The sequence below is a fragment of the Polyodon spathula genome, chromosome 1 (assembly GCF_017654505.1).
Source record: "Polyodon spathula isolate WHYD16114869_AA chromosome 1, ASM1765450v1, whole genome shotgun sequence".
In the NCBI taxonomy this organism is placed as follows: domain Eukaryota; kingdom Metazoa; phylum Chordata; class Actinopteri; order Acipenseriformes; family Polyodontidae; genus Polyodon; species Polyodon spathula.
This window is the reverse complement of record NC_054534.1, coordinates 25,348,081-25,478,236: the sequence shown is the minus strand read 5'-3', so window position 1 is coordinate 25,478,236 and position 130,156 is coordinate 25,348,081. Positions and strand designations below refer to the sequence as shown.

The 130,156-nt window shown below is 37.2% G+C and overlaps 3 protein-coding genes across 10 annotated transcripts; 2 read left to right on the top strand and 1 right to left on the bottom strand.

Moving 5' to 3' along the window:
• Nucleotides 1-2,158: 2,158 nt before the first annotated feature.
• Nucleotides 2,159-40,130, top strand: LOC121316022 (tropomyosin alpha-1 chain-like). 8 transcript variants are annotated; one of them, XM_041250735.1, is made up of 9 exons: nucleotides 2,159-2,445; nucleotides 3,316-3,441; nucleotides 23,115-23,248; nucleotides 25,049-25,166; nucleotides 26,244-26,314; nucleotides 27,915-27,990; nucleotides 30,298-30,360; nucleotides 31,099-31,168; nucleotides 39,907-40,130. In XM_041250735.1, the coding sequence occupies exons 1-9, from the start codon at nucleotides 2,332-2,334 to the stop codon at nucleotides 39,987-39,989; spliced, it is 855 nt and encodes a 284-aa protein (XP_041106669.1). In that variant the 5' UTR covers nucleotides 2,159-2,331; the 3' UTR covers nucleotides 39,990-40,130. The 8 variants fall into 8 exon arrangements, with proteins under 8 accessions (XP_041106669.1, XP_041106651.1, XP_041106660.1 ...); XM_041250717.1 differs by lacking the exon at nucleotides 27,915-27,990 and adding an exon at nucleotides 28,866-28,941 and having other exon boundaries at nucleotides 2,161-2,445; XM_041250726.1 differs by lacking the exon at nucleotides 39,907-40,130 and adding an exon at nucleotides 34,008-35,274 and having other exon boundaries at nucleotides 2,162-2,445.
• Nucleotides 40,131-54,269: 14,139 nt separating this feature from the next.
• On the top strand, nucleotides 54,270-73,089 carry LOC121316015 (gamma-secretase subunit APH-1A-like). Its single transcript, XM_041250694.1, has 7 exons — nucleotides 54,270-54,941; nucleotides 58,158-58,328; nucleotides 59,798-59,871; nucleotides 68,005-68,127; nucleotides 69,888-70,015; nucleotides 70,369-70,492; nucleotides 70,965-73,089. Exons 1-7 carry the CDS (start codon nucleotides 54,829-54,831, stop codon nucleotides 71,000-71,002), a joined length of 771 nt encoding a protein of 256 aa, XP_041106628.1. The 5' UTR covers nucleotides 54,270-54,828; the 3' UTR covers nucleotides 71,003-73,089.
• A 7,727-nt stretch (nucleotides 73,090-80,816) lies between these two features.
• Nucleotides 80,817-108,392, bottom strand: LOC121316007 (carbonic anhydrase 14-like). The gene is made up of 14 exons (XM_041250682.1): nucleotides 108,101-108,392; nucleotides 97,902-97,931; nucleotides 97,111-97,281; nucleotides 96,080-96,222; nucleotides 94,735-94,827; nucleotides 93,887-93,953; nucleotides 92,758-92,915; nucleotides 90,590-90,731; nucleotides 84,781-84,819; nucleotides 84,464-84,517; nucleotides 83,415-83,438; nucleotides 82,789-82,882; nucleotides 82,287-82,379; nucleotides 80,817-81,878 (listed from the first exon to the last, which is right to left on the bottom strand). Exons 1-13 carry the CDS (start codon nucleotides 108,219-108,221, stop codon nucleotides 82,319-82,321), a joined length of 1,197 nt encoding a protein of 398 aa, XP_041106616.1. The 5' UTR covers nucleotides 108,222-108,392; the 3' UTR covers nucleotides 80,817-81,878; nucleotides 82,287-82,318.
• Nucleotides 108,393-130,156: the final 21,764 nt, after the last annotated feature.

Genomic DNA, 130,156 nt, shown 5'->3' with positions numbered 1-130,156 from the left:
ATCACATACAGAAAGGTTGTTACCACACACTATCAGATTTAAACGTACTATATTAATACTTTCAGAAAACTAACAGCTGACTCTGTCATGGATATATCATGCTGTGATGTACTGTAATAACACTTCTGACTGCCCTTGCTTCTGGTTTAAAATATAAATGCACTTCAAACACTTTTTTTTTTTTTTTTTAAATAATGAGAATAATACTACGAAATATACAAGGTTAGTATAAGGTGACTTGGTTTGGGCTACAAGCAGACATTATGTCGCTTACCTCTCTACCCATTGCAGAGTGATGAGGTTTGGTAGTGGCACTGATCAAGCCAAGGGGAATACAGTATACAATATAAATTGCTTATAGGGGGTGCTGTTATGCACATCACAATGTGGTTTAACTATGGACCGTTTTAAAGCTGTTTGAAAGTCCAGCTCAAATCATTTTTCATTGTATCACTCGTTGATGATAACATATTTAATTAACAGTAAATATATGCCCTATAGGCATTTCCTCGTTGTGGCTTGCCAGTGCCAAAGTGAATCTCTTCTGTCAGCTAGATCGGCTACACAGCAAGCGTGGATCTACCAGAAGAGACATCATGCCACTTTATATATACCGAGCATCAAAAGAAACTTACAGCAATTATAACACATTTACTTTCAAATAAGGTATATAAATGACGGACATTGGCAAAATGTATTTGGTTTCTTTTTGATCACTTGATCATTCATCCTTGACCGTGACACGCTTGAGTGACTATGACTGAAGCATATGCACTTAATCACCTAATTAGTGAGACAGTTGATTGGACACTGGATATGGAGTGATTTTAGCTGTTAGATTGCTAGCTTGAATAAAAGCAATAAAGAAAATCACCGAAAAAACCCACAAAAACAACAACAATATGCCAAGTCTGTCAAGAGAGCAGCGCCTTCTTGGAATCGACATTTTGGAGGCTGGACTAGGGCAGCGTATTGTGACTCGCCGTCTTGGCTGCTCACAGCCAGCAATTTCAAACCTGGCGAGACGGTATAACCAGACACACACTGCCAATCACAGGCCACGAACTGGGAGACCAAGAGTCACAACACCTACCCAGAATCGACAGGTCATTTTACAGCATCTTCGTGATGTCAATTGTTAATCAGCATAATAAAAAGTCACTGCGCCTGCTCTAAAACAGATTGTCATTTTTCGATTAGTGAATTTTAACCAAATGTAAGTGATAAGTTACTTTTGATGCTTAAATATAAGTGATACATTTCTTTTGATGCTCGGTATATAAACGCTCATTATTGACATAACCTCTAGACGTGGATCTTGTTCAATATAGGCACAGGCAGGTCATAGATCATGAGCAAGGGGCTATCGGAATGCACAGAATGCAGCTGTCAAAGTGAACATGGCAGCAGCTGTTTGTGAGCTGAGGGGACGCAGCAAGCTGCAAGCAAAATGTCAAACTGTCTTCTTTTCTAACTGCTTGTTTCACAAAAAAAAAAAAAAAAAAAAAAAACATTTGAAGAAAGACCAGTGTATTTTGTGTTCTAGAAATCCGATCAGCCTGTCTAAATGATGAAAAAGAAAAAAAGAAAAAAAGTTTCATTTTCTTCTGTGTAAAGATTTGTAAAATTGTCTTGGTGACCAGCAATAGTTGATAATTACAACAGAGATTGGTATTTTCTTACTGAATACCAAGCTGGTAATAAATTCTAGCACAGATTTACAGTAAAGGGTGTAGAAGGGTGTTTTTCCAATATGGAATTGCAGTTTTCTGTTGTTTGCTTTTGTCACTTCTTTGGAAAATTGTGAAACAATCAAGTCTGATAGTTAACAAACCACAAAGAATAACTGAGAAATATTACTATCGTAAATACAAAATGAGTGTGTTGGATTTGAATTACAGAAACATTACAATGGATAACACACCTTTTCTCGTGCCCAGTGTATGGGATGTTTAGACACCCTCCCTGCAGAGATATATTTAGGAGAAAGTTCCATTCCATTGAGAGCAGAACATTAAAAGAAATATGAGCCTCCCAAAGATGGACAAATTCCTCACTGCATCGGGAGAACAAATCACTAGAGGCTAACGTCACTACCACATCGGGGCGACTCAGCAGATCTTTCCAAAAAAAGTCCTGGGTAGCTTTAGAGAGAATTCCAGCCTTCCTTCTTACCAAATCAAGGGGGGCTGTTTTATCTCAACACGCGGTTCAGCCTCGCGTTTCTCATTTCAGTTCGGTCTGCTCTCCCTGAAAGAGTGCGCTCCTGAAAGTCAGTTGCTCCTCCGCCACTTTTCTTGTGTCAAGCAGAGAATCGTAAAATAAGCAGCCATGGATGCCATCAAGAAGAAAATGCAAATGCTGAAACTGGACAAGGAGAATGCTATTGACAGGGCTGAGCAATCCGAGACCGAAAAAAAAGTATCTGAGGACAAGGTCAAACTGGTAAGAAGGAAATACAGCATCTGTCCGACACAAATCATATTGTTAATTGCCTCATCATAGGACATTCATTAAAAAAAAATAATAATTAAAAAAAATAATAAAAAAAATCCACCGCAATATTTGCTTTTCATATTACACATTTAGAAGAAAAAAAAAAAAAACTATTTCAGGTGAAAATGAAAACTGTATTTATACTTGTATTCGAAAAGCATTAGTTTAACGGAGATCATCTTTAAGTGTTTCTTTAAGAAAACATTTACCCACAATCTTAACATCCCCGGAATACTGTGGAGGCGTCCGTTTGAAGCCCACGCTCGCGTGTTTCAAGTTGCATTGTGTTTTAACTTGCATTGGAGTTGGACCATCTTTACCACTAGTTATTGACAGTACTAATAAGGGGCTAATGAAAGAATGTGTCCGTCTGTTCATCCATCTGTTTTATTTATGACACATTTAAATTTTTTTCAGTGGCATTCTGGGGATGTATATGTACATCATGTAGGTCATGGAATTCTCCTAACTCTGATAGTTCTAATTTTGTATTTACAGGTTTGACTAGGGATGTATGTTCAGTATTCAATGTAAAATATTACTAATACATCATAACTATAACTCACTAATTACCCCACCCGAATTTGAGAAAATCGTCTACAAACAGCCTTTTTTTTCTTTTCACATTGCCCCTGAATTGATTTTAGTACAGTAGGACAGCCACCATTGGCACTGGCATGGGGTAGACTATCTAAACGTGGCATGTTCACAAGTTTTCTGCAAACCACAATATGTGGGGAAATGACTCAGGCCTACAACAAGCATCTTTGAAATTAACAGTCAAAACGGCTCTAATATGTTTGTTCGCCATATTGGCAGCTGGAAGAGGAGCTGCAGGGGCTGCAGAAGAAGCTGAAAGGGACTGAAGACGAGTTGGATAAGTACTCCGAATCTCTGAAGGATGCCCAGGAGAAGCTGGAGCAAGCGGAGAAGAAGGCTGCCGATGTGAGTATTGCTGCCATCAAATCATTGCCGTTGCAGTAGGTGGCACTGTCTAACTGAAATCCATACAATATCAATATAAAACTGTTTTAGGTATGTTCAAATGTCATGCTTTATTGATGTAGTGTTGACCGTGCTTCTCTTTACATCTTTCTACTTTCTAGCTAAATTTAACTCACATTATTTAAGCCTTTTGTTTAACTTTTTTTTAACGTTTTGCTGTTAGCTTCAAAGACAGATCATATAGTTTTAAAACACTTACAAACATAATATGCTCTACTGTACACTTAACTTATTAATCCACAGGAGGGTGCAGGAGGAATAGTTAAATCATTCAAAAATTAATAATAAACAAACAAACAAAACAATCTTATATTAAAATCTCGATTTTGATTTTGTGCTGGTAAAAATGAATGTCAAAGTGCAGTGATCAAGTAAGGTATTGTAATGTACTATACATCCACTAGAGGTCATGAGAGACCTGGCAAAAAAAAAAGTCCATATCACTGATGTGGTAAACTTAAGTTCTAATCACCCCTGTAGATCGCCAAAATATATTTCGATTCCAGTATATGTATATGTTATATTGTTAGACACCATATAAAAATGTATGAATTAAATGAAAACTATATTACACTAAATAATAAACCTCATGACATGTACATAATTAAAATTAGATTTTCAATTTATCTTACCTATACAAGTGTTCACACAGACACTGAGTGAGTGGGGCTTTTCTGATTAGGATACAAATGCAATAACAGTAACACTACACGTCAGTATACTTTGAATTACTTCAACTGTAACTGAGAAATATAAATAGATACTATTCATTCACTGATTGAACCTCATGCTGACTCAATTAAATAAGGTGGATGTGTTATTTAAACCTGTGGGCCATGGGTAAAATACCTCACCAATAGAACACCACATAAGCATTTTTCTCAGGAAAAGCTGTGGTTGCCTTTTTTGACACACACCGTAATATGCAACCAGTAACTATAGAATTCTGGTGCCCATTCAAAAGAATATGGTAATAACAACATGCTATGACTTTTAGTTACCAGCGCTGTTCCTAAACAATTCAATGCAACCCCGAGAATCAGGATGCTCACAGCAATAGGGATGATGACGTCCTCAGTTATTTGTTATCTTATGCACACTCTTGTAATCCGCTTCATTGTCCAAACAGATACAGTGTACAGAGAATAAACTGTGTAAGCAAATTGGAGATTAATTGTCAGGAACAGCAGGCAAAACACAGCTCTCAAAACACAGGAGCTGTCGTCCCTGAAATAGAATGTATGATATGATGCAGCCTAAATTAGACCTTCACAAGCGGCTGGCCGGTGTTAACATATAAAGAATGCCGACACATCTTAGAAAGTAAGCGGCTCAGATTGCATTTAGATCATTCTTACTGCCTCTTACCTTGTATGGTATTGACAATCATTCTGAGTGGTTCTTTATTATTACTGTTGTTTTTCTGTTACCTTTTACCTGAGTTCAGAGCTGCTCTTCAATTCGGATTGTCTGCCATATGTAACACAGGATAAATCAGCCAAAGTTTATTATAGTACAAGTAGCCAGCACCACTTTTGCTAACAAATGTCTATGGCAGGCAACTAGTACTGAGGATCAGCTCTAGAACACTGCTAAAATGTCCTTGATAACACAGACTGTATTAAAAAGTGAAAACAAAATCAAACTATATTTGAGCAATTGCAACCACGAAGGGGACAGTTAGAAAAAATGTGAAAATGTGAATTAAAACGTTACACCAAGTCCTGAATCGGCACTTATTTAAACTGGGAATTCTTTTGTCAGTATCATTTGGTAGATGACAGCAGACCAAAAATACAGACAAAAAATATTTCTGGTGTATAAAATGACTCCTACAAAACAGCTAAACTCTTTACTCTGAGGAAGGCCGTAGCTAAAAAGCTTGCCTGCTTGACTTGCATATTGCCTTAACTCAGACTGAACACCGTTCAACACCACAACAATCTCCTTTGATGTCCAACTGAATACTATTTATATTAATGAAACCTTGAGTTATCCAGCAGAGCCTGTTTTTTTTTTTTTTTAAGTATCTCGCTACAGCAGAGCGTGGCTGTCAGTCAGACATCCTGACAACCTCATTAATCTCAGAGAAGACGAGGATAGAAACTGATCTCTCTTCTGACAGCTTGTATGGAGAAAGTAACACCCTGCTGGCATCTGTAAACATAAGATAACTCTTGTCAGCACCTAGAGGGTTGATGTTTTATAACAGACAACTTTTATGATATAACTAGCAGCAGAGCTAATTGTTGCAATGCTCCCTCTTTATTTTACTGGTTGATGAATTGAGACTTTGGTTCATTCACGGCTAAGCCATGTTAACACTAAGTCACTAAAATTCATTATTCGTGAGTTTCTAATATTTGGCAATTTTGTAATGTGACAGATAACGAGTTACTGAGGTACTGTACTGCCAACGTCAAAATGTAAAACCTACTATTTTCTTTCCACAGTTATTTAATTTCCCCAAGTGGTTAGTATCGTAGGGGTCTCCTATTACCAGCTGTCAGAAAGACGGCTGAAGAGGGCGACGTCAGACCAGAAACAGGAACTGACTCAAAACACAGGTTTTGGAATGGTGAAGGTGCTGATGCGCAGTTTAATAATTAAACAGACAGAAAATAAAAGTTTTGTAACAAAAACAGCACACGACACGTGAGGCCAAAATATATAGACAGACCAAACAAATAGACACTGACAAAACAGGGTGGATGAACGCTACACAGAACAAATACAGTGCTGGTGCTTCCAGCACTCGTAGCAATTGATATTTATAATTACGCTTCTCTCTCTCTCCCCTGTTCTCCACTCCCGAACACACAACCCTGAGTGAGTGAAAACGTGCTGCTTTTATGCAGCTGTACCGAGACTTGATTGCTAATCAATCATTCAATTGGAGTCTCGGTACAACTGCACGTGAATTAATAAAAGTGCAATTCCCAGTGCTCACATATTATTTGCACGTGAAGTGCTGTGCAATCCTTGTGCCTAAATACAAATATACATCTTAAACACTCGTGTTACACAGACCTGTTTATGTCCCATGTATCAATGACTATGCACCAACATTAACACACAACATACAACACAAAATACACACAGGGGGGGGCACTTTGCCACACCAGCACAAACACTACTGCTAGTAAGAAACCACAAGACGGCTGCCAGTAGATTAACATCAGGGCTGAAGAAAGAATAAGAAGGAATGGTAAAGCATATTAATAAACATGGCAAACCAGGTTAAACTGCTGGAAATGCATAGCACAGTGTAACCATGCAAAAAACTTTTTTATTAATGATGTAAGACAAATGCAAGCAGGACCACAGGTCTGGAGATATTGAAATATGTTTGTATACCAAAATACTTCCAAAATATCCAGTGGTTTAATATCCAGAACATTATTGCAACCCACTTACTATAGATCAACAGGCGACCTCTGTTTCCCTTGTCAAGTCAATCGCATCTTTTCATGCACCGAACCTACGAATCTAAGAAATTGAATTTACCAAGTTACTGATCCATGAAGGCACCAACCCAGCCTTGACGAGGTGGTTGCTGGAGCATGATTAAGCTAACCAGGCCTGCAGAAGTGCAAAGGTCAATGCAGCTGTCTCTGTGGGTCCCAAGCTCAGATCAGCTTCATGTCAGTGAGTAGGATTTGAACCTTGCTCACATGACTCACCCTGCCCTCCAAAGGCAGTGCTTTTAATAGATGAGGACTATAACGTTTTCAGACTTCACATTCACTTTGACTCACCCTGTCACAACACTATAGGTTAGCTAGAGGGGCTTCCTCTCCCCAGTCACGTCCTGTGTTACACGTAACATGACCCGACCAGGTCAGTGTAAATAAAGTCTGGGAGACAAAAAAGGTCAAAGTCATATAGGCTTGGTGAAAGAATAAAACATGTAAAGCCATAGCAATAGCATTCTAAAGACTAGCGCAAAATAAACATCCGTGTGAAGAGTAAACAACAGCATTGATAACAGTGCTGACATCATTTTGGCAGAGGGCAGCTGTGTGCCTATTTACTGAGTCAAGCTCCAAACATCAGTAACAGCTGCACTGTCCTTTATTTTAGCTGTGCTAGTACCATACAATTGCATGTCACGTATGGGGTGTAATTGAATTCATTTATGATGTTTGTATTATTGAATGTATTCAAAAATGACTGCATTTGTTGTAATGAAAACGCACAAGAAACTATACTGCACCACACTTGTTTTCTACAGTCATTGTTTTTTGTTGTATAAAATTAGGTCATTTTTTTTACTTGGCTTGTACTGTGACCCACAGCGGGATTTTTACTGCTAGTTTCCATGGTAACAGCAAAAACATTTAGAATTTGGGCACTATTAATATAGCACTTATTTGTATTATTTCACACTTGAATGAATCAGCTTAGAGGATTGCTGGTGATTGAGCCAGCTGAAGTGCTGCTAGTTTCTGCATGGTTCATCAGTTACAGATTAAATATTTCCAAGTAGGGAAGAGTTTAATTTAAAGTGGACAAAGCTTGGTTTGTATCTTGGTTGGTTCAAAGTTCAGATGAAAACACACAATAGAAATTTAAAATATAATTAAAGGCTCACTATTGACACTACTACAGGCCAGTTTGGTTACCTAAGGCATACACCTATTTAGTCTAATCTTCTATAAGATTCCTTCCTGTCAATGCACTGATGCACACACACACACACACACACACACACACACACACACACACACAGCGAGAGAGAGAGAGAGAGAGAGAGAGAGAGAGAGAGAGAGAGAGAGAGAGAGAGAGAGAGAGAGAGAGATCTTAACTGCTGTTCAACCATTAGGAACATCAGTACTGAACACCACGAAAACAAAGGTTTCATATGTTATATGACCAGGAATGCAGTTTGGTAGGACGAAGCTAGGCACCAGCCTTCTAATGGTAATATCTTAAATGGTCCCAAATTCCTCCTTGCACTGGGGCCTTCCTCTACTCTCACCACCCTGATCTGTCCTCTGCCTAGCCAAGCTGCTTTCTCCACAGCTAGGATGATGTAAGCATTTTCCTTGCCTTAAATGGTGGCCTGCAAGTCACCCTCCACAGGCAAAAACATTAGACACTCACGATGAGGTGCGCAATCGTGATTATTGAAAGGGCATCCTGTCTAGACTGGCACACATCCTAGGACCTTATTCATAAAACCTGGGTTCTTTCACTAACAGCTGAAGGTGACTGCATGTATTTTAGGAACTCTTCATATTTTAACTTGCTTAGCAAGGTAACAAGCTGCTATAAATGTTAACTGAGGTTCAACTGTGGAGCATTGCTAGGGTTTATAAATAAGTCTGAGGTGCATTTTTTCCTCTTTGTGACAGGTAAGATTTTAAGGGCTGCATCCAACATTTAGGAAACTAAAACCATATTGCCAGAATTTGCGCAAAATTTTCGAATGGCAAGTGATGTGTGGTACAGTAGGGATTAACAATAACATAAAAAACAGGATCAGAGGACAGCATTGGGGGCTCCCAAGTGGTGCATCCAGTAAAGGCACTCCGCGTGGAGTGCAGGATGCACCCTATAGGTCACCAGTTCAAGTCCAGGCTATTCCACACCACCCAGGTTATTCCACACCACCCAGGTGGGGAAGGGTTTATGTCAGCAAGGGTGTCCTTGGCTCACCACACACCAGCAACCCCTGTGGACTGGCCAGGTGTCAGCAGGCCTGCTTGTAAGTTGCCCAGAGCCACATGGTCCTCTGAGGTGGCTGCATGGCATGCCTGCAGAGTGAAAAGAAACAGACAGCTGACAGCATGTGTCCATCTTCATCTCTCCCAAGTCAGCACAGATTGAATTAAAAAATAATTGGGCATTTCAAATGAGGGAAAATCAGAAAAATAATTGCTGATTCCAAATTTATAAAAATAAAAAAAAATTAAAAGTGCAGCATTGGGATACAGAAGGAGGTGTGCATCACACTTTTCAAACACTGGCCCAACTTGCAAAGTGCTTAAAGCATAGTGATCAACATTTTGTTTTGTTGTGAACTGTATTATGAAAATATACTTTTATAGAGTTAAAGACGAAAATACTTTTAGTTTTTTTATTAAAAAAGAGTCTTCTCAGTTTCCACACATAAAGCCCAAACCGTGCTCCTCTATAATGTGTATTCCTGCAGAATTGTTATTAGATATTGTACATTAGTGTTACAAGGGGAGAAGAGAGTTAACGTCTTGGTAGGCTGAAGTTTTGGTAGGTGTTGGGTTTTGTACTGGGAATGGGGCTCTCATTTTATGTAAAATGGCTGACATAATTTTGCTGAAGAAGGTAAAGTATGCCAGGAATGCAACTGTTTACTTGCGCTCTAGGCCCTCACTCATTCCGACAGAATCAGCTTGTGCCCCCTCTAGCAACGCAAGAGACTAAATCCTCCACTGTCTCAGTTTAAAGTTGTGGAATCATTTACTGGGGCAAATGAAAGGCCTTTCAAAGAAATTGATTTGAATATTCTTGATAAGCGAATTTTAATGTTGCAAACAGATACTCTGAGACCAGTTATGGCAGAGGAGACACATTTTTCCAACATAGTCTAATGTGTTTTGATATTGTGTGTGATATATATTATATATATATATATATATATATATATATATATATATATATATATATATATATATATACACACACAGTATATACAGTGTATAACATATAAATATTTACTCTTCTGAGAGCTATCGTTTGTCAGCTAATACTTGCTAACTGGCACACCAACATAAACTAAAGAAATGGACTAGGCGTTAGAGTTGAGATCAACATTCTTTCACTTTCATGTCTTAAAGTTTATTTGTATGTTGGTTAAAATATTTCTTGTGTGAAAAGGATCTGCAACAGACATTTCTGCCAAAAAAGCAACCTTCCTAATGTAACCCCTCTAATCACCACTAGGGGCCCCCTATAGCAGGGATCTTCCATCTGCTACACATTTTCAGTTAAATTACAAGATGGGAAGATTCAGATACCAGCCAAAATAGTTAACACATATTTGTGACCTAAATGGACTTGAATGACATTTTTTGACCAAAATGAACTTGTTTTGACCTAAATGAACTTCAGTGAAATACCCTTTTGAGATATGTTTGCCTTTCCCTGTCAGTACCCCACACACGACTGCACCGTGACGATACAGTAAATATGATAGCTGAGAGTGCATACTGTACTGCATTAGGAATTTTATGACCTACTGTAGTCCTAATAGAAATGTACTTTAATTAAAAATGCAGTAATTGGGTCCTATGTAGAGTATCTACTTGCAGTTTGTTTAAATATTTCATTAACTTTATGCGTAACTTCCTCCAGCATAGACTCAGAGCCATACAGTATATCTATTGGTACAGTATACAGTGCAGTGCTATTAAAGGGGTGTTCTTATAGGTTAAGATGAACAGATACTATCTTACATTGGTTCTGAAGCGTCTCCAGTATTATGAACTCTGAACCAGGTTATATTTCTGTTTTTAAAGCAAGAGATGAACTTGGGGGTGTTTTGGGTCCAACACTGAATTGTTGTTTGACATTAAACAATCTTCCTTGTCTTCAAGTACCTCAGGGTCATCTGGTTGTAAACAGAAACCTGCTTGAAAAGAGTAGTAATGATTATGCCAAGATCTCTCCCAGTATCACTGTACCACAGTGTCTACAGTGTAGAGGAGGTTCTCTGTACCACTATACCACAGTGTCTACAGTGTAGAGGAGGTTCTCTGTACCACTATACCACAGTGTATACAGTGTAGAGGAGGTTCTCACTGTGTACCACTATACCACAGTGTCTACAGTGTAGAGGAGGTTCTCTGTACCACTATACCACAGTGTATACAGTGTAGAGGAGGTTCTCTGTACCACTATACCACAGTGTCTACAGTGTAGAGGAGGTTCTCTATACCACTATACCACAGTGTCTACAGTGTAGAGGAGGTTCTCTGTACCACTATACCACAGTGTCTACAGTGTAGAGGAGGTTCTCACTGTGTACCACTAAACCACAGTGTCTACAGTATAGAGAAGGTTGAAATTCTATTTTGTAGAAATATCTGTAACACCACATAACTGTGTAATTGCCAACCTCCAACTTGTAATGAATTGGCGATTCTCAACCAATTGAATTGCATGTTAAGGCGAGGGCTGGACTGTTTGTCTTTGAATCTGGTTCAAGATTAATGGCTTACCATTCAACTGAAGAGCAAGCTCTATAGTCAAGAAGTAAATACTGGTCTAATGCTGATGTCAGTATTATAAACTCATCAGCCACTAGGAGATTCTTCATAAGCAGCGCCAAATAGTAACATGAACATACCTTTTGGTTTTTAATGACATGGTGGCAAGCAAGTTTCAAGAAAGGATGAAGCCCATGTCTCTTTTGCAGAGGAAAGTTAACACAGTTGCCTGTCAACATACTCAGAAGGCAATGGGAAAATGCAGTTAAAGGACTCCAATATATGGGACACTGCTGTTTTTAAACATCAGCACTAATCAATGAAATAACTAGTATGTTGGTAACATGCATCCACGACTGTACATTCAGAGTATGATGAAACAGGTGATGACCATAACGTATATCACCAGCGTGTACAGAATAAGAACTAGCAATGAAATGCTTCTTTACAATTTGACACGTGATTCTCCAGGTACAAGTAAGTGTGACATACAGACAGATGGATGAACGGAGAGACAATTCCTTATATCCCCAGAATGTGAATAACTAAACAGGTCCAAACAGAAGGACAGTTGATATAGGTCTCAGTGAGTCAGTATGTACTCTAAATCACTTGGTTTAATTCAGCGCCGCCAGTATTTACACAAAGCTAGGTTTTCCAAATGCAGCTACCAAAACAAGACAGTTATGTGGAGTTTGTTTGTTATGCAACCAGGTGTCTGTTATACCCAGTCTGACACAAAAGAACAATACCATAGGACTCTACACAGCGGTCTCAGAATGAATAATTATAGAATATTGTAAATCTGCCAACATTGTGGAGTAGAAATCCAGAAGATTAGCTCAGCTTTTGTGGAATCCAAACAACAAGCCAGAAGGCCAGAGGCCATCAAGCCCACATAAGCCAAATAGTTTTGGACTCTTTCAAACTCAATCTGAGTGTTTTTACATTTAATCTTTAAGAGAGATGGGCTTTTTCTTTTTATTACTGAACATATTTAACCTGATTTAGATTTTAAAAAACATTGAAGTATGAGTTTGTATGTTGCTTAAGAAGCTTGCATTTTTAAGTTAATTTAAAAAGTATTAGTAAATATAACAGAACAGTCGTTTATTGAAGATCATCTCCTGGTACATGGCACAGTATATAAATACAAATATTTATCAAGAACCAGTGAAAATACAAAACATTGCCAAAGGAGTCCTATTTCTTAAGTCTTCAATTCAAACAACAGTGATATGCAGCACACCATTGATTTTCAAACTTCTTTGTATGCGCCTCACCTCAGGGCCAATAGAGCAATTGCAGTGTTTGTTTTCATGCAGTACTAGCCTCCCTCTGACAATAGATCACATGGGTTTTGAACAATGCCTTGAATTCCACTAAGAGCTACACAAACTTGAAGAAATAACACTACCCTTTGCTACTCTTGTAGCGGGAGAGTAAAATAAGAACAGTGCGTTCATTCAGATGTAGACAAGGGATTCATTTTTTTTTTATTAAATTTAATTTAAACACATTCAAGATTTAACAAGATTTAAAAACAGGTCAAAGATACTAAAAGACTACTTTGTGTTGAAAGTCAGATTTACTGAATTACACCTAGTAATTCAGTTGAGTAAAGCCTTTTTTTTTACTGGTTTGTACTGGCTGTCCACAGGGTTAGAAATGCAAAGTAGTACAACACCCAATCCTGTTTAGGTAAATTATTGATATGACCAGGTGCAAAGAATGTAAGCAGTTTAATATGCATATTCTTGAGATATACCAGTATTTAAATGTACAAGCGTGGTACAGTGACACCCCATAACTTGTGCTAAAGAATGTCCTTAGCAAGTTCTATCAGAATTTGACAAGGATTCTCCAGATAAATGTTAAAAAAATAAATAAATAGCCATAGGGTGTAAACTATTTATTTAAATAGGGCCTTAATGCTCAAATCTGATCACTCAAATAATATACTGTTCACACAGTGTTGTCCTGTTCTAAGGCTTGTGCTTGAAGACTGTTAACAGGCTAAACTTTGGTTTAGTCAAAATGGTGTGCTATCAGTGGAGTAAAACTCATGTTTAAAACCCAGTCCAATAACAACAATCTAACAAATACCTGTGCTGTGTTTGATAAGAAAATATTTCCCCATGCATCAGTCATTATTTTACTTTTGGCACTGTTGTCGAAATGTCATATTTTAAATGCATTGTTTTAGTGTTTTTTTGTTTACATCGGTTTAAGATTTATTTTCTTTTCCATTGCAATTTCTGTACAGTGAATTTCTTCAGACAACAAAATGATCACTGTGTTTTTTCAACTAGTCGCTCTGACCATAACGCGACATCAAAGATTTAAGAAAAATAAAGGGTCATAGGTAGTCGTGTATATTCGATATATATTGTACTTTGAAACTCGGACCAAGTACTTGAAGGGAAGCGAAAATGGTCTAGTGATCCAAACCACCAGTTGGAGAAAAAAATGAGAGCGCGCGAGCGAGAGAGCGCTAGAGCGCAGGTCACTTCATGCAAGACGTTTGAATTAGCCGATGGAACAGTCGGTCTGAGTCAGTGGTGCTACAGTGCACAGTGCGAGAGGAGCGGCGTTCAGGGCACTGGGAACAATTGACCCGGACAGTGCTGAAACTTTAATATTTTATAAAAAGTTTTCACTTAGGAAATTGTAGTAACATATATATATATATATATAAAAATGGCTGGGGCTACTTCGATTGAAGCTGTGAAAAGAAAAATCCAGACCCTGCAGCAGCAAGCTGATGATGCAGAGGAACGGGCGGAGAGGCTGCAACGAGAGGTGGATGCAGAGAGTCAGGCCAGAGAAAGAGTATGATTTTTTTTTTTTTTTGTAATACAATACAGTATAGGTATATATTTATAATAATATAAAAAATATGTGTCTTAAAAATGGGTGTATAATCAAATATGCGTTGAATGAAAAAACACAGTGCAGAATGAGGCTTTAGGGTGGGACCAGAGACAGGCAATGGTATTCTGCGCTACACGAGAGTGAATTTCTGTTTATGTGAAAGTAACATGCAGAATATTGTGTTGGGTTACTGTGCATATGTTCGATGTAGACAGAGGGTGCAACAGCAGGTGGCCTCAACCCATTTGCGGTTAGATTTGGGGTTTTATTAATTTGATTAAGAATTGCGTAGATTGCACACATAATTTGGTCGACAGCACCCAGCTGTGCAGCAAGACTTTGTACCGGACTGTAGTAGATTATTAAGCGGCTATTTCTTTCTATGTTTGCTAACTAAATGGTGAAGTGGCAGAAAAAAAAGAAGTAAATAAAACTACGAATTGCATTCACAAATACGTACGTGTGTCAGATGTAATTCACTTTAATTCATAATTAACCGAACGTATAATTACATATATTCTCAAACGTTTAGTAAAGTTAAAATTATACATTGGAAGTATAAATGTTTGATGCAGTCTGTCGGTGCTATTACAATAAACTTAAAGTGAAAAGTTCATGATGTGGGATCTAGTGACACTATTTGTCCTGTTATGCGTTGTTTTCCAACGCTTTCAAATTTTTCATGTGAAAAATAAACGACGACCTGGATCTGGAACAGGATCGATTTCTTCAAAATGGAGGGTGGGTGTTGGCCAGACAATTGAATGAGAAAATATTAAAGTTAGACACGTTCGCATTATGATACTGAACGTGTGCAATAATATTAAGCGATGCTAAATTACCGTGTAATTATAATGAACTGTTAGCAATAAAATAATTATAAAATGTAGATCATGACATTTCAGCAGACAAGCAAAGCATGGAGTTAGAATGGGAAGTTTCTTACAGTAGATATTTTATAAACGTAGCTGCCGACATGAATTAATGCGCAATATATATAAACCATCTCCTGCTGAAATCACCACAGTCTTAGCAATGTTCACATGTATGGCTTATTGAAGACCAATTGTTATATTAATATAATTAAAACAAGGGGCTACTGCCTTGGTGGCTGGTGTAGCTGCTGCCCTTTGATTTGTAACTGTGATCCTTACAGAAATGCGGTGTCTATAGACTGTATATAGACCTGCTATTGTAATCTACATACTCTTAACCCTGGCTCCTGACTACAGTATTAAGAGGGGGGAGGTACACGGTACATGTTTCACTTAGTTATGCATTACTGTATGTTAATGTTTAACATTAGTTTCATACATTAGATGCATGGAACTCTAGTTTACCTTAAAACTATGGCCTTGGGCATAAGGTTCCTGGATTTAGCTTTAAACTTTCAGTTTCTCAGTACTTCTCTGTGGGGTCTGGTAATAATGACCTGCTTCTGTGTCAGTGTCTACTGTTGACCTGTTTTTTTTTTTTTATCTTCAGTAGAATTGTCTGATTAATTAAGACATTTGCATTTTGTGGGGGGTGGGGTGGCTGGCTGAGAAGCACAAAGAGGTACAGGTAGCCAGTCTACACAGAGTCATAGCAACCAGAGTCCTGAAAAAGGGTGGTGACAACTAAAAACTGCAGCTGCATAACAACAACAAAAAAAATAAAAAATAAAAGGAGCGCATTGTTCTGAAAGGGTCTGCTGGAAGTAAAATTCTGTGCTGGAAGTTCAATTTTACGCCAGGAATTACATTTCTATTTCTATTTTTATTTTTTGTGTGGGAGGGGGGAGGGGTTAAAGTAAGTTTCTGGTAAATGTCACCATATTTATCAGAATCTTCAGGGTTACTTTGAAACTTAAGCTATGGACATGTTGTCACAGTCCACTTTTAGCAAAGTAGATTACTGGTAATCCCAGGGTGTTATCAGAGAACATCAGTTACTTGGTATAACTGTTGGACTGTAGACTTGGTGTTGCAGAAATAGAGAAGCAAACCTTTTCTCTGAAATGAGCTGCAGAAATAGAAACTTGTCTTTGGATCGTAGTGTATCCAGATCACACTCCCTCCTGCAACAATGCTGGTTTTCTGTACTGCCAGTACAGCACTCCTTTCAGTGAGAAAACAAGAATTGTTGCTTGGAAGGAGCATGAAATGCATACACTGCTTTGTTCAGAAGAAATATATATTTCTCCATGCAAGTGTTCCTGAGTAAAAGTTGAAAAGTAATTACCTAGTTGATTTTAACTATGCTGTGTGAATAAAAAAAATATTAAAGCAGTCGGGGATCAGTTGAACAAAAACTGCTGCAACACGGGATACAGAAAAGGTAAAGTAATGTGCTTCTTATAAGCATTGTACCTGGTTCTGTTACACTTTAAAGATCAGCATCTTATTCTGTGCTCATTAGGAGCTGTCTGTCTCTGCTGAGGGCTTTATTGCACAGCTAGGATTATCTTCATCACAGGCCTTTATATGGCTTTCAGAACTGTGCTTTTTATTTCCTGAACTCACTCCTGTGCTGTGGTTGGGTATCGTGTGTAATTTTATGAACCATTTTATTAATAGTTTTAAATAGTTTTTTGTTAAATTTAAAAAACAACAAAAAAACGAAACTGTGTTAAACGTTTCTAGAAGTAAATTGTGCTGTGCAACTGAACGTGATGAGCAGATTTTAGGAAGGAAGAGAACACCTGTAAAATAAAATGTATTGATTTAAAAAAAAAACAAAAACAAACAAAAAAAACTAACATTTGCACATGTGAAAGTGTTTTCTTATACCTTTCACCTTTCACAAATTCTGAAATGACTCATTTACAATGTTTGGGTGGTGTACTTAAATGCTCTGTCAAGCCTAATAACATCTGTGCAAAACCATAACCTCAAGTTGTTTGCACTGATTACAGTGCTTGGATTCATAAGGTATTTACAGTGCCTGCCAGTGAGCATCCTTACCTGTTTGATCTGTGAAAGTCTCTTTCATCAGAGACCCCACCCCCCTCCCTTTTGACCCATTTTGTAGTTTTCACTTCTTAAACAACTACATCATATCCTAGCCGTCTGTGACATATAATTTATAATTCTAGAATAAACTCATCACTCTTAAAAGCTCTGCCAAATGTTGTATTGGATAAATATATTTCTGAAAAATTGGAATGAAAGGTTGTTATTCAGGCAGTGGAGAAGCTGTCCCACCTCGCTATCATTTATTTACTTTCCTGGCCTCCAGCCTCAGTACATATCCCTGCTCCCACTCAGCTCCAGCAGTGTTTAACCGGCTCATTGCCCCCTGAGCCTGTGCATTTAGCTTCAGTATTTCCAAACCGCCACTAGAGCTGAGGACAGCCGTGGGAGTTCGGGCTCATGCAGATGTTCTTTTCTAGCAGAGAAGTTGTTTCCTGAAAGCACTATTTCTACAGTGCAAGAGAGCTGTACTACTACTGCAGGTCAGCAGGTCTTATAGGGTTGTGGATATTCCAAGCCATTCATTACATGGGGCGACTTTGTTGTTTTATTAAATATTGCAGTGATGGTACACTGTGTTTCCCTTTCCTTTATGACGGCAGATGTCTGCCATATTGGAGTAAGTGACTTTTTTTTTTTTTTTTTGGTTTCATAACGCTTTGTGTTCTTGCTGTCATAATGCGTACACAGCTTTATTTTGGAGAGCTAGTTTGATCATATGTATAGTACAAAGTTAGTGACTTGAATACACTAGCAGAGCCATGCCCCTTTACTGTTGCCAAAGGTGAAACGTTTTGTAGTTGAGTATTTTGGGGTTGAGTTGAGGATAATGGATTTTGTTGTCTGTTGATGATCATTGTGTATTGTTTTTAATCTGCATGTACTGTAGTAGATAGCTGATAGGCCGATGTTTACTACAATGGAAATTAACAAAAAAACAACCCCCCAAAAAAAACCTCAGAACCTAAACATGCAAGGCTGTTGAAGTTCTGGGCTCAGAGATCATTTACCTGTTGAAACTGTAGAGTTGTGCAGCTCTCAAACGTACGGTGAGACTGCTCGCATACAGCTTGTACACACAGTGCTAAAGAAGTGCTGGATAGTCCCTGGGGAACCGTGAGGTAGGAACACTGCGATACATGAGCAGGGATCCGGAATGTGTTTTTGTGCCAGAATTGGCATTCCATAGTTCCCTAACAAGTCCCAGAGGAATGGGGATGCAGTGATCAAATAGACAGGAAATAAGCAGGCAACTGCTTTACCTCGGCAGTCTAACTGTCAATCAATCATATTTGTCCATCCATTGTACGGTATGGGATCTCGGCATCAGTGTGCTTTTGGATATAAGTACTAATCATTAAATAACCAAAAATTGCTTTATTTGCAATAAATCAGAGTCAAGGGAAATCGGAATGGATATCGAAACTTTGAAGACATTTTCAAAGACTTCATCTATAAAAAATGATTACCAATATGTAAGTAAAATCAAACATTTTATTAAGTTATTGCTGTTTAATGTGTATAATGTGGGTTTTGCTAAATAGCGATTTATCTTGCTGGTTTACTTGTGGAATGTCGTAAATGTAAATCCAATAACACGTTTTAGTATTAAAATAATTTTTTTTTTTTTGCTATACATATTTTATTTATCCAGTTTAAAAAAATAAATGACTAATATCTGCTCTTAAATAATAACCTGTGGTCTATGTTCGTGTTTTAAGCAAAAGGCCGATCATTTCCCAATTCTATTTGCCATCAGCTAAACAGAATATTTATTTATTTATTTAATTGTATACGTTAAAATGTTTTAACAAACTACAGCACCACGTCATTTTGAGCAAATAATAGATCTTAATACTGTTGCAGTATAACATTGAGCGTGTACAAATTTAGTTTTTTTTTTAATTTTTATTATTCTGCTTGTCTTTATAAAAAAGAAACGTACCAAGTTATTTGGCATAGTAGAATTCTAAATGCCAAATGTTTAAATCATTTAATGAAAGGAAGTGTGTTTTGTTGGTTTTATTTTTGTGAATTACAGTAATTTAAGTGATTTACATTAGTCTTTTTTCTTTTGAGCCTTTATTTGATAACTTGCATGATGTACTGTATACCATGATATTAAGGTTACCATGGTATTTAACGGTTATCATACCGTGCAAATTTTATACCGTCCCATCCCTACCATATGTCACTGGTTCTAACACTGGAATGACTTTACAATACTTGCTGTACCACGAAAACAACAAGGTAATATTACTTCGACATTAGCAACGTGATGTGTATACTCCATACTAATTGACTTCAGTAGGATGTTTTGTGTGCAGAGTAGCTTTGCGATGCAGGGATCATCTTCCTTTCTGCACTGGCTGTACAGTACCTATTCACTGGTGTCCAGCTGATAACCCCATTTTGGGCCTCTTTGGCTGCCAGAGCTCAGTATATCAATTAGTTGTAAGAATGATTAGTATAAAATATTTGCACATTAAGAAAGGGGTTGCATAGCCACAGACACTGCAAACACAATGATGGTCTGCATTCTCTGGTCTTGATTATGACAGTTGCGCTGTTGTCTTTTCTTCCAGCACACAAAAATAACAATACTTGTTAGAGGAAGTCTGTTTTGAGTCTATGCCAATGATTTTCAATGTGTAATTGGGTCTGGAGTAAAAGTTTGTGCTGAGGCAGCTTTCTATAGATTGTGTAGGAATTATGGGCAGTGGGAGAGAAAGATAACATATACACTGGTTTTATGTTATGAAAACGAATACCATGAAAATGACAGTTTTAAACTTACTGCAGGAGATTCAATGCCAGTACTGTGATTCATAATTTTTCATTGTTTGCAAAAGCTAATGTGAACAAAAGAATAATGCAATGAAGACAGTTTAATGAATTATGAGTGACGTTATTGTGAATAACAGTACAACTACTAGAAGTTCTGCATATAAGAGACACATACTGCACTGTGACATTTCTGATTGGAGCCATTGCTTTATGCATGATAATAGTGATGTGAAGGGTGATACCAAGGGCCATGACAAAATTGGTCGGGATTTCAAAGATTGTCAGAGGTTAGAAAAGGGAACAATTTAAAGCTGAATCCAGTTTCTGTGCATGTAAAATAACTGGAACTAGCTGTATTGTTGTTGACCTATTTTTCCATGGTTATGAATTTCATTAAGCCATAACTTAATCCCCTCAGCATGACAACTGAAACTTATGTGGACTTTAAGAACACAGAGTACTTCACTTTTGTTAAGTTGCCAGGTTCTGTATAGTGAGATGCAGTTTACTGTAAATGGCTTAAAACCGCAGCAAACAGGATGGTTCTGCCTGTACAGTAGTTGATAGAATGAAGGAATCCTGGGACCCTTAAGAAATGACATTGTAGTCAGGAGGTTAATGTGGAACAGATAGCATGGGTTGGCACTGGCAGTGACCTTTGGCTGATTTTGAAGCCCCATGCATTCACTTCCTTTGCTCCTAACTTTGTTCCAGTTTCCAGCAACATTAGCTCTGGGTTTTGGGTTGTTGTTCTTGTAGCTGATAGTCCTGTTAACATGAAAGTGTGTTTATTTGAACAGGCCTGTTCTAAATTTGGAATGTTTGAGAGCCGAGAAGGAAGCTGACCTTGTATCACATTGTGTTTGAGAGCTCTGGGGTTTTGTAAATTTTAAAAAATCAAAAATAATTCATCATTGCCCTTTTTAAAAATTGAACTTAAGTGACCACAACTATAGTACCTTAACTAACTTAAATAAAAAAATAAATAATAATTGGCAATCTTCAGACTTGAAATGCACACGATGGTAATACATCTTTCACACTGCTTTTCCAGGTGTTATAATTTCCACATAGGTTACAGTAACTGTATTTAATGTACTGCATGAACTCTAAAGCCATTAATCTTCAAAGGGATATAGTTTGCTATGTTTGATAGTTTCCTCTAGTAAGTTGATGTTATTACAGTAGTTTTCGCTTATGTAGTATTCAGTGTGTTATCCTTTTTATGGATGGGATGTATTTTTTGGGTACCAAATATTACTTTTGGCTTCTGGTGATGAAGGGTTATGGTATTGCTTTTTGCAGTTGAGTTTCTGAAGTATCGGATCAATTCAGTCCAGAGACATTACAGAATGTCTGTTGGCCAATGCGATTCCGTACTGTATCTGTCACTTCCCTGTGCCAGGGCACACATACCGAGGTGAAAATGAAAATGGAAAACAGATGCAGTAGAGTACCAGTTTTAAGAGTGTGGCGAATACGGTAAACTGGGATATTTGAAGAAGGCCTCTTTCAGAGCAGCAACCCAGAATATTGCATTCCGTTAGCCTAACAGCATTTCATTACACAAGAGAACAAATTCCTCTTCTTCGCTCCCTCAAAGCCCAGATTGTCTGAGTTTCTCATTACCTACGTTTACTGGGTGGAATAAATGACACTGCACTTTACCAGCTGGGCTGCAGCAACAATTCCTTTACAATGACATGGATTGACAAAACCTCAGAAAATGTCAAATGTTTTATATACTGTAAAGATAACAGCCAGGACATGCAAGTCATTTTTAAACAGAAACCTTTTACCTGTGATAGTTAATCGCATCACTACTGCAGGTGCAATGTATGTGGAGTCGGTCAGAGGTGATTCTTTTTTGTTTGCGTGAGAGTGAAGGTGACTGAGAAAGGGGCCCAAACAAACATACCGATCAGACTAGGATTTAAAAAAAAAAAAAAAAAAAAAAAAAAAAATGCATCAAATGTCAAGCTTAGAGTTATGTTCCCTTATGGAAAATGTTGTGTAAATTCCTTAACCTTGAGTCAAAAATTGAAGTTTAACCAAAGTCAACTAATGGACTAGTGTGTTGTTTATCTGCCCTGGAAAATTAGTCCACTTTCTTTTATCAAGAATGTAGGGGGGAAAAAAAATTTTCTTGCTTTTGTGAGTTTTAGAAAGTATCGTCATTGCAACTTGACGTTAAACTTCAGTTTTTTTTTACTATTTATCTTCAAGTAATTATTGATGGCTCTGTCAATATGACCTACAGGGGACACAGGTCTAATAGACGACATCATTAAATCCTGCATAGGGTTTTTGATAAAACAAAACACTTCATGTTTGTTTTGTGCACTACCATGATGAAAGCACTGGCTGAAACCTAAACCTACTTGACTTCATTTTACTGTCATCTTTTTAGGGTAATACAAATGCCCTTTGCCAGGGAAGTGATATTCCTGGTGAATGTGACAAAATAGCATCAGAATATAAAGCAGCTACAGACTACAGAGAGGGGTTTTAAAGTCCTGTGTAAATCAGCAAAAAACATTAAGTGACAATCCTAGCTGTTAACATGAATTCCATAGAGATGTTCTCGTCACATCATTGCAAAAAATGATCCCAAGTGTTTTAAGGTTTATAGCGTTTCTGGAGATCTCTTAAGAGAACTGCTTTGTTCAACACAAGTAAATCTTGCTTTCCTAATGCCTAACTTTGCTGTAATGTAAACTTGCATTATTCATTGTTAGAAAGTCTTGCCTGCACACACGTGTCCCATGCTCAGTGCTGAGTGCTTGTCTGGCTGTCTGTCTCTCTGCAGGCAGAGTCAGAGGTGGCCTCTCTGAACCGTCGAATCCAGCTGGTGGAGGAGGAGCTGGACCGCGCTCAGGAGCGTCTCGCCACCGCCCTCCTAAAACTCGAGGAGGCTGAGAAGGCAGCAGATGAGAGCGAGAGGTGAGGGATGTGGGAGTCTTGGGTGTATATGGAGATTTATATATATTCTAATTATTAAGGGATTTGACAGTTTGTATTGAGTATATAAATCCTCTGTGATGTTATCCTCTGAAAATAACATTAAATTTACATGCGGTGTCAAATAGTAGGCTGTTAGTTCCCCCTTGATTTCAAGTTTGGGCCTGAGGTTGATGTATATAAGTAAGCTTCCAAACGAGACTATTCAGTTTGTTTAAACAGTAGTGATATTCTCCACTTATGCAACAAAGTAAATTCTAAGATATTACAAAGGCATTCTGTAAAACGACTTCACAATGCATACCACAAGTTGCCACAATAGGATCTCTTTCATAGGTTCCTAGGGGCAAATCAAACTGTACTAGAAGTACCTTAATTCTTCCTAGAACTTCTCAATGCATCACAACTGGGCTCCTCTGAGGAGCAATTTGAAGAACATGGTAGAGCACTAATAACTTGGAAGCCATTTGTGGCTATAATAGCGGTGCAACAAGAACATGCTTGTAGGTGTTTTTGAACAAGCATTTTTTTCTCTAAAACTTCTTATTTTATAGGATTTTAGAACAAAGGAGCTAGAGCAAGTTTCCGATTGGCTAGGTTACATCAACGTTCACACTTCCTTGAAGGTGTTAATGCTTATCATGCTTGTTCTGGTTTCTGAGTGAGTTACTTTGATCTAATTGGATGACTTGGTCTATATGAATTTAAGTCTGGATCGCGATCTGGTTTGCCAAAGGATCTAACTTTTAAAGCAAAGGTGTCGAGGCTTATTGCTTACACCATGTTTAGACATTGATTAATGAACCTTTGTTGGGAAAACTAGCCAGTGTCTCTGAATTTATAGTCTTAAAGATTACTTGTTTGTCTGTATTGGTAAAATAAGGCAATATGACCTACAGAGAACACAGGTCTAATAGATTTTCATCATTAAATCCTTATTATCTCTTGATGGAAGCAGAATACACAAGAACAAGGGAGAACATTTAAACTTTAAATGTAACACTGTGGTGTTTTTCCATTATTTCTGTTTATACTGTATGTATTGTGCACTTAAAAAGTAAAATGTATTCAGTTGTGAAGCAAAATAGGGTAACTGCCCCGATTTCACCAAAAACACCACGTAAAACACATTTTTTTTGAGGATTTTTTTTCAGGATTCTTTTTGACAAGCTCTTCCCCTGAAGATCTGAATGCTTGGTTTTCAAAAAAAGGACAGCTGCATGTTTTAAATACTTTGTGGACGACAAATGCAATGCGTTTTATTTTGAAAGGGATTGCAGTACCTGCTAGGTGTGTGCCGATTCACACGGTGAACCGTGATACGATTATCGATACAGTGACCCCTGTATCGACACACGATACAGTTAAATGACATTACCAATGCTAACTAAGATGTAAAAAAAAAAAATAATTGTATGTACGGTACACTCTGCATGAAGCTGCAATTGTGAAACAATCTCTTAGAGGTCATGTCAGTTTGATCAGACAGATCAATAACTAATTGCCTGTAGCTGTCAGTTTACTTTGTACTGTTTAATTTGAATACACTCACTGCTAAATATTATTTATGCATCTGTCTGTCAGGGCTGTGTGAACCCATTGAGTTTATTTGATGCCAGCCACTCCATGAAATGATACAGTACCTTTTATAAAATATTCCAGACAAACCCATCACTTACTAAATATCATAATAATAATGAGTTTGTATAAAACCCAGTACACAATAACATTTCTGAGTGATTTATTATTATTATTATTATTATTATTATTACTGTTTTTCAGAGGTATGAAGGTTATTGAGAACAGAGCATCTAAGGATGAGGAGAAAATGGAGATGCAGGATTTGCAGCTGAAAGAAGCCAAACACATTGCTGAGGAGGCTGACCGAAAATACGAGGAGGTAAAGGATCTGATTCTTCTTTTACCTGATTAATGACCTCAGTCCTGGGAACACTGCGTTGGGCATAACTGTGTTTCAGACACCAAAGTGCAAAGTAGTTTTTCAATAATACCTGGCATATGGCACTCCAGATAAGGTTTTTGGGTCATTGATTTAATTTTCTCTCCAATTTAAACACTGTGTGTAAACTATATTTAAAATGCAACATTACCTTGAAGTCACGAGTACGTCCAATAAATACAGAACATACTTTAATACTAACTTATGGGGTGTGTGTTGACTACAGTCTTGGGTACAAAAATGTACTGTACAAAAATATGGTCTTATTTTGTCTTGCCTTAATATTAATTTGTTAGTCTGAGGAGTTGCTACCCTCTGTAGTCAGCAACTACGTTCACTGAGTCTCCTCCCATCATAGCTCAGGCAGCTAACATATAAAGGCTGTTTGCCATGCTTGCGTTACTGATCCCTGTGAAATGCTGTGCTCCACAGAGCACGTGCTTCCAGGTAAAATTAGCATTCCAAGTCTGCTAGCAGTTTCTTTACTGTCTGTCCACACTTTTTTTAATATAGCGGGAATAGTAAAATGGTGAAGTCTGAAACCAAGGCTCATGCTGTAGACCCCTAATGGTTACAAAGCAGTGTTTGGTACTTGTGCTGAATCAGGTGTTCACACATGTTGTGTTTTAGCTTAAATCTTGGTCCTTTCAAATAATTCAGCATGTGAAGTCATGAGGTACTAAGAAGGGTTTGCTGCAGCTTCTTATGTGTAGTGATTCTTTTAAGATATCTGCATTTTCCAAAATCTAAAATATAATCCAAAATGTTTTCAACTGACAAAACGGGATATAGCTAATGTTAATGAGAAGGAAAATAGCACCTTGGTTACACGTTTATGTACCCTTTATTAATATTGTGTGTGTGCATATATATATATATATATATATATATATATATATATATATATATATATATATATATATATATATATATATAATTTGAAATGGTTGTTGTACCAGTCATCTGTCCAGAAACAACCTCAGCCACTGCTGGTTTGCATTTTTTTTTTTTTTGTAGGTGGCTCGTAAGCTCGTCATCCTGGAGGGTGAGCTGGAGAGATCTGAAGAGCGTGCAGAAGTTGGGGAAGTGTAAGTTTAAAAAAAAAAAAAAAAAAAACTAGAAGCATGTTAGCATCTCAAAAGAGAATGGTTATTTTAGAGAACCAGTAAGAATATTTTACTTTGTGTGCGTGCATGTGTGTGTTGTGACTTATCAACACACAGATTTATCAACATTATATTTTTATGTAATGGCCCTGTAGCAGCAGAGCAACAATATTTAGATATATTGTTTAGCTGTTTATAAATGTAAACTATGTGTGGCATCTTTCAATGAAGATAGAGCCTCAACATCATAAGCAACATCCATCCTTTTGACAGTAATCAGGGCTGACTCACTAACTGGCCTAATTGAAACCTGATGCTTTTCCACTTTGTGGTCCCAAGTAATGTTTAATTACTGTAATACACACTGCAGACCCTTTATAGATCTCACTGACATTGCTGAGTACCGGTACTTATGATGGGATATATGACGTGCAACTTCCTCTTGCTTGAAAAGCATACATTCTGTATTTCAGTTGTGTGCTGCATGTGATGCAAATATTACTATCCGATTTTGAAATTTTGGATCTACCATAATCCCAACGTAAAACCCAGCTAAGTTACAAAGTGAAAATAGTTTCTATGATTATGTAGTGTACAGTAGTCCATAAGAAATGTTAAAGCGTGGTCCAAACTTCATTTTGGCAGGTCACCGAATACACATTATATATGTCTTTTGCTGGGTTTTTTGTATTATGTGATGGCTGGTGTTGCAGACTTTGGCTGGGTTGTCAAGAGGATTTTCATTGAGTTGAAAAAGCTGACGGCACTCAGCAGTTTGTTTTGCATGCAATTAGAATGGAGATAACTACATTTATAGATGTGATATATTGTATGTTTAGTGCTTAGACTGGAATATTGCCATAATGCACCTGTTTTTATTTAAATATTAACCAGTGGTCAACCCTAAAATGAGTCCAAGGTTCACAATGAGATAAGCAACAGTAGGAAAGTGAATACTCCAGCATGTAACAGGAGCTCTGACTGTGGGACATGCGTGTAAGAGATTCATCTAAGCACCCTTCAGGTTAGGTGCAAGATCTCCTATTTACCCTTTAGTACTATATGCAGTGCTGGATTTCTTTTTTATAACTGGATTAAAAATATGGTATTGCATAAGTTTTATATACAAAGTTAAATAAGTGTTACAGTCATTTATATGTCATTATTCAAGTGTTCTTTAAAGCAAAGACTTGAACTGGTTTGTATAGAAACTAAAAAAAAAAAAAATCTAAAAAAACATGCAGGCCTATTCACAAAGCAGTCTGTAATTTATTTGTGTGTTTATATTTTATGGCATAAAGAAAAACTTCAGACACCTTACGTTAATCAGTTGTCCTGTACTAGTTTATTAAAATGAACAGGTGTTTTTCTCTGGACTGGTCTACTCTTTAATGTAGGGTGCCTGTGGTTGTTCCAGTTCTTGTGTCCCTAAATAAAGCCAACAAGTGAAACAAGAGATGTTGGATACACTAACGGCAGCAGGGCACTTGGTTTTGTTCTCTTCCCTTTGTAATGCATGCCTCAATGCACCCCCTGGGAATTGCGTTTGTTGCTGCCCCCCCTTTGCTGTGGACTAACCCAGTCGACTAAGGCAGCTGGAAGAAGAGCTTAGAATAATGGACCAGAATTTGAAATCCCTGATGTCCACAGAGGAAGAGGTACTGCCCAAATATAAGCAAAACACCTCAACAACCTCTAACGGTTCCTTTCCTCCAGCTAGTTTCCTGCTTCCTCTTCCCTTCATGCCCTTGGTTTCCTGTGTCAGAAACAAACTAATTTCCTCTGGCTCCTGCAGCTCTTCAGTTTTTTCCTGCAACTGCTTGCTTGCTTGCTTGCTGAAGCATTGTTGAGACGTGGGTTCAATGCAATAGAGGCCCATAGCAAATTAATTGAGGGCAAAAGCTGAGGTACCCCTGGTGGAAAAATGTTTTTAAAGCAGTAAACTGTGACATGGTGTAGTGAATTGGATATTCCTAATTCAAATTGAATAATAGGAATTAGGTGAATCTATTAGACCAAACCTTTTATATAGTTTTAAGTTTTTGACAACATCTATTATTAATGTATAACCTAGAACTAAAATAAGTTTCTTTTTAAATGATATTGTTACATAAAACAGTAATCAGTAAATTGTTTTTTAAAGTTGCTTAATTAGGATTTTAGCAAATGGTGCTTTTTAAATTGTACTGGAGTTTATGTTCACTTTACTTTTAGTGCCCATTTTTGAATGAAAATTAAAATTTTCTACCAAGGTTCCTCTGCTTTGTCCAGGCATTAAAAAAAAAAAGAAAAGAAAAAACCTTCAAAGGTTCTTTCAATCATTTGCAAATGTTGAGACCAGGTAAGGTTCCAATTTCAAAAAGGCATGTATAACGACATTCAGGCGGAATGTCGGTTGTTCTTGCTGACCATCTTCACTGGAATTTTCCACTCCAGTGTTGCTATGGGTTTCTTCATGCGTCCTCTGCTGCTTCTCCATCTTCTCAAGTCCTCTCTTCCTTCCCTGTTTTCCACCTCTCTTGCTGTTGTACAGTAAATCTGCTGATCTTGAGGAAGAGTTGAAAAATGTCGCCAACAACTTGAAGTCTCTGGAGGCCCAGTCTGAGAAGGTAGGGAGATGCTGTGTAATGGATATTTAGTGGCTGATTTACTAAGCTTTTGCTCCAGTGTTTTAGACACCCTTTTTTCTGAAAGAAAAAAATAAAACCCAAACACTTGTTTCATTCATAGTTTTGCTTTTAGGAAAAAGAAAATGAATGTAAAATATGCACTGGAACAAAATGTTATTAAATTGGGTCCCTAATATTGCCAGAGGAAAAAAAAAAAAAAAAAAAAAAAAAAACTGTTGCTGTCTGGCTCATATGGATTATGATTTAGCAGTGGCTGACTGACACACCTAGGGTAGTCATGGAAACATTGAAATTGAGACAGTATGAACTGGGCTGTAACAACAAAGACTTAACTAGTAACAACTGACAATAGCACAGTAGTTACATAATGACAGTCGGTCCTCTCCTCAAAAAGAGACAAAAATAATAAACACAGGGTGTAATTGTCCTCTCTTTTCTATTGCCGAGGGTGGCTCTTTTGGACCTGAACTGTCTTCTACAGGCGGTAACTGGATCAGAGTATAGTTACAATGTCAGGGGAAAAAAACATTTTTTTTTTTTTTTTTTTTTTAACTAAGTTTATTAAAAAGTATTATTCATTACACCTATTTAGCTCCAGCATCAAAAAGTCACAGATGACTATAAAAGGCATGTTTTATGAATGAATAACACAAAAATCTAATTGTACTGGAGCCAGTTTTATGGGGGTTGTTTTTCAGTGTAACCAAAAGACACAACCTTTCATTGGTAATCCATTGCACAGCTAGGAAACAGTACCCTGGGATTCCAGGCAGTGGCAGGGAATTAGCAAACTGTTTTATGTTAAGTAATATTAAAATCACAGGGGAATAGCATCCCGCTTTTCTAAGATCTATAAAATGTTGAACTCCCTCCTGTCCTGCTTTTTTTGCTTCAGCAAAATACATGTTTTTATTATGTAAACAAATACAGTGGTGACTGTTGAGTGTGTAGGTAGAATAACGTGAAGATCCCTTTTTCATATAGGTTTGTTTTCAAACATACATTATGTACACATACACACACACACATATATACACACACACACACTTTATTTTTCTAGCCAGTAGCTTTGGGAAACTGACCCTTGTCCTAATAAAGGGGGATCTGATTTAAATGGACTGACGAGAGTAGTCCCAAGGCCGATTAGCTGTATATAAGACCTCCAGCTTAAATGAAGATAATTACACATTCTGGCAGCACACAAAGGCCATGGTTTCCCAGAACAATCCTGACAAAAGTCAAGAGGCAAGAAGGATAAAATTAGGCCTGTTCTTTTTATACATATGTTACAAACTCAGTGTTTTAATATTGTTCCTTGTTTTTTTTTTTTATTAGTATGCACAAAAGGAAGATAAATATGAGGATGAAGTTAGGGTCCTAACGGAAAAACTTAAAGAGGTAGGTGAATGCATGTGTATTTTCATCTTGGGGAAATTTCTTTAAAATTCATAGCAGCAGAAGCCCAACGTGTCATTGGCTTGTGCAGGTGTTACTTGTTTTTGAAGAGTGTGTTGCCTGTTTTGGCTTATTGCTAGTGATACTTTCGGTTGCTGTAGTTCTGCAGGGTTATTTAGGGTCTCTGACAGTAGTACACATTAAAGCATGGCTTTGCTGTTCTGTTTTAAAGCTGGCAAGGCAAGCGAAAGGCACTCATTAGGACAACAGCAACCAAACATGTTTTTTTACAAATCGGGTGGAAATCAGATTAATTTGTTCCATTTCAGAAATGTACCCTAAACAAGTTGTGGGAAAGGACAAAGTTGATAACCATATTAAAAAATGTATGTAGATTGTCCATGTTTTAGTTGATGCTGCCATTGAATTTTGAGTATTAACCTATGTGGTTTTGTACAGTGTGACACAGCACCTGTAATAAATGAGAAGCACCAATTGACTTATTTTTTTTTTGTCTAATGATCTGATTTTATAAATCAGGCAGGGCTAATGCATAGACTTACAGTACATCATGATTTCCCACCTTTCTTGTGTTCCATTTTTACCCTATTCAGTGGGCTAAACATGAGGATTGTTGGATAACTGTGCTCTCTAGACACACATACAAAAACCTGTTTTCTGGATTTCTTTTCCATTTTTTTCGTATGTATCAGTGAACTAACCTTTTTTTCCCCCCCTTAGGCTGAAACCCGTGCTGAGTTTGCTGAAAAATCAGTAGCAAAACTTGAAAAGACAATTGATGACTTGGAAGGTATGTTTATTGTAGCTGTCTTTTTTGTTTTGTATTTGTGTCTGGCGCATACCCATTGCACTCTACACAGCTTGCCTTACATTCCAACCCTGTTTAACAGTGCCCTTCTTTAACCTGCTGGGATATAGCCGTCTTTTTTGAATTGCCTGTGTTTGCTGTACTGACCTGTCGGTTGCCTTGACTTGTGTGCTGTATGTAAATGTGCAGATAGCCTTAACACGTGCAGTGCTCCAAGAATAATGTGTTAAGGACTACTTTTATTTTGTTTCGGTAAGTGACGGTAGTCTGTTTTAGTAATGACATTTTTAGATCATACTACTGCTAGCGTAATGGTGTTGGATTATTCTGTTCTTTTGAGTAAGTGAATATGCACAAGGCTATGCAAATGTAATTTTAATGTAAATTAGCTTATTGAGTTAGTTGTGGTTTGATGTCATGCATACAGAATAAAGCTCGGGTTTCTCATAATCATGTTCAATGTTAACCCCCCCTCCCCAAAACAGCTATGCCTCTGCCTCACTTTGTGAACCAAGTAGCACTGCCTTGTTTTTACTTGTAGAAATGTGAAGTCATAGCAAAAGAAACAAAGATAGTGTTCTACGGGTAACATTGTATACAGATGCTAATTCAATATTTGTATTTTGAGGTAACAAGATTCTGAAAGATGTCAAATCTAAAACTATACAGGGCCCTTTTAATACCAGGGAATGACATCAGTGGACTATCGCCTGCACTGCCGTGGAATTCAAGGAAAGACCCCTGATTTGCGGTCTTTGGTATATTTATATTCTTGTCCTTTCCTCACAATTGCTGTGCAGCTGGAGCAGTGGTCCTCAAAGTCGTGACCATGGGCAAATTTGTGCCTGCGAAGCCAGGCCATCGTGCCCGCGGCAGCTGTTCTTAAATTATGGGTTGTGAACACATTTCTGGCGGGTCGTAGCATGGAAAATAAAGCTTTAAACACGTATTCCAACGAATGCGCCACAGCAGTCTGTTGACAGTACTGCTCGCTTATGCAGTGCTTGTACGTACGTGACTCTCTTTATTTTTCCTGAATGACTTGTGATACGATCAACCAATTAAATACCTGCTTTGAATACCTGAGTCAAATATCTGCCAAGTTTTACGCAGCTGTCCAATCATAAGCAAGCAGTGGCCATTCACGGTATTTGCATGAAAGTTGAAGGCGAGTGAGTAGTCAAATGGAAAGTGAAAAATCTGACAGCTGTCCAATCATTCTTGCGCAGAGTCAGGGTGTTAATATGCCAGGTAAGCACTGAATTTCACCAACTGTTATTGAGAAAAATAATACATTTCAGTACGTAGAATTTAATTTTCTATCTCCTATATTTTTTATTTCACCAGAGAATGGAAACACCGTAGTCGATTTAGTTACGAATCCACTTTCTCTGAATAATTGTACTGGAGATGAGCGATCTTTAAAACAGAGTAGTGTTGACAAATTTGTCAAATTGAAACAAAGCGAGACGCTATCTACGCTTCTATTTTAGTTTGTTCACGGTTATCTGTGCAAACAAGCTATTTAAAATATTTGCATTGTCTATTTTATGTAAATGATTTAAAGAATAAGCGCAGCACGCACAATTACTACCTGAGACTTGGCCTTAATAGTGCCTTCACACACACACATATATATAATATTAAAAATATGAAGGCAGTGTGTAAGATAAGATCCTATGCAATAATCAGCGTGCCCGCAAACAGCCAAGTAAGATCAATGTATGCCCGTGACGAAATTACTTTGAGGACCGCTGAGCTAGAGGGTTCGGAGAACTGGTAATTGCTTTTCTGCAATAGTTTACTGATTTGCAAGGGTCCTGAGTCCTACAATAAATCTGCTTCAGTCTTTTTCATTCCCACAAGAAGATGATAGGTTTAGGGGAGAGGCCAGCTTATATTGTTATGGAGGGGAAACAAAGATCGTTTGAAGCTTGTACAACTCTGCATGCATTGAGGTGTAACTCCACCTAACCCTTTCCAGGGAACATAAGAGAGAGCTGTTGTTTTTAAAACAGTGCCATATGGGCTGTTTTTTGTAGAGCTTTCATTCTAGTCGGTTAAGTGTATGATGTACAGTATTTACTGTGTTTGTGCCACGTGATATGGCTTATAAAGAGAGCATGGTTATATGTCTTATCTAACTTGTATTGCTTGAAATATACTAACGTTCTGCAGAGCGAGTGTGTGGTTTGGTGACACGGCATGTGTTTTTTTATAATCTGATATACTGGGCTCCCTCTTGGTGACACCAGGTAAGCTGTACAATCTCTTTCTTTCTTTGATTATTTAATCTTGGAAAGTCAACGTTGTTGTGTTTGGACCTAGTGCACAAGCTCTTCAGTACATAGTTAGATCATCAAAATAGCTAGATTAATCTAAATTTGACAGCAGCAATGGTTACTGAGCTGTTGTAGTTGTATACAAGAAGATAGCATGCAGTTATTCAGTAGATCACTTTGTTGATTTTTAGCACAAGGACTACAGTATTTGTGGTGTTTGCCACGACATCAGTCTGTGAACCAAGTAAGAATGTTTTAAGTTTAGCAATAGAAAGTTTAGCTCTTGTTTTCTATTAAGCAAATTGGTTAAGACTGCTTATCAGAAATCTCTTTAACAGCTGGAAAAAACAAACATTTGATTTAGTTTTATTTTGTTGTTCAATGTTTTCACCAGTATTTTTTCTTTTTACACATCCCTTTGTTCTACACCCTACCTCTGTCTGTCTTGTCTGTTTTCTTCCACCACTATTTGCTTTATGTGGCATCTCTTCATTCCCACCTCTACCCCCTGTGCTGCCCTTCGCCTTCTGATCCTGCAGACGAAGTGTACGCCCAGAAGCTGAAGGGCAAGGCCATCTGCGAGGAACTGGACCTTGCCTTGACAGACATGACAGCCCTCTAAAACCTGCAACCCTTCACCTTCTCTACAACTTTTCTAGCCTTTCCACGTTTCATATGGCCTTTATATCATCCTGGGGGGGTCTGCAGTTTTATAAACATTTATTTATCAATAACTGGACACATCCAAGCACTATAAAGTAACTTTCTTCACTCATTTTATAAAATATTTTATAGTATTATCTGAATGCACAACTTGGGGATCTCTGGTGAAGGAAAACATTTTTGGATCGGATGTTTAGCCCAGTGATACTTTTTACCCTCACCCCACAGTCATCAGCCACTGCTGCTTGTTTAGTGCCAAGTTGAGGTTTTAAAATGCTTTCTTTTAAATTTCTTTCTTTTGTTTGTATTTTTCTCTCATGCCTCTTATTTCTGATCCTCCGCGGCCTCTCTCCAACCCCTCTGTACAGGTGTACTCTCTGCTCAGAAACTCAAATGCACAGAGATCTCTGATAGTATGGGAGAAGCCCTCGCAGAACTCCCTGCTCTGAACTCCTCTCCCCTAGCAGTGTCTCCTCCCATTCTCCTGTTCTTTCCTTCTGTCACTATACCGAAGTTCTGTTTTGGTTTTAAGGGTTGTCACTTGTTAAATGATGATCCACAGTTTTGTTAGGTGACCTGCCTTGTCTCTCAGCAATAAAGAATAGGCTCCCCTGTGGGTATTTTACACTGCAATAATATCATGTAGTTTGTGGGCTTTAAATGTGTCGCTGAGTCTGGAATCACAGGGAAATGGTTTCCTGTGTTTTCTCACTTACACCAGCATGCTGATCTGAATCGGAGCAAGCTTGTGGAGAGGATCCTGTTTTGTTTTAGGCAGCTTTCTCCCACAGAGACCACAGATTGTGTTTCAGAAAGTCGTCTGTTATACACCAGAATTTAGTCTCTCAGACAAAGAATATTTGCATCTACTTGTTTCTTTTTTTGGGCCTGTGAGTATTATAAAATGTCATTCACCTTTTAATTGCAGACATAAGGGACAGGATAATTAGGATTCTTATTGTGTAATATAAGGCTACTGTGGATTAGACTATAGAATGATGACAACTCTTAAAAAAAATTTTCTCTGTATTTCTTGCATTATTCCTTCATCTCTAGACATTTGTATAATTCTACACTAAAGTTAAATACAATTTAAGTTTTTTTTCCTCCATTTTCCTTCTGTAATAAACATCTGCCACTTGATATATTTTGTCTGTTTTTCTTTACTCTTCTTTTTTATTAGCATCTGTTAACACCATTCACTTTTCTGACTGTTTTCATGAAGCAAAATCATTCAATACTAGATCAGTGTTCCTAGTTGCCAACACATTCTAATACCAGGGTTTTGAATTCCAAAGCTCTCCTGGTAAAGATACCACTATTTCAGAGCAGCACAGGTTTGCATCCTGGCAGGGCCAAGTTCTTGATCTGGGCTGAGCATCTGCCAGGGATCATTGCATTAGTTGTTGAAACCCCTACAGGTTGGAGGTCAGATCCTCAGGGATGTGTTTTATGCACATATCCTCTTTCTGTACTTTTGTTGCGGTTTGATTCCATTTGAAAACAAATGTAGGTCGCATTAGCTTTTCACTTCACTGGCTCAAATTTTTTAGCGCCTTTCATTTTTTACCACCTGACTTGGCTGTGCTGGTCTGTAGTACTATTATTATTAGTAGTTTTCATATGGGCTACATGAATGCATTGTAGTTTGTTTGTTTATATATTATATGTATATATATATATATATATATATATATATAATATATATGTATATATATGTGTGTGTGTGTGTGTGTGTATTTATATGTGTGTGTGTGTGTGTGTGTGTATTTAATTACTGTATTGTCTGCTAGTGATATGGAAATATACCAATACTGCCACACTGCTGTAACATATAATTTATTATTATAAAACTTGTCTGCAAAAAAGAGGGTGTTTCAGCATTGCTGGTAAAGCACAGAAACGTTATTTACTGCTGGAATGGCATGCTCCAGTGCACAGTGAGGTGTGAATTAGAAAAGCAGCACTGTTTTCTGCTATGGCCAGATGTGCAGCCTGCCATTCATTCTTCTATAAGCTGCACACTTTATGCCAGTGATTTGCTAAGGTTAGGTTCTCTATCTACAGGAAGCAGTGGTAAGTCTACCTGCTGTGGAAGATGACACTCTCTTCCCTGATGTGATCCATTTGTTAACCTTTTAACTTTCTTGTCCAATGATGATCATACTGTGCTGTGATGCAGGCTGAACTATACTACTTATTGGTAGTAGATGCCTATCTTGTGGTAATGTCATATAGCAAATGGATAGCAGTTGATCCCAGAATAGGTTTCAGTGTAGTTTGATTAAATCACTATTGCAACGAGTGTATTGAAGTGAAGATAACAAAATGGGTTCATAGTGTATGTAAATACTTTTAATAATAATGAAGGACAGTAATGGGTATTTTGTGTCTTTAAAAAAAAAAAAAAAAAAGAGCAAATCTCTGATCAGCAGCACAGCATAATCCGATTGCCTGTGCTCCATATAACCATTTCTTACTGACATTCATTTTCTTTCTTCCTCCCAATAACCTGGAGAGATGTCTTTGTCAATGTCCTATGATCTCTGTTTGCACTAACCGCACCCTCTCTCTTTCTGTCTCTTCTCATCGGCTGTCACTGATGCTGCTGTCGCTGCAGATCGTTTCTACAAGGAGGTCGAGAAAACCCGCGTTCTCAGTAACGAGCTGCGGGTCGTGCTAAATGACCTTAACAGCTGAGTCTCTGAAGGCCCTACCTGTGTAGCAACATTCACTATCTCATCTCTGAATTACAAAAAAATAAGAATGTACTTGCTACAGGGATGAAGCTTTTGAACCCTTTTTCTTATGTACGTTTGAATGTTGACCGGTTGCGTTTTATTGTGTGTTGTCATGGGGCCTTGAAACTGACAGTTCTGTTTCTGCAGTGATAAGTAATTCAACACCTATGTTTTGCGTAACTTCCTGATGTTTGTACTATGAGAGGGTGCACCTATTTCTCTAGTCCTCTCTTTTTCCTGTGGTGGCTTTTTTTCCACAAGGCCAATACTAATTTAAATGTTTCCTTTCTCAAACAATAAATTCAGTCTAATACTTCTGCTAAGTAACACTCTCACACTAATGTAAGTAACATTTATATGAGATAGTTAACATGGGGAATGCGGTCAATACTTACTATAACATTACTGAGTATAACAATAACAATCTTCTGTTAGGTTGGTGACTTATAGTACAAACCTGTGACAAGCAAAGCTGAAAAAACTTTTTTTTCCCTTCAAACATGGCGTATATGCCGCACCAGAACTGCAAGATTCATGCTGGAATAGAGATCCTGTCATTTACAGCAGAGTGCAACTTAATTAAAAATCCTTCTTTGTGCCCATTTAAAATGGGACAAAGGGTTCAAAACCATTAAGGAATGTGTAACATCTTGTTGCTATGTTCTTTGTATTGCCTTAGAAAGCAGGTAAAGCAAAAACACAGAACAGTGATACAATAAAAAAAAATAAAAATAACAACAACCGACAGGTTTCGCTGATGTTGAATGTTAAATATATTCACTAAACTGTGTTGGAAATGAGTACAGCATACGATTAGAAGCCAAGCAGTTCTGTCCATTTGCATCATATGATATTTACCAAACTCATTTATAGAATTGTCCCTATCCTTTCGCATGTGACCGTGTATATATATATAAAAAAAAAAAGCGTTTTGTTCCTAGTGTGTACAAGCTATATGAGCTATTTTTGAGGTAATTAACCTAGTTTGTCTCACATAAGTTGCATCCTCATGTAATCTCCCCTGAGAAGCATGAACTATTTTACTGCTTAGTTCAAAGCACTGCATGTCAAAATCTCCTTAAAACAGAAAGTGCATGCAAAAGCACCATATCTAACAAAGTATTTAAATTGATGACAAATAACATTAATATCAATACACTGATTGCTCATGCCCTACACATACAGTCATCATTACTGTTGCTATTAAACTACTGATTTAGGTATATGTACTTGTGCATAGGAGGGTAACTTCAAAGCTTACTGTGTTTCCAGGTAGTTATGAGCACTTAAATGCAAACACTGTTAAAAGCAACACGTGTTAAAGCTGTGTCAGTAGTCGCTAGTTTAAATTAAAAAACTGTCAGATGTATGAAATGCTTTTAGTATGGGTCTTTTATTAGGAAAAGGTGTCTCTTGTAAACCATTGTTTAAAATTACTTATTTATTGTGCAGTCAAGCAAACCTCTAAAAAAGCATTCTCAGTGGGGTTCTGAAAAAATATAGCGTGGCACTTCCTTGTGTGTTGCTACAACTGTCTAACATATCTGTAATTTTTCTTTTCATTGTTAATATCCTGACAACTTTGTACAATTATGACTAGTCTGTTTCAAAGCTTTATTCAAAATGTCTGCTCTAGTGCACTGATGGTATAAGGATTATTGCCCACATTGTCAAACGGGTAACAGCAATAACGAACCATGATGTGGTACAGAACAGACAAGCCAGAGCACTTGTGTGTTTTTTTAATCGCTTTCCCTGCAGTGATTTTAGAAAACAGATCTCAAACCCCAGGACAGTAGAGAGGCCATTTTGAAAACAGTTTAAAACAGACTTTAAAGTTATCAGGGTGAAGTTGTCAAGATGTTAACAATGAAAAGAAAAATTTCAGGTACATTATTTAAACAGTTGTAGCAACGCATGGGGATGTATAACGCTATATTTTTCAGAACCCCTTTAAAGCACATTTTATTTCCCTGTTTGCTCTCTGCAGTAACTTTCTTGCATACAAAATAAAATATTAGTCTACACACCACATATTATGTGGTTACTAGTGTAATGTTTCACTGATGTGGTCTGTTCAATTGATCTAAACCGTGGAGGATCTGAATACTGCTATTGTTTAAATCGTTTGAAACATCTTTCCTGGTGCTTTACATATCTACTCAATCAGTACGTTTACAAACACTTGGTATTCCATGTATATCAGTGTGTGGAATATATGTATTGTGTTTACATGATGTGGAATATGCCATTCCCCTGGAATCGCCCTGCTTACATGCAACTTCAGCAAGGATTAGTGTGCAAGGACGAAATCCAAAACAGCTATGTACCTTTTTTTTTTTTTAAATTCCGCTAGTGTGCTGCGTTGCGATTTAGGATTCAGTGTACACAGAGGTTCATAGAGTACTGTATTTAATCCAAGAATGAGGAAAGCCAAGTAACCAACAAGCCCTGGCATTCTGTTGTTGGATTTGAATGAATGTGATATTCTCATATTTGCAATACGTACATAATATTCTTATGTGGATTTTATGTTCTACATAAGTTTACTGAATATGTAGAATACGAATCAGATTTAAAATGCATGCAAACGTGCTGGTTGAGCCACGTGCAAGGTTTAAATGTTTTGATTTTCTTAAACTTTGCCTTATTGGATCAGTTAAATAGACCCCACCATTATGTCTGCCTTTGTAACATGTTTCAAGATTAAGCACACCTCTCAATTAGACTTGGGCCTCCTGCCGCCCTGTTAGCTAGCTGTAGAGCAGCATGAACAGGTGTGGCTAGAGGACCTGGGGCTCCACTAAGTTCTCCTTCTGCAAGTGCAGTTGGTCTTGTTAAAATCTGAAAATTTTATTAAAATCTGAGACACAAACCTGTTTGTTTATTTTAGAATAATGTCAACCTAACCACGCTTGGTGTTTCCAAGTTAAATTCCCATGTTATGGACCTGAAGTCCACATCTGAGGCACATGCCTGTTAAAGTCTGAGTGCTCACCTTGTATACACTTCTTTTTTTGTTTCCCGCCAATAGAGAAACTGGCCCATGCCAAGGAGGAGAACCTGGGCTTGCACCAGACTCTGGACCAGACTCTGCTGGAGCTCAACAATTTATAAAGAGGGTGTTTTAACCTGGGAGGAGTTAAAGAAAAAAAAACAAAAAAAAAAACGAAAAGCTTTATCCTCTTCATGCATAAATGCTTCAAGACATCGGCCAAAGTGAGAAACATGGTGTTGGGTTTGTAAAGTCAAATCACTTCGGGAATGATGCACATGTGCATTTCCAAAAAAAAGAAAAAAAGGGGGGTGGTAATTAAGTCTTAATTGGTGAAATAGAAAGGAAGCCCCCAGACTAGTATTATTGCCCTGAAAAATAACATCTGTCTCCAGGCCTGTGTTTCTATTGATTCTGTTCTCCTCCTCTCTTAACAAGCTTTGATGTTAATATAACAGGAGGGCATTTCGACTCCTTCCGTGCTTTCACATTGCAAAAGGCATATATAGCTGATTTCTTTTTCTTTTAATATCAATTTAGTGATTATTGTTTTCCAAAACTGAAAAATTGATTATAAATTTTAGCATTGTGGTTGATTTCCCCCTAATAACCTTTTTTGTAGTTTCAACCAGTTCTACTTAAGTCGGGCGCATTTTTACAATGGTTATTTAACCTAAAGTTTTATTAACTTTTAATTTGGACAGAACAAAAGGGAAACAGAATCAAGTCAGACAGCAAGTCTATGAATCTGAAAAGAGACTGGTTGAAAAATGACACTAGTGTATTAGCTGTGTAATGTTTAGCGTAGTCAGATAGGGCTTTTACAGCTTCACAGAACATCAAAGCTTGTTACTTCCAAACTCGAAATGTCTTAAACTATGAAAGAAATGTCTTAAGACTGTTGAAGCTCACATAGACACTGTTCCCCAGATTTCAAAATGTCTTATTTCATTTAGGTTTTGTTCTACTTCTTTTTAGCAGGTTTAGTAATTAAAAAAATAAATAAATATAAAAAAAAATCTGAAGGGAAATTATTTCTAAAATGAAAAGATAAGCATCACATGAGCATAAGGTTTTTAATAAATGAGGTTAAAGTCGACCATTGTATAGTCCTCTACTGTAGTACTTTCTACATTGCAATATCCTGAAATACAATGTATGCATATACAGCTTTCTCAATGGGATACTATGCACCACAGCACTTTTAATACAGCAGGAAACATGTTAAAAATGAAACAAGACTCTTGTTTTAACCCTTTGTTCAAAATAGCTCACGTGATGTTTTCTATTAAACATTAATTTTAAGAAGGATTTCCCCAGAGAAAAACTGCTAAAAATAAATAAATAAATAAATACATTGTCAATGCCCACTTGTGAAAAGGATGACCTTTAAGAACATTTCTTCGGTTGTGAAAAAAATCCACGTCTGTTGCAGCATTGCTTTTTTTAAGAAGTGTAAACACATACAGGCATTTACTTCTGAGACCTAGGGGCTTTCTCTTTTTTAATATCGGTTACCTTCTACAGAGCCGCCCCACATGTGTTTCATGTTAGAAAAGGACCGCTGCAACAAACCTGTGTTCATACTGAAAGGAATCTTCTTTTAAACTGAGTTTCTCCCAGCTCACTATTACCTGTCTGTGTCCTATGCAATTACCTGTGCAAGCTCTTTGTTACAATTAAAACATTGAATACAGTGTGGTGATTGCAGTTGTCTTCTTTGCAGTGTTTTTATAAACATTTAAGAGGGGTTAAGCTTTTCCAGGGTGAATGCTATCTTTCAACACACTCCTTTAATATAATACCAACCATGCTATTATTGTCTTTTTCCGTCACTGTTTAGTACACAGTAAGTATTGATACTTCAGGCTTTTTCTGCTTTTTTTCCCTTTTGAATACGGCAGCAACATGAACATGAGACAGGCAAACCTGAATGAACCTTTACTAATGGGTTATGAGACTGGGGGGTGGGATTGCAGCAGTGAACCAGGATTAATAACAACACAATTGGGGAGAAAAGTGTGGTAAAAATCATTGGCTACGACTAAATAAAACATTTAAAAAAATTAAAAAAAAAAAAAATACACAGGTGCCGCTGAGTTAGTTGTACGCAGGGTCATGTGATGTTTTAGCCGCTGTTCATGTGAACTTTTTTTGCACTTTAAAAAGAAAGGCACTGGAGAACACAAGACTTGGTTTCGTCGCTCACAGTTACAAAGGGAAAACCAAGCTGAGTAGATTAATTACTGTGTAAGTGTGTTAAAATGCATCCAAAGTGAGTGAGCACTGAAAAATATATGTGATGTATTAGTTGCATGGCATGGCCACAGAAATGACATCACAATACTGTATCAGAAGGCTCATTTATTTTCCCTAATTGCAGCACATTATAAAAAAGATATAATATTAAGTTCACTAAACACAAGCTGGAACAAGACATATACATTGTCTCCTTCCTCTCAGGGTGCTATGCCAGCTTGTGTTGTTGAACGCTTTACTGTTTTAATGCTTACACACTGGAATTGCTCCAAGAGAGCTGAAATGCATATGGTTTATCTGGGGTCCCATTGTTAATGGAATGATGTTTAGAAAGTGCTGTCCAGGTGCAGTGAGGGCGGTACAGCTCATATTTGTTCATGAAAATATTCCAAAGAAAATGGGCGAGAGGCCACAGGAAATGAAGTCCTGTAACAGGAAAAAATAGGAGTGAATTGGATGTTTAACTTTACTTATCTGCAGATGTCAAATATGTGCCAAAGTCCTGTGACAGGATGTCATAGGAGTGCTGTATAAAACCACTAAAAACAAACAAGCCATGTATAATCTTATTTGTACAGCCAAAGTAATTTTAATTGGCCATAAAGCAATATATATATATATATATATATATATATATATATATATATATATATATATATATATATATATATTCAATGGCAAAAACTTTGTTAGTTTAGGTTTGGTTGCAAAAGTCCAAAAGGTTAGGAAATTGCAAGTTAAGGTAGCCACACAACCTTAACTCTGCACCCTTATGTGTATGTTTCCCATTACATATGACATAACACGTGACATCATCAATGACATCACTAAACACATGACAAATTCTCCCCAAAGACTGGCCATATGAACATAACATTGGGAAATCAAAATACTTGTGATTGGTAACATGTCCAGTAACTGCATTAGTATTCCCACAATGTTTGATGTCAATGTGTGCTTTAAAAAACAGAATTCCTTATACTGAGAAATGTGTAGGCATGTAGTGACGAGTATTAGATTTTTGGAAAGGAATACCTGAAAACAAATGGGATATGCAATATGTAAAACCCTACACAAATGTTAACTCTTTCCATTACAGTTAGGACTGTATGGTATACTGTTGACACATGTATGTTGTGGTACACAAAGCAGTGTTTTATGTCTCTTGTAAGCATAACATCCACGCATTACAATCCACCTCTTGTTTATGTATTTCATTGAGTAAATTTTCAAATGGTGAACTGCAGAAATCTGCAATTGAACCTAAACATTTTAATGTCATAATTGGCTTCCAGCATAACAGTATGTTAGCAAGCATTCATAGTCAATTGTAAAGTTTGAAAGAAGAATGGTTAATCACAGTGCAAACATACACATACCCTAGCAAATGCAGCGACTCCTTTTGCCATGTGAAACAGTGCAGTTAAGACAAGAAAGCCAATGTTGCAGATTTTAGATACAGAAAATATTGTTAGTATGAATATTGCTGATAGTGTTTGGAAAAATGACGTTTTACATTACTTCCAGTAACCCATGGAAGGCCCCTAATTATATAGCACTACTGTATTCTGAGTTTATTGGTTTTAGAACATTGGTGAAATAATTAGCTTGACAGCAAACACTGTGTGAATGCTAATGCAGTTACTGAGTATGTTACCAATCACAAGGACTATGATTTCCCAGTGCTATGTCGGTATGACCAGTCTTTGGGGAGAATTTGTCATGTGCTTGGTGATGTCATACACATAAGGGTACAGAGTAAAGGTTGCATGGCTACCTTAACTTGAAATTTCCTAACCTTTTGGACTTTTGCAACCAAACCTGTTACTTTAATTCGTTTTTGCCATTGAATTTCCCTTGTTTTGCAGAAGACATCCTGGAAAATCAAACAACCACATCCACCACATAATGTCGTAGTGAAAACACAACTTCAGACACACACCAAGTATGTAAAGTGCTTAAATGTTGTATTTTTTCACAGATTTAATTTAAAGTAATTTGATTGGCTCTTGTAATGCTGTAATGTCTATATTCCTCCGATTAGCATTACAAGAGCCCATCAAGTCGCGTGAAAGCACAAAGCGGGTGGAGCTCATTTGCATGCAAACTCCAGATTTAGTTGGCCATTTAAATATTTAGCTAAATGTTAAATCTTGTAACTAGATTTATAAATATCTGAATGTATACATTAAAAAAAAATTTAAAAAAAAACTATTTTCACAACATTTATAAATCTGGGAAAAATACAAGATTTAAGTAAAAAATTATTTATAAATTATTTATTTATTTATTTATTTTTTTATACACATACGGCACTCCAGTACGGAGCAGTTTGTTTATTTTCTAACTCGACACAAGTGACACTCCAAATAAGTATTTATTTGTAGGAATAAACTTATGTTTTTATGTAGTTATGTCTACAAAATGATTTTAAGTTCGGAATATTCTTTTAAAAACGGTCTTGTTGTCAACCAACATTTTGTTATTGTTAAACGTCGCTAAATAAGGACCACAGTACGTACCTTTTAGAAATCTGTATTGTAATTGTTGTTGCTTGCGATTGCTGTACTAGCAACACGCTAGAGGTTATTTCCTCACCAGTTTAATTGAATCTTAATTGTGTAATAAGTAACACTATACACAGGGTCACTTTCATTTTTCATGTTTGATTGTTTAAAAGCACAAAGCAGTTAACAGTTAATACCGACAGCAACATAGATTTGTTTGTGGAATGGTATCATTGTAAAACTAGAACCCCTCAAAAAATATTAATACCCCTTTGCACATCTACACCCCTAGGGCTATGTGTATGCAGTGTGATTTCCTAATTTGCTTTACTTTTTGACAGGTGTATAAAAAGTGTCTTAAATCATTTCTTAAATTAAAAAAAAAAAAAAACACGCTGTTTTTCGTCACTCTGCGTCTCAGAAAATATTCAACCAAAAGCTACCCCGTTCACAGAGTTTGTTGAGCCTGCCAACCTGCCCACATGTCACAAAGACGGCTGCAGTGGGTGACGTCAGACCAGAAACAGGAAATAAACGACATAGAGAGGTGGAGTTTGGTGGAGCTGAGCGAATGGTTTCGTGAACAGAGTGAACAGCCAGCCAGAAAATAAATGGTTGTAACAAACACAGGACACGGCACATTCGCCAAAACAAAAGAGGCAAACAAAACGGACTAACACTACACAAAACACGGTGAGCAGATATTTTAACTTTACGTTATTATTTTATTATTTATTCCCTCTATCTCCAATCCCATTCTCCACATACCGAACACCCAACCCCGAGTGGGTGAAAACATGCAGCTTTTATGCAGCTGTACCGAGACTCGATTGCTAATCAATCATTCAATTGGAGTCACAGTACAACTGCACGTGAATTAATAAAGTGCAATTCCCTGTGCCCACATATTATTCATTTTTACTTGTACGTGAAGTGCTGTGCAATCCTTGTACCTAAATACAAACATACATTTTAACCACCTGTGTTACACAGACCCGTTTATATCCCGTGTACCAATGACTATACACCAACATTAACACACAAATACACACAGGGGCGGGCACTTTGCCACACCACACATAAAAAATGTAATGCATATTGGTGGAGCGTTACCTCATTTTGAGCTGGTTGTAAAATTGCCTTTAAACAGGACCATCATTCAAACCTTTGTTCAAATGTAGAAACCTTTTGGTGACTTTCACACGATTTGGTTGGCTCTTGTAATTCTGATATTAGCATAAATCCTGATTACCCATAATTCTATAGTTACTGACTTAACTCGAAAGCTACTTATACACACACACACACACACACACACACACACACACATATGATTTAGTAAAATTGCTGTTCTGTGTGCCCAATTTAATAAATATTATTTATAATGTTTAATAAAGTTTAACGCCATTATTTTTAATTTTCAGATATCACAGTAGCTGAAGTTTCAAGGTTTTGATTTTTGGTCTGTATGGTACTAACAAAAAAGCATACTCTTCCTTCCAGAGGCATGCAACAGGATTGCTTGTTAATGTAAGCCCTAGGAATAGATTTGGCCCTGTCTTGGCATGGTTTATTGACATTTCCAATTTACAATAAAGGCCTGCACTTTGACTTCACGCTGCTTGAATTTAGGCCAGCTTTGTAAAACAATAGGGGTTCTTTCATTAGATAGCTGTTGCGGTTGCCAGGCCAGTGAGGCCTGCTTGGCATTCATGTCCTGTACTCGCCAGGTTTTGTATTCAACAAAATGCTTTGAAAAGCTTTAAAAAAACATTCCTAGTAGATACTCATTCATGTGATGCTGCTGTGGGAGGCCCTACATTACATCCACTTCATTGATTTTCCCTGCCCATAGCTGAGGTATGAAGCCAAAATAAAGACATGTCACTTTATATTCAAATTATATTATATGCATTTACACATTCCTATATAGTCATTACATTGGTAAAAATGTGCCTGTGACAGGCTGGCGAGTGGATAGAGGCCCAGTGACAGACTGCAGTTAAAAAAAAAAAAAAAACTTTTATTATAAATAAACACAAAATAAAAGGGCACAAGGGCCAAAACAAAGGTATTTAAGCACAAATAGAAAGACACAGAACAAGATTCACAAAAATAAAGGTTTCCAGGCTGGGCAATGCCTTCACTGGATCAGAAAATACAAAACAACCAGCACCAGCTTGTTCAGCTCCCTCCTCTCCCTAATGGGAAGCCGAAGCCTCCTTTTATGTCAGGTGGCTGGGTGCTGATTGATCGTTAATTACTCTAATCAACCCCAGCCACCTGAACACAGGCAGGTAGGGGAATTTAACCCCATAACTGCCAATTTATAAAGGGCAGAGCTCTGCTCTGCCACAGTGCCCTTATGTTGATAATACTTCAAGTATGGTCTGTTTGATGTGGGTAGAGAAGAGTACAGTGCTTCCTCATTGTCACAGTTCTAGAATGCTGGCATGCATTATGCTTTACTGTGTAAGGACCCTTCACTAATTCTATGTGTCTTAAATGTTGTATATATGTTTGTATGTTCAGGCACAGATAGCAGAGAGAACACTGCTGGTCACTAGACTCCAAAGTAGAGTTTTCTAAACAGGAGAGACAGCCTAAATTGAAAATTCCCAGTCAGCCGAAGTATTATAAAAATAGCTTGGTTGCCAAGTTACAGCTGCCTACATGTACCTGTTGTGTTTTTCATAACACTGCATCATTGAGATTATTCATCTCTTGAAGAAAATTCATCTTTGCAACTGTAACCTTCATTGGTTCAGCCCGCACTAGACAGTGTGAATAAACATGTATTTACAGCACCTAAATTAACCATATACAGTCGAACAATTCACACAACCATCATAAACAAATGTGTAATTATAATCAGTAGCTTGACTCACAACATCAATAATATAACTGAATACCAATATAGCACTTGTTAATGGATAATAAGAATGTTCCTATCAAAGGGTTTTTGTATAGTACGAGCTGAGCATATGCACCCTAAATGTATACAGTAACATATATGCTTTAATTAAGAATTATAATAATTACACAGCAGTATTTTATGAAGCCATGATCTGGTATAGAAGACATATTTCCATGACAGACCACCTGTGCAAGCAATATTATTCAAAAAGAAATGAGTAAATAAAATACAAAACTTGTCTGGCAGGAGCTACTGCTTTACTGCTTGATCTCCGGGGTACAATATATTATATTACAAACTGTTCTCCTGGCTGCCCGTATTAGCTTTCAGCTTTTGAATGATCTCAATATATCAGGTTCTGCATGGTTTACATGTTGGCCCACAAGTGTGTGGTTAGGTAAGTAGGCAGTTTTGTCCTAGAGGCCATGAATACCATTTAAAATGTTTTATCACCTGAATTTACATTAGCCTCTTGCACATCTAGTATTATGTAAAGGAATCAACTGGTACATTTTCTGTTTCAACTGTTTTTGAAAAATAAAAATATTAGGAGTTAGATTTGGAATTCAAGTTACAGAACAACTGCCTGGTATCAACTGGAAATGAAGGAAGCAGACTGTCAAAAAGAGGAGGCTTAAAACATAAAAGTGTTTTGCAGAGCTACACTTTTCCCTACAGAGGAATAGTCACATAAACTGTGAAATCTCTGCCTCCCGGAGAATCCTTTTCCCAGATAAAAGAAGCTCAGGAAGGAATGTCCCTGACCAGATAGAAGCTCTAAAAACAGCTTTCCTTCTCGCACAGATACAGAGAGAGCCAGCGCAGTCCCTGCTTCCGCCAGATTAAACACAGTTCCTGTGGGACTGACATCACGTGGACTGGCATATCAGAAAAGCACCGCGCCCTGGCTTACAACGATATGACAGCCATGGTTATTATTTTCTACTTGGGAAGTGGCTACATTTGTATGCTTGACTTACCTGCACAAACAGCACCATAATTATATGTATGCTCTTGTGTATATCTATACCATGAGTGTGACCACATACAACATTGAGGAACAGCCAAAGTAGCTTTTTAAAGGGGCTAAAAAGAAACCCTTTGTTTCCTTTGCTCAGTCCAATCATATTGTTGCTATACATGTTTCAAAATAACCTGTTTGTTATAATGTTTTTAGTCCTAAATCATGGGACATCAATCAGCTGAGGAATGATGTTTTTTTCTGATACATCTTTGTCATTTACTCATGTTCTGGTTTTGCCCACACAGTTCCTTGGTGGTGAATCACAACAGTGGCTGGGTTTACATGCACGTGAAAATCGACTCTATAGTCAACCGCTTTCTCACGATAAAAATAGCCGTAAAACCCCATGTAAACCGGAGCAGGAATCGTGCTTGTGTCTCATGAGATTCCAGCAGTCAAGATCCAGTTTATCTAGTGGAATCTCATGTTTTTCCTCAGCAAAGCCATACCAAACCACACACACACGCACACACGTACGTTTGTATTTCTATACTTGTGGGGACTTCTCATTGACTCTCACTATATTTTATTTACTATTTCTAACTCCAGTCAGACAAAACTCCACACGGTGAAATTCGACAACAAACTAAATATTTTGGCACATTTAGTTTTTTTTTTTAAAGACATATTTAGTTCTTAAAAACATGTTTTACAAAGTGGGGATGTTCCCCACAATGTCTTTTTTTAAGGAGTTACTATCTTTGTGGAGACATTTTCTCAAATGTTGTCCCCACATTGATAGTAAAACCTGCCCACACACACACACACAGACAGACAGACAAGAAAGAACGTAAAAGACACTGCAAATACAACCCTCTTGTATAACCTATTATTAATGTTTGTATAAATGCATGTTGTTAAGCACAACTAACCAAACCTTTAGCCTCATATTACTATTATTATTATTATTATTATATTATTATTATTGGTAGTAGTAGTAGTCAAGCTTAGCCCTCAAGCCAAGGATATCTGATTTCAATACCATCTACCTAGAAAAACTTTTTTTAGGATGGCATTACTTTACTGTCTAAGTAGAAGAAGCGTTAATCTCCAGAGTTAGGCCGGTCATGTGGTGATGAACACATGGTACCTTGCAAGCCATATAAAGTTATGTAGACTTTGTTGGGATGTCATTGCAACTAGAAACAGTTGGCTCACCTACGGTTGCTTTCCAAATATATATTTTTGTATTCACTATGCTTATTTAATGCTTTATCTAATTACCAACAGTGGAATAAAGCCCAAAGAGAAGTGTGAGTGTGTGAAACACAATGTGTGAATTTCTCATTTATATGTCTTCTAGAATGACGTGTGCTGCATTTTTGTTTTGTCAAAGGTTCATTGAAATATGGCTTTAAAAAAAAACAAAAAAACTGAACTGTGCTCATTAAGAATCATGGGTTACATGAACTGAAGTTCGTACTGTGTTAGGGCCATGGTTTTGTGGGCAGTGGAAACTTGTTGCTTTTGCCTTTGCAACTGCTTTTGAAGAATGTAATCACTGGTCTGACATTCAGATATAGTCAAATGCTTAACCATGGAAGAAAGCACTGTAGTAAACAGACACCATTCAATTAGATATACAGTATAAACAAGGGTAATTTAATGATTTCATAACAATCTGATCCCATACTTGTTAATTAATACGTATTAATGTATTACACTGAAAAGCGGGAAAATAACACACAGATTGTGAGAATAATTAGTGCCGTCCAATGGCCTTCCATTGCAGTAGAGGCTGTACTTCATATAATAGAAGAACTGTGTTGAATTGAATTTAAATCTTTGCTTATTCACTTATTTGCTAGGGAAAATGAGTGAATGAACAAATTCTGGTATTATTTGTGTGAAACGAGAAGGTCTTGTGAGTCTTTGGTGTTGTTGTCCAATAAACTTACAGTGCCTATAGAAAGTCTACACCCCCTTGAACTTTTTTCACATTTTGTTGTGTCAGTGCCTCAGAGTTTCATGCATTTAAAATGCAGTTAGGCCAAAAAATTCAATTTTAGTTTCGTCAGACCACAAAACTTTTTGCCACATGGCTACAGAATCTCCTGAGTGTTTTTTTGCAACAGGATTGAAGCCGGGCTTTCTTGAGTAATGGCTTCCTTCCTGCCACTCTACCATGTGGAGTGCTTGAGATATTGTTGTCACATGAACACTTTGATCAGTCTTGACCATAAAAGCCTGTAGCTCTTGCAAAGTTGCCATTGGCCTTTTGGTAGCCTCTCTGATCAGTCTCCTTCTTGCTCGGTCATCCAATTTGGAGGGACGGCCTGATATAGGCAGGGTCTTGATGGTGCCACCTTCCACTTCTTCCTAATCATCTTGACCGTGCTCCAAGAGATATTCAAGGCCTTTGATATTTTTTCATACACATCCCCTGATCTGTGCCTTTCAACAACTTTGTCCCGGAGTTCTTTTGAAAGCAACTTGGTGCTCATGGTTGAGTCTTTGCTTTGAAATACCCAGCAGAGGGAACCTACAGGAACTGCTGAATTTATCCTGAAATCATGTGAATCACTACAATTTAACACAGATGGAGGCCACTTAATTTGGTGTGTGATTTTGAAGGCGATTGGTTACACCTGAGCTAATTTAGGATTGCTATTTCAAGGAGGGTGGACACTTATCCAACCAAGCTATTGAGTTTTTATTTTTTATTAATTTTCTACAAATTTCTAGAATATTTTTTTCGCTTGGAAGTTGTGAGGTAGGATGTGTAGATAAATGGAAAAAAAAAAAAAATTATTTTAATGCATTTTAATTCCAGGCTGTAAGGCAACAAAAGGTGAACATTTTGAAAGGTGGTATAGACTTTCTATAGGCACTATATGTAAATGTTTACCACTGTAAATGTGCATAGTCATTTTACAGGAGCATAGCAAGCTTGGGAGAGTGAAGACATTTGAACCCAAAGCACAATCAGGACAAACTGGAGATACTAACCCATGGATTATACTGTCACCTGATGGTTGAAAATGAAACAGTACATTCTGCACCAGGAAGCACATAAGAGATTCAGAGACGCTTACATCTTTGCATAAAAAATGGTGAAAATATATTTTATATTAAAATTGCTCTTCAGTTTTACAGTATTTTAATTGAAATTCAAAACACATGCTTCTGAATGCCTTTGGATGCCATTAAAGTAGAAATTTGTGAAATGTAGCAAATCATATCTGGTAAAACCGCTTCAGTAAACCATTTCTTTCAAGGTCTTGATTTATTGTGTAACTTTAGTGCCTTCTTATTGTATTCTTAAGGTAAAGCTGTCAAGGTCCTGAAAACACAATAAAACAAGGAGACTACTTTGCTCACTCTGAACTTTGCTCACTCTGAACACTGGAAAAAATATAATTTTTACATGTAAGTAATGATCTTTATAAAAAGAAAAAAGCGGTGGTTGATACCTGATTTTTTGATCTGTAGCGCCATACAGCACTAGTCCGGGAGCACTGGGCCAGGGTGGACGCCTGCCATTTTTGGTTTATTAGCTGGATGGCCAAACAGCTGCTGGGTCCGCAGTTACCAGCCAAGTATCAGCAATGTGGTGGTGCAGCTGGTAGACTCTTGCACAGCTGTGTGGCGTCCCAGTCCCTCTGGTGGGCAACGGTGGCAATATCGAGCTGGGCAGAAAGGGTTCAATTGAACAGCTCCACGAGTTCATCGCTCTGGGGAGGCCGTAGTGTGGAGTGGGTCTTATGACTCCCCAGGCGTCGGCACATCTCCACAAAGACCCGGGAATCAAGGTTGCATCCCTGGTCAGAGTAGAGCTCTTGGGGAAACCTGAACCAGCACAAAAAGCACTGCAACGCCTCTGCTACAGTCTCTGAGTTTTGGTCTGGTAGTGCATAGGCCTCAGGCCACTTTGTGAAGTTGTCTATGGCTACTAGACCATGTGACTGCCCTGGGGGTCCTTTCCACAGCACGCACTCAGTGCAGCACCTGCAAAAGTCTTTCACATGCTGGCGGCAGCTACCCCAATAAAACACCTGTTGTAGGCGTCAGTGTGTCTTTGCGACTTACAGGGAGCTCGGCACCACCACCTGCCAGCTTACCTCCCAATCTGTTGGCTCTCACCAAGATTGCTGCAGGACATCGTGCCTGATGGTCTGGTGCTCCACTGCGACCACAGCCCCTTCGTTACTGCAGACTGCAGAGCGATCTTGTCCAAGCTAGTATGCGTCAAGCTAGCATAGCACTGGTTGAAAGTCAGGGTCCCGGTCTTTTGCTGCCTTTGCTGGTACCCTAGTGTCAGCACTTGTATTACTTAATTGTTCCTTGTCTATTTCAGTATTGTTCTGTGATGACCCACACATGTAACACTGCACCCTTTTCCAGTAACCCACACCCTGTTACAGTAACACCATTAGTACTGCAAGCAGCTCATTTCGCGTTATGCAGTACTGGCATTCTGCTTTGCTCAGGACTGGCTGAAGTATGCCACCACTCACTCCCATTCCGGCCACTGCTGCGAAGGATGACCCCAATCCCCTTGTTGCTTGCGTCGGTGTCCAGCAGGAACAAGTGAGCTGGATCAGGGGGCAGCAGCACAGGTGCCTGGATCAGCACCTCTTGCTGACTGGCAAAGGTGTTTTGACAAGCCTCAGCCCACTCAAAGGTTTCCTCTTTTTGCAGCAGTTATGGGGCACTGATGGTGGCGAAGGGGGTCTACAAAGCAGCGGTAGAAGGCAAGCCCCAAGAACCCACGCAGCTGCAGTTGGATGGGACGGGACAGTACAGGGCAGCGTTAATCTTGTCTGGCTCTGTGCAGATGCCCTCATTGCCCACTCGGTGACCCAGGAAGCTGACTTCCCGCTGCATGAAGCGGTACTTGTCTGCCACTGTAGCACCTCTTCAAAAGATGGTCAGTGTACCAGCAGATCATCTAGATACACCAGGCTGCGCTGCGGTGGAATCGTGTTCAGTGCCTTCCCCATCAGCAGTTTGAACGTAGCAAGTATATTACTCGACCTGCCATTAGCTGCGTTTCAGGTCCAGTGAGCTGAACCAGAAAAAGCCAGCAACCGAGTCCAGAGACTCATGTGGGTAGGAGTCTTTTGAGGGCCAGAACTGCCACTCCCCATCCTTCTCTGGGACCATGACTACAGACGCAGCCCACGGGCTGTCCAATGGCTCAGTGAGGTCCGCCTCCTGCATCTCACCTAAAACCTTCACTGCTGTTTCTTGCTGGCCATTGGAAGTCGACAGGGACACCGCTGCACCAGTTGAGTCCGGCCCACTCCCTCTGGCTTTGTTGCGAAGCTGCGCTGAAACTCTAGCAACAGCTCCCGGGGGGGCAGGGGACCAGACAGAACACAGACAAGCTGCAAAGTTTCTGTATGCACTCGTCATTACATTATTATTATTATTATTATTATTATTATTATTATTATTATTATTATTATTATAAGAACATCATAAGACTACCGTAAGGGTCAGAATTGCTAAAGCTACGGGTGTGTTGGAACACTTGTATGGACTGTGGCAGAGCAGAGACTGCTGACAGGATTTATTAATTAATTAATTAATTAATTAATTTATGAGGCTGGCTTCCATCTTGGATCAGGCATAGACTAACAGCCTGGGGCCAAGATGGCCGCCTTTGCCCAGCCTTGCAATGTAAATTGGTTAGGAAATATTGAATTGTTTACATGTGAAATTAGCTTATTTAAATGCGTGGAAGGCTTTTAATTGATTAATGGGAAAAGTGTGGCACGTGGGCAGGTGGTGATTGAATTACTGATTCAACAATGGACACACTAGCGCAGCCGCTAAACAAAGAGCGCCTGGATATGAAGTAGCAGCATTTCAAACCCGGAAGGATAAGAAACAGGTTGAAACACAAAAATACTAAACGCAGCAAGCACCACCTCTCTACAGTACCATAAGAAAGGCGGACATACCGGAGCGGAGGACAGGGACAGCGGAGCAAGTAAACAAACGCTTGCACTTACAACAAACAAAGCAATTGTTTGGCTTGACTAACTTGTGGACTGATATGGGATCTTACTCATGGAGAACAATAATATACAATAACGGAATCTAAAGGAATACAATTGTACTTCAGGTTCGTCAAAAATAACATTTAAACATAATGTTTATCACACAATTGTAAAGAAAAACCGAACATATAAAATACAGTACTGTCTGTAGTATGTTTCTTTTTTAAGCACAGTAGAGCGTGCTATTTGTTGCCTTTTTAATTCACTTTTTTTCTTTTTTGTGGCGTGTATGTTAGATAGTTAGCAATGACGGTAGCTGTGTTTTTCGGATGCTCGTTTATCGCTTTTGGGCCAGCGTTTGCCCTTTTTATTTTCACCATCGCCCGAGATCCACTGCGAGTGATTATCCTTATCGCTGGGTAAGTATACATTACAATCAATAATATTTAAAAAATATTTATTTTTTAAAAAGTCATTCAAGTCTATATATTGTACTGTAATTCATAGTCTGGTTTAAAACAGTTGACACAGCTGCAGACACTAGTATTTGATTGTAGTGTCCCACACAATTGAACATTTTTATATACAGTTCGTGCAGTAGCCGAAGTTGAATTATTACATGTGATGTTTGACTTACCATAGTTAAGTTTTTGAAGAACGATTAGAGACTTACCTGTTGGAAGCTGCAGTAGATTGTACAATAATATAGATACAACAGATGCACAAGTTGCACAGACATAGGGATGTATTAGTAATCTTATTACATATTGGTAAGAAGCCGGCAGTACCATGCAATATTTGGTGTGTTTGAGGCTTATGTTACAGTATTAAATGCTGTTGGTGCAAGCACAGTGTGGTGCAGATGTCTAATGATAAAAACACTAACTTCTAAGGTAAAACTAAAGAGCTGTTTTGGTTGAACCTATAATACCACTGATGCCGCAAAATGCTGTAAAAATGCAGCTGTGACTTATCCTGCTACGAAACAAAGACATGACTTCTTTAAACGGTCAAAACCTAGACCTGGAAACATTTCTGTACCACAGAAGTGCATTGATATTCTCCGCAGGTCTCTGTTCTGCTACAGCAACTGGTTTAAAGATGTATTTTTTTAATTTCATCATCCAGCAGCTAGTGCACTGAGCTTCCTCATTTGTGGTCAGAGAGCTGCAACATGAATGTGAATCAGAGTGATTACAGTAAAATGCAAGCAAGTTTCAGAAATAAGCAACAGCCAAGCTTGGAATCCTAGTTCAAACTAGCAGCCACCATGTACAGTGATCATGCTGGCCATTCTTGCCACCTCTAATTGCAAGGTAGGTCAGGAGGACCGTCAGTTTGCAGATGTTTTTGTAGTTGGCATTACACATCAACAGGTTGGACCACATGGGAGTGTACTTTGTTGGAGCTTGGATTGCCTGAGGATATAATCAAATCTGAACCAGTATAATAATTGTTTTTGAAACTCTGAACGACCGTTTGTTCAGATTGTTACCTGGGAAGAGGTTTTATTTTTTCATTCATCAGAAGGTCGGTGCAAAGTTTTTTTTTCTGCTACAACACTGCTGTCCCCCAAAGTTAACATTTAAATAAAGTATCTGTAATTGCTGTAACCCCCCCACACCCACTCACCTACATACCGCCCCACGTAGGATAACAAGCTACAAAGGCAGTTGATGGTAAGGAAAGAGAAACTTTCTGTCAGATCACATTCACAGTACATTGTCTGTGCATAAAATTGGTTCTATGAAGCATATTTACAGCTAAAGGAAAATGTGAACTGGGGGAGGGGAAACATTTTGAAAAATGTAAGCCCACTGAAAGTCTGTTAGGTATTTTGTTTTGCCCATCTCAACTGAAACAGAAAAACAGAAGTGTGTGCTACATGTAGAAGCATGACAGGACAGCGTAACTGGCACACTGTTTCTACCAGGAAGGAAACTCGAACACAAGAAAGCTGCAGGTTTAAAATGCTCTTGTTTTAATCAAAAGTAAACAAAAATAACACGGACAAAACACAAAGACACAAGGGCCAAACAGACCGTTTAAACAAAAGTTATATGTACTTTTAAAATACCACGGTTTTAGGGTGAGCCACCAGTTTCACACACAATACACGACTCGTAAAACTCCCCTAAACCCAAACGATTAATTATATAAACCACACACAAAACCCTCATCTTCACTGAATTCTCACCATCAGTAATTCTCTCTAACCCCTGTGAACACCTATTTTAATCCCCCTCCCCAAGACTCCCCACACCACACGCATCAAAGCTGCCACATACCTACCCTAATACTACTACACAATACATTTAAATAATAACAATAATAATACAAATAAATCAGGGGCGGGGTGCACCCTATCGCAAGCAGTTACAGATACTTTATTTAAATGTTAACTTTGGGGGACAGCAGTGTAGTATAAATGCATCAGCTGAAAATGTGTGTTCATTGTTCACAGTACAAAATGTGACTATTTCCAAGAGTGTCACGTCTATAAATGCAGCCAAAGTCATTTCTGTCTCGTTTCCTATAACGTGCCTAGTCACAGCTGGTTCTCGAGAGCAATTCAAAGACTTTGTTTAATTGAGCAGCAGCTGTCATCAAGAATCACTCTTCAAGTCTGTGTCTGTAGACCCAGTGCAATCAAATACATTTCAGGTTTGTATGATTCTCGTGGATAGGGAGGGTTTCACTGGTGCATTGTAAGGAGCCCTAGTGAGTGGTTTGCCATTGTGTGATATGTAGACCATTAGAGGCAATGAAGATGCCTTTTGTTTAACTGGGCAACTTTAAATTACAGGGGTGGAAAGAAGACTCCCATTGCTTAGTGGTTTGATCCATTTCTGCTTTTACTATGACTTTAATAAGCCATACCTGAGCTTGTCACCTATACACTGGCTAATCAAGATAGTTCTAAAACCTGAAGTTGGAAAAACTGCTATGCAGTAGGAGTCTTATTTTCATTCCATTATTTAGAACTGTCACTGTGCCCTTTTTTTTTTTTTTTTTTCTTAAAACAGTATCTGTACTGACCCACCTGGTTAGCTTTTAAAATAATTTAAGTTCAGTCTTGGATTGAACCCATGATTGTTTCCCAGTTCAGATCTTTGCTTAGAGAACTGTTACAGGGTGAGTGGTCCTCCAGACTTGTTAGGGTCATGGTTCTCTCAAGTGTGATTAGCTCAGTACAGGCTGGGGGTAAGCCTGTCCTAAGACGCTTTCCTCCCCTCAAACTTTGATTTGGTCTGTGTGAGTGTTTTGTTATCCAGATTTATTCTCGTTTTCTGCCCAATTTGAAATGCCCAAATCGAATGTTGCCTCACTAACTACGAGTTAGGACAACTGAAGATCATGGGATGATCACTTTCCCGCTGTCAATCGCCTCTTTTCATACAACGACACTAAGTTGCATGTTACCAAGCTACTGAACCCTGGAAGCCCAGCCTGGGCAGTATGCGCTTGGACTGGTCAGTTCTCTGACCAGTAGGGGTCACTGAGACATGATGAGGGAAACTATAATCCAAGACTAATTATACTTTTAGCACTTGAGACGAGCTGTTTCAGTAAGTAGTCCTTGTGTGTTACAAGTGTGTGTGTGTGTGTTTATGTTCTTTTTTTCTGTCTTACAGGGCCTTCTTCTGGCTGCTGTCTCTGCTGCTGTCCTCGTTGGTCTGGTTTATTGCCATGAAAGCCAGCAATGACAAGGATCAGCAGTTACAGAGGGGCCTCCTTATATTCGGGGTGATGTTTTCTGTCCTACTACAGGAGGTGTTTCGCTTTGCTTACTACAAACTATTGAGGCGAGTGCCATAGGTTTTCTCCAAACTCCTACAGTGTCTTTTGACGGGAGGTAAAATGGATTATGCTTTTGGAACAGCCCGATCTCTACAACTTGCAGGGCCGTCGCCGAAACTAAATCAATCCTGCACCTATTGTATGTCGAAGTGTGAGCAAAGCACAGTTCTGAAAAGTTTTGCATAGATTTTGTACAACCACATTGTTTCTGTTAAAGTGAAAGGCTTGGCTCGATAGCATGACATTGAGCTATAAAGTTTTATTTTAAAGTTATGTAGCACTTTAAGAACATTTAGTAGTTCATCTACTTTCTGATACAAAAAAAATGAAATTGGATGCATATCCAGTAAACACTGGAAGTGGTTGCTCAGTTCGTTGACTTTACAGTAACCTACAAAAAAAGTGCAGTTGGGCAATGTCCCTCCTTTTCTACAATGGCCTAACATTTCAAGTGTGTTTCTTGGCTGCCCTTTGCTCCCTAGTCTCCTGTCAAACACACACATTTACCGCAAGTCATAATTTACAAGAGTGTTTATTGGTATCATATACTTTTCTGTTGTGCCTCTTGAACAAATTCAGAATGTTTCTGGCGTCCCATTCTCTTTATGGCTGGGTTGTATTGCATTGCAACATAATGTATTTGAACTGGATTGTCATTAATGCAGTATATTTATAACTAAGCTCCAAATGTAATATTTGTGGATTCCTTTTTAACTGTTACTCAAAAATATTAAATTGCCAGAAGACTGTTATTTAAAATGTCCCTGAAATGCTCCAAAATGATTTAATGACAATGGCTGAAGCATGTAGAGTAGGATTATTATGCATAACCTGTTCAAAGGTTTAAGATCAGGTTTTTGCTGAGGAATCTGATGAGAAGTACTTAGAAAGTGGATCTCTGGCTATGTCATCTTGGCTAGTTTGAGCGAGTGTGTTTTAAACTGTATGCATCGGATGACATGTACACAACATTTATTGGAATTATTTCTTGTGTCATTTATAATTTGGCATATGTTAAAATGGACCCCAAGTACTGTGTATTCCTTTACACAAAAGTGGACACCCACTGGGCACAAAGTGAAATGTCACTTTCAATTATTCTTTCCTAGAAAACCTTTGTATGAGGCATTCCATGAGATCAGATAGCAAGACAATGGTGTAATCTGTACTTTTTCAGTACACTGGCAATTAGCAGTCATTTAAGTTACTGATTTTAAGTTGGTATTGAGTCCTGGGGGTTACCCCAATCTAGCAGAACCTTTTCATTTGGTCACCAAGCATACTGTGGAACTGGGCACATTGACCAGACACTGATTATCCCTGAAGTAAACCTGTTCATTTTTTCCACCTTAGATGTGTGGAACTTAATTCGCAAAAGCCTCTAAATATACTTGGGGAATAAATGTAATCGAATAAACAATAACCCAAGATCATACTCTCCTTTTTTAATTTGTTTATTATTCTTCACCAACAGGAAGGCCAGTGAAGGTCTGGCAGCACTGAGTGAGGATGAGCGATCGCCAGTTTCAGTCCAGCAAATGGCATATGGTAAGAAAACAACATATACAAATAGATCCTGCGTATACAGTGTATATTTTTTATTTGAGCGAAGATTGCTGTAGCTCAGATGCAAGTTTTAATCTCATTTGTGCCCTTTTCAACACAGCAGGGGTCACAGTGTTATGTACCAAGCTTAATTTAAACTAGGGACTCCTCACTCGCTGGCATCACCTCCATCAGACAAGCTCTGTCTCAGACTTGCTTAAGTTTCTTCCCATTCTTGACACTTTGCCCACTTAATGTAAAGTGTCCCTTTAGGCGTGATGGAAAACTCTCCAGACCTTAAAGCCATATATGGTTTTGTTCTCCATCTAAGACGACTGGGTGCACTTTTTTTTTTTTTCCAATAGCAGGTTATTTTTAGTTTCATCAAGCCTTGTGATTCTGCTGATGGATTGACTATTTAATCTGGCAATAAATAGTCAAGGTATTCTCTTTCCATGAAGTGCTTACAGTAACTTAGTTCTGAAATTGGAAGGGATCATTGAGTCGCTGGGCTAAAGACTGTCGGTTTAACAGTATTTAATGCATTGGTCACCTCGCCTTGCCATCATAACTGTACTGCTCTGGCTCAGAGGCCCGTGATGAAGTGATGTCACGGTCCTTCATCAGGGACTGGGAGTGTCCTGGAATAAAGCACTTGTGTCAGGTTTTTTTGTGTGGACTCAACAGGAGCCATCTTGTCTTCTCATCAAGATTTTTAAAGCTGCAGTTTGATTCAGTTTGCTCCTGATTATTTTTAGTTGTACAGACTGTCTGTGACAGGGTAGTGTCATGGACCAGGATGCTGTCATGAGGGATAGAAACTCGGACACAGTAAAGCGCTAATGCACACGTTTTAATAACTACAAATAAACAAAGCACTAAACGGAGCAAAACGCATTAATAAAATAAAACGGCACAAGGGACAAAAGAAAAGGTCTACACAAAACCAGCAAAACCCTTTAAATACCACACAGCCCACAAAACGTGTACCTCCACCTCTCGCCAACATCAACTGTAATCCTTTCTAACACCCGTGATCACCCCTTCAGTACACCTGTGGCTGGAGCCTAATTAATCATTTAATTAGTTATTCAATTGATGTTCTCCATGTTATTGCAGGTAGGATATTAACCCCCTCCCTGCCACCCAATAGTCCCATGCCAACACATACACACGTGCACCAGAAGGGCTTTCACACTGCCACAGTCTGCAGAAGTCTTTTAATTTACGTTGCACTCCCTGCAAATGTGGAACATATTTTGGCAACATCCACTTCCAATAAATTCCGAGACTTTGGTTTATAGAAACATTTTGTTTTACTATTCAAAGATTTATGTAGATTCAGCACTTGGTTTTGAATTGTATTCCAATGCCATAACCATTAAGTATTCAATATCATGTTATTTTCATCATTAAAAGTTTTGTTGATGATGTTGAAACTGTTTTTATGGATGTATATTTATATAATCTAGACTGAATAGTGCATAAAATAGTTTTACAGAAAAACATTGTTGGAAATCATATAAAATGGATACATTTGAACAACTTGAGTAATGTGGGTTGATTTGGTTCTAACAGCGACACTTGGTGTACCTCCTTTTAACCTGCATTGTGAGTCTGACTGGTTTAGAATGGAACTAAGCACCTGTACGGTCCAGTCAGAATTCTAATAGTTCTAAAAAGAGAATTCCTTAAATGAAGATTCGCTGCTGGCATCCAGTCAGTACTGCAGTTTCCATTCATTCCAGGGTGTCCAAACTTCTGCTGGCAGAAAGAAAGATTAAAACAGATCACTCCTAAATCATCTAATTGGTTGTTAACTGCCAGATGAAAAAGGGAGACAGCCAGGGAGGACAGATGGTTTTCTCAGGAAGGTGCCAAAAGGGAGCTGTGACAGGCTGGCGAGTGGATAGAGGCCCAGAGACAGCAGTTCAAAAAAAATGATGCTTTAATTATAAATAAACACAAAATAAAAAGGCACGAGGGTGAAAATAAAGATATTTAAACACAAATAGAAAGACACTTACAAAAATAAAGATTACGAGGCTGGGCGATGCCTTCAATGGATTAGAAAATTCAAAAATCACAAAACCAAAAACAGCAAGCACAACCGTCTGCTAGCTTCCTCAGCTCCCTCCTCTCCTAATGGGAAGCTGAGGCCTCCTTTTATATCAGGTGGCTGAGAGCTAATTGATCGTTAATTACTCCAGTCAACCCCAGCCACCTGAACACAATAAACCCAGGCAGGTAGGGGAATTTAACCCCATCCCTGCCAGTTGATATAGGACAGAGCTCTGCTCTGCCACAGGAGCCTAAATAGCACATTTTATCTTTCAATATCCAGTGTTTAGTAACCAGTTTACTGTCAGCATTAACTAACAATAGCTAACCAACAACAACGGTAGAAGATAAAGTAGATAATGTCATCAGTGCGTTGCACCAATCTGTGTTTACAGTGCCTGGGGAAGGTCAGAGTGAACATCGGCCTGTCCCATGAGTCACTGCATTCAAGCCACTTAACTACTGTTATTCAAATAGCAATCCACCAATCTCCCAGGGACCTTTAGTCAAAGATAATTAATATTGTAAAAGTATGGGAGGATCACTCAGTGGCCTACACGAATAGCACAGTTACTCTGGTGAAATCACGAGAGGCATAGCAAACCAGTTTTAAAAAGCTTCAGTTTTTATGGGCGTGTGTTTCCCAGCTTTATCATATTCCTTGTGATATAACACCTTAGATTTAAGGGCACCTCTTGGGAGAACACAGCCTGATGTACTAGCTGTGAGATTCCCTGTAGCTGCTGTTTGTAAATGCACAATGCTGTAGCTTAGACTCCAAATCTAACAAAATAATCCCCAAAATCCGAAGTACATTGCCATTCAGTATGTAGGTCTTGTGTTCAGAGATTTTAAAAGAAACTCTGCTCACAGGAGCTTATATAAGTTTGCAAACCATCCATCGCCACTGAAGCACCTACTACTACTACCAATATCTTATCCTGCTACCTTTGTGTTTTCAGTGTCATGGAGACTCCTTCAGTAAAATATAATGATCCTTCACTTTGAGCTGTGAGCTAAGATACTCTCTGTATTGGGCTCATGTGACTTTTTGGTTGCCAGATGGTTGTAACACTTCAAGGTGATGCTTTTATACTTGGTACACAGCTGTATTCTGTGATTCCCTTGGTCAAGTTGTATTGCAGGTGTCTTACAAGAACAATGATCCCTCTTTTGCTTGTTGTGTTTTTTTTTTTTTTTGTATAAAGATGTTGCCACAACATTGTCAAGTCCTTGCATCTTAAATAAATACCATTTGAGGTCGTGACTTCATATACCTTTTTATATAACAAAAAACAAACACCCATAGCAGAAAAAGAACAGGGAACTCAATGCTTGTTCTTGCAAACTAAATAATTAGCCTAAGCTACTACTTGTTCTGTGTGTTGCGTACCATTGTTTCTTATGCAAATAAATACAATGACCCATAAGAAAGCATACTATATATTATAGTATTGGTGACCATATGCAATTCCCCATTACAATGTTAGCCTATAAATATGCACACTGTATGTACTTATGTACTCTTGGCAGATACTGTATGAACATAAATATAAACGTGGTCTAGAAAGTACTATTTTGACTTTGCGCATTTGACTGGTATAAAACTGTTGCTAGTTGTTCTTTCTAAAGGGAAATGGTTCTGTTGCCATAATTTCTTACTGGAAGGGGTTAAAATAGAAAGTACCAATCTCCAATAAGGAAATTGCTACTAGTGCCAGAGTGGACTTTAAACTCGTCGCAGTCATTCGTTATCAAGTGCAATCGCTCATGGATTATGCAGCATTAGACAGTGAGGTACCTACACAATGATTAGTGTTTGTGCAGGAGTGACAGCAGATGAATCTCTCGCGTTTAGTTATTGGATTTGTTCCCTTGCAATGCTTTGATGTTTGAGACAACAGTAACCAAACTACAGTAGGACATTGCCAGAGAGCTTTCATAGGCCAAATACAACATAGCAAGTACTTTATTTTGTATTTTAATGAGTTTTACATTAGTCCTCAGACTCACTCATTTAGTGAAAACAACTATAAACATTGCATAGCTCCATATAGTGTTACTGATTACAAAAGCAGCTCCCAGTGTTTTGCAATAAATAAATTCAATTGCTTCAAAGGCCTGCCTACATACACTACCTACGGTATTAGGCTTTGTCTGCATATCACTATTATAAATGTTGTGGAAATGATTCTCTCTCATCATTTTCAGACAATATAGCACTTGTTTCTGATTCTTTGTACTGGCTGATTATAGGCAACACAATGACTCATTTCACCTATGAATGGCTGGGTCCCTGACTACCACAGTGAACACTTTTTCCAAGTGTTATTTCTGAGCTTGGGTAACTTTTGCCACGTGTTATTTCTGACCGTGGGTAACTGTGTGCCTAGGACTAATTGTTAAACCTAGGGTGACAAGTAAAAGCAACACAAGATAAATTTGTGTTTGCCTTGATTTTTATGTGCTTTGGGATGGCTTTAATTGTGTAACGGCCTTTGCACAACTGGATCCGTTCCGTCATTGCACAACACAGTTGTCGTAGCATCTGGAACCGTTTTGACCAATAATCAATTTTTCAAACACTTGCTCCTGTAATAAATATACAGGTAGTGAACAAAAAAATGGAAACACCTGGGTAAATGAGGGACTCAAAGTATATTCTAAGCAAGGGCTTCCACACAGGTGTGGCTCATGTGTTAAGTAAGCAGATATCATCCCAGCATTTTTAGGGTCATGTAGAAAAATGCTGGTCAGGCCTAGTTGCCTATAATTATGGCTAGCATGGCTGCAAGAGGAGACCTCAGTGATGCTGAAAGAGGGGTGATTGGGGCGAGTTTGGCAAAGCTTCAGTGACCAAGACAGCTCAACCTGCTGATGTTTCATGAGCAACGGTGTCTAAGGTGATGTTGACATGGAACTCCGAGGGAATGACATCATCAGCAAAGGGCGACAGTGGGTGGAAACGCATACTCCAGGATTGTTATATACGGCCATTAATTCCAAATGGAAGGCAAAACAGGCGAGCAACTGCAGATCAATTGACTTCAAATTTCACCAGCTCTGAACCCAATCGAGCATTTATGGGATATTCTGGAATTACGCCTGAGACTGCGTTTTCCACCTCAATCAGCCAGGCGTGAGTTGATTGACTTTCTCGGAAGAATTTTGCCGCATCCTTCCTGCAGAATTCCAGAGGCTGGTAAACTCTATGCCACGGCGCATACAGGCCCAACGCTTATGTACTGCCCTTCTTTTTTGACTGTTAAGCCCTGACTGCTCTTGCCCTATCACTCTTCTTTCTCTGATTTGTTTCTCCAGGTTAGGCTATTGTTTCTTTACTTCCTTGACTACAATTGAAATAAAAAGTATATTCTTCTAATAACCTATACTGCAAAAAATCCACATTTTCATGTTTTATAATACTTATCATTCATACCCAAATCCACGGCAATCTCTTTCCGTATGTGTTCTTTTTTTACACATTCTTTGTTGTATTTATCAAAGTAATTTTTGTTTGGCGTTACGCACAATTAGATTTTCCATTTTGTTCACGGTACTGCAAGAACCCACGTGCCTTGCCAGTGTTTCATTGACCAAGTGTGGTGAATACGTGCAGATGAGTGCAGTGCAGAGCGGATTAATCACGTAGACGAATGAGTTACAGGTGCAAGGGTGTTTATTAATGATTATAATGTCCAGAGCCTTATGGCAAAACCTGCAAACAATAACGGTGATGGAAGTGGTACAGCGGCGTGTATCACTCCTGTTTGTAATCTCACAGGTTTGACCCGCAACCAAAAAGTCCTGATTTTCCTCACCCTCGCAGAACACAAACAGACACGGTTCCTGCAGTGCGTGAATTAAGTGCTCCTGGTGCAAAGACAGTTCCAAAGTGAAAGTGAGTGTTGAGATGTCCAGGCTAATGCTGGCCTGCGGCTATAGCTCTGGATCGTGCGAGTACTCTTTGAAAAGCAAGCAAACGGTGTTATGAGACAGACGAATACACAGAACACTCACGGTTTCTATTTAGCAATTTACAGGCTCCTTCTAGGTTTGTTTTGCTAACCATCTACAAAGGAACAGATCACTGAAGCTATGCCCCCCTATTTATACCCTTGCCCATGACCCCTAGGTTAACGAGCGCATCCGCTCCTCCAATCCTCGGATGCCACGTCATCTACCATCCGGGTCAGTGAGCTTGGGTGCCGTAGCTCCGCCCCCTTCCTAAATGGCCGACTTCCACCTACCCTACGGAATAAATTGTCTTGCCGTTTGCTTAAGGTTTCTCTGTTCCTTCTTTCTTGTGCCCTCACAGGTCGGGAAGCAGATCTAACACCAATCGTCATTCGATCTCTGTCACATTAACGCATGTCAAATCGGATCAAACTGAATTTGTTTCGTCGTACGACAATTACGGACTCGTTTTGCAAGGTGTAGTAGGGAATGCACATGACTGTTTTTTAGAAGCACGTTAAATTTAGATGAGTTATCGGATCCAGTGTGCAATGGCCTTAAGTGTTGACAGGTACTGGTTCTCTAAGTAGCCTAAAGACAGATGGTGCTGAATATCAAGGGACCGTTATAAGGAAGGGAAACTCTACAATGCTTTTGAAGGCAAACAATGTCCATATTCTAATATTTTACCCAATAAAATCCATTATACCCCCAATCAAATTGCCGGGTGGTAAATGTATCATTTTAAAAAATGAACTCCTTTTGAGAATCTAAAAAATGTTAAGATTTCGACTGCAAATGCAAATCTGAACAACTATTATACTATTATTGTCTTCTTTATTAACCTTTTGATGCTCTAAGTTGATGTCTTTCTATTGACTTTTCTGATGATGAGACAATCCTATTGCCAGTTATCACACTCCTTACAGCCATAGACTGGGAAAGTATAGATTTACAGGGCTCATGTTTCTATGCGAAATGCGCCTCTGGTGGACTTCAATTTGCAGTGAGTCTGCTGCTATTCACAGCACAGCAGAAACTAACCAAGTTCTGGTTACAGCAGCATAATAAACAGGCACCTAATGAAACACTACTGTATTGCTGGTTTCTGCCATGAGTGGTTCTGTCAGTTTTCTTTAGAGGTGCGTAAGATGAGGTACAGTTCCTTTTGAGGCAGTCCATGTAACTCTTATTGGAGAGGCAGCTCGGCATAAATGTGGTAACATGTTTCCAGACAAAACATCTGGAAACTTTTTTTTTTTTTTTTAAGCACATGTGATCATTCTTGCTGCTCTCTCCAAGTATGGAGGAAAGCCTTCTTGCAATGAGTGGTGCTGCACTTAGAATTGCAGTAAAACTGTAAAAGAAGGGGAAAGCACAGTGGTAATTGGACAATGGTGTGGATCCTAATTCATGAGAGGAGCGTACCATAATCTTTTAAATGATCCACACTTAAGTTATTGCAATTTTGTTCTTATGGATCCAGACTCTGAGGAGCTGCTGAGGCTTGTAGAACCACGAATAACTCGAAATGACAGTACCACATGTCGGCATACATATCAATAAAACAATGGATTGTAGCAGGTTTCCAAAGCATGTCATCTTCTGTAGTAGTCACCATCTTGCATAGTCACATGATTGATGACATGCTGAAGAGTTTCTCCTTAGTGTGTTGCCTTGTTTCTGGAAACGTGGAAACATCCAGCAAACATGTCTCCTCGTGTATGCCGGGCTTCAGTGGGTACAAACTTTTGTTTCCGGACTGATTGCCTAGGCCTCTCAAAGAGATGCATAGACTGAAATATCAATTAGAAAGAAGCTTGTGGGCGACCAATGCATCTGAGTATTGTGTAAGGAATTGTAAATTTACCATTACTGTGCTGCTTTTTTAACATTCAGTATCTTCCAAAGCAGAAAGTAGGATGTATTGCCATGGTAACTAGTACTGTTATGCAAATGCAATGTTCTGTGGAATAAAGACAGCTAGGGACTAGAATGAAGTGTACTTGTCTAGTCTATACAGTAAACAATTACTACCTATCATTTAGTTAAAAAAATAAATAATTTAAATTTAAATTGCCCTAATGTCTAACTTATTTATTTATTTATTTTCCCCAGTGGCTGGACTGGGGTTTGGTATCATGAGCGGAGCTTTTTCAATGATTAACATCCTTGCTGACTCACTGGGCCCGGGAATAGTAGGAATCCACGGGGAATCTCAGTACTACTTCCTCACCTCAGGTACTAGATGGAATCTTGCTATGCTTTTCTTGTTACAGCTGTTTTTGAAGAGTGTTCTGCTATGGTGGCTCAGCAAAAGAATAATAAAATTGTAGTGCTGCACAAACCAAATATTTAGATTGAGCTTTCCAGGTGCTGACAATCGGGTGAGGGTCATTGCTGAAGATTGGGCTGATTTTATTGTTCAGTGGAAACAAGTAAAGAAACAGCTGCTTTAATTTTGTGTAATTGTTGCTTTTCTTGGACTGTCTAACAGCTCTAAGCAGTTGATTCTTCACCGTTTCATTTTGACCAGTAAATCAGCCCAATCTACAGCGATCTCACCTTTATTTGACTAATTGAGTAATCTGTTTGTGGAGCTCTATATAGCAGAGTAGGGCGAGTTTTATATTAACAGCTGAGAAGTGAATTCTAAAGTGGTTTTGGTGAGTTGATCAATCAGTCGGTCTATTTAATGTATCACCTTTCATAGTGGACCACCATCACAAAGCGCTTTATCATTTATCGCTTTAAGTTGAGGGGATGATGGAGACACGGGCAACGCTAAACAGTTTGCTAGTGTGCTTGAATTGAAAAGGCAATGCAGTCCTGATGTTTTATGGGTTCTATCTTTAAATAAATAAGCCAGACAGTCTTTTATAAAAAAATAGGTGCAGTTTAAATTAAGTAGGGCTACTTTTTTTTGGTAATTGCGCAGACCGCTGGCCACCTCGGCATTTCGAGCACGAGAGACCCAGATATCTCGGTTAGTGCGATTGGACTGTCTCCTTTTGATCAAGAGAACCTAAAATCTATCTATTACCAAACAGAAAATATGATTTCTAAGATTTAAAAAAACCTCACTATATAACCTTCCCTTACATGTATCCTACTAACAATGTATGTCAGTCCTTATACTGTACATTTTAAACCTGTAATTTGTCATTTTAGTAGAATAAGGTAGGAATCAGCTGAAGCAGGTGAGTTCAGTAGATTTGTGTGCGGGCTCAAGAGTGCCTTTGGTGTCTGTTGGCACAAAGGGGGAGGGTTGAACAGTTGTCTTTACTAGAGAAGGTCAAGCTATTCCAGCCCTGACAACAGGACTTCTGCCAGAGCTAAAAGTAATGTGATGAAGAGCGTGCAAACCTCCTGTGGGGCGAAAAATGTACATGTCACCGTTTTCACACACCATAAGCCCAGAATACAGCTGTGGAATCACTTTCTATCAATTCAGCAGCGCCCTCTGCTGGTGAGATGAATTAGTTGCTACACTGTAGATTTGTGGAAAATACAATCTTTTTCAGACATTAATCATGAAAATACAGCATTTAATAGTATTGAAAGTACCTTTACGAAATTGTTGAATTTGGAATGTTACAACTTGGTAAGGACTTTATTCATGGCATTTTACTGATAGTATAAACTTTGTGGGTATATGGAAGTGCCTTAGTCAGGAAATTCTTTAGCTCAAGTTGTGTGTCTGGGGATATATTGAGACATCTGTCCGATGAGGTGGATGTAGGGGATTTATGACTTGCGGATAATTGTATGCCACTGATATCGGTAAAAGTGTATCATAACGTTCACTTTGGGGCTGGGAATAACGTGTGAAATAGTAGCAATAATAATGAACGCCCGACTGTGCATCAATATGGCTGTAATTCTGTCGTGCATTTGAAAGTGTTCAACAGTAATCCTGATAATGTCAGTCCACAGTCGAGAGAATTAACTAAAGAGATGTTGCCCTCTTTACTGTACGTCTGCTCTATTCTTTGCTGCAGCCTTCATGACAATGGCAGTCACCTTGCTGCACACGTTCTGGGGAGTAGTGTTCTTTGACGGCTGTGAGAACAGGAGATGGTGGGTGATTGCTGTTGTTGTCGCACTCCACCTGCTGGTGTCTGGACTGGTGAGCAATGCTGTTCCTATACATTTTGACTGTCTCTGGTTTTATATATGATCTGTACAAGTGAGGACAGGATACATGTGCATGAGGCTCCATGTACTGGGACACGGAAAAAGACTTGGGTGCCCCATTTTCAAATAGACAAAGCCATGTTTGAGTTCACGACCAATGCAAAAAAATAAAATGAATGGGGGAATTTCACAGTTACACAAGGGTCTGCCTTAATCAGTGAGTGAGGGGGGGAAAAAAGAAACCCAGTTTTAGTCCCTGCAGTTGGGAAGCTGCTGTAGGTGCTGTGCACCTATAAGTAAAAGCTTGTGATTTCCTTGCTCTTTATTCTGTTTATTCATTTGCAGACGTTTCTCAATCCAATATATGCGGGCAGCTTACCCCCAGCGTATGTAATACTGGTATCAATGGCTGTCTGGTCTTTCTTCTCATGTGGTGGGTCACTGCAGAACATTCAGCAGTTATTGACATGTAAGTCCTTCTGTTATTGCTTGATTTAAATATATATATATATATATATATATATATATATATATATTTCCCCTTTAATGGCAATAAATTTTATATAAAGCAACATTTGTATCCGTGCATGCAAAGTGTTTTTTAAATATAGGAAAGCACCTCCTTTTTTCTTTTTTTTTTATGCATTTTTTTGGGGGGGAGGGGGGGGGTTTGCTGTTTTTATAATAAACGGGTACTTCCTCTATAAAAGTTTACCGTAGTAAAAGCATAGAAAAGGGTAAATGCATAGTGTAAATGCAAAAATAGTTAGTTTGACCAAACATTCATGCGGGTTAAACCATGCTTCCAGTAGTATGTTAATATTAGTACAGAAAGCGAATGAACAAGACTTAATACTAATGGCTTTTGCAATTTCATGGCAATTATTATTATTATTTATTTATTTATTTTTAAAAACACATCCTCATTCTGTTTATTGCAGGCAGGAAAAATTATGCCGATTCCCAGGTTGCATCGTAACTCTGGAATCAGTTTCAGCATCCCTGGGAGCAGAAGTTCTTTCCAGGACTTTCAGCCATTTGGCAAAATTCTGATTGAAAGCAGTATTCGAAGGGTAGCATTCCAGTTCAAGCAATACACCTTTTACTCCTCACAAACTTGTGTAGGACACACTACTCAAGAGAATCAGCAATACTGGCATATTTGCACATGGACTGGTTGCTTTTTATGCCTTCCCTTAAGCTGGATTCTGCATCTGTGTGTGTGTGCATGGAAAAGTGAGTTTGGGGACAGAAGGGTCAGTTTGACCTGTAATATTTTTTGAATGTACACCACCTGTTAAACATTTCGACAAAGACTGCAATGTTTCCTTAATGGACGAAAACGTCTTGGTATCCCAGTAGTTGCCTTCTTAAAAGGACACTGTAGGCTTTTGTCATGTGACCACTTCATTTAGTTCAGCTTCCAGTCACGTTTTTGTTACATTCACTGAGAGTATATGCATTTATTGCCAAGCATTGAATCAACTAATAGAAATGGCTAATTATGGTCTATGGTTTAGCCAAAGGGTGGCAGTGTTGGACACTATATTAAAAAAAAAAAAAAGCGCTTTTTTTTTTTTTTTAAACTGTTCACAAACGGCTAACAAACATGTTAATGTACATTATTTATTTTCTGTTAATATATAATAGGCCAGTTAAAATGGCAAACACCAGAGCCCTAAGGATGACCACATGCTTCAGATCGGTTCAAATTGTTACTGTAGTAGTGTTTCGCAAATTAAATCAGAATTCTATTTACCCAAACCCTAAGCTAAAAATTAATGTTTAAGTTAATAAAAAAAAAAAAAAAAAAGAAATGCACTTTTAAAATAAAGCATGACCGAAAAAGTTGAGACTCCTGTTCAGATCTGAAGGAAATGCTTGCCTGGGGCTAGTGTGTAAGTGTTTGAGGTCTTGTTTCAGAATGTGAATGCAGATTCTGATGGAACAGCAGGGTTTGTCCATCAGAATATCTGTTTTTTCATGTCTCGTGTCATTTTGACAGACATTGCATGAAACTTGTCACAAATATCTGATCAAACAGATTTTCAGACTGCTTGGTTAGCACAATTAAGGCTTCAGCAAAATATGAACACATTTCTACCATGTTTCAAGGGAATTAAAAACATTTCAACAAGTATACAGTATTTTTATTAGAGGTGTATTGATGAATCATGCTAATTTGCCTCCCAATGCTAATGCAATGCTCCCTTCAGAATCCCCAGCGAAGAACTCCAAATTCACCCTCTGACCACACATCCATTACCAGAGGAGCCACTCTGAGACCCCCAACAACTTTGTGCATTTTTTTTAGAAGTTAATTTTTCTTACTTGTACAAGGAGAGAGGGATTATACTTTAAAGCCTCGACAGCACACGGGTCAGATTTTATCATAATGAAGTACAGTAGGTTTGGCATGTGGTGTTTGGTGTGGAGACAGAGCTACCTTTATATAAGGTGGTAATGGAATGTCAGGTCTGACACATGCAAGAACAGTATTTGCTCGGGGGTTGCTGGCCTGGTATGGCAATCTTTCATTCTTGGTGTCACATCTGTCACATTACCTTATTTTTTATAAATGTTTTACGCTGGTGCTTATAATTTGTAACTTGTTGACTCTTTCGGTCATTGGTTTAGAAAGACAATGCCTCTCTACAGAACATATGTTGAAGTTGGAGAAACAGTAGGACTAATAGTAAAATATACTTATTGGTCACAATAATTCAATAGCTAACTGACTCTTCTGAACCCAATATATGTGTGTGTGTGTGTGAGAGAGATTTTGTATTTAGTACAACAACATAATATAAAAAGTATGTGCCAAAAGAATGGAGTTAAAGTGTACTTCTGTAAAGCAACTATTCTGTGTTTTTTTTTTTTTTTTTTTAAAAGAATGAAAAAAAAAAATTACGCTTGTCTATTTTACTTTTTTTTTTTTTTTTTAATTTTGTATTTTTTGTTCTGGAAATGAAACCTCTTTTTGCAAGTGGTCTGTTCACTAACCACCATCATTTTGGAAAACAACTAACTTGACTGCAGTTTCACAGGTAATTTTGAGTAGAACATGTTTCTCAGTGCTTCAGCTGGGCAGGTGGCAGGGGGATTGCATTTGAATTACAAACCAACCAGAACACTATTTCCTCCAAAGTTTACTATTAGTACAAGTTGCATCTGGAAGCTGACAGGACAGCAGATCTTCCTCAGCATGTTCTTATGAAAATACAGGTTCCACGCATATTTACAGGTGTTAAAGGTGTTTTGCAGTTCAAATGTAAGCTTTTAAAAATGATAGCATTAATGTTTTGAGGTTATTATGTCAGATATTTGCAGATCTCCCACACAGTGGTCTGTCGCAGAGATTGTGAGAAAGCAATAAATAACTGAAAGGTTTGCTTAAAAAAAAAAACAAACAAAAAAAAAAACAAATTTTAGAACCCAACAAAATGTAATGTATTTAAAATGATGTCTTCAATAAAATAAGTGATCCATCCTTTTTATTTTTTTTTTTCCTCTCCCCCTGGCTTGTTTCCTTAGAGTCGTGTCATCTCTGCAGTGAATTGTGGGATTATACTATAGTCCTGGCAAGAAGTAATCTTTGATTTAAAGTGGATGTAAATACGTTTACCGGTTTGCACAGTGGTAGCTCTGAAATTGGGTCTCAGGAAAGTTTGTATATGTAACAAATCAGTTGCATTTGCTAGTTAGGTATATTTCCATTGCCAATTTACATCCGTGGTGCAGCAGTTCCAATGTCAGCAATCCAGGTGAAGGGAAACATTTGCTTTTAAATCGCTCATCATGGAAGTTAATTGCTATAGATTTGTGCTCAGTTGTAAAGGTTAGGGAACAGCAACTTTTCTTGTTGTCAGATTAACATGTTGATGGGCTTGTTTGGTTTAATTTAATACCTGCTGATCAAAAACCTCTTAAAGGGAATTACTCTGAAACATCCCTTGGTACATCCCAACTTTTTACTCAGATACTCTGAAAACTAACATAATTTGGTCTACTGAAAATGCATTTTTCAAGTTGACATTGTTTGCAATACATAACAGGTAACTGTCAAATAGCAGTTGTAAAATATGTCATGCCCTTATCAGTTATTTTTTTTATGGAATGTATTGTTTGTTATTGCTCTACAACTCTTCACATAACATGTCAAGGCATCACCACCTCTGGGATGGAATGTTATCAGGAGGCTGGGGCACTGATATCAACTGTAAACTGTCATCTATTCACAGTAAATGCCCTCTAATTATTTTGATACCCAGTTGTGTTGAAATAATGTTTGCTTTATCCCACACTACTCTTTACGAAATTGGGAACTCATTTTAAAACGGTACCAATATCTTTGTTCTCCCAGTGTTCGATGTAGCTGCATGTGCACCTGTGTTAATCTTGGCACCCTCATGGTTGAAGATACATGAACTTACATGAAGCTAAACTAAAATTAACAATTTAAAAAAACTTTCAATAAGTACGTGAGACGTTTATGTGCTGATGGTTTTGCTGTCTGACACAGTATATGGTAAACATGGTAACCTCCTTGATTTCACCAAACTTGCATTGTGCTAGCCTATAGATGTTTCCGATTTTATTGGGTTATAAGCCGATACACCCTTGATTCTACGTTTTGCAAAAAACCCTTTAGGTAGTAGAGAAAGCAGTGTATGTTCCATACCTTCTAGAAATAAGTATCAATGTGCCTATTACCTGGAGACATACTGAGAATGATTGTACTGTTGCACACATCCAGTGGTCTGCTGCATAGAACAGAAAGAGGTCATCTTCAGTAGACACCAACAACGGCAGCTGCTTTACTCACCAGTCTTCCTGGGCCTGGGTTAAATCAAAATGATGCCGGTGCCATGTCTGTTATCAAATATAGCTATTTTGGCGCTGTCAACTTTTTGATTTTCTCCAGGCCCTGCTTGTAGAGGGGAGGGAGGCAATCATTTTTGGGATTTCTTAAAGGGCCTGACTTTTTCAACGTCTGCTTTTTTTATTTTTTTATGAGGTTTACTGTGTGGGTCACTTTGAAACTAGAGAGTTTGTATTCTCCGTCTCGTGTTGTGATTTACTACTGAATTAAGCAACCTTGTTTCTTTCAGTACATTCTATTGTAGTTCCTTGATTATTTTATTTACCCTGCTGGAACAAAGTGTTGCAATGGAGTGCACTGGAGAGTCTAGTTGCATATCATGCCCCTGACATACATGAACAAAGCACAATCCATCTTGCCTATCTGTTCTGCTTGTGTAATTGTTGGATTTTTTTTTTTTGGCTAAACACTACAATTTGCTCATAGTTTTTTAATGGATGATCTGTGGCATTTAAAAATGCCTACTGTCAATTAAAAGCAAAGATATATTTCAGATATTGTATAGTAGATATTGTAAACTTTTATTAGGGAAAGTACTGTTGGTTTTAACTAGTCTCCTTTTTCTTGGGTGAATATGTTCTTTCTCTTTTTTTTCTACTATAGGTATACAACATTGTTGTTGTTATTATTATTATTTTACAATGTGGTTTATTCTTATGAGTAATGGTTGCTACATTTCAGAGAATTCTATGTAAATCAGGAAGGATAATCCCAAGTTAAAATTGTATGGGTTACTCAACCTGGTATATTGCAATATCTTGGCCACTCCTGGGGGAGGAGCTGCAGAAGACAGTATCTGGCAACATAGTGTTTCTAAATAAGCTAATTACTTCAAATAGTCATTAGCGCAACTTTTATCTAAAAGGAAAAAAAAAACACCAAGACTACTTACGTTTCTAAGTTTAAAGTCTGAGTTGTTTATATTGGCTTTGGTAACTTTATTGGGAATGTTTCCCCTTTCTGAAAACAAGTTTGCTTTCAAAGATTTAGAGTAAATAGCTTTGACAATTTAGTCCATTGTGTTCTGGAGCTGCGGCTGGAGTTTCACTGTGATGGACGGGTACCCCAACCTTTTTGTGAATCTCAAAATGAGAGTCCTGTCTGACAGATCATTATAAAGACCAACTTGAGATCAGCCTGGTCCATCATTGTCATTAAAAACAAAACAACCAGCAAATCCTACTGATTTTTTTAAAAACTATTTACTTTTCTCTATTAAATGTCATTTGCCATGTGTCTGTCCAGTTCTGAATCTTGTCTAGATCATTTTGAATGTTTGCCACTCCTCCTATTTTTGTGTGATCTGCAAATTTAACAAATTTGCTTACTATACCAGAATCTAAGTCATTAATGTAGATTAGGGATAGTAGAGGCCCTAATACTGATCCCTGTGGTACTCCGCTGGTTACCTTGCTCCATTTTGAGGTTTCTCCTCTAATCAATACTTTCTGTTTTCTACATGTTAACCACTCCCTAATCCATGTGCACGCATTTCCTTGAATCCCTACTGCGTTCAGTATGAATCTTTTATGCAGGACTTCGTCAAAAGCTTTCTAGAAATCTAAATAAACCATGTCATATGCTTTGCAATTATCCATTGTCTGTGTTGCATCCTCAAAAAAATGAAGCAGGGTAGTTAGACGCAATCTCCCTTTCCTAAAATCATGCTGACTGTCTCCCAGGATACTGTTACCATATAGGTAATTTTCCATTTTGGATCTTATTATAGTTTACATATAATAGATGTCAGACTTATTGGTCTGTAGTTATCTAGTTCGGTTTTGTTTCCCTTTTTGTGGATCGGTATTACATTTGCAATTCTCCAGTTTGTCAGTACAACCCCTGTGTCAAGAGACTGTTACATGATCTTGGTTAGTGGTTTGTAAATAACTTCTTTCATTTATTTGAGTACTATTGGGGGGATCTCATTCGGCCCAGGGTATTTGTTTATTTTAAGAGCTCCTAATCCCTTTAACACTTTTGTCTTGTTTATGCTAAAGTTATTTAAAACTGGATAGGAACAGGTTGACATGTGGGGCATGTTGTCCGTATCCTCCTTTCTAAAAACTTTTGAAAAGTAATCATTTAATATATTTGCAATTTTTATTTCTATGATTTTGGCATTTGTATCTCTTAGACATTTTACCTCCTCTTTGAATGTTCTCTTGCTGTTCTAGTATTGGAAAAACATTTTGGAATTGGCAATCTAACTTCCTTTTTGAATTGCATTTGCAGTTCTGTGTACTCTTTCTGTGTACTTTGTTTTTGGTCTCCTTTAAACACTCTGTAAAGTGCCTTTTTTAACTGAATTTTTAACTGATCTATTAAACCATTTTGGCCATTTTTGTTTTAGATTTCGATTTGTCTGCTTTTGGGATGTAATTATTTTGCGCTTCTAGTACTATATTTTTAAAAAACAGCCATCCTTTTTCAGTGGATCTTTTTTGCGCCAATCTACTTCTGTTAGTCTCTGTTTCATACCTTCATAGTCTGCCTTTCTACAATTGTAAACCTTAGCTTTAGTTATTACTTTTTAGGTTTTAAAAATCATTTCAAATGAGACCATGTTGTAGTCTGAGTTTGCCAATGGTTCTCTGACCTGTTTTAGTTATTCTGTCTTCGTTATTTGAAGAGTCTAAATCAAGGCATGCCTCCCCTCTAGTCAGTGCCTTGACAGATTGCTTTAGGAAGCAGTCATTGGTCATTTCCACCATTTCAGTTGCGTCCATCATGCTCCCCACCGGGTTTTCCCATTTTATATGGGGGAAGTTGAAATCCCCCATTAGTATGGCTTCTCCTTTGCTTGGCATCTGAATTTGGTGGTCTATAGCATATTCCTATTATGCCCTTTGAATTTTTGTCCTTTATTTTGACCCATGTTGTTTTCTTCCTCCAGATTTAACACCTGGGCTACAAGACCGTTTCATAAGTATAGCGCTACCCCTCCACCTCTTCTGTCCTGCCTGTCTTTCCTCTACAGTGTATACCCACTAATATTATATTCGTCTCCATCACTCTCAGACAAACAAGTTTCTATAACACCTATCGCATCATAGTTACTTGTTAGTGCAGTAGCTTCAAGTTGTAACATTTTGTTTCTGATACTTCTTATAGAAGTTTCCCATAGTAAAATTTACATAGCAAAGTTTAATGTTTAGTGAAATCATGGTGATGCATAGGCAAGCATTGTAAAGAATAACAGGGTATGGAAAAGTGTATTAATAAACATGGCAAAACAGGGTAAACTACAGGAAGTGCATAGTGTAACCATGGGAAAACTGCAAAAATACTGTTGTAACTTTTATAAGGGAACCGCTGACCAGGTTCTAAAACACTTAATCATTTAATAATACATTTTAAACCAGTACTCCAGTTACTCCTGTCTCCCATGTTATCTGTTGTTATTATTATCTTATATATTAGATTTATTCAAAGTGACTATTGAATAGGGTCCAATGTTCTTTACGCAATTCATGCATGTGCAAAGGCAGTGTTGTGTGATACACTGACGTTACAGATCTTGTCCAGTTCTCTGTCAGTGAGATGAGATGAGGTTAAGAGCTCTAAAACCACAAATGTGAATGAGCCTGGCTCTTTTGTTTAGTGGTTTAGATGCTCGCTTGCAGTGTGCAGTGCCGCTGGTTCACACCCAGCCTCCGCACTGTTATATATGCCACAGCAGACATATTTCAATATAGGTTTTTGTTCATGGTGAACAATTACAGTGCCTGTTTATGAATGGAAGTTTATTAATAAAAAAAAAAAAAAACAGTACTTAAATATTTATTATAAATGGAATCTTTTTGTATTGCACAATGGTAAATAGTGAACATTTGTTACTAAATCTGCAAAAAAGATTGGTGACAAAAGGCAAAATGAGTCAAGTCTTTTGAATCAAGTAAATAAGCTTTATTATGATTTTCCCACATGGAGTTTTTATAACTAATTTGTAGCAAACAGCCTAATGCTTTTAAGCAAAATAACAATCTTTCAACAAAGTTCATCAAAAGAATGAGAATTTCAACACTTACATATATGAAAAGTCAATAGATTGGAGTATTTACCCTTCCTAAGCTTTACAGTTCTCACTGCCTGGTTGTTCTCAGCAGGCTGGAGGCTCACCTGTTTTGCTATCATTTAATCCCTGCTTTTACTCACGTTTAAGTTCCTCTTTCTAAATTCTGACATTGAACTGATTTTAATGAGTTCTGCTTAATATGAACTGTTGTTGGTGCACTCACTTCTTTCAAAGTGCTGATTCAAAATGTGTTAATGAACTTGAGCTAACATCAGATGTAGTCTGGTTCACTCTACATACTGTAGCTCTCAAAAGTATTCACCCCCCTTGGACTTTTCCACATTTTATTGTGTTACAACATGGAATCAAAATTGATTTAATTAGGAGTTTTTGCCACTGATCAACACAGAAAAAGTCCATAATGTCAAACTGAAAAATTAAATCTAGAAATTGTTCTAAATTACAAATATAAAACAGAAAATAATTGATTGCATTAGTATTCACCCCCTTGAGTCAATATTTGGTAGAGGCACCTTTGGCAGCAATTACAGCCATGAGACAATTTGGATAAGTCGCTACCAGCTTTGCACATCTGGACACTGCAATTTTTGCCCATTCTTCTTTGCAAAAATTTCTCAAGCTCCATCAAGTTGGATGGGGACCTTCGGTGAACAGCAATTTAACTCTTTCCACATATTCTCAATTGGATTGAGGTCTGGGCTTTGACTGGGTCACTCCAGGATATTGACCTTTTTGTTTTTAAGCCACTCCAGTGTGGCTTTGGCTGTATGTTTGGGGTCATTGCCCTGCTGGAAGAAGAATCTTCTCCCAAGTCCCAGGTCTCTTGCAGACTTCAACAGGTTTTCCTCCAGGATTTCTCTGTACTTTGCTGCATCCATTTTGCTCTGTTTATCTTCACAAGCTTTCCAGGCCCGGATGCAGAGAAGCATCCCCATACAGGACGCTACCACCACCATGCTTCACGGTAGGGATGGTGTTCTCAGGATGATGTGCGGTGTTAGGCTTGCGCCAAACATAGCGCTTAGCATCGAGGCCAAAAAGCTATATTTTGGTGTCATCAGACCATAGAATCTTCTTCCACTTGGTATCAGAGTCTCCCACATGCCTTCTTGCAAACTCTAGCCGAGATTTGATGTGAGTTTTTTTCACAATGGCTTTCTTTTTGCCACTCTCCTATAAAGGTTGGTTTTGTGAAGCACCCAGGCTATTGTTGCCGTATGCACAGTGTCTCCCAGCTCAGCCGTGGAAGACTGTAACTCCTTTAGAGTTGCCATAGACTTTGTGGTGGTCTCCCTGACTAGTGCCCTTCACGCCCAGATACTCAGTTTTTAAGGACGGCCTGTTCTAGACAGATTCACAGTTGTGCCATATTCTCTCCATTTCTTAATGGACTTTACTGTGCTCTGGGGGATAGTCAATGCCTTGGAAATGTTCTTATATCCTACCCCTGATTGGTGCTTTTGAAGAACCTTATTGCAGATTTGTTTTGAATGTTCCTTTGTCATCATGATGTAGTTTTTGTTAGGAAATGTACTAACCAACTGTGGGACCTCCCAGAGACAGGTGTATTTAACCTGAAATCATGTGAAACACCTTAATTGCACACAGGTGGACTCCTTTCAACTAATTATGTGACTTCTAAAGACAATTGGTTGCACCAGAGCTTATTTAGGTGTGTCATAGCAAAGGGGGTGAATACTTATGCAATCAATTATTTTCTGTTTTATATTTGTAATTAATTTAGAACAATTTGTAGATTTTATTTTTCACTTTGACATTTATGGACTTTTTGTGCTGATCAGTAGCAAAAACTCCAAATTAAATCAATTTTGATTCCATGTTGTAACACAATAAAATGTGGAAAAGTCCAAGGGGGGGTGAATACTTTTGAGAGCTACTGTAACTTGACCACAATCTTTCTCTTTCCATAGGAATTTCTAGCTTTGAAATATGTTCTACTTTTTCATCGCTTGCCATAACTGCAATCTGGCCTTTCCTCTCCGAACAGATGTTTTAGTTCAAAGACAGTAAGGTGGGAGGACCAAACATTATGAATTGAAAGGAGACATTCACACTTATTTCTTTATCTCAATCAAGGTTCATGACAGACCTCTTGTCTAAGTTTGTTGTATATGGGGGAGAACAGCAGCAGGATTAGCAAAGTTAAAGGACGGCTGTATTTGAGTCTGCCACTGTTTATATAATTAATATAGAACCTACTGTGTCACGGAGTTGCCAAATAAGTAAACAGGACGAGTGGTATAGTCCTAAAACTGAAGATACCGAAACGCCACTGAACTACTGATTTTCTTAAACAAGAATTATTAGACGAATTCATTTAATTTGTATACTGAACTTCTAGAAATACACATAATAGGTAATGCTATCTAATTTTCTTTCACTTGTCAATGCTTTGTGTCAGTGATTCAGTAGCTTTATTTGTGTCCACAGTCGAAGTCTGTGCACTGCTGCTGTCGTCTTCACCAGCATGTTCAGCCTTCTTAAAGAAGTAGTCTGTAGTAGAAGTTCCTAATGCTCTTCTCATTGCATCATGAGGACTATTGACTGAATCATGGGCGATGCAAGTCATGTGACTTTGCTTGCCTATTAATTATGTGAGTTTTGTCTCGACTACATCACTGAACAGGACACAAACATTTCACAGTATTACATAATCAGTGTTTTATACATTAGACAGATACAAAGTCTTTACATTATGCGACTGACACCATTCATAATCATACTATTATGGTACAGTAACAATACATATAAATAAAATATATTGTATGAATAAAACTACAAAACGAAATCTGCAATCATCTTAGTGGTATTGCAATCTGCAGTATAAAAATGGTACATTCCTTCAGTATCAGTATTAACCATCATACATTCAATGTGACAAGTAGATTCCACCAAAGGGGTTTTGTTGGCTGTCTGGAAGAATAAGAGATGACCACAAGTTGAAACTAGTTTTGCTTGATTGTTTGGACCAAAAAGGCAAATTTGAATAAGACGACAATTACATTGAAATTAGTCTGAACACTGAAAGCAAGTTGCTTTTAGTGGTAATGCAAGACTGAATCTATATAACGATTCAAGTCCTGTATGTCTAATCAATTGGAAACAAATCAATTCAAAAACCAAAAAAGTCATCTACCTAAACTATAGATTGACGTTTTATTCCCACTTGTTTTTCTTCTGTTTAAGATTTAGAATTAATGTTTATGTGGGTAAAAGTATTGTTACATTTTGGACTCTCTTTACCACTTCATTTGTGGATTATATAAAACTGAATGCATTATTGTTACATACTTTCTCTACTGTAAATTTATCGCAAAATACCTGAATTGAATATTAAACTGGGGTCCTCCAGGTTATACCCCTTCCTTGGATGCAGGTGTATAGATAACATTCTGCCTGATATCCTTTCTCAATCTGTAGAAACAGAAAAACAGTGATTTGAAATAGAAATTTGCTAAATAATTTGTCTTATGCGTATTTGATCCGGAATCTAACTAGCTATTACAATATCAACACAGCAGGTACAGCTGACAGATCAACACCGCCATTTTGTACGTTACGTACAGATAATATTTTGATGGTGATTTTAGGGTTAAGCTAAGATTCATCATAAAAGAGGGATTGTGACATTTATTTTTATTCCTTTTTAAATCCCAATGTTAGGGAATTGGAAACCTTAAAGTGCAATCCATTAGCTTTTTACAAAGGTATTCAGAAATTAAGGTATTACGTTTCTGTAGAGGCCAGGCTGATAATTAGCAAACAAATGGCCAAGACATATAGACAAAACTGCACTTGTACTGTATTTCAGAAATCAAATTACCTTGAGTTTTTCTTTCGCTGTTGAACCATGTACATTATAAAAGATAATAACGTCACTATAAAAAGAATCCCGAAGACAATAGCTAATATCTCACCTGCAAAAAAAGGAAATAAAGACGATTAAACAATAGCATGATCGCTGTGAAATGCTTTATCATGTTTGAGCTAAGTATGTATAGTCAATTAATAAGGCTCATTGTTTTATTAAACTAGAAAGTACATTGTCCTTTTATCTGTCAGTTATTCACTGCTAATAGTGTACTTTATGATGGGGCAGTAAGTGTAATCATGCCTTTGCAGGTTTTTTTCCCCCTTTCTGTTGTTACTGATAATATTTTGAGTTTCTCATATGACTTCAGGAGGAGCTCCTTATACAAGTTTCATCCAGTTTCTGGACTGTAGAGTATATGATTTGTTTATTGAGCAGTATATGTAGTTAGTCAGAAATAGTAAGCAGCCATTCAGAATGGTATCGGAAGCATGGCAATCACTGTTTGAACATTAAAAAAGACCCCTTATTGGATGACTGTTCTCAGTTTTGCTGTGGGGTCTTCAAATATTAGTGGGATATGTTGAAACCCATACCCCTCTTTCTTTCACCCTGTTATGCAGTACAGAGATAGTTACCTAGGCCCAAGGAAAACTTTGCATCTGGAAAAGAGAAAAGGTACAAAATACATTACTCAGGTTTTTAGTTTGTTTCTTTGACTCTGGGACACTGGTATAGTAAATACAGCATGCTAATTATACTATAATAAACTGTTTTAGTTTTACTTTTAGAATGAATACTTAAACTTAATACATATATAGTGTATATGGAAAGTGTGACTGGACCTTTCCAGTATTGGATTTGATATTTACAGTCAATACATTTATTTATAAAGTGCCTTTTCCAATCCCAAAGCGAATGACATAGTTGATAGAAGACAAGATAACAAACAACAGGGCGAAATAAAATACAGTAATAAAAAACAATAGAAACATGTTCAACAAAGTAAAAGACAGCATTAGTACTGACCCTTGAAAGCTAGTTGAAAAAGATGTGCTTTGAGGCAGATTTTTAAAATCTTTGAGTCTCTTATGGAGCTGGGTAGTGCATTCCAGAGGTAAGGAGCTGCTCTACAGAAGGCTCTAAATCCCATGGACCGTAGCTTAATAATAGATATGCCATATTTGTTCTGAGGAGTCGTATATGGATCACTTACCTTTAGTGCAGTTGAAAGCACAGGGAAGGTTAGACTAGGCATTGCTTAAAAGACTGACTTTCACCAGCCAAGGTTGAAGCACTAGGTGTAAAACACACTTTATATCTCTCACTTTGTACAATTTTTTTTTTTTTTTTTAATATATTGGAATGTATCTGATCATAATGATAATTCAGTTATTTAACATGTGAACAAGCTGTATGTTTTTAACACTTTAAATACAGCAACTGTATATTCATTTTGACTACATGAAACAGCAGTACATGAATAATATTCTCATCAATGAAATAGTTTAGACTGATAAGTTTTCAGCTCAATGTGATACTGGGTGACAAGTGGTTTAGGCTTTTTTGGTTTCACAGCATTTAAAGGTAAAGTGTGAATATACTGCAAGTGAAAACTGCTGATCACTTAATACAAAAAATTGCTGTTTCAATTGTTGCATTTATTCTTTCTGCTAACCTTCCTCACCTTTATCTGTCAAGTCTTTTTCAGATGAATCTTCACCTGAACCCAGTCCGGCACCTGAAAAAGTGTGAGGTGACAACAACCAGTTATCTATCACTTATTTTAATTTTAAAATCAAAGGGGTTTTAAATAATACTTTATATTCTCACAAATTTAATCAACAAAAAATATTGTTAATATAGAGTCTTAAAAGAAATTGGTTTGAAAGTATAACTGCATTTAGAGCTGGTACCATTAAGAAGGTTAAAAAGAGACAAGGTTAAATCTTTAATCTGTTTATTATGCTGTCATTGTCGGAGTGTATCTTTTCTTTTGCTTACCTCGCATTGAGGATTTTCCACTTGAAGTGTCTTGAGTACCTGTGTGGAGAAACAAAGTTTGTAAGTAGCGTGTTCCCAAGCATACAGTAGCCGGAAGGCACACGACACGGTAGACACGTACAACACTAAGAAACTAAGGAAAACGGATAAAACGCAATGCACCCGATGAGACAAGGAAAAGGCTCTTACTTCAGTTTTTCAAAATTGGTGTGGTGGTTTTGTGATGTGGAATATTGTCCATCAGTTGATTTTTAGAACTATTTGTATTTGTTTTCTTTTGTAATTACAATGTAACAATTTGTTTCCACCACAAAAGCCACAACTAGCCCATTATTTTACCAAATTATATATGTGACAAATCAGTCAGATGAACAGTTGGTGTAAGTCAAGCAACCTGTTGGCTTTTTTATAGAAGCCATCATATTTTCATTTGAGTTTACTTCCAAGGCAAACTCTACGAGTGTTTTAAACCAGCTTTGTTAATGATTGTTAAAGACTTTAAAAGAAACTTATTAAACGATGCATTGGGAAAATCTACATTTTATAAATTTAGGGGCTAATGCTGATCAAGCTATATGACGTCTGCACAGTGAACAAAATAACTTACAAAATAACACAAGCTTTGGAAACATTATTTTACCTAAGCAATGCTTGTCATATGAGTTTCGGAGCATGACCAGGCATAAAATGCTGCTATAAGGAAGATTTTCTTTGTTAGTCTGTTTTTGACTTTACACTGCAAAATAGTAGATTTTTTTTTTTTTTAATGAATGAAAAGGACTAACTAGTTCTATGCAGGCAGGAGGCTGTTCTGTACAGTTTAAAAGTTCAAACGTCAATGATCACAATAGACAATATTGAAAGAACCTTTGTTATAGAGGTAGCCAACGTAATCTTTCTGAATGATTGCATGAACTCTCAGGAACGCTAGCCATCTCTAATTGACAAACACACAAGTGTGTCAACCTTTCAAATATGGGACTAAGAGGGTAGCTGGTGCAGCAAGCACATTCTCTAGCTTTCAGACCCTTCCAAACCTTGCCCACATTATAAGTGGCATGAGGTTAGCCAGCCCTTCGCCCATGACTGAAGGGTGGGAGTCCAAGAAGAAACCCTCAGGGTGTCATGTTGCCACTACTCTGTCTGACAATGATCTGCATGTGCCATTCTCTTTTCATATTTTCAGTTTGTCGTAGACCACCTGGCTCTTGTATATGTATGACTAAAGAGCAAAATTGGACAGAGCAGCAGGATTGGCGTGTACTGTATGACACATTTATCTAACACATATTTATTGTGCCCTTATGGTGTGTAGTTGTACCAGCACACCAAGGTTCAAAAACCTCTTAGGTGTATTTATTGAGTGGTTGAATGAACAGGTGTGAACAACTGGGTGTGGTTTTTCAGTTTCTTAGAAACTCCACATTATTGGGCGCTTGAAACCATAAGAAATGTCGGCCAGCTTCCAAACATTAGGTTTTCATGGCTTCTGGATTTTTCTGCTGTCAAATTAAACTGCATAGTTGTGTAAAAACTCAACCAGGTGATTTTTTTTTTTTTGGTAATGTAGTAATTTCCCTCATGCTTACTACAGTACATATCATATCTGCATGACCTTTGCAAACCATAGTTTTTACCATGCTTTGCCATAACATGTCTGTATTTTACCATACAGTATATGGTGGAAAACTGTCTACAAGTCAGGTCCATATCTATGATATTTAGAGGAACGTCTTACTGTTGTGAGCTCAGCAGGGTTCTACTTTCAGAAATATTAACAGTGACAAACAGGTCTTTTCAATAATGTTGAAATGAGAAGTCACATGGTGCGAGCGGTGAAGATGGAGCTCAGAGAGTTTTCTATGGAAACCCAGACACAAAATCCCTCTAATACATTCTTAAAAATCACAATTTCACCCTCAATTTTATTAGTTATCGTCTGGTGACTTGTTTGATGGCTGAACAACCACCTTTACACGAGGAGGAACGAAAAACTCAACCAAAGAGGAAACCCCAAACCTGCCGACGCGATGCGACTACAGATGCAACCATTTTAGCTGAACCGGACTATGAAGAGGACCCTACCTCACACTAAAGTACTGAGGGCGAAGAATCTGAAACACCTAAATGGGCCCAAACCCTGTCCTTACAGCTACAGAATATTAAAAGAGTTCTTAATGAGAAGCTGGATAATCTTCTGCACACCCGTTAAAAAAATATAAAGATTCTATCACATTTGAAAAGCCTTGATTTTGAGGTGGCCATGCTGCAGGAGACTCATCTCGGTGACGAAGAATCCCAAAAACTTAGGCAACAATGGATTGGATGAGCCTTTTTGTCGGATGGTGAGCGAGGTAGCAAGGGCGTCGTTTACACTGACTGAATTACGGAAAGATGATAATGGCAGATATGTAATTGCATCTGGTCTCTTACATAATGAAAAAAAATCACTTGTTAATATTTATGCCCCCAACGCTGCCCAGGCTGCCCTCCTCTCCCCTTTAGGCCTGATTCTTTCTCGTTTTGTGGATAACCCCCTAGTGGTTTGTGGAGATTTTAATTTGGTGGCAGACCCTACACTCGATTGCTCCCCCCCCCCCCCTTTCCTTCTGATGTGGCTGCATCTCCTTCACTGACAGAGCTGGTTAGGACTTTAGCAGTCTGGTGCATTGTAAATCCTCAACAATATGAATATACTTTCTATTCAAAAGGTACACAACTCTTACTCTAGACTTGACTATGTTCGCCTCTCTAACTCTATTACACAAAATGTTATTGATGCCCAAATACATAGTATACACATCTCAGATCATGCACCTGTTTCTGTCTTCTTCCATCCTATAACTAAAACCTACAAATCAAAACAATGGAGGTTCAATAACTCCCTCCTGAAAGATTAAGCATTTACATTCTACCTAGAGGGGAAAATCAAAGAATTCTTAAATCTCAATTCTGTCTCCTCTATTGCAACTGTTTAGGAGGATTTCAAAGCCTTGTGTAGAGATTGGATTATTAGCTATGCCTTAGCCAAAAGGAAGAAAATTTATGAATCTAGTTTATTACAAAAACTTAAAAATTTAGAAGCAAAGCACATGGCTGACCCAGGCAATCGTGCACTCAAAAACGATTTCATCTCCACTAGGGCAGATCTACAGAGTTTAGTACATGAACAAACAACCTTTGCCTTGTTCCGTATGCGCAGGAAATATTTTAAATCGGGTGATAAAGGTGGTAAAATGCTAGCTTACAGGCTTAAACAATTGAAAAATAATTAGTCAACTCCTGAACCGGTCAACGGAACCCCACCTTGATAAATGCAGCTTTTAAACAGTTTTATTCCACATTGTATAAGTCAGAGTTCTCTGTAGATAAAAAAAAAATAAATCCAATTCCATTTCTGTGACGGCTCCTGAAGGAGATACTAATAATATTGAGTTTTTTGTTTTTTTAACATTTCCACCATCTTGAAACACCAGTACTTCTTAAACTATTCAATGAAATAATAGAAACACAGGATGTCCCACCTACAATGCAGATGGCCACAATCTCCCTTCTGCCAAAACCAGGTAAAGACTCAATAGAAATGGGCAGCTATTGCCCATTAAGCCCATTAAACAATGACTATAAAATGTTTGCTAAATCACTAGCTTTCCTCTTAGAAAAAGTTATCCCATCACTAATACACTTGGACCAGGTTGTTTTGTGCCTGGCTGACTATCTTCTAATAACATGAGAAGGCTGTACCATACAATTTTGAAAGCCAATCTCCCCTGGTCTCCCTCTGTAGCAGTATCTTTAGATGCTGAAAAAGCCTTTGATAGGATTCAGTGGCCTTGTTTCTCACCCTTTATAAATTTAGATTTGGCCCTATGTTTCTACAATGGGTTTAAGCTCTTTACAGTACCCCAGTCTCCGCTGTGAGGACTAATGGATTGGTCTTTGACACGTTTCGCTTGTAACGTGGAACTAGACACGGTTGCCTTTTGTCCCCTCTTATATTCATTCTCGCAGAGGAGCCGCTGGCCTGTGCGGTCTGGTCTAACGAGAGTGTTCAGGGCGTCACCATTGGGAATCATGAATTTAAACTAAATATGTATGCTGACGATATTTTATTGACACTAATCCATCTCACTCACTCCAAGTTGTTCTTCATCTCATAAGTCATTTGGCAGACTCTCTGGCTACAAGATTAACTGGAGTAAATCTGAGGTAATGCGTCTGAATTTCCACACCTATAACAGTGACTTGGATAACTCTCCTTTCACTTGGAAACCAGCCAGAATTAAATATCTTGGTATTATCATTAAATCCCCAATAACTTAAATATTCCGCTTGAATGGACCAAACATTCTGGTGGTACGTGATGATTTTAAAAAGTGGGGTGGGCTGCCGTTGTCCCTGGGGGTAGAGCAGAGATCCTCAAGATGAATGACCTTCCTAGACTTGCCTACGTTATCTCTAACATCCCTCTTTGCTTCCTGGTTCAGTGAAATCCGAAGAATTGTCTCTGAATTTCTCTGGAACAACCTGAAACCCAGGATTGGATATAAGACTCTCAATACCTAGAAATAGGGGGGGACTTGGTGTTCCTGATTCATTCCTGTATTACCTGTCTTATAACGCTCGATTTCCCCTCTCCTGGGGCTATAGGCATGCTTGCCAGAAGGGTAGTTGCCTCCCTGAATAATGCCCTGATGCATTTCACCAGCAGTGTGGTCAAAATGCTGCATAAAAGGCTTGGCATATGTGGTCTCTCTCTCTCTCTCTCCCTTCCTGGGGGGGGGGGGGCCCCTTTATAATCGTGATTGGCAGAATCACAACATACTGTCTCTTGGTTAGATTTTTAAGGGAGATAATATTCTGCCTTTTAATCAGATTAAAAACAGTGTATGGCCTGGATGACTCCTCCTAGAATCTCAATTGGACAAAATATGGAGAAATTCATGTTTGATGTCTAGGTGTGTGAGAAACTGAATTATTCAGCTCAAAATGTTACACAGAGCTTATGTAACAACCTTCAAGATTATCTAGAATGGGAGGTGATCACTTGGGCCTATGCTGACATGGTTGCGGGGAGCATGGCTCTTGTATTCACTTTTTGTGGAACTGCCCTCCAGTAAAACATTTTCCAAAATTGTTGATGTGCTGTCAGAGACACTGGAGGTGGATATACCGTTATCTGAGACATGCCTTTTGGGTTATGTTTTAAGTCTGCTTCACTACCTCGCCACTGCTGGTTTTATGTCTATCCTCCTTAACTGGAAGGAGCATAAACCATCTTGCTTCTCACTGGATACATGGTTTGGCGATTACTTGGATCGTCTCTGAATGTAGAATGAGCAACCAGCACCCTTCTATATCTGGACAGGGAATCGAAGGAACTCAAACAAATTTTTCCCTAGGCTACGCCACCCTAACTAATCAAACACATGATCTTGTATAGTACTGGTATAATTCTGTAGACCTCTAGTTCTGAGTATTAATTTATGTACGCACTGCTGTTTGTCTGTCTCCTCCCAGGTTCTCTTTTTTCTTTTGTAATTTTGTTACTGTTTGTTTATTATTATTTGATCCCCCCCCCCTTGTTGTTTTGAATCACATACATACTGTATATATGACTGGCTGATGTAGACTCTATCCAGTTCAAGAGTTATACTTTTTGTGCGAACAGCTAATGTAAACAGTGGGGTTGCTAGAAACGTTGTCCAGTTAGTTTCAGTGTAGAAACTAGATATTGTAGAATGTATATACCAATTTTGAAATAAATCTACACATACATACATATATTAAAAGTATTGTTGCCCCTTACCTCTACTGCTCACCCCACCAGGACTGCTGAGTGCCTCAAAGGAAGACAGCACTCTCCTCCCATACAGTAACTGGGGGGCTCTGAAGTTCTTGGATAGTATTGTGTCATGCCCGGCTTTCAGTGTGTCCTCAAGTTCTGAAAGCTGGAGAGGGAATAGAGAACATTGCAGGTGCTACATTAACCAATGACGAGCAAGTCATCAAAATCAACTGCAATCAATGATAAGAATCTTATTTTTTAAATATTGATGTAATATTAATGTAACATATACAAACTGGACTGTGTAAGCAAGTGTTTTCCCATAGACTTTTGCTAAACCGTGGCCAGCACAGAGCCAAGCATGATGATTGCCAGCTGTGCAAGGGATAAGAGACACAAAGTCGGGTCTGTGTAGGCAGTGGTGTATACATCTGTAAGACAAGTTTAAGATTGATCAATTATCTAAATTGTAAGCCAGTGACCAATATGTCTTGACTAAATAAATATTTGCAAATAACTATGTGTTGTACTATCAATAACCATGGATATTATTGTTGTTTAATAAATATAATTTGATTATTAATATATACCCTTGTTCTTGTCATTGATATTTCATATTTAATAATTAATAATACAATAAAAATAAAAAACCACAACCCTACAAATGTACAGTAACTCAGTATTTAGGGCAATCAATACAGAAATGAAGGTTTTGATAGTGTATTGTCTTATTCACTACACGCATTCCAAGTTGCTGTGAATGTCTACACGATTGCACTTGGAGTTGGGAGGGGTACAGTATCATATTACTGCAACTGATTTACAGAGTGTTTGTATTGTACCAGTGGCAGAGCAATAGAGGTGCAGCAGGTGCAACTGCATACGGGCCCACGCACTCAGAGGACCCCGGAGGGGTTCGAAAGGTTTCATTTATTTATTTATTTTTGAATAATGAGAATATCCTTTGCATTTATATTTGCAGATGTTACACATTTGTATCACGGTAAAGCTGCTGGTGTGCGGTGCCAGTAATTCAGATTGTCCCTCATTTTCGTATCATTTCTCATTAGGTATCGCTATTGTCTTAATTATCCTAACCTTTTTTCCCCCGGAGACTGGTACGAGGGACGTCTTCATGGAAGGTTTTGGGGTACTATTCAGCAGTTATAGTCTGTGTGCACGATTCATCCTGTAGTTTAGATGGACGCTCTTGGGTGCTGCTGCGGGCACCAAAATAAACTACATGCCAGCATTTCTGATTTAAAAATAATAAACAAACGGTTTCCTATGCGAGACAATTTCTGCAAATGTCTGTGCGGAATTGTGAATTCTGTAATTTCTGTGATCGCAGAAATGGGGAGTCCTGGTAGGGTTAGTGATTAAACCTGTTTATGATTAAAAAATACTGTAGTGTTGGATGTAAAGATGTACGCAAAATAAAATAAAGTAGGAGAGTAGAAAACGTTTATTATGCCCTGTTTCATACATGCTAACATTTTGACAATTAAATATAGTTCAATATTGAACACTTGATTTGGTGTGTTTGATGTTTATAAATAAGGGTTAAATTAACGTTTGGGGAGGGGGGCCCACAATAACATCCTGAAGTGGGGCCCATCTTCCTCTTCCTCCATCACTTTATTGTACTATAGTAATAGCATTGCTATGTCAAAATGTAGCCAGTGTTGCGACATTAAAATAACCTTCATCAGCCGACAAATCTGTAAGCCTGTAAATGTACACATGCCTTTAGTCTTCAAGTCACTCCTCAGCATGTCCAATAAAAGTTGTGTTTGTGATGCCCTTGCAGCAATGAGAGCGCACCTCAATCCTGACCTGAATACCCTCAGCCCTTCAGCCCTGGACTCTCAAGCAGAGACTGTCAGATTGTACCAGGTTGTCTGGTAGTTTGTGATGTGTTTTACACAAGGGCACTGGTTTCACAGGAACAGTACAGTTTTATTTTTTTGGTATTTGTATTGTACTGCAGCAGGTTAACGCATTAGAACTTTTGTTTCGTAACACAGTAGTGCATCAGTTGTATTACTTGTATGTTTGTTATGGGAAACAGTTTAAGAAAACAAAACTGTTATTGCAACACCCTCATCTTCAGTATGACAAAGCTCAGAACTATTGGGCAAAAGAAGGGTTTCAAGCAGGGTGAGAGAACTGGATTAGTGTTTACTAACCTGTTTTCTTGAAACTTTGATGGTATCATTAAAGATAGTCCAATTAACAGTCTGAAAACAGGGAGGAGTGGTGAGCGACCCATTGTAGCGGTAAAAGTGGTCCAGATTGGGTGGCAACAGAAACCTAACATTAAAGCCAGGAATCTCTGTATCTGATTCTGAAAAAGAATATACTCATAAGCAGCTGGTGAAAACATTATATTTTAAATTGTGTACCCCAGCAATAGAATTTATGTTTTTATTTATTAAACAGAAAGTGGCACATTTTGGTGAATATTGTGGCTTGTGTAGTCAAGTAGTATAAACACAAGACTTACTGATTTCATCAAAATAAGCATTTTTTTTTTTTTGCAACAATCTCAGCATTGAAAAGTTGTTTCATATTAGTGTAACGATATAAAAATAGACATAGCAGAGTAGCCAACATAACAATAACAATCCATTACCCAAAACAATACACAGCAAGTCTGTGTTTTAAACATTGACTTGGCTAACTCTTTTCAGTAGCCTTGCAAAACAGAAGCAAAGTGCATGATTTGTAAGCTCTGCACTCGCACCCGCCAGGCACGAGAACATGAAAATGTATGTGCACCAGCTCAACAGGGAAAGACAGATGCTGAAAAGGAAGCGCCTTTTACCAGCTTACAATTAGATCATCAGAAAAGGCCCCAGGGAGGTTTCAGCTGAAGTGCTGTTAAACTAAATGGGGAAACTACCTCTTGCTTTAATAAATGCATTCATTATCCAAATCACAGATCTAAAATGAAACATGGAATACATTAAAGAAAATATACAGCCGTCTTATGCTTTGTTTCATTTATATGCAATCAACAAGTATGAAGAGATGATATTTCATGAAAAACAATGACACTCATGCATTATTCTGTTTTCACATTGGTGGTTTATAGAATACATGTAATAATACATTGCCAGTACTAATTGTTGTTTTCAAATGTTGTCCCTGTCCTCTCTTTGGATTGATGTCTAAAGTATGGGCTATGGTTAAGAGCTTCCTTTTTTGGTTTCACAGATCTAGTGCTCTATAGCACTTTACTACAAGCGTTATATGGTGCTAGATCTGTGAAACCAAAAAAGGAAGCTATTAACAAGAAGAAGAAGAAGAACTTACCTTCAATACTAACATCAGACAAAGATGAAAGGATGTTATCATAGTTGGCATTTTCTTGTGGACCAATCTATATTAAATAAGCATTATTTAAAAGCGGTTATTTTAAATTTGAAGAACAAAAAAAAACACTTTTTAGTTACTTTACAGAAACAGTATATTCTTTTATGGCTTTGTAATTGAACTTAAAGTTTTATTTCACAATAAAAGATAAGACTATATTTCCTATTGTTTATAGGCAGATTATTTGTGGCGAACAACACCTACTGTATGTAGATCACCACAGTCAATTCACACAGACATGTGGAAATTTCCTTCTGTGGATGTGAAGGTGTGGTGACTCTAAAATGTTGTAAACCCCATGTTATTATATCTTGTGAAACTCCTATTACCTTCTTGCAAGGTCAGTTTGCTAATTAAAACAACAGGACAAAACAAAGGCTCGGCTCCAGTAGTTAAACTGGTAAAAACTTTATTAACTGATAACACCATAGTACAACTTCTAAGCTTGACACACTAATGCATTGAAGCCAACTCCTTTAGTGTTTGTTTTTTAACCTCTAAATGTCACGGATAGGTTTTGATCTTGATAACATGTAACGACAAAGTCTCCCAGCCATCAAGAGCCTTTGAAAACCCTGGGCACTATTCAAACCTTTAACTTCAGAAATAGGATTATAAAACTACATCCCTCTGTTCAGACATACTGGCATCACCATATGCACAGGACAACAGTGCTATATTACTGTGGCACGCTAATGCTTTATGCATATCTGGCAGCAAAAATAAGGTTCTTGTAAATTGCTGCTATGCTTTGGCAGGGATATGAATATTGATGAAAGAACTCTTACCTCTATGAAAGCACCAAGCACTGCTAAGCCATCGGGTTTGCTAGCTGCTTCTGACACACTATCATATTTAGTATTGTAGTGAACCACGTGGATCTGCAACAAACAGATATTGTATACATATAAATATTTGTATTGTTTTTATTAGAACAAATAAGAGCCCTAAATACTCTTATTTTGTTAAACATGTACAGTGGTCGTATATTGCAGAGTATGGTAGAAGACAGAAGTTGGACTGTAATTGTGTGATGAAACTCAACATAATCAATAAGAACTGTAAGCACAATAATAGTCAAATGCATAGTGGTGAATTAGTACACTCAAATGTAATGTAAATGGTTGATTTTACATAAAGATTTCTGGAGCCTTGGGAACTCTTCCTGACTGGTTTATTAAAAGTAAATGTGTTTACAGATTTAGATCGAAGCTCTGCAATTCTTTCATAACAGCAGCTCACACAAAAACCAGCTGAGAAACAGATACATATTCACATATTCATTACCAAATATATATTTTCGAAGCCCCTGATACAGTAATATTTGTATTTGTTTATGTATTTATTGTAGGAACTATACTTTCAAAATCATGTTATAAAAACAAATTATTTTAAAGTAAAGGTTGGATGGGATAGCTTCCCCTGTGATATGAATTTAAGATGAAATATAAATACCAAACAGAAAATGATTTTCCATGTGAAATAATTACCACCCTCACTGCGCAAACTAAAGGAAGCTATAACCTGAAACATAGTTAAGCTGGAATACAGGCCGTGAATGTATTTTAGTTGCAGCCTTAAGCACACGTTGTCGATACAATACAAAAAAGACTTTGCAGTCTTGAAGAGAGTCCAGAAAAGAGCAGCCAGACTAATCCCAGAGCTTAAAGGAATCTTTATGAAGACAGGCTGAATCAACCTAACCTATTTAGCTTAGAACATAGAAGCATGAGTAGGGGAAGTTTTGATATCTTAAAAGGAGTTGAAAAAGTCAATGCTACCCACTAATTTAAACTGAGCACAGAAACAAGGACCAGCGGACACAGTTGGAAATGAAGTGGAGACTGGCATAGGACAGAAGATACAAGCACACCTTTCAGCATTGAGTTTTCAAAATACGGGAGATTTTGTAAATTGTAATCTCATACCTATCAAGTTTTGAAAATACAAAATAGAGAATACAGGAAAAAATCGATCCGGGAGAAGGGTCCAAAATATGGGAGACTTCCGGTGAATACAGGAGAGTTGACAGGACTGTATGAGTGCTGAGTGTATGTAATGGGTTACCAAGCCACGATGGTGAGTCACTGAGACACGACTTTTTGGATCCATCAGCTACTAAGCGAGTAATACCTCTGCAGGAAAGCGGAGCCCATCGACAGTGTGTTCTGATCCTGGAACCTTTACGGTCCCCCAGTGGAAGTGGAGCTGGGCGGCCACAAACACAGTGTCGAATCCCCTGACAATGCGCATGGTGTCAGGCAGGCTCAACTGCACTAAAGAGACAGGACAGAAAATAAGGGTATTATATCTGCCTCCCTCCAGTGAGCATCTCCTACAGCAGAATGACCCCAGATAAAGCAAGTCTTTTCCAATAATGCATAAAAAGTGCTCTGCTGACTTTCTTTTTCATAAAGTCATATTTTGCACCAGCAATAATATCCTTTTTTAAAATTATATATATTCCATTGTAGATATTTACAATGTTAATAAAAATTTGCGGTGTAAGAATAAATATATACACTCTATTAGCAGTACATAGAGAACATGTGTACTGTAGGTGCATCAGCAGAACCCTTTAAAAGCATTTTGGCACCTGTTAAGTACAACAAAATCTGTTTATCTTGACAACGCAGTCTCTTACACTAAAACCCGTCAAACAGATTAGAACACAACAAACAAACATTTTACATGCATGTTGAATTAAAGACATCTCCCACTAAACATACTCAACTGCAAACTGATAACGCCTACATTTCGTTGCCTAAATCCTATATGAATGTTACCAACATGAAACTGCCATTACTGAATTTGCATAAAAAAGGCATTTATTTTCATCTAACCTTCACTGAGAAACAACCTAACTTTTCACCAGAAGGTAAACCCTGAAACTTTTATGCTTCAGTGGATTAACTACAGAGAGGAAAGATGAATATTCAACTGCGGCTTTAACAATGGAGGAAACTTCACTGCATTTTTCACCTGGGAATCTGTAGTACCAGTCAACCTATACACTGCCATGGAGTGGATACATTCAACAGAAAGATTGACTTGGACTTTGGAAACATGCAATGCAGTCGTTACCTATTTAAATGTAATTCCCGAGAAAATGGTTAATGATAAATTGTGACAAATCTTTCACAATGCTCCCAATGGTCACTTACAGGTGTGTCCGTTGTTGTGCAACGTCAGTTTCTCTTCATCTGACAGATCATATCCTTGCAGAACAATCTGAGGTAGTGATGGAGTGAATATGGCTGCTCTGGTGTCAATGTTGATGGGGGACTGAGATTTGCCACTGCAGTTTTTAAAGTCTAAGGACCATGTGTCCTGATCTGTGGTCAAAACATAAAGACACCATTATTTAAGATGAGATCATTTGGAAACAAATCAATTAGTCTTAATTGATCCTTAATTTAATGCAAAAAGATTTGAATTGTAAAGATTTTGGATTAACTACAGTATGATCCATAAAGTCTAGATTAGCCTTTTAAACTGGTGTCCGATCAGAAAACTATAAAAGTTGAATTTCTTTCATGAGACTCTGCATAGCAAAATACAGTAAAGTCTACCCATTTTTTAAGGGGACTAAACTGGGTGTTGAGTTTGACTTCGTTCTGTATTATTGACCTTATTAAGGACATGTTCTCCTCTCAGAATGATCATGAGGCAATACCAGTGTGGCTACTTTAAAGAACCAGAGTGGGTTAATGCTTTACACACTCCTTTAGGGGCAAAAGGTTCTAAAAGGTCTGAATATACCTTTGTCATTGTACTGTAATCTCAACACATGAAAATGTTAATGTCATCTCATACATCTCTGGCTGTCAGTTTATCCTCTCTAAACTGTTAGATTGAAACTGTTAGATCCATTGATACTCCGTGTAATAAGGATATGTATTTTTTATTAAGAACAAAAAAAAGTTGTATGTTGTAAGAAATATTTAATAATTACCATCGTATTTCCAGTGTCCATAGGATCCACCTTGAAAAAATAAATACAATCATTCGTATCAGGGATGATGCAATAAACATTTTGCAGAAATATGCTGGTGCATGCGTCGCTATTTACATTAGCCATGTTACTCATTACCCACACTGTGCATAGCTGCTTCCTTAATGTGTTTACTTGTTTGGCTGGAGGAACTACCTTTTTTCATTTACCACTGAGAACATAAACTCTGAACTGCTCTAAGAGGTGAAAAAAAAAAAAGGTTTTGTGAAAGAGAACTTCGAAACGGTAACACAAATACAGGGCAAATCTGTCCATTCTATTACAGAAGTTCAGCTGTGGTAATTTAGATCTCTTTTCAATGATATCAACCACATTAGGAGCTTCATGGAATCTCCAAGTTATTTCACATGCGACATTCCAAGCTAAGAATGAAATGTGTCAAAACATTTTTCATTTTTTCTTATTGTCTCCAGTTTGAAAGGTCTAGCTTCTGTCTCTCTACAACTGACTGCTACATTCGACCACACAGACAAAGCCCCTTCCTTCCTTCTCTTCATATTTGGAACTAATGAGAACCAGACAGTTTAAAAAAGACATGTGAGGGGCAGTGCCTGCCTTAGACTATATATGGTGATAGTAACAGTACTGTGTAAAGAGAGTTGGAGCTGCTTTTATAGCGTATTCGAGGTGTAAGTTAAGGTTTGAGCTTAGCTGCCCCACTCTCAGACAACAGTGGAAAAGTAAAAAACCCTATAGATCCTTTAAGGTTGTCCTTTTGTTTATTCAACAGCCCGTCGGTTCGTTTTTAAAGTGTTTGTTTGGCAGTTGTATTGGCCAAACAACAAAAAACTGCCATATTGAAAAGCACTTGCTTGTTACTTGTGGTTCTGCCTGCTTGCTTTACTGAACAGTGTACAGTGCACCATAGCACATGCATATAAAACAAATTAATATTAAAATATAGTTTATACCAATATACTGTGTGCCGAAATGAGATTTAAACTGCTCACCCTTAATTAACCCCTACTGTTACAAAGGAAAAAACAACAACTGTTAATTCAAAACTAGAACCAAACAACTAGTCATTTAAGGGATAGTAAGCACTCTAAATTTGTTTACATTTTGTAACATGTAAACAAATTTGTTAACCAAGCAGATGGCAAGTAACATCAGTAAACATCTAACAGGGGTCGGTGTCTTTATGTCAAAGGCTAATGATCTGGTATGCATATTAATCTTGACTAATTAAGCCAATAATTGGTTCAATTAAGTAGCAGAGCACAGTTGAAACAAAAACCAGAAGACCCTGTAGCTCTCCAGGACCAGGGTTGGACAGGTTCATGCAAATCCTTTTTGTCAGTAACAATATGTAAAATATGAAAATGCTGTGTGCTTAAGCTCATCTTCTGTTTAGATCAATTGAATAAACTCCATTGTTTATCTTTAAAGTTGTAGGAAGAAAACATTTTTGGGCTATAATAAAAAACATTTTTATTAGCCCTATGTTAATGATCCTTATGACTGTGCTCATTGTATCCTATACACTGCAGGTATTATTCAAGCCAAAGAGTAGAAAAAGTCTTCACCACTTTTTTTTTTTCCATAATCCATCAAGGTCTTGTTTAATTGATAACCTCTATCCCCTCGTAATGTAACATGATGAATGCTGCTGAAGACTATACTGGTTGCTGGACAAGAGCTCCAACTGTAATTGCCAAATAAATCAGAAGAGAGCACTTTCTCTACACCATTGCTATTCTAGTTCACATGGACCAAGTCCTTATAACTGGATGTTTAACTGCTGTTACTTTCAAAATGGCTGCACGTTTTGCAAATCAGAAGCTGCTTCAGGCGAGTATTGGCTTTCGCTCATCCACCCTTTGTACATTGGATGGAGGGGGAGGGCCGTTGTTAATATGTTCTGATGGACCTGTATAAAAGCTACATTAAAAAACACAAATTGTTGTTTGTCGCCTTCTGAAGATTTTGTCATGACAGTTGATTCTACTGGTTTATTTTGTTGTTTATTGTCATGTTATGTTTATTGTAGTTGCATTTTACCTGCCCTATGCTCTGAAACATGATGATTGATTAAGTATTGTGATATCAGTATATAAAACAGACTTACTCTAATTATAATAATCATCAACCTTAGTATCAAATGGTCATTTATTAAAATGAAACATATTAATGATTTAGAAGATTCCACCATAATATTTACTATAGTATTTACTTACTCTGGCCTCGTCCAAAGGAAAACCTTTATTGGCCAAATGATGAATGAATGAATGAGTTCAGATAGTCTTCGAAATGTAAACATTTTGATTAGAGCCGATTCATGGTTTGAGAAAATGCAGCCTCTGTTTCCAACACTCAAAGAAAACAACAATACTAAAAAGTATCGATTACTGTAACACAGACTCCCAGCTCAGGTTCGTTTGCCCCTTTAAATTCAGCAGACCCAGAACAGTCCTTTTTAGCACTTTCATTATTTACAGAAATAAAAATAAACAAACAAAAAACCTAACTCCCACGTGGTGTGCTAAATTAAACTTTTAGTTCTGTTCTAACTAGCCCACTAGATGGTCAAGCCATTTGCCAGCCACACACAAACACAGTTTATACTTTAATCAAATACTAAGGTTCACACAGGACTTTGGTCTTCACACACAGACAACCCTGAACAAACCTTTTGGCCTGTTTAAATACCTACCTGCTAATCACAGGCTTGTGTCCCTCATTAAAATCAGAGCCCGGCGAACCTTGTCCTGGCTCACTCTCGTGGCATTCTGGGGAATGTAGTCTTGCAGCACCCTCCTGGACTATATCTTTTTTCCTCCACCCCTACTCTGCCACACTACATTAACTAATTTGCTCCAAATTATCAGTACCATTAATACATTTTTTTTCAGAGTGGGGAAAAGAAAAAGAAAACAAAACATCCTATAATGTTACCATTATAGAGGATTAAGTATTAAGCATGATTTCACTTTGAGTTGCTTCAATTTCGTTGTATTTTTCCCCTTCAGAAAGGTGCGACAGTATAACTACTGGGAGTAAAGGGCTCAGAGAATCTTTGACCAATATGAAAGGGAATGTAGCAGTAGTAAACACATGTTTATGCACGTTTCCATAACCTGGTTATCCTACCAATCAAAGCCTTCTGTACGAAATACAGTACTGCAGTTTAGACAATGCCAATCTCAGTGTAGTTGAAGTAGATGTATTGTATACCTACTACAAAAAAATATTAGAATAGCTTTAATGCAATAATCTGATAATTGAAGTAATTCTTAATAATAATCTCTTAGTATGTAAAAGTAATAATATCAATTGAAAATATAAGCAATTGCATGACTGTTCTTGTGACTTCATTCTATAAGGTGTTAATTCTACAGGGTGAAGGAAAACTTGGCCATGGATGTAGGTGTAAAAATACCATCAGATATTCTTAATTCTAACATTATTACCTTCAGTACAATACAAGTTCAAAGTGTACTGATTACAAATATTGCCTGGTTCATAGTTCATAGTGATAAAGGCAGTCTGCTTTAAGTCTTTCAAAATTAATAATTAAATGTTAAATACGGATTGATTATGAAATCAGCAAAATAGTTATACCTGTCACAGAATTCATGGACTGGAGCAAGGGCTGCGAGAAGTAAGCCCTGGGACTTGAAATAGGAATAATGTGCTTGTGAATTTAAGAAGATGACATGCTTTCCCCTTGGCTCACGGAGAGCCTCTCTCATTGAGGTGAGACGAACCCGATCAGCCTCCAAGGCTGAGAAGCAAGCGTCACTTCCCCTAAGGGGAAAAGGAAGCGAAGGATAGGGGATACAGTTCAAAGACTAGAAGTCGCCATGTCTAACAAGCGACACCTAGGCTTGGGAGATCGGCACTCTGTCAATAATGCTTACCCTTCTGTTTGTAAAATTGGTCCCACAGTGCTTGGAAATTTACCCTGCTATTTTGCCGTTACTATGCTTGTTGTTACCATGAAGGGCATATTATAGTTTACACAATAGGTTAATTGTAGGGAGGTCAGTATTTAATCAATACTTAGTTGTTTCCTGATGGAAATCACCGAAAAAAACATGAAATTAAAACTTCCAAATAACATATAAAAAATGTGTATACTGTATGTGGTACTATACCTGTATAAAATTCATATTCAATATATTTTCATATATTGATTAGTGATTAAGCTGGGCATAGCTTTGGGTTCGTGCCCCTTTAAAACATGACCAAGAGATGTAACTTTGATTTTAGCACTTCTGCACACTTATTCAAAACACAAAACAAACAAACACCTAGCTCTCATTGAGCACTCACTACACACATGCAGGTCCCTATCTAACATGCAGGAGAGCTAAGCTGTTTACCTGACATACAACACCAAAACAAAACACTTTAATACAAATGCTTATACAGCCAAATGCAGATTTAAACAGACCTTTATGACTTTATGTTGGGTTCTTCATTCAACAGCAGCAACAGCCTGGAGCAGCCTGACTGCTTCCCTTTTATACCCTGCACCTGGCTCTAATTTTCAATAATTGCCAGGTGCAGGTGATAATAAAACAAAACATTTTAAATTAAACAAAAGCAATTACCTTGGCAGGGAGGCTTTAACTCTGTCCCTGCCATAAAACAAAACATGTTTATACTGCAGGTCCCCCTGTCCTGCTACATGCATTACTATATATATATATATATATATATATATATATATATATATATATATATATATATATATATATATATATATATATACACACACATATCGTAGCGCGCCTGCTGCTGCTGTCTGCAGGACTGACAGAGAAGTGTTGCAGCGGTGTCCCAGAATACCATGCGGTCAAGCAAACTGCACTGTCCTTGTTGTTGCTGCTTATTAATTATGAGTTATTGATTGAGTTTATTTGGTTGCCTTTGATGCGTTTGTTGTCTGTTGTGTCCCCCTACCATGTGTTTCCCAGTGTTGCCGTGGCCATCTGTCACAAAGACGGCCAAGTGGGCGGCGTCAGAACCAGGAAGGAATGAAATATACAAAGACATGATAGTGAAATGAAATGATGAAGACGCCTGTTGGCGCCGGTTTATTACAAAATAAAAGGTTTAAACAAACACGAAAACACAGGACACGGCACTCTACACCAAAATAAATAGACAAACAAAAAAACAGACTAAACTTACCAAAACGGTGCACGGACAGACACTGACAAACACGGTGAGCAGATACTTTCTGTTATTATTATTATTATTATTACTATTACTACTACTATACTTATTTCCTCCGTCTCCAATCCCGTTCTCCGCTCACCGAACACCCAACCCCAGTATGTGACAACGTGCATCTATATATACTATTGTGCTGGGATTCAATTACCAATTAATTATTCACTTGAATCCCAGCACGTGAATTAATAAAGTGCAATTCCCCGTGCTCACATATTACTACATTTTACTTGCACGTGAAGTGCTGTGCAATCCTCGTGCCTAAATACACATATACATTTTTAAACAATCGTGTTACACAGACCCGTTTATATCCCGTGTACCAATGTCTATACACCAACATTTAAACACACCACACGCAACACATAACAGATAATATACACAGGGGCGGGCACTTTGTTACACCATCCCATGCTGGCCGTCTCCGTTCAGGGGTAGCCTTCCCCTCTCGTTTTTGTGTGTGTTTCTCTCTGTCACTGCCTGGATCTAGCACTTGTTAGTGCTACTGTATGCGCATGTGCATGTGCATGTGCAGCTTAATAAAGAGCAACTGTTATTAATAATCCTGTCTCTTCATTGAATAACTATGCGGCACGTGGGCGCTACAATATATATATAATATCATATATACCTATTATATATATATATATATAGTATATATATATATATATATATATATATATATATATATATATATATATATATATATATATATATATATATATATGATTCCTAATCGCAAAGCTATAATCCTTCAAAACAAGACATCAAATTGTTAACAATTGTTGAGTGTAAAGCTTTTGAATAGTGGACATAAAGTTTGTTAATAAAGTAACTGTTGGAGACTCTGTTCCTGACACCTCTTGACAAAGTTTTGGTTGAACTAGTTTATAATACTTATTTGGACTGTTACCAATATCCCAGACACATAAAGGGGTCTTGTTATTCTGTATTATAGGACATTAATTTGGCAGTAAAACCGATCAAAACAGTATTCTTACAAGTTAGGCCTTACCTTCAAGTTAGTCATAATTTTCGTGCGACAATCCATATTTTTCTCGCCAAAAATGGGTATAGACTCGGTACCAAAGTCTACTTATTTAATTAATATAAGCTTCATGAGTTTGAGCTTAATGAATACATTAAATTGTTATTTAAATTGGTAAATTTTTCATATATTTTTAAAAAAACATCAAGTTTGGTCTAGACTTGCTGTCATGGTTACCTACTGTCATTCTGAAAGGATGTGGTCACTGACAAATCATTTCCTGTATGTCAGCACTATCGTAACAATATCTTCAATCAGTGAGCGATTACTGGACATTTACCCTTGGCTGATGCAAATTCTCTCTCAGCTGACCAATTAAACTGTAACTGAGAGTGACCCCTTCTCAGAAAAAGAACAAAAACACTTGATGCTTCATTATTTGGTGAAGTCAGACAAATAACATAGAAGAAATTATTTAATGTCATTATACTGCTTTTGATGATCACACCATCATTCAAAAAGACATCTGGGACACGCTCTTCTCTTTATGTTTAAACTTTTACATGATGGGCTTTTTGAATAACAGCTGGAGGGTGGCTGTTTTTCTTTCCACCACAGAAAGCTAAGAGCAGGCAGTAGGAGTGACAGCTTAAATTGGCTGCAGCAACAACCTGTCAAGTCAGTAACTTACATCTCCTGCCGCTGCTATAAACTCAAAATAACATCTTTGACCTGCATGACCTGCATCCACTTTACAACTGGAATCAAATCAAAGCTAGTACTATTTTCCCCCATATTCTATTTTGATAATATTGTCATGTTTGCTGTCTAGGAATGAGCACATGCCTTAGTTCGGGGGTCATTCAAGGGTAAAAAGGAGGCAACATATGTAGAGGAATGCTACGTTTGTGCTGAGGTGTTCCTTACATCCATTGAAATTAATAATCCTATTAGCAAAATACAGCTTGTCACTTTGTATATTCAAAAAGCTTTTAAAGCAGATCTGTAATAGTTGGCAACCATTGTTGGAATTAAACTACTAAGTAAACAGTAGCTCTATTTTATTTTATTTTTTTTAAGTGTAAAAATGTGTGCCAGTGCTTGGTGCTGAAGTAACTCGCATTCTTAAGCTCTAGCCATTTTTAAAAGAATCCTATATTTTGAGCATGTGTCTTACAGATTCGAATGATGCCAACAATCTTTTTTAAACCTTTCAGCGAGGACGAAATCTGAGACCCAAAGAAGTCCTTGTTCGCTGCTGATGCAAAAGTCTAGTGAAAGTATAAAGCTCTCTCTCTTCTCTCCATGTCTCTCTTGGCTGCACTCTACTCCATGTTTGTTCAGTTATGCATTCAGCCTGACCCCAGTCACTTTACACATCATTGAACATAAAAACATAAGAAAGTTTACAAAGGAGAGGAGGCCATTCAGCCCAGCTTGCTCATTTGGTTGTTAGTAGCTTATTGATCCCAGAATCTCATCAAGCAGCTTCTTGAAAGATCCCAGGGTGTCAGCTTCAACAACATGGGTTTAAAAATAAATAAATTGTCTAAAGACAAACTTCAGTGCTAGATATATGTACTGCATAAAAACCCATTATGTTCATTGCATTATCATTATCATGAAACATTTACTAGGTTCCAGAACCTCTGGGTCAATAACCAAGCTGAATGGAGGAAAACTCTTTGAAGTAATGTCAAAAAGGTAAACATTTCCATCTAAATCAAAAAGGTATTAATTGTTTTTAGGTTGTAGTATTTCTGAATATGCCATGCACTTCAATATAACATTTGTATTAATTATTGTCATTGCCTGTTATTAAAACATGTTACTATATCAATAAAAATGACACAAGATAATTTACATGTGGCTTACCATACACACATTGTACCTTAATATATATCTATCTATCTATCTATCTATCTATCTATCTATCTATCTATCTATCTATCTATCTATCTATCTATATATATATATATATATATATATATATATATATATATATATAAAACATACAATTTGATTTTGTTATCTAACTAGATTAAAGTAGAAGCAATTAAACTGTAGTTTTAAGAACAGCAATGTGACAGCAAAAATGAAATCCAACGACATTCACTTATTTCAATATGAATAGAACATTTTTTATTTGAAAAAGTCATTCATTAGAGATCATCTTTACACAGTACTACACACGTCACACAAACAAATATACGTATTATATTTTTGTTTTCTTCAATTCATTAGTAATTTTATTTATATATCTTTTGCTTAGCTATCCATGTCCCTTTAATTCCCCAGCACGGATTCATTTTTCATCTGGCGTAAGTTGTTGTTTATTAAATGATTCCTAGAAATTTTTCATTTGATTCATTCAGTCCAATCTGCATGTACTCTGTTACCTCTGAGTCAGTTACCAATACACATGAATCAGCCAGTTAGTAGGCTATTGCTCAAACCTACTGCACTGAATTCTTTTTTTTTTTTTTTAAATGATATGTATTTTCTATAAGGAGAAAACTAGAAATGTGTATTATGCTAAAAACACTGGTTACACATTGAGATTCACTTTGATAATTTTTGAAAGTGTATGCAATATGCATTTCTATTGGTAAGGTTGCATAACCAAGGTAAATACATGTTGTTAGTATAGGTAATTCCCATACTATGGTTGTCCTCACAATTGTACAATTTTGTAGAAAATTTGTATTTACAAAACTACAGTATAATAACTTCATAATTAATGCACCTACACGTTGAAGTGTATGCTAAACATGTTATTATACATTTCTAACCAATGCAGTTAAAATGGTAGCCTTGTAGAAAAAGATAGACCCGGAAGCCGCCACCATCCGCCGTCAGTCGTATTTGGTAAAAGCCAAGTGAAGTTATAAAATGCCACCTGCCACAGGACTTCAAGTCCGCTAACATTTTTATGACCCTGACTAAGTGCTGCTACTAGTTCCCAGCCTCTGCCAACATTCTGCATAATTGTATTTTTCTCTTCACTCCGAAAGAAGATTTCCTGAAACATCACGAGCTGCTGCGTCCGATTACTGCACATTGCAGCTGATATTGCTTTGCAGGCTACGGAAGAGCCCATGCGAGAAGAAAATAAAATAAAACTTGTAATTATGTCTTTGAAAGTTGAAATTTCGTCTTAGAAAGTGCAAAATTTGTTTTTGAAAGTCGAAATTTCATCTTTGAGAAATCCAAAATTCGTCTTAGAAAGTCGCAATTTCGGCTTTAAAAATGCTAAATTTCACCTTTAAAATGTGATGAAATTTGGAGTTTTCGTTTTTTTTTTTTTTTTCCTTGCAAGGCCTTAGGGCTCTTCCGTAGCAGGCATATAGTTAACTAAAATAAAAATATGTTTTATAGTATAGTGTCACGTTTAGTGGTAGTTTCCAAAATTATGATTTCAAAATAGTGAGAAAAAAAAAAAATACCGATCAGGTTATTATTTAAGTATGTTACATGGCTGGTGAAGTGTATGATATTGATTCATATGCTGTTTGAGATGTCATGGGTTTGGGTTTATAAACAATGCCGCTTGACATGCTGCTTGTCATTTCCATTTCAGACAGTACATCTCATTGATAGTACATAACAGCACATATTACACAAATGTACTAGTTCAAAATATTTTAAAAACCCTTACAAAATACAAAACTAACTTTTTTATAGAAAAAAAACTAAATTAAAAAGACCAAATTATAGCTTGTCAATATCGATACAATTTTCAAAATAGTTTGTTTTCTCACTGTCTATATGTATGTGTGTGTGTGTGTGTGTGTGTGTGTGTGTGTGTGTGTATATAAACACACACACACACACACACACTTCATAATAAACTTGTAAACACGTGTTAAACCAATATAACGACTGTATTTGTGAATCTGAAGTTCACTATAAATAAGTGTCATCCGTTCTAGTCATTGTAAGAACCCAATGCAATGTAAGCCATCCTTACTTTTATGTTGCTTTTCATGGTGGATCTCACTGCTGCTGTCTTCCTCAGAGGAGGGTTCTAGAGACACATTTGCCAGAAAAAGGCTTTGAAAAAGAATCACAAAGAGCACATTGCCTTGCATCTTCAATCCTTTGACTTGGGAACACTTGTATTAGCAGCAGGAGCCTTGAAGTCACTGCACATAAAGCTCACTGAAACCTGATGACTTTTAAAGCTGTGCTCATGTGAGTCAGGCACGGTTCACCTGGTATGTGATTTTAAGGCAGTGATAGGTAAACGACACTTCAATAACCAATCACGTCCGGTTCTTAAAGGTACCAACCAACACTTTGTTAGCTGGAATGAACAAAAAAAAAAAAAAAAAAAAAAACGGAATCTAATTTAATGCTCCTGTCTGTCTGTTTAAGCTACCAGGACAGCTCTTGAAGTTCATTGTTGTGAACAAAGTTCAATGGTGTGTGTGAAAGGGTGTGATTCACTCTCTGGTTTTTTAAAGAATGAATGAATCAACAGCATATAATTACACTCACTACATGGTACACAGAGAGTACGAATAAGTACATGTTTTATTAAACTGTAACTGGTCAATGCTAATTAAACTTGTAACCTCTGCTTATCAGTTTCTTCCATTAGCTATCAAGTATAGATGTTTTATCAACTTGATAAAGGTAAAGTTAAAATGGGCTTTTGTTTCTAACATGTAACCTCAATGTGTCAATGTTTTTCTACAGATGCTTTAAAGTAAAATAAAATAGAAATATAAATAATTAACATATTCTAATTGTAATCCACAGATTTTTTTTTTTTTTTTTTTTTTTTTTGCATAGAAAAAATCATGTCATTCAGGTTTTTTATGTGACTTTTTTTTTTTTTCAAAACAAAAATATTGATCAGGGAATTTTTTTTAGCCCCATGAAACCTTTTATTAGTAGTTTAATACTAAATATATTTTGTAATATATTCAAACCTATTGTATAAACTGGTAAATTTTCAACCAAACTGTTAGTTTATAAATAATAATTTTCCTTAGTTATAAACTTGCCTAACTGTTCTGTGTGCTCAACATGTTTAAAGATTGGAAAGCCCTCAGTGGAATTCAAAATGTATATTTTAGAGCTGCAGTACAAAGATATTTTCCATTTAATTAAGTCAGAATAGACTTTTGACATAATACTGTACCTTTATTTGATCAGATTTTTTCTTTCCTTCTAATGTTTAGGCTACGTTCCGCCACATGTTAACTTTACACCATTCACGCATGGTATAGAAGTGGTAGGACTGGCAGCACCCTGTTAAGGTGTACTCACTCGCTACATTTGCACTTGCGTTCCACCATGTAATGTATAACAAACACAGTGAATATTTAATCACGATATTTAATGTTACTGCCTAGGTCATCACAGGAAGAGAGCAAGGTGATGACACAGCTAACTTGCGTGCAGTGCCTGCTGGGAAGTTTGTGGAATCATTACGTAATGTATCCTCAGCGCGGTTACACTGGCAAATATTCTGGCTCTACTGGAATCGAAACCCTAGCTTTCAAGAGGACTTGTGCCCACGAGTGTTCAGTGTTCCACAGGTTCTGTGTAATACAAGATTTCTACAAAAAGATGTGTTACAAATCTCAACTTCAGATTGATGCAATTAATAATTTAAAAAAATGCTATCAGTACCATATAGAATGGGTAATAATTTGTAAGAAAAAAAATCTGAGTGTGATTTGATCCTAGTACACTAGTTTCTTATCCGTTGAACCAAATTGTGTTGATCTGGAATAGAAAAGCAAATGATGTTTTCCAGTGAGCTGTGTTCTTGTTACCCAGAGCAAGCTGCCCTAATCCAGTTGCTGTCAACCTGATGTCACTGCAGCAGCTAGAGAAGTGTTCTTTGTTCTGCAATGTACGATGTCACATCCTGTATGATATGTCACTGGAGTTTTTTTGGGTATTTTCACTTGCGATTACTAAACTAAAAGCTCAGTTAAGTAGGCAGGTTATCATTATTTTTAGAAACTGTGATTTTTTGAACTGAGATTTTAGGATTGTTTTAGGAAGCCTTGTTTGTAAAAGGTGCTATGAAATGTTGTTGTTGTTGTTTTTGTAAGATTTCTATTCAGTCAATTATGATTTATGAACTCTAATGCAAAAACAAAAAGAAAACCACCAGTTTAGAGGAAACCGCTGCTGATCCTAGATCATGTTGACACTATTCTGTAAATCAGAATATAAAGACACGAGGAGCACCATAGCATTTGTTGGTGTGCTGCACAACACCCCAGCTATTGCTGTGAATTTTGAATAAATGTAAAATAATGAGCAGAATATTGTCTTATCCTTTCTAATTAGATTTGTATGTAAGTAGTTGTAGTAGTCTATGCAAATAAGTGTCTTTAATCAGTTTCTATTCGAAAAAATGTTTGTGGGTGCGATGGGGTACACCCCTCCCCTGTATTATTTTGTATTTATTGTATTATTATTATTATTGAAATGTACTGTGTTCTGTATTTAAAAACACCCAATTTTTATTGTTATTATTGTCTACAGGATGGAATGGGTTAAAATGCCCCATCCAGATAGAATCGTGAGAATGCGTGGTCAACAGCAAGTGATTATTGACAAACTGGCTGTTGACCATGCAAATGTGGTCGAGGGATAAACTAGGTAATTAATAACCAGTTAATCCCTCGGCCACAATATAAAAACAAGCAGTTTTGGCTAAACGGAGAGTGTGTGTTAAGAGGCGGAATGAGAGACGTGAGTCAGTATTAGAGAGCAATTGCTACCCGAGCTGGTTTACACCAGCACGATACTTGTTTTTGTTTCGTGTCTGTTTTGTACCCGTCTGTTTTGTTTTGGCCACTGTGCCGTTTTGTTTTGAGTTCAGTGTTTGTTTCTGTTTTGCGTAAATCTTTTATTTTTCAACAAATCTGCACACCAGTGCATTCATTCATTACCGGTCTGGTGTGGCTATTCATTCATTTCCTGGCCTGATGTCACACCACAAAGCCAGCCTGTTCACAGTGGGATTAATTTTTCCCCAAAAAATTTCCTGTAGTGTTTGCACCCCAGTAAAGTAATACTAAGTGTTTTTTTTTTTACACACTGTAAAAAATGTCCGTAAATTCAATGGTAAAATTATGGTAGAAGTGAGGGTAAATTGCCTTCTCTTATAAAATGACAATTTACCTTAAATTTAACAGCAAATTACCTGCATACTAAAAAGAAGAAAATATGTTTATTTTTACAGAACATTTCCTTAAAAAAACATTTTTTTACATTAAAAAAGTAAAAACAGGTATTTTCCATTGTTTTAACAGACCACGTTTCTTTAAAAAAAAAACATGGGTAGCGTTGATGGTTAAATACTGTAGATATTACATCTAATTACATTAAAACCGGAATCCCAGAATCCATTGCAGGTCTGATTGCAATTAGTAGTGTTTTAGCAGTGTTATTTGTGTTATTGTGTGTTAAATGTGATGTGTGGTTGCACGATTATATGTAAATTTACATGTCCTTTGTGTTCCCTCACCATTTTATGTGTTTTGTTCATATTCTGTGGGGTCACGATCTTGTGGTAGGTAGGTTAATTTGCTTAACTTTACTAATCGTGTGTTTTTATGATATTTTACTGTAAATGTATGGTTTTTAAATCTCTGTAGTATGTAAAAACATGAAGTATGATACTATTTTTACACGGTTTTACTGTAATAACATTATTTATATGGTAATTCGCTCACCAGATAACATTTTTTTACTGTACAAATGATGGTTATCAAGAAAATCTTACCGTAATATGATGTACTGTGATATTGTTTTTTATACCGTATATTATTAGCAACCCAGCTACCAGTTTTTTACCGTCAAATCAACAGTTTTTGTTTTTTTTTACAGTGCATTATTTTACATGTTATACACTCTAAATGTGAATGGTAAAAAATCTAAATAGGGTCTTAAAAATTTAACTAGGTGATACATTACATTGTCATTATTGTTTTATACATGATTACATGCAGTACTGTATGTTCGCAATGTTGATGAATAGAAATTAAAAATTAAACACCGCTTCATGATAGGGGGTGTGGGTTATCCGTGGAGAGACAGGAGAGCCACACAGAGGTGATATTGACAACACCACTCAGGCATGCAGGGTTTATTTACATACAACAGAAACTCGCATGACACTATCAGCAGTGATAGATCACGGCAGAAATACATCACAACAAACAGAAAGGCAAAATAAAAAACTACAGAACAAAGTACAAACAAAAGGTGTTGGGAAGACAGCGAGCACCACTCCACTAACAATGCAGGTCCCGCTAATACACCTTGCTCCTATACTTTTGCATATCCTTAAACTAATCCTTGTTTTGTATACCAATTAAAACACCGGTGATCAGAATTAGTTGTCCGGGTTGCGTGGACCTTCTTAGTCCAATGGCCTTGCAGCAGCCCAGAGGTGTATCAGCTGACTCTTTTTATCAGGAGAAACTCTACTGGGACACGCCTATCTGCTGGTTAGCGATCTGCAGCTGACCAATCCCTTTTGGGATTTCTGACAGCTCCTAATCCTAATTTGGCCTGGAAAGTACCAATTCAAACTGAAATGCACACTTTCTGCCGCCGACAGAACAATAGAATAGATTTAAAACCAAGGTTGTTTAACTTGAGGATGGCAAATATTATTTGCCAGTTGCTTAATTACTGGTCTGAGAAAGACAATGCTCCTTCAATGGCAAGCATTTGTCTTAAAAAAACATTTAGCAATTAATTCTGAAATAATAATTGTAATATGCTTTACTCTCCAAATAGCAAGGAAAATAAATGATTTGACTCAAAGTGTAGATGTGTGCGAAGATGACCTCAGCCGTGCCCAGCAAGTCTCAGACTTCCAGTTCTCCACCTTCATAATTCACAGTCAGGTGTTTATGGAAAGGATGCTGTTCAGTGTTTTCTCCAGATAACATTTATTTTTTTTTCCTGGAACCTGTTTGGCTGTGTTCATTAAAAAAAAAAAAAAAAACCTGTACTAGAGTACTAAGACTACCCCTTTTTGTTTAGATCGATTGTAAGGTGTGAGAGTTGTGGCTCATTTGCATAGAGGGTGTAGTGACCTCACCTTGCTTGATAAGGAAACACACAAACCCATTGTTCTTTATGCACCTTATTACATCAGCCAGGATATCATATCGCACACAGAGGGTTATTTTCAAAAAGTGTAATTTTCAGTGCGTAAGCGGGACTTACCAAACATAAAAGAATCTGTTACCCAGTCACATATCTATTTTCAAAACATAGTAGAGTAATATTACCTTACCAAAAAGCTGACTTGCTATCATGTATTAAATCAGTTTTCATCCATGTGACAGAGCAGAGGCCTGGTGAGAGTTTAGTGGCAGGCAGCCATCTTGGTAAAGGTGGAACCAAGATGGCCACCCTTTGCACAGCTCCACGGTATGGCTTAATTGTTTGATTGAATGACTGTGTAATTGATTATGTGAATGGAAAAGTCTGGAATGTGGCCAAGTTGTGGCTGGATGATTGGTGGAATCAATCAAGCCCCTGACCACATGATATAAAAGGAACAAAGGAGAGAAAAAACAAAGAAAGACAGACAGACAGACAGACACTGAGATAGCCTTGGTGCACTTTAACTCAACAAAACCAATGAAACAATACACAGGAACAAATAAAAGATTTAAACAAAAACCATACAAACTCTTCAAAACAACCCCCCAAAACAACCCCCAAGCTCAGGCTATACCAGTGTTTTCTTGCTTACTGCTGTTTCTGTTTCTCTTTCCACCTAACTCTCTTTTTGTTTTGGGTGGAGAAAGCACTTACTCTTGATAAGATAAACATAATACAGGTGAATTGTAATACAGCTACTAAAGTAAAATGGAGAAAAGAATGGAGAAGAGGAAGAGCTTCCTGAAGCTGGAGTTATATATTTCTTTGCAGTTTTGCAGATGAGGAAGGCGAGCAAAAGAAAGAGGCAAGAACATTTTACAAAAGCCCAGCTGCACCTTTTGTTAGACGAGCCAGCAAAGCAAAAACAGATAAGTTTGTTTGTAAAGAACAGCAGAAAAGTGGGATATTCCAAAAAACAAAAATATGGACAAAAATAACTGAATTATTAGGGTTGTGAATGCCCTACACCGGTCTTGTTTGGAATAATCACACCATACCCCAAAAATATAACTCAACAGCATCAGGGGTGAAGTGACAAAAAAAAAAAAAGTAAAACAAACAAACAAAAATACCAGAGCTGTCCTAAAATCAACAATGGTAAACCTTTAAATAAACACCAATCAAATAACACATATTATTAACAAATGATTACTAGCATTGTGTATGTGTGTGTTCTGTGTGTCTCTGTGTGTGTGTGTGTCTGGATATATATATATATATATATATATATATATATATATATATATATGTGTGTGTGTGTGTGTGTGTATATATATGTGTATGTGTGTGTGTATATATACAATATATATGTGTGTGTGTATATATATATATAGTATACACACACACACACATACACACTGATGTGGCTCAGTTATATTACTTACTTCAAATATAATAATAACAAATTTACCATTGTTTTGCACTCCCAGCGTGCGTAAAAAAGGAAACGGTAGCCTCTTTTTTATATTTAAAAATATGTATTTTTAAAAGATATTCATATTTCCACACACAATATAGCCCATCCAAATAGTTGTTATGCACAAAAAAGAAAGGATGGTCACCTATTTAATGCTCAACTGCATTTTAAGGTATTATTGTTTTTTTTTTTATTATTATTGTTAAACATTAATACAGTTGCTTCATTTATTTTACATCCTATCTTTATGAGTTATCATGTTTCTGTAGTCATTTGTTATCTTGTGGTGCCATCTGGTGGCCATTCCACTCCAAACATAGGGTGTATTATTATTATATTATTGTGTGTTCACTGTCTACCTGAAAAAATCCAGCATAGCCATGAGCAGACCACAGCTTTAGTAGCAATAGAAACACACAGGAGTTGGAAAGCATGTTGCACAGTTTCCTGATATAAGAGCAAGCTGATAATGATATGGTCCTGTTGTGCTGCAATGGGTGACCAACGCCAAGATATGACAAAATGACTAATTTAGTGCCATTCTAGGTTTCAACCTTGTAGCTTCCCCTTTTACTTAGTACAAAACCATTGCACTATTTCATTCATGCCTGGCCAGTCCCAGACTTCCACTTCAGCCCCTGTCGTATCAGATGATTGTGGAACAGGGTCCTGTTCATTGTGTCTACCAGAGAGCTGGCCTAATTAGAACTGCTTTTACTGTGTTTATTAAACAAATTTGCAGTATAGGCAAATTCTAAGTGATAAGAGCTAAAGTCGAACTTCATGCAATGCACAGATCCACAGAGATGGATCTAGTGATGAGTTGTACAAGTAACAGAAATAAACAATATAATGAACAATTGCTCCAGACAGCTTTCTCTAATCAGGAAAGGGTTTCTGGTAAAGATGATGCTTTTTTCCAAAAATGTTTTCTGTTACATAACTTACCTGTACATATTCCTAGGTTAGAACTCTGGAATTGAATAAAAAAGGAGGTGGCACCCCATATGGAAATCTCACTGTTGCTCTCATTCAGTCTCTTCAAATCAATCTGTAAAATTATAAATGGCATTGAATAAAACTTAAGATTAAGACTTAAGGGTGTTTAATATTAGCTTAATCTTTTTGTTTTTTAAATGTATTTATTTATTTATTTTAATAAACAAATAGCTGTATTATATATATATATATATATATATATATATATATATATATATATATATATATATATATATATATATATATATATTAAAAATGCTTTGGAAATAATAAACCTATTATGGATGATAGATATTATGCTCTACAAATGAAAATGGTCTTCTTACCAGAAGAATCTAAAGCATGAGACTGTCACATTGACAGTGGAGTATCAAAATTATAGTGCTGTTGTTTTTTTTTGGTTTAATTCTGACCCTTAATTTTACAATGTTACAACTAGTCAGAAAAGATTGTTACAATTGCCTTCTTTTGAATGTTACAGTGTGACAAAATATTTAGACATATTTATAATAAAAAATAATAATAATAATAATAATAATAATAATAATATTATTTATTTTGTGTAGCGCCTTTCATTAAAAGAAATCTCAAAGCGCTTTACATTAAAAAATACATAAACTACATAAAAATACATAAATATACATAAAACAATACAATAAGAACTATACTATGCAATAAGCCAATGTATACAAATGAGTGAGGTGCGATTTAAACAGACGCAGACTGCGTCCCTGACAGACCTTGGAAGGGTTCCAGAGATGAGGGGCCAAAGACCAAAAGGCACGATCTTCCATAGTTTGTAATTTTGTTCTTGGCACAGAAAGGAGATCATTTTTAGCTGACCACAAGTTGTGTTGGGGAATGTAGCAGCAAAGCTACATTCCCTTGATGTAAAATGGACCCAGGCTATTCAAGGCCTTGAAGTTCAGCAGCAAGATCTTAAAGTCAGTTCTATATTTAACTGGTAACCGGTGCAGAGATGCTAAAACTGGAGTACATGGTCATGCTTTCTTTTTCTTGTTAAAACAGAATTTTGAATGTATTGTAACCTATTAAGAACATTAGTAGAAACACCCGCAAACACGGCATTACACTAGTCAGTTCTCAATGAAATGAAGGCATGTATCAGTTTCTCCACATCAAGCACTGAAAAATATGATCTAAGGTGAGCGATATTTCGTAGATGAAAAAAAAATACTCTGCAGACATTTCTAGTGTGGGCCTCAAAAGACAATGTAGAGTCGAATTAACACCTAAACGTTTTACTTCAGATGTAGGACTAATCTCAAGCCCATCAATGGCCAAACTAAAACTACCAACTTTACGCAGCTGGTGCCGGAGAACCCAAGAACATAACCTCTGTCTTGCTAAGATTTAATTGCAGAACATTCTGCTGCATCCAAGTTTTAATTTCAGTCAGGCAGTTATTAAGTACAGAAACAGCCAAAGCTGTATCAGGTTTAGTCTGCAAGTAGATTAGACCTACAGCTACCTATGATAACAAATTGTCTTCTATTAAACAGATAAGACTTGAATCACTGAAGAGCAGAGCCAAAAACACCAATATAGTTCTCTAAACGGCCATACTAAGGTCCAAAAGAACAGGAATAGATGGAGAGCCTGAATCTGCAGTCCTCAATAAGTCATTTACCTCTTTAACTAAGGCTGTTTCCGTGCTGTGTAAAGGTCATTAGACATTAGATGTGACTAAAGTTGAGTCGCTACTAAAATTTTGCCAGAAAAGATTTGTATTGCACAGCACATCAGAGTACAAATTATTATTATTATTATTTTTTTTTTAATAAAGTAGTAATACCAGCAAGTTTAAAGGGTAAAGGAACAATTCCAGATCTTAGTGATTTGTTAATAATACTAATAACAAATGGACATGCGGATGAGAAACAAAATTTGAACAAGGAAGTGGGAGTAGGGTCTAAACGTTAGACTCTAAAGAATAGGTGGTAGGGTTTAATTTGGCAACTAATTCAGACAGACCCAGATGGTAACCTCTACAAAATCAGTTAAAACAGTCCCAGTGAAAGCTGGAGGATCAATAACTAAAGAAGCAACAGCAGGTGAAGACACAATTTGAGATCTAATATTGTCAGTTTTCTACTGACAGAAATCCAGGAAACTATTGCACTGATCATTAGATGCCGGCAAAGACCTTACCCTATGTGCGTTGTCAACTTACTTTATGCTGACCTCTAGTGGCCTTCTGTATCATTGCTTACCACAGTGAGTGCACATTGAGCAACTAGTTTGTAGGTTGGTGTGGATTCGTTAGCATGTGTGTAACAGTGCAGTAATGTGGCCATCACAGCTTCGGTCTGATGGTGCATGGTCAACTCTAAGACTAACTCTGACCCTAACCCTAACCCTAAAAGCCTGCTCACACCGGGCGGCCATTGATCAGTTCCCTAGCTGCCGTGCGACAAAATAACAGACAGAAATTCTATTTTGTCCCATCGCTTCAGTCTCGCCCGGTCGCATCACATTTACATTTACATTGTTTGTGACTCATATGCTACTATGATGTAGCAAAGCCTTGTGGTTGCTTTGTGAATCATGCAGCACTGGTATCGACAGAGATAAAGACAATACAAGCATATTGTATCTGTTAAAACAAATTATAATAAAATAACAGATAAAAGATTTCCTGCACATTCCATACGGTAGGTTTACAATTACTGAAAGGTACTGTATTGTAGGAGGGAATAACGCGTTTCTGGCGGTTTTTAAGCATCACGGTGTATTCTTTGGGTTAATTGTAGGAGCGCTCTGTTTTTTAACTTGGGTGTGATGGTACAGTGCAGTAAGCTTTGTTGCTTGGGGCAACAGCGTGCATTGGAACCAGAACGTTTGTTCTTTTAAGAGCACAAAATACAGGCTTTTGACTTTGGGTTTGCTGGTCATCCTTGCTCGTCTGGCTGTTCTTAACAAACCACCAAATGTTCCTGTCAGGACACTGCACTCTGATTGGTTATCGTATTCATAGTTGGGCAGCATCGAATATAATTAAAATACGTATTATCATTTCATTTGTATTTTGTAATTGGTAATGAAATGGCAATTTAAAAGTATTTCGTATTTTGTATCGAAAATACATTTCCTGAGTATTTTGTAATTTCAAAATACTCCGAAATACATTGTCAGTAATAGTTTAAATATTAAACTGCAGCTATATAGAATTTAATTACCCTTTGAAATTTAAATACCCCTTGAAGAGGAAAATGATGATTTCTTTGTTTTCACTGATAGCAAAGAAGTTTCCCAGATAAGTACTCCCTCAACAACAAGCAACAAAGCTGAGCTTGAGATCCTTTCATAAAGAAGCTGTTTATACGCTTTAATACCATTCTTCCTTCCTCTGGTCCTGTTGAGCATCTGTTCTCTTTTGCTGGCTTGATTTTCAGCCCCCAAAGAAATCAGCTGTCGCGTGACCTCCAAAGAACTTGTTTTGGTGAAGGAGAACTGATAGAGAACTATACAGTGCCACACATCAGTCTAGTACACTAATGTTAAACATTAAATAAATACTGTTTGAATATTCAAAGGTTTTTGCTTGCTATAGAATTAAATAAACAAAACAGATGATATATATATATATATATATATATATATATATATATATATATATATCATTTGTTTTGTTTATTAAATGTATTTTGTAATTTTAAATTGTATTTTCCAAATTCAATTGTATTGAAAATACAGTAATTCCAAAGTAAGTTGCATTTTGATACATTGTTTTCTGAGTATTTTGTATTGAAAATACATTTCCTGAGTATTTTGCCCAACCCTGATCATATTATTGTTAATAAAACAATGAATAATCCTCTCCCTACACCGAAACCATAACCTTAAGGTCAGTATCCTATACAACAGTCATTACACCTCTAAAGTAGTTCACGTTTGGCAGTGAATAAGCGTTTTTGTTACTTAAAAAAAAAAAAAAAAAAAAAAAAAGTCACCAGAGACGCCGACTTCCTCAGCTGTCCTGACAGGAACATTTCGGCACTGCGCTTGTCTGCCTCTATGTCACACGAAACCCCTCCCACCAAACAATGGATCCGCTTCTTGTAAACAGAGTGGACATCACGTTACGGAACAGCTGACAGCAAAACTTTTGTGTAGGATTTGTTGGCCTAGAGTGTTCAGCCAGTGTTCATTTGGCTCCAGATTGAATTGAAGTCCCATTTATATTAATCTGGCAAGAAATGAAGATGTAAATATTGTCTGGTGGTGTTTCATATCATTGAAATGCAGAAGCGTACAAACTAGATGGCTTCTCAACGAAAGTCAGAGAGTGCAGTGAGAGAAGCTGTTTTACTGGAGCTGCAAGTCACAACACGTTTCCTGTTTCTGGGGAGAAGGCAAAGAAAGTAAAAAAAATGGAACAATCTGGATAAAACCCAAACAGGATCTGCATTATGTCCAAAGGAAGGACGACAAGTTCTTACTAAAGGTTAGTTAGATAGATAAATAAATAAATAAATAACCACGGCATCTGTGTAATCTGTTTTACAGCAAGTTGCAGGTGTATACGTCAAATTTAGGGCAATCAAAAACATGTACACATGATAACACTAAGATACAGTTCCAAAATGTACACGCGGTCCAGGTCTGAATTTGTTATATTTAAAATCGTATTTATAACGGTAACATGACAAAAGAAAAGCTTCTTCTTCTTCTTCTTCTTCTTCTTCTTCTTCTTCTTCTTCTTCTTCTTCTTATTCTACTAAAAAGGAAGAAGACATTTTCAGTGTCGTAATTTTTACATTAAAACATTTGACAGACGTTTACTACTGTTTCTTTTTGGTATTACTACGTACTGTAGTTTATTATGATTGCGTGTTTTGTTTATTTTACAGTTGATTACAATTCAGTTTACAATTTCTATAAAGGCAATGTCAATAAAACTTAATGGAAAAATGATTTGTTTGCATATTTTTATAAACCGAATAGAAATGTTTGCTTATCTTTAAACTGCCAAGATTTATGTTTGCAAATTCCTGTTTTTTGTCTAGAACAACTAGTGTTACATGATACAGGAGTTTTATCTGATAAGTAGCTTGCAGTATGTTATGAAATATACTGTATATAATATGTCATGTTTGATAAATGGGGAACCTACAGGGGAGGGACAAAAAACGAAAACCCTTGTTGTATGTCGCATATACATTGTGTAACTGGGATGAGTGATCCCTGATTGTATTCTTGTAATACAATCAGCATCTCAGACTTACAGACTACCAAAAGGTAAAGTAACCTAGGTGACCGTGGAATGTTCAGCAAAACTAACTAAAATTAGACAAAATTGGCAGGTGCTTCTGTATCCAGTGCTGCATACATTACTGATGTTTCACCTGAAGCATAGTTTCAAGAGATTGAACACTCTGGATTACAGACCTAATCATTGTGGAATCCCATGCATCTCTCAAGAACAAAATAATAAAGAACAATTTACATATTCATCAGGTCCTTGTACTACCCCTAACCCTAACCCTAACCCTAACCTTATCTCACAAAAAGGAACCCTAAAGTTAACCTCAGAAACTGACTTAAGCATACACATATTTACAGTCCTATGATGTGGTAGGTATGGCTTGTGTCCAGCTCCTGTTTGGGTACTATAATATAGAACAGGAGAACAGGAGTTGCGTTTGTACAGTGTATGTAGTCATGCAATGACACAAGGGTATATTTTATTTACAGGGTTTACAATCAGACCAATTGTCCCTGCAAAAAGGGCGATGTTCTGTCAGTTGCCAAAGCCATGCACAGAGAGCAATTCGGAGAGAGAATGAAATAACTGTTTGATCCAGGGAGGGATGCTGCACTGAAGGCAATACAAACAGGTCCGGTATGCTGACACACAACAGAAAAACATTAAAATAATTGAAAATGTCGGAGCTGTTTTCTCAATCTGGTTACGCCATACTTCACAGTAAATATACAGCTTCGGTTCAGCACCCCTGGCCCTTAATGCATTTCTAGACCTTGTATTCCAGAGTGCATAACTGATAACATTGTGAGTCGGCTGTTATTGCAATGTGCACATCCTGAAACAACGTGTGCTTCTTTAGTGATCATGTTGTAATGTCTCAGTGTGCTGGACTATAAGTGATACATCCTGTATATAACACATCAGACTGGTACAGTATCTTGAGAATTCTAGGTATTCAACTGGCAATGTATGTATTATTCTCCAGGACCCCTTGTAAATGGTACATATCCTAGTTAATATATAAATCATAATAATAACTGATATTAACTCACAGTTAAAATTTGACTTTTGTACAAATTTTATTTATTTATTGATTTATTTTTAATAATTGTATCCTAACTGGTTATTTTATTCAATTTCCTGGTAGTAAACAACGTATGTTACTTGCATTGTTTTTTTTTCTCTGCTGCTTGACATCTCGGGAAGATGGATGATGGTTGTGTTAAATATTGGTCAAAGAAGCCTGTTTCATTTTCACTTAGTTCCTAGATGTATTCTTACACAATAACTTAACTTCACTATGCTTTAGCTGCCAATTGTTAATTAATCTGTATGGTATGTTGTGGCAGAGCAAAGCTCTGCCCTTTAAATTGGCAGGGATGGGGTTAACTTCCCCTACCTGCCTGGGTTTATTATGTTCAGGTGGCTGGGGTTGATTAGTTGATTAGGTTGATTAGTTGATTAGTCGGATATGGGTTACCACACAGATGAATCAACATGGAGAGTACATGCTGCCCATAAAGACCTTTCTATGAAGACCACTTTTAGATGGTACCTTAGATGGTCGAAATGAGCAGACCTTACTATAATTGAAATCGATAATAATTCATAGTGTTATCATGAATGTGTGTGTCTGGTCTTTAATCTAGGTATCAGTGTGCAGTGCCCTGCACTGCCCAGTCATGTAAATGCAAAGCCTTTGCCTTCATCCCTACTCGACCAGAGGAAGCTGGGGGCTTCTGGTTAAAGAAAAGACCTGGCTTCGACCCAGCAGCTTGGAGGGCAATGTGCAGATGTAAACATTCTCACGAGGAACATGACCCAACAAATAGCCATGCTTGCAAGAAAAAAGGTCAGTACTGTAAGGTTATGTTAGCTTCCTGTAATTACCAGCGGCGGACATAGAGGTGACAGAAATTATAGGCAATTGAATTGATGAAGATGAGAAATACCGGTAATAACCATAGGTCCAGGTAGGAGTTTAGGAAAACAAAATGGTGTATTTTGTTTTTGACCCACAAATAAGGCAGCATTCTGTTACTGTATGATGATTTGCAATTCCATGTGAGATAGAGGGACTTTCCTGATGTGTGGATACACTGAAGACCCTGTCAAAACATTTGTTTACAAACCAAGTTTATTTCAGTATTACTTCTTACTTTAGGACTGAGTGTTTGTAATCATGAAATAACACTATTACTGCATTGCTTATTAGTGCATCTTTTAAATACACAAATAAAGGAAACAAATTTGGAGAATCTCATGCCAGGCAAGTATTGACCCCTTCATATATTTCCACCATGTTCCTTTTGTGGTATAATTTCTATAACTGACAGCAATGTTAAGTGTCTGAGAATTCATTTCTGCCAAAGTGCACTAATTTCCTCTGTCAGCAGCAGATGGTCGTGGTTATCATTTAACTAGTCATGCTCATTGTCAGTATATTACATCCCAAAAATGTAATATTATTTTTCTAGTGTGTAAAACTGTTGATTTTGTTTGCAATTCATTGCTGTGTTATGTTTGTCAAATTACGTTTCTATAGCTTATTGAACTTTTTCATATTATTATTTTAAGAAAGTGTATGCAAACATTGATTTATATACAATAAAGTCTGATGTTACTCTTCACAGGTTGTTGTTAACTTTTCGAATCCAGCTTTGTTATGCCTCTTGCGACAGGCATTGGGAATAACATGAAACATTTTTTGATACAGAGGACTCCAGAAAGAAATCTGGCCTTCCATATGGTAAGACCGCAGAACAGGCTTAATATCATACCCTTTTGTTATGGTGACCATGACAATGACCTCAGGCCTAATATAAGTAAGAAGAAAGATGGAGTGCACAAAATGCATGTGCACCTAAAGTTGTTGTTTTTTAATATTTCCCATAGCCATCTTTCACAAGTTCAGTTTATGTACACATATACCTAATATTCTTTGCATTTACAGGGGAGGCATGCTTGCAGAATGATATCGCAAAAATCGACTGGAAGCAATAATAGTAGTGGAGTATTTCATGTTTAGATTTCGAAATGTCACAATTAAAAGTTTTTGCCCCATTTTTGATTAAGTATATGGAAAACTACAAAGCCATATGTCAAGGCTGTAGCCAGATAAGAGGCACGGCCCTTTGTTAAAATTATACCAATCATTATTTATTCAGGCTGTATTGCTTTGCCATAAAATACATTCCATCCCATCTTTCAAGAAGCTGCTTGATGAGATCCTGGAATCAATAAGTTACTAGCAACCAAACAAGCAAGATGGGCTGAATGGCCTCCTCTCGTTTGTAAACCTTCTTATATTCTTAACCGTTTAAGAGCTGACCAATTAAAAAGGTCTAATTAAACAAAATATCAGTTTTTCAAAGTTCAGTTGGAATGAAAACCAGCAGACACAGGGTCCCCAGGACCAGGATTGGGAACCACTGGTTTAGAGGACACATGTTGTGAATATTATGATGTCATTTTAGGTAGGGGTTTGGGAGCTTGCCCCCGATAGACACAGGAACTTAGTATGCATAAGTGCCTCTGTGATTATTCATGACTGGCTACGGCCCTGTATGTAATTCAATAAGTTAACGTAACTTTATTCAGCAGGTTTCATTCGACATTATGAAGAAAAATGAGTTCATTATATAGGGTGATGCAAAACATTTGGCCATAGCTGTTTATTTAAATACTAAAATGACTACCTGGTACTGTATCTCCTCTCATTTCAACCAACTAAAATAGATGACATCTCTACTCATACACACAATATATAAAACCACAAAGGTTTCAAGTGTAAAAGCAAAGCTCTAAAACCAAGTCTGAGTACATGTACATCTTGTCTTTTAAAATAAGAATTGAAATTGTATCATGTTAAAGGCCAGCAGAGGGAGCGTGTGAACAGGTAAACATCTTTCAGTACAAGAAGATCAAGAACAATACTCTAACATGGTCATTGTTAGGTGCTGTCAACTTGCTTACATAGAGAACATTGACAGCTATCCTTAATGGCTTTTTTTAATAGAATTTTTATGCTGTGCATATTTATATTTATACCTGTTACTTTTTGAATTGTTTAGTAAAGTAAAATGTAGCAGAGTTTCCTGTGCAGCAAAACATAGAAAACATAAAAATAATAATACCCCCCCCCCCCCCCCCCCCCCCAATCATACCCTGTTCATTGGATTAGGGATATTATGCCTTTTCTTAAGTTAGAACAAATACATTTCACACTAGGGGAAAGCATGGGAAATGTTATGGTGTATGGCAACCCTTTCTTTGCTGTGTTGACAAACTCAGACTATTCCATAATTTTCCTTTATAGAAACCAAGTATCTTACTCCCTCTCTTTCTCTCTGTCTCTTCTGTTATAATTATTACTGTAACAATTACTTGTTTTTATTTGTGGTAAAAACCAATAAACAAAGTTTAAAAAAAAAAAAAAACATCATTTTTTGAGCTCAGGAAGTTGTTTTCAAAAGTTAATTGTTAGGCAAACAAGATGCTTGGCTACATAGTGAAAAGTGTTGAATTTAAATCAAGGGAAGTAATGTTAAAACTTACAATGCATTGGTAATATCTCATCTAAAATATTGTGTTCAGTTCTGGTCACCTTGCTACAAAAAGGATCTAGAAAGAGTGCAAAGAAGAGTAACCAGAATTATTCTGGGTTTAAAAGGCATGTTATATGCAGACAGGCTAAAAGAATTGCAGCTATTCAGTCTTAAACAAAGAAAACTCTGTGGTGATGTGATTCAAGCATTCAGAATTCTAAAAGGTATTGACAATGTCGACCCATAGGACTTTTTTGACCTGAAACAAGGACCAGCGGTCACAAACGAAGATTAGATAAAGGGGCATTCAGAAAAGTAAATAGGAGGCACTTTTTTACACAGAGAATTGTGAGGCTCTGGAACCAACTCCCCAGTAATGTTGAAGCTGACCTGCTGGGATCCTTCAATAAGCTGCTTGATGAGATTCTGGGATCAATAAACTACTACCAACCAAACGAGCAAGATGGGCCGAATGGCCTCCTCTCATTTGTAAACTTTCCTATGTTCTTATGTACCTTTTTTATTTTCAAAAGTTAAAATCTGCTAACTGATAATTCATTTTGTTTAAGTAATTATTATAAAAAATACACTAGGCAGAACTATAACTGACCAATTACAAATTAGAAGAAATCCATCTATTCTGGAAAAGATCATTATAACACAGTGTCAGCTCTCAGCCTGACATCAGGTAGTGGGTTGAGAGGCATCGTCGCAGTTATATTATATTATGTTATATTTCAATATATTCTCAGTCTGGTGGCCTGTCACACTTCTTGTTTTTAAAGTCATTATCCAGTTCTTGAAAATGTAAGTTGTTTATGGTTTTCTGCAAGCCTTATACACTGTTTTTAATCATTTTGGTAAAAATACAAATTGATTAAAAAAAAAAAAAAAAAAAAGATACATTTCATTCTAAATTCAAATTAGTTAACTGTATTTGCCATAGTAAATATTTTATGTACTGGTCAACAAAATGTACCAGAATGTGTTTAGTAATCTTTTGGGGGAAATCAAAAAAGTATACTAATTAAAAAATACAATGGTTTATTACATTATATATGTATCATTCATAATACTACATGATATAAAACTTTTTTTTAATGAAAACAAACTTTATGTTGTGGTATATGAAGTAACCTACAATGATTTGCTGTCTGATGTATAACACAAACATTTAACATTATTTTAAAAATAATTGTAATAAAAAATATCTAAGTTAAATGATTGCTTGTTGAGTGTAAAAATAAAATTATAATAAATTAATAATAATAATAATAATAATAATAATAATAATAATAATAATAAAATAATAATAAATAATAATAATAATAATCAAAAAAAATAGTCACAGACAAAAATATTGGCACCCTACACTTATTATATTATAATTCAAGGTAACAGATTAAGGACAAGCATTTAGTAAACTTTAACCAAAAAAAAAAGTTAAAAGTGAAATACATAGTTTTTTGTACTTTACCAAACAATCTTTATACAGAAAAAACCCAAACATTTTTATTTAAAGTATTTGTTAATTCTGCCGTGCATATTTTCTCGAGTATTGCTTTTAGATTGAGGTCCGGTGATTGTGAAGGCCATTTCTCCTCGTTTTCTTCAGGAATTCCAGATCGAACAGCCGTACCAGAGTGCTTTGAGTTGAAGTCCTGTTGGAAGTTAAACTCTCTGTCAATCAGCCTATTAGCAGATGGTATCATTCTGCTTTGTAGAATGTTTTGATACACGGCTGCAGTCATTCAATCATCAATAACATGAATGTCTCTACTGCTAAAACACCCCCACATCATGATCTAACCATCTACATGTTTAACTGTAGGAACAAGGTGTTTGTTGTTGAAGGCTTTCACCCCTTTTAATTTTCTCTAAACATACTGTGGTCCATTTTTGGAGAAAATTAATATTTTAGTCTCATTGGACCACAGAATATTGTTGAAGAATGCTTCAGATTCAAGTTCAGATTTCTTGGCAAATTTGAGATGGTTTGTTTCATGAATTGTCTTTATAAGTGGTTTGCAACGATGTCTTCATGCATATAGCTGTTCTGTGTTCAGGTGCTTTGTAGAGTTTGTTCATGCACTAGTATGCCTAATGCCTCTAAGTCATTGGTTATTAATCTTGGATTTTTTTTTAGCTGCTTGGATGATTCTGTACCCGTAACTTTCTTTGGCAGTCAACTTCTTTCAATCATTTCAGTTGAATTTGTTCTGTGGTACTTCTTGATTATTGTTCTGATTGTGGATTTTGGTATGTCTGTGATATTGTTCTGTAGCCATTTCCTTTGTTACAGTTTTTCTCAAACATGAATCTAACTCCATTGTCTTCACCTTCATCTACTGTGTTGCCAAAACAATCTTCTTCAGTAAATGTTGGAAATACTTACCTCGTTTTGTGGCTATTGACTTTATAATGCAGCTTAGTTACTGTGTAATGGTTTATAATCAATTAATGTATATTTTTAATTAGTTCAAATACATTTTTACAGATCTTTTTTATGTAACGGTGCTTTTGTCATGAACAAGTATTTGAAATGGTAAGTGCTTCTGTTTTTTTTAAAAATAAAGATTGTTAAACTAACAGAAATTGTGTATTGTTGTCTGTCATATTAATTTGTGGTCAATGTTCACTAAATCCTTGTATTTAACATGTTTTCTTTAATTATCTTCTATTAAGTGTATGGTGCCAATATGTTTGTCTGTTTGAGGCATCATAAACACACCTTGATAGCATACAGAAACCTACAAGTTTATGAGCGAAACAGAAACTGTCAGTTCGGCACATGCTATAAAGACTGCAATATCGCTGTGTTTGTTTTCAGTTAAACATGTACGTTTTTATTATTCATCAAGCTATCACTGTTCCAGTAGGTCAGGTGAAACCTTAGTCATGTTAAACATCTAGTTTCTGTGGGTGATCACGATGACACATTCAACATGTGGAAAATGTCTGTAATGAAATTATGCTACAAGTGTCTGTGCTGCTGGTGTCTGTGCTGTGTCTGTACAGGTGTCTGTGTTTGTGTAATACAGTGGTTAGCAAATATCATCTTCAGGCTCTGAGCTGTGCAATTTTTGAAAAAAAACTTCTTGTCCAAGGGACAAAATGCTAGAAAAATCTACTTGCCCCCTCCGCATCGTACAAAACACAGACAAATTTTGGAGGATTTTGTTTTTATTTAACAGTGAACTGTGACAGAGATTGAATGATTCTTGGTGTTAGATCTCCTTCCCGACCTGTGAGGGCTCTGTTTAGAGGGAACAGAGTACCCTGGACTGGATGGCCAGACAGTTCATTCCCAGGGTTAGGCGGAAGTTGGACATCTAGAACTTTGTGGAATTCAGATTTTTCTTGACGTTCTTTCAGATTTGTAACTGCTGAACCCCAGATATTTTAAAGGACTTGTGTATAACTTGTCAAGTTTCTCTGCATTTTTTACAGTTTATCTACCAAAATGCACACATATTTACAGTAGGCTCCATCAAATTCTGCAAAGGCAAAATATGTTTTTTTCTTTTGTTCATTTCTCTTTTTTTAAAAACATTGTACAACATTTTTCAGCTATTTTTCCTCATCTTGTCCTGTAATGGCTACCTGGAACACTGCTGCAGCAGGTGATCCTGGTTTCATACCCCCCTGATGACTTTTTTTTTTATTATTTGTTTTGCGAGGGCAACATTCTTTCCCTGCACTACTCTCACTGAAAAATAAATACATAAATTAATTAATACATAAACACATTGCCAAAATTATTTATTAACGTTAAATACAATAAAATAATGATGTATGTATTTTATAACATGTATATTAGCATATATAATATAATATATAAAATATATATATATATATATATATATATATATATATATATATATATCATATATATATATATATATATATATATATATATATATATATATATAATCGATGGATTATAAGCATTTCATTTCTATAATAAACATATTTGTCAATCTGCATGTTTTAATAGTTTCACGAATCGATGGATTGTGTCATGGATTGTGTCAAATAAATAACTAACATCGCTTCTGTTCAAATCTAGTAATATAGTTTAATATAGTGTTTCAAGCTAAAAAATATGTCAATGTGGTAAATGGCAAACAGGTTAATAACACTAAAATCAAAATAAAAAAAATCCTAACACTTTTTTCTAATCTGCTAATAGCTCAGCAACTATGGTGGTCTTTTTTATTTTTGTAACTTTACTAGATTGCTACATTTAAATATCAGGTTTACGCATTAAGAAAGCAGTATCACTTTACTTGCTAATTTACAAAAAATGTAAATAATACTTTAAATTTATAAGATTAGTTCATGCCTTGCCAGAGGCTCGCTTGGCAACCATTCTGGGTTTTATTATAGGGGTGGGACGTAAACACCTTTTAAAAGGTTTCTGTGTAGGTGCTAGACTTCCGCAATTCAGCTTTTAGAAACTTGCATGGCTCTCTTGAAATATACCCGGGGTGTTTTTCTAGCAACAGAATGAACATAGGGAAAAAACAAAAAACTGTTTTTCCAACAGGCAAAATATAACGGCAAAACTTGTTGCCCCTCACGCTAATTTGGTTTCCTGGGCGTCGGGAGACATGAATGGCACACCCCTGAGGCTATAAATGTGATTTTTAAATTTTTATTTTGGGTCCGACA

Coding starts and splice junctions, on each gene's coding strand:
- LOC121316022 (XM_041250735.1), top strand. CDS start 2,332: ATGGATGCCATCAAGAAGAAAATGCAAATGCTGAAACTGGACAAGGAG. Junction 27,991..30,297: donor TGATGTCCACAGAGGAAGAG/GTACTGCCCAAA, acceptor TTTTTTTATTAG/TATGCACAAAAGGAAGATAA. Junction 31,169..39,906: donor GACAATTGATGACTTGGAAG/GTATGTTTATTG, acceptor TCCCGCCAATAG/AGAAACTGGCCCATGCCAAG.
- LOC121316015 (XM_041250694.1), top strand. CDS start 54,829: ATGACGGTAGCTGTGTTTTTCGGATGCTCGTTTATCGCTTTTGGGCCA. Junction 58,329..59,797: donor GCTTACTACAAACTATTGAG/GCGAGTGCCATA, acceptor CTTCACCAACAG/GAAGGCCAGTGAAGGTCTGG. Junction 70,493..70,964: donor CATTCAGCAGTTATTGACAT/GTAAGTCCTTCT, acceptor TGTTTATTGCAG/GCAGGAAAAATTATGCCGAT.
- LOC121316007 (XM_041250682.1), bottom strand. CDS start 108,221: ATGCAAGGCAATGTGCTCTTTGTGATTCTTTTTCAAAGCCTTTTTCTG. Junction 96,223..97,110: donor GCACAACAACGGACACACCT/GTAAGTGACCAT, acceptor CTGTCTCTTTAG/TGCAGTTGAGCCTGCCTGAC. Junction 94,828..96,079: donor GGCTCCGCTTTCCTGCAGAG/GTATTACTCGCT, acceptor TGTTTGTTGCAG/ATCCACGTGGTTCACTACAA.